Source organism: Haemorhous mexicanus, chromosome 2, assembly GCF_027477595.1.
Source record: "Haemorhous mexicanus isolate bHaeMex1 chromosome 2, bHaeMex1.pri, whole genome shotgun sequence".
In the NCBI taxonomy this organism is placed as follows: Eukaryota; Metazoa; Chordata; class Aves; order Passeriformes; family Fringillidae; genus Haemorhous; species Haemorhous mexicanus.
The window spans coordinates 8,028,514-8,172,692 of NC_082342.1; positions in this window are offsets into that span (position 1 = coordinate 8,028,514).

Below are 144,179 nucleotides of genomic sequence, written 5' to 3' on the forward strand. Positions count from 1 at the left end.
GTGCTTGGCACATTTGGATTCCATTTGAAATAGGCAAATAGCAATTCTGTTGTTCACAATGAATAGCCTATATGTGTATATGCACCTTGCCTTTGAAAAGGGGAGCAGATATTATTTGCCACATCTTGATTTTCTGGCAACTGGGTTGCTTCATTTCCTCTCTCTCTTGCTCTCTCTGCACATAAGCAGCGAGATGTAAAATGTAATAAAAGCCCCTGACACATTTCTGTCCTCTATACTGAACAAACCACTCTCTTTTGGAATTCAGACTGTAATTTATTTTATTTTTCTTGTCACAGACAAACTAAAGAAACACATGTAAAAACAAAGAGTTAAGTAAGCAAGATTAAAGTTCCTAAAAGTCCTCTCCAATGCTGAACATTTTTCAATCATTTTTTAGCATGTAGCTATTACTGTGCCTAGATTGTGGTGTGCTGATACAGCAGCTCCTACTCTGCTACTCAAGGTAGACACCATTCAACTTCTCCCCATATAATATTTTTGTTGTTGTTGCTGAAGCTCTATGAATACACAGCCTAAACTCTGCTAGCATGTCCCAATGAGTTTGTGCACTGGAAGGATTTAATGTTCATCTTAAGCAATAAATCATATAGTTTTGCTTAAATGAATTAGGGTGTTTGAGAATGCTGTGGTGGGCAGAATTTTGTAAAAGCATGCCAAAATTTAAAGTTTTCAGCTTCCCAATTTTTTCCCTGTTAGCTATGGTTCTATTACCTTTAGATCTGTGTTCATAGGGTTTGCCTGCACATAAGCTGGGTGGAGGAGGAATTGAGTAGAGCACCTGAAGAGAAAGTGTCAGTTATATGTTGTTTAACACATCTTCTATTCAGATTCCTATGACTAGGAGAATTCATGCAAGGAAATCTCTCATTTCCATCCGTAGTTTTCAAGTAACCCTAAAATAATGAGATTTTAAGGAGAAATTATGATGATGCTTATGCAGCAACATGCACAAAGCATGATATTTCTCTGAGTTTTTTTTAACCAGCCAAGTTGAAATACTGTTACAAAGGACAATTCTCTTTTTCTGCACCACTTCAGGTATGGAACAGAGGTATAACGCCCTCTGCTTACGCCTGCGTTGGCTGGCAGTGATTTGATCTGTGCATCAAGAAGATGTTAGGGTAAAGGTGAACAGCAAAAGAGCTGAAGCTACCAACATGATGAAAATTAAAGTTGTTGAAAAAGGTTACAGCAAGTCTTTACCAGCAATTAGCTGTTTAGACTGAAATACCCCCTGTGAAACAGTCCCTGGGGAGAGATCACTGCCAGCCAGGGGCTCCTCAGCACAGCACACCTGAGTTCAGTTATCCCAGCACCCATCTGTAGCTCTCTTGCTAACCAGTGATGTTGGCACTGAATAATCTGCATGTTTTACCTGGTGTGATAACACTTGTGCAAAGGGAGTCCCCAGTTTCCTGCAGGAAACAGCAGATTGAGAAGATTTACAAATGTATTCCAGTCTTCCTAGCCCAGGAGATGTCAATGGAGTGCTTTAAGATTACCAATTACAACTGTCTTGTTTGAACTGGAAGGTGTGTGAGGAATGGTGATGGTAGATTAGAAAATTGTTTGAAATGCAAAACATTGCCTTGCCTCGCAATCAATTTTTTAAGAAAATAAGAAGGTAACACTTTGGAATTTAAAGACTGTAATTTGAATTTAATATTAATGCTTGGATTGCAAGGCTAATTGACCTGGGTCTCATGTAGTGGAAAGATGCTCAACAAGAAAAGCCAGTTTTATTTGTTTTAATTTTTTTTTTTTTTTTTTTTTTTTTTTTTTTTTTTTTTGGTGAGAAGATTGAGACATTGTGCTACGGGCTGGATTTTGTTCCTTGCAGAGGTCAAACCAGTGTCTGCTTGAAAAATTCATGATCCAGAAAAGGTAATTTTTAATGAATATTTATGAAATATGTCCTTTCTTATCAGAGCTGTGCAAGTTTTCAGAAGCTTGCCACTAAGTCTGGCTTCTGATTTTTAGCAAATAACTTGCGAGTTCCATCTGAAAAAATATTCAGGTTACATTTTTGACTAGGTTTTCCTAGTTTTTTCTGGGTTGTATCTTTTTGCATAGTAAGACATATCACTGTGAAGCACATGTAATACATCACATGCAGGTTGGTTTCTTTTTTCCTGTAGGAGGCTAGTATATTGAGAAGGTTAATGTTTTAGATCCATCCTACCACAGTGTTAATCATCTAAAGTAATATGTGGCTAGAAATGCCAAAGATGAAGAACTAGAAGGCTTTGCTAGACTAGTTTGCTTCTTGAAGTCTCAATTCTTACCTATTAAGGCTTAGAGTGCTGCTGAGCAATAGGTGAAAAGAATATTTCATTTTTTTTGCAGTTGCTTTTGGCTTTAGCTGTGGCAGCAGCTAGCAAAGGAAGCTGAGATTGGTGCCTGGTGTTTGTTATGTATCTGAGGAGCTTGTTGTGCACACGGCAGGGAAAAAGGATCTGGAGCCAGAGGTGCTCCCAGGTGCAGGGACCTGCCAAGGCCACATGGTAGGGATGGGCTGAAGCTTTACCATGATCCACTTCCAAACTAAGTTTTGGGTTCCACTGGAAGTGCTGTCCTTAAATAAGTCCACAGAAAATATGTCTAGGAAAAATATTGCTCCTGAGTCTAGATAGAGTCATAAAGGGTAATTAAAGTACTGGATTCTGATTTCCTCTGACAGTTTTAAAATTTACAATTACTGTGTGGATTTTCACTCACTTCCCTCTCTCTTTTCTACACCTTCTGTATGTTGAAAAGGCTTTACATTTTTATGTTATTTTATTTCTCATACTTGAGAGGTCTAGCTAATATTCCCAGTCCTCTCACCTTCAAACCTTATTTACTAAGTACTTTATCATACATCACAGTGTCATTATTTTTATTTAGCCATGCCTTTTTAAAGGACACAATTTGATCACAGCAATGCATCCTTTGTATAATGCCACCTTGGTGGATGCCTTTACACATTGGGACCGTCCTGGGGCCAGCAGAGGCAGAGGTTTGAGGTGCATTCAGCAAGGAAAGACCCTGATAATTCCACTGCAGCCTGAATTTCTGCTCTGCCTGCTTAAGAGTTTCCTTTTATTTCTGGCCCTCTGGGCTGGTTCCCTCTGGAATTTCTTTCAGAGTTAATCCCAAGTGGATGAGAATTATTCATAACTTAATTTAAGATAGGAGTACAATTCTCAGCTGGTGGCAGTAGTATATTGCCTCAGAGTTCTTTTTAATGTTCTGGCTGGTAAATGCTGATTTTGTAGACAATATCAAAAGTAATATTAGCTTTCAGTGGAATCTGGGAGGGTCCTGGTGGAGAGCAATCACCTCATGATCAAGTACTGAGTTCCTTTGCTTCTTTTAAAGATTTTAATTTCAACTATGTAAATAACATAATTTATACCTGGAAAAAAAAAGGAAACATCTGTTAATAGGAGAAATGCAATATCATGTGACTGTACAAAATCATAGTTGAGTGTATTTGACATTTTATGGAAGATAGGAAAAAACAAACCCAACCCACAACCAACCACCAAATGGGAAACAATAGCAGGTAAATTTTCATAAGTATCTCAACCAGGTAATTTCAATAAACAACAGGATACAAAATTTTCAATGTGTTACTGAAGTTAAGTAATAAAATACTTTCTAAAACTGTTTTTGTTATGATAGCTTGTCTTATACCTGATAAGTAAAGAAAGAGTCTTGAAGAACAGTTGGTTTTGGAAATAGAGAAGGCAGGTAGTCTCATAACTGTTTTGACTATCTTTGTTTTAGATGACTGTCTCTAATGGATTTGATGAAAAATGTGATAGAGAGGCATAAATCTAACATTCATATCTCAGAAATTACTTTTAATTACAAGGAAATATTAAGGGTGTAAATATATAAAATTAAAACAGAGTTAAGGTCTTCTGCTGCTTGGAGTTCAACTTGTCTGACACTATTTGTGCTGTTCCCTGCCCCCTCCTCTGATTATGTGTTTTTCCTCTCACGTCAATGAATTCTTTGCAAAGAGTAGTTCTGTGACCATCTTGGTGATGGCTTCTCCTGTGCCTTCCCTGTTCATGCATAATTTAGCTCGGAGAAGATCAGGCAGGAGTGGTGGTTAACCTGTCTGCCACCTCCCCAAACAGATTGATGAGGAAAATCATGCAGCATTTATTGTTGGGTTGTGTGGTTCTTTTCCTCAAGAATTTTGCAGTAGTGCTTCTGCTCCTGAATAGTGGGAAATGCTCTCAAAGTGCAAAATAAAGTATCTTTTATAAATAACAATGAGCACATAATGAGACATGCAAGTGGCTGCCAGCCAAAAGTACCTTTTTCTCTCTATTCTCCAGTCCTGCATCTCCATACAGTCATTTCTCCTTTGTTCCCTCTTGTGTTATTTGGAGCAATATGTTTGTTTTTTTTTTTTTTAATTCCCATGGAAAATAAATAGTAATATACTGACAACTTATAATGATACCTTGCTTCTTTCTCATTAGTGGATGCAGTCAAGCCTCATCTTTAATTGATAGCTGAACTGATAAGTCCTTCTTAAAAGTCACTACTTCCAGGTTGAAATATATGTACTAGGCAGTCTCTTACTTCAAAACTGCCTTCTGTCCTCCTTCACTGCCCTGCTGCACTGACTTCTTCACATTTCGGTTGCTCAACTTCTTTTGGCTGGACAGCCCCAACTCTGTTTTTCTTCACAGGAGAGCTGTTCTAACCCTCTGAGCATCTTCATGATCCTCCTTTGTGGGCAGTGGGGAAATCAGCAATTTAAGAAACCAGTGTCAGTACCAAATTGACAATGAGATTGTGATTATTCTTAGATGTCTTTAATTGTTCTTTTACACTGAATTTTTTTTTTCTTAACAAAAATTGTCTGCTAGCTGTAATTTGGTAACTCTTGAAAGAGTTACAAAACTATTGCTAGCAGACAAGAATTCCTTAATAGTTCCTTTAAAAAATTGTAGTAAGAAAAGCTTTTATGCTCGTTTTGGCCTCATCCTTGAATTTCCATTTGGGTTTTAACTTACATATATCAGCTCTGTTCAGCTCTGTTCCTGGTACACTGAAATAAATTAGCATTTTCTTAATGGCTTCACTGAAGTAGGGTTTAAGATTTGCTATATGTTTGTTTTAAAATAAGATCTTACAAAAGAACAACTCATTAATCAGCCTCTAAAAATTTGTAGCCACACTTCATAAAAAACGTGGTCTGTATATCCTTGGACAAAAATACTAGTGAAGATCTAGCCTAAAGTGAAGTGCCACTGAGTGTTCCAGGGGCTTTTTTTGTTTTGTTTTGTTTTATTTTGTTTTGTTTTTTTTCTTTTCTTTTCCTCCTTTCTGAGTTTGGAAAGGCCAAGTCCAAACCCCAAACACTCATCCATGTTACTGAAATCCTTAAACACTGCAAAAGAAAAGCATCCATACACCCACATTAATATAGGTTTTTTTTTTTCTCAAGGGCATCTGCTTCTGGTTCCTGGACAGCAAAATTCCTTTGTCTGCCCCCAAATCTGGCAGAATAGCTTCAAGATTTGGATCCTGACTGGACTCTGCAGCCCTTCATCACTTCCCTGTTGGGAGGGAGCTCTGCAGCACTGAAATCTGCCTCACTGTGGATTTATCTTTCAATTTGATGTCACAGCTTGGTTTTGGCGTAACTTCTCCTCAGGGAGCTGCTGGGCAAGGTATTTATGAATCCCTACTGAGAGTCCCTCCAAATAAACATGTGGAAGTTGCTTTGTCCATATGCAGTAGCTCCTTACTGACTGAAAGTACCTCAGTAAAAAGATTGATTATAGAAATTCAGTCTCCCTACCTGAAAGTAGAAGATTTTTACAAACCCCTTCCAGTCAGAAGAAAGCTAACTACTGTACAATGTAGTGAAATGTAATCAGGTTGTGAATAACCTGTAATTCACATACTTTACAAAGGATTTTAAAATAGCTTTCTGGGGTTGAAGCAATTTTGCCCCTATTATTATACTTACAAATAAAATACTTTTTCAAGATTTTTTTTTTTTAATTTAAGGAATGGAGTTTCTAAGATTACAGCAGGCTGCAAAAGATTACTCCAATTTATGCAATAATTGAATAATCTCCTTAATACACTCTCTGTTGGGTACTCAGACACATTTGAAAGTCACTGCAAAATTTTATGCTCCTCTGCAGCCCCCGTGACTCTTTTGTGCCTCACAATCAACAGGAATTAAGTATCAAACTTTAGGCTGGGCACAGAACAGAAAGCTAGGAAGGGATCCCTTATCTTGTATGCTGGGCAGATTTTGAGCTCTTCTTAAATTATTACACAGTGACATACAAACAAAGTGTTGTTTTGTTTGGTTTTGTTTTTTTTACCAAGCCAATAACTCATGCACCAAAACAGGATTGCTTGGGGAGTCCTGCTCCTAAGACAAACTGCAGCTGAGTCTATCTTAGAGCAGAAATCTGTGTGTGATGGGACAGAAAGCTTGGTCACAGCCTCTGCTAGTCTTCTTTTCCTCAGTCATTGTGGGGATTCCCTCAGTTACCAGCCTTGTTCTCAGCCTTCTGCTTTTTTAATTGATTTTGTGCTTTGTGACCTATTGAACTCAAAGTCACATCTTTGAGCATGATGAACTTGGGAGGTTTTGTGCAGTTAATTGGTGCTCATCAGTACAAGCCACAGCAGCAGGCACTGAAGCCATTGTCTGGGCCCAGAGGCACTGGCTGTGAGGGAACTTAGCACTGCTTATTTCAAAAATATAAATGTGGGAAGTGACTTTTTGCTTAACTGAGGATATATGAATAAACGGCTCACTAAAGCAGTGAAAATAAGAAAAAACTGTAAAAAAAAAAGACAAAATGGGCTGTAAGGAGGAGCTATCTGAAGGTATGTGCTGCGGGTCAACTCTGGAAATATCCATGAAGTATATTTGGTCTGTTACCTGTTAGCTATTACACAAATAAAATAAACTCATAGCAGCAAAATATATATTCCTTGTATTTAAACATGTACTGCTATATAACAGTGAATGCTTTTTTTATTTAGCAGTAGGGTATTAGTGTGAGTGTAAATGAGTGGGTTTTTTTTTTTTGGCAAAATGTTAGATTCCTATTTTCATGAATGTATGTTTAAAAAGGCAATAAAATTTTGTCCCTTGATTTAAAAACTTGATTTTCATTTAAGTAAAGAAAATTCAAACATGAACCCTGAAGAACCAACCTGGAATTTTTATCTTTTCTTCTATCTGAATTTTTTTTTTTTTTTTCTTCCTGGTTAAAATGAAAATTCAAAGCCAATTGTTGTGAAACTCAACTATTTGTGGGGTATAAGATCCCTGTATTGAAATCTTTAGCAGGATAAAGGGTCACATAAGAGAATCATAGAAATTTTTTTTTTTAGTTTGGAAAAGGCATTTAAGAACATCAAGTCCAAGCATTAATTGTGGAGAATCCCTGCAAGCTTCTCCCATTGATTTAACAAATGCTATTTTCCATTTTAGTTAAATAATTTGCCATCCCTTCATCTTCATGGAAGTTGCTTAGAAAAAGGGAGGGAGACTAAGTGATAGACCAACTTCACAACCAATTTTGTCTGATTCTGTGATGATTACAAATTAATGAGGTGACCTTGGAAACTGTATTGGCTCAGTGCTTGTCACCCAGAATAGCTCCACTGAGTGGTTTGTGTCAGTAGCTGGAAAATGGAAATACTCTAAGCAAACTTCTCACTGATGCTACTCAGACAAGCACTGAGATTTGCACAGTTGGAGTTCAGCTCCATAATATGCAGGGATTATGGGAAGAGACTAACAGCTACCATGAGGTGAGAATGGTTTGGGGTGAGCAGCATTGCATTTAGAAGAGTTTGCATGGTTGGGCTTTAAATGGGTGCAGTAAAACAAATTTGAATTGCATACGGACTTTGGAAGGGAATTCAAAAGTTGTGATTAAAATGTGTTTAGATTTGTTTGTTTTTTTCCCTTTTTTAGCACACAATTTTCTTCTGTGTATATTCAGGTCTGCTGCATTTTTTGTCATATCAAAAAAAAAAAAAATCCAATTGTCTGATCACTTTTTGTTTGACAAGGTGCTCTTTTTATTTTAGCACAACAATCCAGCTTTGAAAGCTGTTAAAATTCAGTGGATGCCTTTACCTTAGGCCACTCAAAGGGATCAACCAAAAGTCTGTAACTTTTGGCTGCGAGAATGACTTTTGAAAGTTCCCCTCTGCAGCTCCCGTTTTGTGGAGCAACAGTGACAACCAGCGGCCACTCACCTGAAGCTGGCCGAGTTATTCCTTGTGGCTGCAGATAACCAACCACTCACACCCATCCTTTTCAGCATTAATGATTTTATGATTCAAAAGTAAAGGGCAGAGATAATTTATTTCTTTTCACTTTTCCTGGCTCTGGGGATGAGTTTAAAGGAGTGCTCCTGTCCTGGAGAGCAGATGTGTTCTCACCATTCTGTACAGAGCTGCCACGTGCACATCAAAAAGGTCCCTGCTGGCCCATGTTGTCCATATTTCAGTGGTGAATCTACATATTTATGGCCATGAAAGGTTTCCTTGCCTTGCTGGTGGTGTATGACACAGATCAAATCAAATTAACTGTGCAGAGAAAATCGTGGTTGGATCCTCCTGAAGAGAAAGGGAAAAGGTTAGAGGATAAAGGTCACCCTTTGCAGATTGGCAGTTAATACACAGAGAATATAAATACACTTGGATATAAATAATGCACATAGCACTTGAATATAGATAATTTGACAATGACTTGTGTTTTCTGCATCTTAGTTTATTATTTCTTCCTTAAAACTAAAAATTTTATCTGAGAGAGTTATTCCTGGTGGTGATGCTGTAGAAGACCTGGTAAAAACAAGATTTCCCACTGCTTTTAATGAAGATATTTGTTTCACTTATGCTCTGAAGTTTGAGCTAGCTGTACTTTGGGGTCGGTGGGGTTATTTTTGTGGAGAGATGTCCTTAAATTTGAGGAAGATACTGGGTGTCAGTCCAAAGGAGTTTGGTTTATATTGTTTAAAGTTGTTCCATGCACTACATTTGACAGCCTAACATAATGCAAATGGTTTGCATGGACTGGAAATAACCCTCTAAGTGTGCTGTGGCATTTCTTCTCCTTGGAAAAGGTTTTTTTCCCCCACTATACTTAAATGAAAAAAAAAAGAAGGTGGCATGGGGAGTGAAAGGAAAAAAAAGGAAAATAAAAAGAATCTCCAAACCTTCATTTCCTCTTCTCTGGCACAGTTTTATGAGTGCTTATGGCAAATTTGCTTCTGTAATCATAACTTGAACCCATCTGGGGATGAGATTGGCTGCTAGCTTAGTATTTCCACTTAACATATTCATGATTAGCATGCACAGAAGGAGTAGAATTAGGATGAATGTTTTTGGAACAGTACAGATAAATCCTCATAAATGTAGTACAACAGCTCTGGAAATGCACAGTACTGAAATGTAATGAAGCTGAACTCTGTAGAGAGTTTGGTATTCTCAGTACCATGCCTCTCCTAATGAACTCATTTAGATTAGAAAATGGATTTAATATTTTATTGGAATTAACCTGAGCCAGTAAAGAGGATTACAATTTCTTTCCATAAATATGGTGATATTACAGGGTGAGGTAGCATGTTACATGAATATTAAGCATTTTATGAGCATTGTCATGAAGCCAGAAAGAGTATAAGGTAATTAGGTTTTAATATAGTGATACTGTTCTTATAGTAATTAAATTTGAAAAGTGATAAAAGTATATATGAAAATTATTTAAATCCATATTTTTTTGCTTTATAATACCTTCAAAAATACTTAAAATTATGTTTCCCCCAAATAACCAATTTCAACAGTTTGGTTTTAAACACAGAAAACTAAAAATACCATGTGTCCTTAAGACAGGGAAGACACATTCCAAGGAGTAAGTGACAAGTTTATTCCATTTTTGCCAGAACAGTATCTGATGGTGGGAGAAAATATACAGAAATGACCAAAGACTCTTGGCAAAAATGCATTATCTTTCTTTGGTTTTCAAAGCCTTACAAAGTTTTGTTTCCGTGTTTCTGTTTCTTAGACAGTCTTTTAGAGTCACAAACTTGCTCTTAATTGCAGTCTATGGTCTCCTACTTTTGAAAGGCTATTTACTGAAATAAAGGACTAAGTCTCATCTTTATAGATGTCACATAAAAAAAAAAAAAAAGACCAAACCAAAAAAGAAATGCAAAAAGAGAATACTGCAAAAGCTTGGTAAATTCTTTTGTGCATTGTTCTAAATAAATTATGGGTTTAAAAAATAATTTAGGATCTGAAAATACCTTTTAATATAGACTGTCTGTAAAAATATTCTCCTGACTATCTGAACAATTACTAATTTTACCAGATGAAACTCGGTGTATGTTGTGCTGGACAACATCTCTGGTCCTGAGGGAAGTACAGGACAAATACAGGCAAAGTTGCACAACTCAGAATGAATCCCATTGGATTGAGGAGAATTTCTCCCTCTGCCCCCACTATCAAAGCTATTCACTGAAAATGCCTGAATGCACAGAATTTCTAAGGGCACTGAGAGTGATTGTTTCCTTAGTGGGAACATTTCAGCAATGAGCAACATTTGCAACCTGTTTAGGTTATGAGAAACATCAACAACATAAAACCCATCACAGTGGATCATCAGAATATTGTTTGTGCTGAAAAAAGTAGTCTTAAACCCAAAGAGTGTGTGGGAAAAAGAACAATCTCAACAAGTAGCAGCTTTCTGTGGATGCACACAGAGTATCTGGGGGAGCTAAACAAGAAAAGATACCATGCCATGACTATGGTAACTAAAATGAAATTAAGTAAAAGTTAAATAGATGTATTCAATGTGACTGTTGTTTTTTCAGTTACTCTCGAAATGAACATGATACAGGATCACAGAATGTGGTATCAGACTACCTATACTGCTGCCAGGCCAGGATATTAAATGGTTCAGAATTCTGAGGGATAATCCAATGATTCAGAATTTTGTTGCATTTCAATGTGAATTGAGCAACAGAATAAAAAATCAGAATTTAATTAAATTAAAAAAAAAAAGAAAAAATGAGATAGCACAGGTTTAGATTCATCTATTGAGTCTGAAAAGATGTTTCCAAATATTTCCCTCTCTTGGGGAAGACAATGGGAACTGCATTATTCTCTGCTGCTCTGGGTCTTGCTATACCTAAAAAAAATTTACTACCATTATACTTTTGCATCACAGAGTTATAATACAGTTTTTTGAAGACAATAGAGTTATGAGTCAAAAAGCTGTGTATGATGAGAAGAAAATATATTTCTATGTTTTGATGAGTCATTTCAAAAGGCTTTGCATATTTGTACTGATCAGAGCCTTAATACACTCAGGATATTTTCATTTTTCTTAGTATCACATGTATCAAGGAAATCTGGGAGCAGTTGGGTGTTGTGAATATTTTCCCTCAAGGCCAGCTCTCAACAAATCTTAATTTGCAAAATGCTGAACTCCAAAAATTTTACTTGGTGCATAACAGGGAGGTGATAAGTGCTATCTCAGATTTCCACTAGTTTTGAACAAATGGGTTCATATTCATGGACTGGTAAGTCAATGTTATTAATCCTAGAAAAACAAAACCAAACAAAGCAAAAAAACAAAACCGAAAAACAAAACAAAACAAAACAAAAAACCAAAAAACCAAACCAAACGGAAAACATGAAAACAAAAAGCTGATGAGACCTCACATTTATTTTTTAACAATGGCTTTGGTTCTGGTGGTGGTAGTGATTGTTATTATTCTCATTCCTTTGATTCCCTGGATCTGGAATTATTTACGTGCATCACTAATTTTGGTATTCCCACCATATTTATAGAGAGAAGTTGCAGAATCATTTATCTACATAATATTAATCTGCTTAACGAGCAGTTAACTGTGGCACCAGTCTTTTGCATTATTCTGAGTGCTCCCAGCCTCAGCACATCTTCAGGGATTCTGCCTTTATCTCCTGAGTCACCATCATGACCTCTTTTTCTTCTCCACCTACACACTGGGGGTAGTGAAAAGGAAAAGGGAATGGAGCAAGAGGGATGGGAACTGATAAAAAAACCTGCTTGATACTTCACACTCTTCTCTCCTCAGCTTTGTTTAAATAATTTCATTTCATTCCTGAGCCAGTTCTGGTAGCAAATTTTCCCTGAAGAGGTGGGAAAGCAGCAACAACAGCCTGTCTGAGAAGATTTGCCTCAAGGCAGGACTGAAATTCCCCAGAAGGATAAAATGCTGCATATCATTGTATGAGTGGCTTCTCTTCTCAGTGGAAGAAAATCTCAAGAGGTGGCACTTCTTTTTATTGAATTTTGATCTTCCTTTGCTCACAGTACAGTCCTGTGTGAAGTTCTGCATTGGGCTTGAGCAGTAAGCAAGAGGGCTGCAATGACAAATGGTGAATTTCAGTAGCAATGTCTTAATAGCACAACATTGAGTTGTAATTGTCCTTTTGTTATAAATACATTTTCTTCCTTGGGCTCTTATCTCTTGCTCGCACTCAATTTTTTTCATTTTCATAATTAATTAAAATGGCAATGTACTATAACCAGTGATTGAATTATATGATATTACTTGCCTAAGGCTATCAAAATTAATCAAAATAAGGAGTGAAAGTTTTGCTATTTTTAATACAGCTGATTTGATTCCTGGGTTTTTGATCAAATTAAATGAAGGATCAAATTAACCAGTGATTAAATTGAGTAAAAGGCACTTTGTATACCTGAAATATATTTTAATTTAATTAATTTCAAGACACAGAATATTAACTGGTGTTTTAAAAAATCATTTATATTTTACTGTTTAATTTTCTAGAAACTATTTCCTTTTCAAGTTCAGAATCTTTTACAGGAGAAAAAACCAGACTTTATAAATTATTTCCTTCTTATTTCTTCAATTTTTTCCCCCCCATACTTTTCCTGTTTGTGGAGAATCTGTTGCTATCATAAACTGTTATTTGGGAGCTTGTGAACTCAGCCTACGAAGACCTGATGTGCCAAAGGCTGGTTAGCAGAAATCTGGGACTCCCCAGAATAGAACCTGCCAACCTGAGAAGATGGTTTTGACCACAAAAGACCTCAAGCTGCCAACATTTAGGCCACACTTTTGAATATTTTTACCATTTTGTCACATCGAATTTCATTTTGCGTTCTGTTAGAATCTAGTTTGTATCTTTGTTTAATGGGCTGATGCAACCACTTTCTGTAACCTGGTTGTGTTGAAAAGAAAAGAAGTTGAAAAATGAGATTTCTCTTGTGTTGCAGAAGTCATCTGCATGAGAACAAAATCATCCACCTTTGTTTTTCTTTTTTTGTTTTTTTTTCTTTTGTCATGGTAGAAGAAACACTTGGAACTGGACTCACGTCACCTTCAGGGAGTTTGCACAAAGTGGTGGAAAGTGGCTGACCTGGCCTGCAAGAAGCTGAGACTTGAGGTAATTTTCTTAAAGGTGGCTTTTACTTAGCATTTAATGTTCATCAGACTCAGAAAATAGCATGGCAAAAGGCAAGGTGAAGATCAGGGTCCAATTTTGTGAATTGTGGCATTAGGCAAGCACTGCCTTGTCCTGAAATGCTTCTCTTCCACTTTTTATCATTAACAGAAGTGAAATAAAGCTATGAGTATGTAAAAATACCTAAGACTGATTAAAAATACTCGATGTTGTGCATCAAGGCTGAGTGTATTTGTGCATTTGAGGCACTTGGAAATTTCAAGCAGAATGTGTTAGTTTGCAAGTGGAGTATAATCTGATTATTCCTCAAGTCCTGGAAAAGGCATACTTAAAGGATTAGATCTATTAAGTGTGATCAGCATGGTCAGTCTGTTGCAGCTGCTTTTGATTAATGCATTTATTCTCTCAAAAGGAAAAGTTATGTTTTACTGGGAGGAGAGAGAAATTGAGAAATGGACACTTAGAGTAGTATGAAAGAACTATCTTACTCTAAGAAGCATTTCATAATAACTTGTAGTGTCATTTTGAAATAAGCTTTACCAGGAGGAAAACAACTGGCACAAGCTGGATCCTGAACTATTTTGTGCTTGGAAGTGATTTTCAGTCACTGAGAATAGAAGCTGGGAGATAAAATTTTGGTGTTGGCTGGTTGATAGTCCTGGTGATAACCTTAGGAGAAGTGTGTAAGACAGCAAAAGGCAAAAGCTGCTGGACATTTAGGAGATAAAGGGCTGATAAAGCCAAAGAGAGAAGAAGCAATGGAGAGCCCCAGCCTTGCACAGCTTACAAAAATCAGGATTATGGCCTTGAGGATAAGTCAGATTTCCCCTACTGGCTTGTGCTGCATGTTCTGTGCAGGACTCACCCTTTAGGAAGAACACACTTTGGGCCTCAGGTTAACGTGGGAGTTTGATGTTGTTGGGATGCACAGTGCCCACAAAGATGAGAAGGTGTCTGATGTTTGCAACTGGGTCTTCAAGCACCTGCAGCTCTTCAGAGTATGTTACTACATAGAAAAAACATCATCTCTCAGAAACACTACATGCAGGATCCCTTATAGAATCTAAATTGATTTCCTGTCACATATTTTATGTTTGCTAATGAATGTTTAATTCAGTGGGAAAAAGACTTTGAGTTTCCTTTCCTGGCCTTGCTATCAATTTGGAATTAGAGTTTGGACCTGCATTTCAGTAGCTTTTTCCTGCTCGCTGACCTGCAAAAATTAATGTAACTCTAATTATTTACTTTATATGGTACTTGCATGACTAATGCATTTTAAGATCCTTGGATAAACGCTGTCGTGGAGCAAAGTGGTTTTATGGTCTTTGCACTGTGCATTTTAAAATTGCAACTGAAATATTTGGGGAATTGTTTTATGAGTGAAATTGTTTTATGGGTGTTATTGGAAGTATTTTGAGAAAAGCTTGGAACTGCAGGAAGAGTTTCAAGCAAAAGTCAGTTATATAACTATATTTCTGTTGCATCTTTGACAGATATTTTATTTTCTGTACCAGTTTTAACCTTGAATAGCAGTGGTATGGCATCTCTGAGTTCTTGAACGTTGTTTATTATTTTCTCAAATCTTAGATTATAGAAGTAGTTCTGATTTATAGAAGTAGTTCTTCAATCAGTAACATGTTTATCTTTGAACTTATTTCTTCCTTCTTCCTACTTCTCACTTAATTTTAAGAACTTTAGTCATCTGAAAAGATGAAAACAGCAAACCACCCCTTTTAAAAATTCCATTACCTTCCTGTGATTCTCTCTTTTTTCTCTGATGGATATAATCGAAATTCTTATGCTTCCTCTTTGGTGTTATGTACTTTACATGACATCTAGAGGCCAAAATTGATGTGAGCTGTAATTAATCTTTCTGCAAGGCTTTACAGACCCATTGGTTGACCAGGGATAGGAATCACACTGTCTGCATACTTAAAGTTGTTGGACATCACAAAACAAATCTGCATTCAGAAGCTCTATTTCATGCTGTCGTTGTCCAGCAGATGTAAAAGATCTGTTGAGGGGGAAAAAAGAGAAAAAAAGTGTGTAAAACAAAGACTGCATTTGTTGTATATGCAGTCCCCTGTGAAATTAGTTTATATACAAGTTGAACCACAATCTAATTAGAGCATCTGACATTTCCTGTGACAACCAGAAGCCTTTAGGTAATCAATAATGTAAAGTGGCTGATTAAATACACTTTCATTTCCATCTGTATTCTCAAGTTAATATGCAAATTCACCTTGCCTGTTTCATTTCAAATACCTATCTCCTGATCCCTTGCTTTAGCTATATCTACTTCATCCATCAAAAGATCAAAAGACCAAATTTTGCTGTATAAACCATAGGAAGTTTTACCCTTGTAGCTTTACATGCATTTTGTGAGCTGTTTCAAAATCTCTCATTCAAGAAGCTTGAGTGTAATTAAGTTATTGTTATGTATTTGCAAGCATATTACTAAATAGAGCAAGCAGAAAATCACTCATTTTTTCAGAGATTGAGTTTGCATAGCTTAAATTTGAATCACAATTTTAAAATTCTTTTTCTGCTTTGTTATCAGGGAAGGGTAAAGATTCATTCTGTGATGATGTGTTCAGGAAAATATTTCTCTCTGTTGAAGAGAAACATCTTTTTCTGTAAATATTTGTGCTTTTTAGACCTGGTTTATTATTTTAGGCTATATATTTTAACTTCTCTTTTTCACCCTCAGGTTTACTATTCTCTACAGCCTGGTTAAAAACATGTCTCTCAGAATGCAGCCCATTGATTAGCAATTAGCTAAGCTTGTTTCAAGTCATCAAAACTTTAGACCTTGAATTGATGCTTACACTGAACCTTCCTAACATGTTTATGCTCCCTCCTATAGCCATGGAATTCAGTCTGGATTACCAACACCCAGCTGCAGGGAATAAGTGAATAAGAGATCATTATCAACAATAGTAATTAGCTTCTGTGTAATATTTTGCCTTAAAAAAAAAAAAAATTACATTGCTTTAGAATTCTTTAAAATTAGATCACAGTGGAGTTTTCATTTAACACTTTTACTCAGTTCCCTAAACTCTGGGGTGTTTGGGACAGTGTGGTGGTCCCTTCACCAAGGCAGGCAGGGTGTCCTGGAGGTGGCAGGATTGCAGGATGCCAGGGCCAGGAACTGGAGAAGCTAGAAGCACACTCTAAGCAATTTCTGCTGCGTTTGTCTGCAGTAAATAACCCTAATTGGCTACAGTTACCCACTTCTTCAAAAGACTATTTTAGCCAAAAAATTCAAATGTCACTGTGGTTTTTGCATTCTAATGAAGCATAATCATTATCTGGGATTGTTCTTATGTTATAATTTGAAATTATGTTAATTCAGTTCATTATCACTCATTTTTTTAATGGCAAAAACTAGAAATAACTTTAACATTTCAGTGTCTAGACCTAACACAGCACAGTAATAGGACACATTAGAAAGTACTTGAGGAAATGATAGGCCTGAATTTTGGTGGGTGTCACTTTTTCCCCCTAAGCTACACAAATATCTTTGTGTACTGGGTTTGCCTGGCCAGGTTTGGGTTCCAGGGGGGCACAGGGGTGGCTGCTCTAAGAAGCTGCCAGAAGTTTCCTCCATGTCCAACAGAGCCAGGATAGACAGGCAGCAGGCCAAGGCTGAGCCCAGCAGGAATGATAGTCATGGCCCTGTGAAAACAGATTTAAATAGGAAAGAAAATTTATTGTTCAGATGTAACTGTGGCCAGAGAAGAGCAGGGTGACAACATGGGAGAGGAGCAGCCCTGCAGACACCAAGGTCAGTGCAGAAGGAGGGGCAGGAGGTGCTCCAGGCACTGGAGCTGAGATTCCCCTGCAGCCCCTGGGGACAGCAAGGTGAGGTAGCTGTGCCCCTGCAGCCCAGGGATCCACAGCCCATGGAGGAGCCCACCCTGGAGCAGGGGGATGCCTGAGATGAGGCTGTGAGCCCGTGGGAGTCCTGTGCTGGAGCAGGGTCCTGGCAGGGACCTGCAGACCTATGGAGAGAGGAGCCCACACTGGAGCAGGTAGGACCTGTGACCCTGCAGGAAACCCAGGCTGGAACAGGCTGTGCCTGAAGGACTGGCCCCATGGAAGAGTTGCAGCAGGCTGGGGAGGGTGTTGTCCATGAAGAAGTTAATGGAGAATATCCCCATGGAAGGGACCCCACAGTGCATCAGGAGAACAGATCCTGTCACTGAGCAGAGGTGGAAACAATGGGTGATGACCTGAGCATAACTCCCATTCCCTGTCTCCCTGCACACTGGGGGTGGAGGTAGAGCTGGGAAGGAGGGAGGGGTGGGAGGAAGGTATTTTTAAGGTCTTGCTTTACTTCTCATTATCGTTCTCTGGTTTTGTTTGCAATGAATTCAGTTAATGTCTCTGAGTTGAGCTTTGTTCATGATGTTATTTGGTAAATGCTCTCTCTGACCTTAGTTCATGAACCCTTTGTTATATTTTCTCTCCTCTGTCCAGTTGTGGAGGGGGGTGATGGAGAGGCTTTTGTGGGTGCTTGGAATCCAGTCATTGTCAACCTGCTACACTTTGAAATTAGCCAATTTTGGCTGCTATATTTCAAATAAAAATAGTTTACTCCACAAAAAATAAGAACTAAATATATATCTATAAAATAAGCACGTATTCCTTACACGTTTTCTACAGATTCCTGCCCTATAAACTAAAACCAAAACCTGACCAAAAAAGTAAACTAAAAAACCACCTTAAATTTTCCACATCTTATAGTGAAAATCAAATCACGGTTTTTCCTTCAGTGTATTCAAATACTTAAAGTAAACTGATGGAATAAGAAAATATAAAGGTGACTTAAGATAAAACAAGAAAGGATATTGAAGGCTTTATTGGAAATGCCAGAATATGTTTATTCATAGATTTCTCAGAAATAATATTTATAAGTCTGTGTTCTATGCAGATAAATATTTGCAAAAACAGTTTTGCATTCCTGAAGTTTTAACATGTTATGATGCAAGACAATTGGTATCTCCCAGTTATCCAATTTTTTAATGTTCTTAATTTTATTTGTTGACATCTTTAAATTTCCTCAAAATATTTTCTCATAGTAGGAGTACATATGTGAGCTTACATTGTTTTGTATGAAGCTTAAATTTTTTTTAGTTTATATCACTTATTCTGGGGGACTTATCACATCCTTGTGAAGCTTTTGTGCTTAAAGAACTCCTTCCTATCCTAAATGGTATAAGGAAAATGTTTACCTATTAGTTTCACTCTTTTCAAATTATTTCAGAACTTAAATACTAATAATGTACAGGAAAAAATAAGGTATTTCTGTATCAGTTCTGATTTTTCCTAGTATCCTGAATCATATTTCCACTTTAAGAGCAGATTCACCAGCAGGCCAAAGGAAGTAGAGAATGCCAGCCAGCTGAGCTGGGTTTTATGACTGCTCTGCCTCTAAATAGTTAAAGGATGTTGATGATACATCAGGCCCTAATTTGGAAATATTTCTGACATCAGCATGCTAAAAGCAAGAGCTCAATATGTGAGTCACAGTTTCTACAAGCTCTATGGATGTGCATTATTACTTTACTACTTTTTTTTTTTTTTTTTTTTTTTTTTTTTTTTTTTTTTAATGGTGCTGCTTCCCCAGCAGACAGAGGGAATGGTGTGAGAGGGAGCTTTTCAGGAGCTGTGCAGAGGCAGTATGTGGCCAAGTGATTTTTAAATTCTATGATAATGGAGGTGAGTACTCCTCACATCCCATTTCTAATGCCTTTACTTAGTCTCCCTCAGACTCTGGGTGTGTTACAAAAAACTAGAAATTCTGCATGCAAATTTGATTGACTCATTAGCTCTGATGTCACAATTAACTACCACGATTTAGTCTTACTATAGTTAACTTAAAATAACTGTATAACAAGAGGTACTAAACTTCACTTTTCTTCTTGAGCAGAGGATTATATACAGGAATTCCACAAAATAAACTTCCAGAACCCGATAATATTTTCTTTTTTGAGGTCATTAGCTGAAAAAAAGACCAACATAATGCTAAATGGACCAACACTTTTCTTACGGGAGTGAAATGTTAATTAACTTTAACTCAGATTAATTAACTACCTTGTAATCTCACAGAAACATGAATCGTTCTCACAGGCTGAGCAGTAATTTCAGGGATAATGCATTACATTCATGGCTTGCAACAAAAGTCTTTGCAAGGTGGCATTTGGTCAGAATCTCCCTGAGATTTCTCCAGGTTGAGCTGTCCCACACTCAGCTTTTCCTCATAGGAGAGATGCTTCAATCCCTTGCCTATCTTTGTGGCCCTTTTATTTTTTCTTTTAATTCTCAAAGAATGTCACCTTACTTTCTGTTTCTTGTGTTTTAGGACCACATCTCTCTTCAAAATATCAGGTATTCTGAACAGCAGCTGACCAGAAAATAATAACCTGATACTGATACAATAAGGTAGCAATCCAAATATATCAGAAGTCAGTAATTTGCTGCAAACAAATTATCTCCTCTTCTTTACTACATTTGCTTTCCCACACCACTGAATCCAGCATTGGCTATGACCACATAGCCCTAACTGCTGGATCTTTGGGTGCATCAGTCCTTCCAAAGGGCATTATCTCTCTGTAGGATGAAGATCTGTTCTACTATCCACCAGGTGTCCTTAGTGATATTAAAGTGATTGTAGAGTGCAACACAAGTTTAGGTTTATACAAACAGCTGTCCTGAATCCTGTTGCCTGTGCCTGCACGTGCCATCCCTCAATTACAGCAAATACTCACTCACTACGAGGGCAGCATTATTTTTTTACTGTTTTGAGGCAGCAAACTACAAGCTATTTGAATGCAAGCAATGACCTGCCAGTAGGATCTTGGCCATTTCTGCTTTAAATGTATTTTTAGTGAATAGGCCTTTAAGAAATCAATGCAAGCTCTGAAATGGCCATTTTTCAAATGGCTAATCTCTTCTTCAGCTTTTCCATTGTATCAGATATCAGGATCATTTCAGGCTGAAACACAAACTACTTTTCTCTCTCAGAAAAATCTTTTATTTCTTTTTTTATCTCAAGTTTCAGCTTCAGCTAATGGATTTGGGCAGCCCTTGGAATTTACATACTCAATAGCTTCCAGATGACTTTTTGTTCCCTTCAAAGACATGGAAAAGGAAGTTAGATCTAAAGATGTTAATTATTAGCACCTATATCTTGTAGCTTTCACATACAGAGATCATCCTCTTAAATATAGACTTATTTATGCCATCTGAGTCACCAGTGAGGATAATTTATTTGTAGGTTTTATGGAATACAAATGGTAGGCATAGTCTTAGTATATCACTTTCAGAACAACAAAATTAAGAAAAGAAAAAAAAATAATCTCAGTAGTCAGGGTTTTGGGGTTTCTTTTAAATTTTTAAATTTTTAAATATTAAATATTTTCCAGAGTCAGAACAGTGTTTAGACATTTAAAGTAAACCCTTAGAAACTGAGTCACCTTCACCTTTTCAACAGCAAATGCTGACTTCTTGTTGCATTGTTTGATGTGGTTCTTGGAATCTGTCATTCTCTCACACACTGATCATATTCTAGAAATGTGGAGTTATCCTAATAACTAATAACTGATAGCTAATAACTAATTTACTAATACCCTGGTGCTGTAATGAGTTGGGGATGAAGGAATTTTGTGCTCTTTTGGTGTCCCATGGAATCTTTGAATAGATTTTAGCTCTCCTAGAGTACAGATGGAGGGAACCTCCTCTGGTTCAAGATCTACACATATGAGTGAGGTGATGTACATCAGAGTTATAAATTCACCTATTATTTTATTTTCATAACAGTAATGAAAGGTCTTACATAACAATTTTAAGAAACAAACCCTGAGTTGCCAGATTCCATGCATGGCGTTGGGTATTAAAAAAATGGTCAGAAAACATTGCTTGGAAAATGGCATTATAAAAATGTAGAGTGTATTTTTATTTTCAGTTAACATATTTCACATATTTCCACTGTCTTGTTCTCATTAATCAGAGTAAAATATTTCAAAAATTAATCAATTTATGAAGTCGCTTCAGAAGTACGTACTTGTACATTTCCTTCTTTTTATTATTTTTAAACAGGAATTTATTTAAAGGAATCATTGACAAGGTTAATGACATGAGGGGAGTATTTTTAGAAGGGTATTTTATTGGATTTTTTAATATCTCCACTATCGATTTTCATATTTTCACCAGTTCCTGCAAGGTTTTCTAGTATGCTTAAATCTAGTTTTCTGGAAGTATTTAAAAAAATTAGGAGACCACTCAATAGATCTGACACTTAAATATTTCAAACAGCAAAGTTTTCTTTTTGGATGGTTTATAAACTGGATTTTGGGATAGAAATTAGAATTTATCATCAGTGCATCTGTTACCAGTTCATCAGTGAAATTTGGGTGACCTTTTGTTACACAGCCAAAGTTCTTGAAGTGCAGCTTGCAGCTTGCTGTGCATGATTGTGTGAAACCAAATTCAGTTTTTGGGGCCTTTGTCCATGAGAAGAAGAGTAAAAACAAAGCCATTTGAGCTTTCCTAAATGAAGTATCTAGTATATTTTTTGTTATGTAATATCTAGTCTAATGGGTGATGTTGTAAGGAGGGACAGATTTGAAGAGTCAGCACCCGGTGTTTTGATTTCTCAATGTGGACACAGTTCCTGTTGCCCAAACCAGATTTCTGTGCCAATGATAGCAAGTTTATAATACCCTGAATGCAATAAATGTAGGCTGGATTAGGGGTGATTAAATCTGGTAATCTGTGGAACTGTAAAAAGAGATAGAAGTGCTTGATATGTGGATGCGTCTTCATACAAAACTGTTGGCAGATTTTAAAGGGGAGTAACACACTATGAATTTATTCACATGGGCTTGCTACTTAGAAATGTACTTTCAGGCAATGCATCTTTCATGGTGAAAAATAACTACAACAGCAAACTTAACTCATCATTAGATCTTCCATAGGTATTTTGGTCCTGTGCACTGTAAAAACAAGATGGTGAAATTTCTTTGAAGAACCTAGAAGGGACCAACAGTGTTACAGAAAAAAAAGTTCTACAGATGAAAGTGAAGCAGTGCAATGCCTTGTTTCCACAGACACATGCAAATACTGAATCAGAGGCTGAGCCAATTAAAGACACAAAGTCCTTGCCCTTTGTGAAGAGCTCCAAACTGGGAAGATAAAATACAAGATGTCAAACTAATATTTAAATGTATAAACAAGCATATGAAACAGTCTGAATAAATAAATAATTTACCTGAAAACTGCAGAGACAAGACACATTCATGACAATATCCTTGTCTGTTGTTATTGTACAAGTCAAAGTGCATATATATTTATTTTAACATCTTTACACAAAGAAGGGGAAAGGAGGTAGCCTGACTTCCATCTGGTAAGTACTGAACCAAAGTGATGTTTTGTAAGTGATGTTAAGACTTATTTTGTTAATATTATTATTGTTTTCAAAAGTAATATAGATTATGCTGTTAATATAGATTTTGAATAATAATGGATAATTAGCAGCAGGTGATCCGGGAGTGGCTTTAGAAATCCCAGATGTTGGGCCCAGACAGATTATGCTGAGATTCAGCTACAGGAAGGGAAGGCAATTTCCAGCTGTGCCATCCAGACACCAGAACTAAAATTTTGTTTTATGAGCCAACTCCATGGTTTCTTGGAAAAAAAGGCTATAAATGTTCTAAAATATGTGTAAAAGAGTTGAGATGATAGCTCAGTTTATTTGAAGATATCCCATAAGGTGGATTCAGACAGCAGCTAATCCCAAAGTCTTGTTTACTGCAAAGTAAGTTGTATTTCGTAGGCTGTAAGGACTCAAAGATTTGAGGAGAGGCAGATGAGTTTGTCTGGTTATCAGTTTGGCAAATAGTGAAGAAAGAAATCCTGTGCAACACAAGTAAAGGCAAGAGATTTTTTCTAGTTTGGATTTTGATCACATTATTTTTGTGTTCTTGAAGGACTTTCAAGAGGGTTTGTGTTATCTGTGGATTTGATCTGGAAGAACTCCGAGCAGCTCTGCTGGTACTGTTCAGTAAAAATGCAACCAACTAAGAGATTTTGACCAAATTATATGTTGAAAGGTGCTGTTGGAAGATGTGATGCACTGTTCTTTGTGCAAAATTTTGCAGGACAAATCTTCACATGGCTAAAAACCTCTGTGTTTGTGCAGTCATAGCCAAAAAAAGATATGCACAAACTTTTCTTTTGCAAGAAGAAAAAAAATTCCAACACTTCTTATACCTGGACATGTGGAAAAATAGTGTGGAGAAAAATGAAGTTTAAATTAAATAGGATTATTTTAAGGCAGAATTTCAGAATATGATGGAATGGCTTAAACATTATTTCTGATATATAGACCATAAATATTTTTAGAAAAATACCTTTAAAAAGTACCTCTTTTATGCCTAAACACATTTTTGTTCAAAGGCAAAAGACTGAAAAAAAATGAATGTAAGAACAAATATGACTGGTAGTGATACTTTTGGGCTTGTTAATAATATTCCTGAAAATATAAATGGTGTTTGAATCCTCAAAAAGGAAGTTATCTTTTAAGATTCACTGCCTGGGTCATCTTAGAGTAAGTAATGAAAATATTTGATTTATGGCTGTCATCATTAATTTACAGAATATCTTTTTTTTCATTATATAAAACAAAGGGATGCCAATTATACTTCTCCTAATGAAGCTCATTTGTAATGCTTGTTACATCACAAGCTTTTACCTCATCTAGAACTATACCCAAGCACTTTTTTTATTCAATTTTCAATAGTCCTTTAGCAAATCATCCACAGTATTTTATTTATTTATGCCTTCCCTCAAATAGTCCTTGCTTCAGTATCTTTCATTTTAAAATGAAATAAAAATTTACTGGACCATGTCTGGGAGATGCTTGTGTCTAATAATTTCATTAGCTTTTCCCTGATGAATTTTGTAGACTTCACTTCTTCCACTGAGATGGGCTTACGTGGATCAATTAAGTGCAGTCATTCCCTAAGTGGAAAATCAAATTAAATGCAAGACAGGAAAATAGAATGGTCAAACTGTGGCACTCTGCTGTGGGATCAGAGTGGTTTTGTGAGGAGAGCAACCACCCTTGGAAAATGTTACTGTCCAGTTTTGCTTCCCTTTCTTTTCCGTGTAATCTGACACCCAAAATAAGGACAGCTCTTGATGCCTGAGCAGTTGCTGCCATGAATAGAGCTGACTTGTTGATTGTACTCTGAAGAAAGCCTGGTTATGCCTTTCCTCCTCCCCAAAAGGAATATCTGGAGTATTACACTGAAACCTGGGAAAGACAGTCCTGTCTTCTGGCAGTGACCCAGGAAAGCACTTAGGGAAAAAGCAATTTCTGTTTTGTTGTCTTGCCCTCTGTAAATAATGGACCAAACCTGACAGTGGGACCTCTGGCTTGGTGTGCTGCTTTGCACATGGAGTCCTGAAAACAATTTCTATGCCTTCAGTGAAACAAAACAAAACTCTCAATTAGTATATTCTCAGGGAAACCAACTGAATATAATTCCACCTTATCTATAAAATATAATTTTTAAATAAGTATTTTTTTAGTGATTAGGAGACATTTCCCAATTAAATAAGTAGCTGTTAAATACCTAGAACTTGTTCTGATATTATGCCACAGCATATTTGAAAGTCCACATTAATAAATGCCTAAAGAAGAGAGAGAAATAAGCTTTGCAGTGTTTCCTTATCTTTACTAACTACACCAAGCACTGTGCATTGGAAAATATGTCAAATCCCCCACAAAAAAGTTTTTGACTCCCACAGAGGATTTTTCTTAGTCTCTTTTTTGTACATAAATTAAGTTTGGAGCTGTGAGTGTGGGTAAAGCCTTAGGGCTTGTTGGATTCCAGCTGAGATGCCTAAGGCTCTGTGTCAAGGCACAGAGGTTCTGAGATATTATCCACTGATTGGAAAGTAATGTTTTAATTTGAGGCTTGGAGTCCAACTGCTCTTTCATTTAGCTTGACATCCTCCTTGCTTGCTTTTCTGGCATCGTGCCACAGATTTTGCTGAAGCATCTCTCTCTTAGTATAAATAAATCCAGAAAGTCTCATATTGTTTATAAATGCAGGTTTGCCATTAAAGGTGATGCAATTGATGCCATTTGGATGATAGAATTCAGATTTCATTGGATAGCACTGGAGAAATTGCTGCACATTCACAAAAGACAAATCCAATGTTCTCTAGATTTCTCTTTGTTACCCATTTTTAGAGCATAAAATGAATAATGCTTTTCTATTAGGAGAAATCAGTAAGTTCTCATTTATGAAAGCAATTCACTTTCAGTGTGGAAACTGAGAACTGTTTGATTGCTCATCTGGTTTTTACACCTTTTTAAAATCTAGATGTACATGACCTAAATGGGAGATGGGTCTGTTTTAACTTACATAGACATCCAGAATATTGGAGTTTTATCACAAGTTTACTCAAAGTTAGGAGTTATTAATAGTTTGGAAACAACTTCTGAAATGCTGCTATTCAAAACAGGAGAGAGGCACACACACTGAAATAGAGCTCCTTCTGAAGGTACTGTATGGTCTCTGAGATTCTTTAGGGGTCTGTTCCAAATATCTGAGGTTCTCAATCAGTTTAAAAAAATACCCAAAGTAGACTCACGCCATAGTGTCATTTAAGTAATAATTTCATATCAAAATATCCTGTAGTGGTTATATTCTACATGCTGGAAGCAGAAATGTTCTGTGTTGATGCAGAATATTTTCACTTAGCAGTGAATGGTTACTCAAAATTAAGCAGACAAGAAGGCTGAATAATGCATAAGATCTGTGACACAAGCAGAAATATAATTCCTTTTTCCAGGACCACACTCTAATGCTTTATCCATAAGATTATCTTTTGCTGTCAAGATCATTTATCTAAAAATGGAATAGTAGAACTAGAAAAGATAGAAGGGAAATCAAAGGAGCTATGGAATGGTTTCTGTATGAAGAATAATTTTATAGACAAAGACTCTTCAGAATGAAAGAGCACTGAAGGGAGAGTATGACATAAGACTGTAAAATCAAGATTGCAAGAAAGGAAATGGAGAATGTCTCATAAAAAAGGAGGGAGTGATTGTTAACTGGAACAAAGTAGGTGCTTATTCACATGATGGGTAGGTAAAAAGTGAGTCACGTTTCCATGGGATGTTGTGGCATTAGACTGGTTCTAAAATGATCACAAACATTGATGAGATAAAATGCAAGAAAGAGCTATTAAATATAACTAATTTAAGCACAAAGGCATTGATAAAGATTCATTGTTGATATTTCATATTTATTCTGACTCAGAAAATCCATAAAACATAGCAAACTAGAAGCTGCCAGAGAATCCAGCAGAATTTGAGTACTTTGTCCCTGAGTGCTTCTCTAGGCATCCTCTGCTGGTCACCCTCAAAGGATGGGCTACTGAGCTAGACATAACTTTGGAACTCACTTTTACTAGGAATAATTGTGTGGGGTGCTGCTGACACGTTAAACAAGGTATTAGAATGAGAAAACCAAATGTTTATATCCCAGTGTTTAAAATTAGCAGTGATACTTCATGGGTACATAGACATCATCTGTGCAGATTATTATTCAAATCTCTGTTGTCTAAAAATTATTTAACTTTCATTATTTTAAAGAAAAATATCCATAGAATTATATCAGCACTTCTACCAGGAAGTGTTTTTTTATTGTTCCTTCCAGATAAGGGAGAAAACTTTGCTTTGTGGCATTGATCATTGTTTTTGTTATACTTCTGCCTGACAAATTTGTTGGAATGATAAGGCTTTGCTCTTTAAATTACTTAAAGTTTCTGGTCTGGCAGGTTTTGCCTACCTGTTCTTTCCTGAAGCAGGTTTCAAGGGAATAAAGCAGCACATAAGATGAACAAGATGTACTTTATCAGTAGTCCTAAACCAAATGGGATAATATCCTGTAAAAGCCTAACTATATATATGAAATGGAACTGGCACTAAATAGGAGTGATTTTGGGCTGTAATATTGAGATCTATTGTATGAATCCAGATAATCCTGCATCCTGTCTTGGAGAATGGCCAATGTAGGCTGCCTAGGGACCAGAGCAAAAAAAGAGCAGGGACACAGTGATATGTCCCAGACAGGTCTTCCAGTCTCCCATTTTGCTGCTCAGGGACTGTCTGACCCAGGGATGGCTGTAAGTAAGTGTATAATTAATAATTCATTGTTGTCTTCCACTTTTCATGAACTTGTTCTCTTTTCCCTTGGTGTTGTGTAGCTTTTTAGCAGCCACCACATTGCTTCCCCTCTTGTCCCTTTCCTCACCATTCAACCCTTTCAAAAATATGACAATTCAAAACTATGACAACACAGAGTACATAAAAAAAAAAAAAAATGAACATGTACACTAAATACTTCTAATACGTCTAAGTGTAATGTTTATGTTGAAAAACAGAATATTCCAGGACAACAGTGATAAACTTTGCTGTCAAATTTTGCATTCCATTATTACTTTTCACATGTATCTTCTGAAATTATACAACTACTAAACAGTGCTTATTTTTACAATAAGCACTTGTTTGTTTTGTTGAAAAGGATCTTGGGTGAAGGCACAATATTGAAGAAGTTTGTGCTTGGTGACATTAGATGCCTACCAAACTCTTAAAATGTTGAAATGAGAAGAACAATTTAAGAACAATCCATCCAGCATCCTTCCCCCAGTTATGTTTCTCTTCTGTCTCTGAAAAGTTGTGTGGTTTCATCAAGAGGACCAAGACAAACACCTCAAATGAAGTGCTACATATAAAGTTCAGATGTAGTGTGAGACATTACTGAGGCCCATCACTAAAATACCATTCAGCCCATCAAAACATTTCTTTGACAGAAACAGGACCTTTTCCAGAAAGATTTTAGAGCTTCCATTTTGCCAGCTAACGTTTTAATCTGAGGTTTAAAAGAACAGGACAAAGCTGAGTGAGAAAGTCTTGGATAAAGCAGCCTCATTACCTGGTAGGTTAATTTAATGGTTGTACTTCTAATACCATTTGCAATATTCTGGGCCTATGAAATGTATGTTTGCTCAGAAAATTTGTAATAATACTTCTATGTACTTTTAGTGTGTAAAGGATTTTACATATGCTAACACTGGATTTTGCCTGTTGGATTATTACTGATTTTTCTTACGGCCAAATAGATGGCCAAATTCTACTTTAATTATTAAAAATAAAAAAAAGTTTGGCAAAGGACATAAATTTAGGTAATACTGAGCACCAATATCCTCTTTGCACAAGCAATATTATATCTAAAACTATTAAAATTCTAGTCTTTATATTGTAGAAAATAAACCATAGTAACTGCTGTTTTCAATGGCAACCCATACTTGAGTTCCAAACAAGTTTTATTTTAAAATAGTTTTAAGCCACAGGGACAGCAAATGTCTTCTTTCTCCTCCTACATTCCAAAGATGAAGCTTAGCAGGTTAGTTTGTTAGGTAGATGAGAAGTGAGAATATTTCATGAAGAAAATGAAAGACAGCAGGAAAGATATATGTAGTTTTTCACCCCCGATTTGCTTCATTTTTTATTTCTTGAATAAGAAACCCTGTCTTTGAGGCCTAAGAAAGGAATGGTTATCTAACTTTTCATAAAGTGTTTTTAAATCCAAAAATGTGAAGGCTTTGCTGCATCTTTCCTGACAGATGCAGTTTCTTACAGTTTCTTACGTTTCTTACAGTTGTTAATCTCAAATTTATAAAATAACTATGCAAAAATAAATTTTCATTTTATTTCCTTCTTATGTTGATTGCAAAAGTTTCTGATTTAAAACAGATAAACAGTTTGGTCTGGCAAAATTAAGATTCCTAAAATCCCATCCTTACTTGGACTTTCTTGATAAATTTCCATATTTCCATAGCATAAAAGGGAGAAATATTTATACAAAACCTAATCTTTCTCCAGTACCAATTCATGCTAATATTAATGCTTGGGAACTATTTTTATCTTTTGTCTCTTTGCAAAAGTTTCTGATCTTCTGTCTCTTTTTTACAGGTTCTAGGAGACAATCTATTGTGGATCTCACATTAGTAAAGTTATTTCAAATGAGACTGGAGCAGTGGTGCAAAAAACTGAGTTGTTTTTGAGGGAAAAGTAAGGAACAGGATACAGAGGCTAAGGATGCTCCAGCTTGGGACCTGGAGGACATCCTCACACATTTCTGTGTGGCACGGGAAGTGGGTTTCCTGGCAAAAGCAGAGAATTGAAGGGACTTCAGTTCTAAAACTGCTATTGTGTAAAACCTATTTTTCTCCTTCAATTCAAAATCATTTTCTCTCTTTAAATATTTATTAATTTGTTTGAAAAGTAGAGCTAACTTTAGAAAACAATTGAAAATAAAGCCATGGGAGGTTTCTGAGTTGATTAACAATAAGGAAACATATTGACTTTCAAATATTTAGATATTCCTCCCTTTTTTCCAGAGAAAATATATCCCCAAAGGCACCAGTTAGGATTAGAAGAAAAGTTCAGAAACATCTGAAGTGAATTTCATTTAAAGTGGTTAGGAGGAAAATGCTCCTTTATGTTGAAACATAAGTTAATCTTAGCAGGAATTATGACCAAATTCCCTGTGGGACTTTTTTTTACTTAGGGCTAAAAAGATGAGAAATGTGCAGTGGAGAAGAGTTCTTCAGTGTCAAGACCCAGACCAAAGGTCTTACAGCTTTGTCATGATTCTACATAATGTTCTTCAGAAAAAATTACTTTCCTCTGCTCTTTTTTGTCTAATCCAAAATAGACACCAACCAAGCAGCCCTAAACTTTGTGATCTTGCCACCCACCAGGTAAGCATATTTTATTTTCTGTTGCCTTCATTTTACTTCCTAGAGATTCACTCAGGAGACACTCTTAAAGTTGACGAGGAGCCTGGTGTCACCCAGCTCATGCTGATAAAGACAGAAGAGAGACAGGCTGCTCTGAGACTTGTTTGAAGATTAAATACATCTCACATCTAGACTGGGAGGTTTTGACTTTGAAACCAGGAGAAGGTGACATTACTCGATGTGAATCAGAGATGAGGCAGTCACAGCTGCCTTCCAGCCCTAATGAGCATTAATCTAGGATGCTCTTACACAAACATTTGCTTATTTCTAATGAAAATTAGGTTCTTCAAAGAATTGTAGTTACAGAAATAATATTTGGAGCAGGAAGGTTTTAGAGTTATTCACACTATGTGGACATTACCGTATCTTTTACTTCTCAACATTCAACTGTCATCCAAAGTGAAGAACTGATTTAATTTGTTTGAAAAGTTAAAAGTGTAAAAAGTAGAGATTGAAGTAAAACATCCAGTGAAAACCAGCACTGGTGCAGTGCTGTTTTATTTTCATCATCTGCCTTATTAAATTCACAATACCTTTTGTCTCTATGAATCAAAAACTAAAGACTCCCAACTTTTTTTGCTACGAGGTAGAAAATATAATCTATTTTGTATTGCTGGCTACAGATGATGCAGTGAATACCAAGCTTTGAGGGCAGGGTATCAGATCAAACAGCAGCAATAAAAATAAAATTCTTCTTTACTGACAGCCAGCTTACACACACAGTGCTAGGTAATATCAGTGGTAATTCTGCACACCGGATGCTGAATGAAGGGCCTGGACCAACCAGCCATTTCCACTGTGGACTCAGCCTAAAGAGCACCAAGCTACAGTCAGGATTTGTGGATTGTTGTGGAATTCCTTGCTATTTCAAAGAATAAGGTATTTGAGCAAAAGTTCCTTCTGTTCCCAGTTATCCCTTAGGATTCAAGTTTTTCCTAACAAGAGAACTTTTTCAAGACTTTTCTGCATTGCTCATCATTCCTCAGAGCAAATGAGGCCCTACACACCTTGTTTTATACATACATATCTTCTTTTGTACAATTTCTGTTATGCCCGGCAGAGCTCTATGTGACATTCCTTCATTTGACGTGAATTCTGGGGTCATTGCCTGTTTGCTCTACATGAAAACAGTAACTTAGAATAATAAGGTATTTATGTATGTAATATTTCTCCTTTACTTGTGTCTAACTAATAGGGACAACCTTGGAAATAGCTGTCAAATGTCTTTGTTTACATTTTTTTATTTTCTTCAGATCACAATCTCACATCCTTCCTTGCTGCTGTGACACATTCATTACTGGATCCCACCCAGTCTTTCTGTGTCAGCCAGGCATCCCAAACTTCCTCTGCACTCAAGGGAACATCTCCTTTGCCAGCCTTAGCCTTTGGGGAGCAGTCTTACTGATGCCTTAAGTTTTAGCTTATATATTTTCAGATTCTGTACTGCATTGGTGTGTGACTCTGAACGTCACATAAAGTGTTAGCAAGTTCTCCTCACAGTTCATTTAGACAAAACAATCCTGTCTGAGACCCAAGGACACTGTTGCAGCTTCAGGCCCAAAAAGTATAAAACCCAGCAAATCGAGGAGAGCAATCTGGGAGGATGGGACTTCATAACCTGCAGCTGTAATTTGACAATTAACTCTAATATAGAGATGAACCAAAACTTACTAAAGTTTGAAAAGTTGGGACCCACTGTCAATCGTGTTCGGAACCATGGCTGGGCTCTTGTACTGCTCAAGGTTTGTCCTTTTAAAGCCTTTTCATAAATACCTATGTCATTCCTTTAACTCTGTCTATCCTCTGTTCTAGGTAGCCTCTCAAGGCTTCATACAGAATTCTAAACAGGTCCCAGTGTCTGTATGTACTACATCTCTATTCCTGGGATGATCCAGAAAGGCATTTACATATTATGGGTAAATTCTTTCCAGTTAACACAGCTGAAGGATTGAAGTTTCCTCATGGCTTGGTTTGTTTTCTCCAAGGGTTTATCAGCTGGTATAAGGACAAAGCTGAACATGATGTGAAAAAGATAAATGACTACTTCATATGTGGGGTACTTATTTGTAAGCATTTTATTTTAGGATTGTGCAGTGTAATTTTAAATTATTATTTTATTCAATACCCATTATTTGAGTTGCATTATTTTACACTTTTGTCAATCTAAATTATTAATAATGCATTAAATGAAAGGATGAAAAGATCTGTCTTTTTTGTTTACTCACTATGTACTCTTGGAATAATGTGTTCTTTTAATGAATTTTAATCACTTGCTATAGAGTTTCTATTTCACACCTTTTTTTGAACATTTCATTTTTTCAAACACAAATTTAATTTGATAGGTGTTTTTCCATAAAAAAAAAAGGCGGGGAGGTGGGGAGCAAATCTTAGTTCCCATGTCAAAACACCATTTTTTAATGATGTATTACTTCTCAGCACTTCACTTTTTTGCAGAGTTCCTGCAGGGGTTTGCAATATTCACATGTGCAAGGAACAACACACTGTAATTTTTTTTGCCTAATTTCCCTGTAGGTCCACTCAAACCCTGTAGATCTCTTTTTGCAGGGATAATCAGTTTTCAGTGGCCTCTCCTGTGCTTTTGAATTCAATGTTCTTAATGAAGATGTTGAATCCCTTGAATAAAGAGATGGGCACATAAGGAAAACGTGCTCTGTCTGTGCTGTGCCTAAACCAACTAAGACACCATGGTCTAACGCTCAACATAATGTAATATTTGTAGTATGGCAGATAATGAAACGTAGAAAAGGTGTCAAAATCAGGAATAGCTTTGTTTACACCACTCTGAGGCTAAGAGTTGCATATGGAATAACAACCACTTGATAGGGGTGCTCTGAGTGGTGGGCTTTGAAAAAGAATTAGAGTTTCCATAGGGAAATAGAAGATCTTTATCACCAGGAAAAGAAGAATTCTTTGAAATACTTGCCTTGCAAATATGAAAAAAAAAAAGATTTGATGATGATGATCATAAATTTGTAAATCCTTTTGTGAGAGGTCTTTCCACAGATCTGAGGGAGGGCTTCTTATAATTTGTACTATTTGTAATAAGAATGTCAAAATGAGAAGCCTGACTTGGAGCACATTTATCTTAATTTTACCTGTCTAGAAATTTAACCAAGTGAAAATGAAATAGTTTCTGGTTTTCATAATCTCATTTATTTTATTACGTGTTACAGCAGAGAAATATATCCTGTGATTAAGATTTTCAAAAAAAGCTCATACTTGTAATTAGGCACCTGCACAAGTTTTGCAAATGTTGAACTCTTGCTAGATTCCATACACCTTGGAGACGTGGGTAAAATTATTCTTATTTTGTTGTCAATTCACTCAGTTTCAGTACAGAACAATACAGCTTTGAAAAATGAATAGGTGATGCATAGGAGAAGCAAGTATAACAGACCTGTGTGGAATACAGAATTTAGCCCACAACCATCTGTCTTTTGCTTACACCTAATTTTTAATACTGCTGTTAAATGTAAGATCAGTTATCAACAGATAAGTAGAGATTACAGAAGTGGGCCTTGTGATTAGGTAGAATCAGATGTATTTTGGAGCTTCTTAAAGAGAATATAAATAGCACAAAAATAATTTTAAAAAAAATAAATTCCTTTGACTAATTTTGTGGGTTTATTTGTTTGGTTGGTTGAGTTTCCTGTTTTGCTTGTTTGATTTTTTCTTTTTTAAATCATCAGTGTCTGCATCCTGATTTAAGTTCCTTCAGTGTAGATCCTTATGAGATATTGACTTAAACTGTAATACTCTAGATTTTGCTCTTGTTATTCTCACTAAAATCTGTGGAATTACTCCACATGGTAACACCTGCAATCAAATTCTTGTTCCTTATAATTTAGCTTAACCAGGGAAGAAAGCTCCTGTTTTTTATGAGAAAGTCTTTAAAGTGTAACAAAAAGTGATAGATATTAAGAATAATTTTATTTGACTTTTTTTGATACTATTCCTTTCTCATCTAATATAGAATTCTGCTGTCCAACATGTAGTTCTTTGGGGAAAAAAATCTAGTTTTGCTTTGCTTTTTTTTAATCTGTTGGCTACTTTAGATGTTATGAATCTATTTGACAAAACCATTTTTGACATATGTCTTGATTTTGATTTGGCTTAATAGCTGGAGAATTTGGATCTTCAGAAAGCCTTTGAAATGATAATATATTTGACAATATTAGTTGCATTTTAAAAATTTGTAGTATTAGAGAGTATACATTAACATTAGCATATATTAACATTGCTCTTCCTTAGATATTAACTTTTCATGTATGAGAAATAGTTCCTTATATTATTGAAGGAATAAACAACTTAGATAAAAACTTTCTCAAATTGTTGAACAAACTTGAATAGAGTAGTTTATGAGACCCACAAAACTAATTTTTGGGTTTTTGTAACTTAAAATTTTTCTCTACTCTTGTTTTAACACTGCAAGGCAAAATGCCTTTGCTGGTCAAAGCTGGAATTAAAAAAATTAATAAAACAAACTATTTATGTGAAAGAGACAGTTATTAATAAATGAATGATTCCTGGAAGGAATTCAGCTTTCAGCCCTCACCGAGATAAATGAATTTAATAATGAAAGAAATATTGTAGGTCAGCACCATTAGGAATCAACTGTTTCTGAAGGAAGAGAAGTTAATGAGTCCTGAAGGCAGAAAACCTAATTTGTATTGGAGAAAAACAGTTTAGTGGTCAAATTTCTTGACTGGGGAAGAAGCTTGAACTTGATCTTGGCAGGAGTGAGAGTTTGTAAGGCTTTACAATGTGTTTGTAGTTTAAGTTTATTAATTCAGTTAATGTGAGCACATCTGGTGTCTCACAGAGATTCTTGTCACTCCGAGAGCAGAAATAGGAGGAATCTTGTGACTGTGTCTGTGGAGATGCCTGCAGCAGTGCCAGGAGTGTGTCCAGAGACACTGCTCTGCCCTTTGCAATAAAATCTCCTTGTTCAGGGAAGATGAAGTCTCCAGAGACCTTCCTGAAGTGTTTCAACTTTTTCTCCTCTAACTAATTACTGCAAATTAAAATCTTCAAGATTCCAACTTGATAGGTTTGCATATTTGGGGAGAGAGTGGTGGAGCTACCACAAGGTGCATCTCTGAATTCAGGTGGAATATGCTTCTAGGTGTCATATGAACTTTCTGATGAAATGCTAATACAAACACATTTTTCAGATGATAGTCTCAAAAAATTTAGTCATAAATGGTTTTTTGAAGACTCCATACCTAGCAGGCAGTCAAACCCATTACATACCTGGTTAACCTGTTGAGAAATACAAAATAATCTTGAAAGCTGTGAAGAAAGCTTCAAGAGCTGTCGTCATACCAAAGCAAATAACCTTCTGAAAAACTCTAAAATAAACACTTGAGTTTTCCATCAACAAACCTGTAAAAAGAGTTTGTGCCAACAGAATTTTCTGAGATAAGACTATAGTAGATTATTTTGATAAGACAGGTGACAGAAATTTAAATGTTCCAGTGAGTCCAAAGGCTAATCTAGTATGATCTGACTCTGTAGACCCAGCCTAAAAAAAGTGGTCAATAAATATTTTTGATTAAACACCCCCTCCAAAATTTGTCAGCTTACTCTGTCTTGAAAAACAAAGACTTTTAAAAGCATTTTGTATAAAACATAACAGATGAAAATACTTAATCCCAAACACACACAAAAAAGAGAGGAACAATTGCCTTCTAAAATGATACACTGAGTTTCAAGATTTGCCTGTTTCAGTCTACCAGTTCCAAATTTTCACATCACACACAACAGTGCTGCCAGTGGAAGGTAAATTTGAAATTTGTCTTTTTCAAGCTCATTTTAAAGCAACCTTAAGTTATTTTGGTAATCTATTGCGATTCTTCAAAATTCAAATATCCTAGGCTTGCTGGTTCTCTGGTTTTTATTAATCTCTGACTTCCAATAAGACATTTGAGTAAATAACGTTATTTCCATTTTATTAATACATATTCTGTCAATCCATGATTTGCTGCAATTCAGTTCTCTGAAATGCTGTGGATATAATAGCATCCACTATCCATTTTCTAGTTCATTTACGTAGAGACACACACGCCCTCCATATTTAGAGGAAAAGCCAAATATGCTTTTTTTACCATTTTTGGCTAAGCACCAGCAGTCCAAAGTATTGTTTCACAAATACTTGCTGTTGCCACTATTATGTTTCACTAGTCACCTTCCTTGACTTCCAAACTTCTCTCCCAGTAATAGAAATTTTAGATAGTTTTATTACCTACCATCTCCATTTGCATCCTTTCATCATGTTCCTCATGCAGAAAGTGGAAGCTGCTTTTATCATCCAAAAAATCATGAATGCAGCTACAGGCCAAAGTCATCAGAGACTGCACAGACTGCAGGAAATATTGTCTTTTTATGGTAGTCAGTTGCCTGTTATTCACAGAAGATTTACTACTGTAAAAGAGAAAGCTCTACAGGATAACCTTTTAAATGCTGTTTCCAAAAAGGATGACTCAAATTCTTACTGAGGCTATCTAAGTTCTCCAGCAGTGGAAAAAATCAAGAAGGAAGGTTTGAATCATGGGCCTTTATGCCCATGACACATTACCTTGCAGATATCACCATTCACACTTCCATCTGTCACATGGCACCATGGGGAGCACAGGCTAATGCAGTCATCTCCTGCTAAGGACATAATGTCAATGATTTTATCCTGTCATGCACCCAAAAGAGAAATATGGTTAAAGATAACCTCTGGACACTTACCACAGAGGTGGATGATGAAAGGCAAGTGCTGAAACACCGTGTGAGGCTTCTATTGAATATATTCTTTCCTGCTAAAATAGCTTAAGGCTGGATGGATTTGTTACCAAAATGGAGTTAATGGGAGTTAAAGCAATTTACGGACAAGGTCGTCTTGTTTAAAGTGCAAGAATGCCTGGACCTTCAGTACAAGTGTGAGATTTGCAGTTAAGTCTTGATAGTTTTGAATATTTCCCCCAGGAACCACCAGTCCCTGTTGTATAAAAAGTGGTTTTGCCATTGAAGGTAAGTTTCAAGAGGAACTATCAGGGATCTCTTTGTAGCTGCTTCTGTTGGGTGACATCTACTGCATTTTACACTGTGCTCTGGAAAGAGAAGGCCAGCTAAACCACTTCAAGAGAAAGTAATGGAAACACTGGGTCAGACTTTATGTTTTGCTCCAGAGGGTTTTTAATAGTTAAACAAACTATATTTAAAATTATTTAATTTGTTAACAGGATTTTTTTTTTTTTGGAGGGGACCTTTTTTTTGGGTGGAGTTTGGTGTTGAAACGATGAATATTTCAACATTAATTTTTTTTTCATAACTGAAAAAAAAATTAATGTTGAAATATTGTTTTTTCAGCAGGTGAGAATCCATGTTGTGCTGCTCTATGGTTGACTAATAACAGAATACAGCAACTCTTAGTTGCTCTAAGAAAATCAGGCCTGTTTAATTTGACATGTCTGTGTTTCCATGTGCTGTTATAACTCCTTCTCCATCCCCTCAGCAACATTTTAATATTTTGCTCAGTTCAAGCAAAGGACATAGACAAAATATAGTTTTATTAAAGGTTTTTGAAGATAAATTTTTGGGCAAGAAAATACACAGTATCAGTGTTGAAATGTGAAAAGTAATACCAGGTGTTTTTGCAATATGAGACTCCTTTCCTAGGGAAGAAAGCATTTCTCAAATGTACCAAGAGCTTTTTAAGCTCTTCCCATAGATTTACCCATGTCATGAGGCCTAAAAACAATGGAAGCAGACTTCCTTAGCTGTGATGTCTGACGATTGCTTCTTTGCCTCTAGACTCCCAGTGGGAATCAGGTCAATTGAGTAGTGACAAGTTAATTACTGTGTGATATCTGACTGTTTCATCCTCATAATTTCAGTTCAGTTCCCCAGAGGAGTCATTTACATCATGAAGAACCCAGCACTGCAGAAGAGCCCATTTCAAACCAGAGGCTTTCACCATGAAGAATTTCCTTTTTGAAAAACAGATGAAAAACGTTGGCAGCAGTGCTGCACTTCAAACCTTCATCCACTTCTCCTGATAGATGCACAACTTCTCTGACCTCCTCTAGGTAATAATTTGCCTTGAAGGTTTCCAGTTCATACAGAGCTGGTTTCTCTTTAGGAGAGGGACTGCTTTCATAAGATTCCAGCAGGATGACAGAGCAATACATGAAAACAGCCTGTACTCTTTGCTCTATTTAGATTAGAGAACTTCCATATACCTTCCTTCACTTTATAAATAGAAATTTTTGGAAGAATTCTGTTGATGTTCATCTTACTTTATTAAAAACACACACACACACACCAATCCTCTTCCCCCAACACCAATCTCTCCTTAGGGGTTTTGAGCTGTTTTAGGAACCAGACAGATTTCAGAGGATGCACTAAAAGAGCAGAGTTTTGTCAGCGAATTGTAAGACCCCTTTAACTAGAGAGACCCCCATTGTGAATACCTGACAAGCAGCTGACTGCAGGCAACAAAGTAACCACTTTACCAGGGCAATTAGAAAAAAATTGACTTTTAGCTAGTGACAAATCATATATTTCTGATTTAAGTCTAATACAACAGAATGGACTCTGTTTCTTTGAAGTTATTTCCTTGAATGGATCTTTAAAGGATATATCATTAGACTGTCCTAATGCAAAATGATCAGCTGAAACTAATCTCACTAATGAGGTTCATTTGCTCTTTGACAAAGCAATAAATAGTTTTCTCAAGAAAAAAACTTAACGAATAGTTGAGCCACAGCCTTATAATTAATTTTTTCTCTGGTGGTAGCAAGCATAGAAACAAACAGTAAATTTTTCATTTGTTCATCTCTTCAGAGCAACTGTTTAGCACAGATATGCTTGATTAATGGATTTAATTTGTTCCCTTCTCCTCCAGTCAGTTTTCATATTACACTGGTTATCAGAGGATGGGACAATAATGTGGCCACTCTCATTGTACTGTATTCCATCAGTGTCAGGGCTGCCTTCTAGCTCCAGGTCTGCATCTTTAACCTTTGCAGTCCTACGGAATCTGTCATCAATCTGTGTTACAGTCACCTTGGGAAGGAAAAGCAGAAGCACTCAGTCAGCACTTACAGGTAGTAAAGTGTGTCATTATTTCTTACAAAATGCTGGCAGCAGTGTACTTTTCATTTCCCACAGAAATATGATTTGTGAGATGAGCAGCCCTATGGTTAAGAAAGGAAAATGTAAATTAATCATCTGCTTACTACTTGTATGTTTTATATCTATTTATGTGTGTGGTGTGCAAATGTATCAATCGTGGGTTTTTTAACCTCATGGGGTTTATATATACACACTATATTTTGCTTATTTTAAATCTGATTACTGTTATATACTTATATTTTGTATGCCTAGTTCGAGCAACATCATAAAAAATAAGACAGACTTCAAAAACTTCAATTTCACAATGTTAGTTCCCTCCCAGCAGAACAGATAAAATCAGAGAGATTTGCTAAGGTTATTCCAGGTTTCAGGGTAGAAAAGGGCTGCATAATTGCAAGGTGCCATGTTCCTTCAGTTTCTATTATAGTTAAAGGAGTTTAACAAAATTTAGTGGGAAATATATTGCTTCTGTAAACGACATGGTACATGCTTATGTAATAAATCAAGTTTAAAAGATCACTAAGAACTACTGAAATAAAAACCTGTTTTAGAGTGCCACTATGAGGATGCATCATATACATTCTTCAAGGATGATGGCATGAAACTGGGAAAAATAATTCTGGTGAATTTGTGGATTTGTGATTTACGTTCGGATTTCGTGATTCAGCAAACTGTATAAATGATTTATGTATTTCTTGTATAAATGAGTTATGTATTTCCTGAGGTGTCAGATGCATTTCAGTATAGGACTGCAGTACAGATATTTATGTGTGTACTGATTTCAGTAGGGTAGAGATGCTGTAAGTGACCATCTAGGCCACAGAACTTGTACAATATAAGTAGACAAGAATAATTACATAGTGGAAAAAAAAAAGAGCTGAGGATGACTTGTCCAAAGTCCCAGAGCAAGCTGGTGTCACAGCCAAGTGTGAGCTTGAGATCTGGATCCCATTTAAGGGCCTTCTGCCCATGTTATTTCTGACATATTTTGTTTAGGAGGACTTAAAAATACCATGATGCTCGCTAGACATTGTAATATTTGTCATATCAGGAGGAAAACCATCTGTTCTGCAGAGTTTACCTTACAAGAACTATATATACTAAAGCCTTCATTTGTCAAGGACAATAACAGCCTGGCAAATTGTGAAATATTGGGGCAGGATTTTCTCATTCATCAGAATCACACTATTTATTTTGTCTATTTCAACATGAGAGCATCAATTGGCATAATTATGAATTTAACTTTTCATTTGCCTGAATCCCTGGAAAGTGAAATTGTGAAAGTCAAAAACTTCCTGATTCATGTTACATATTTTCTTACTCTGATAATTTCATTATGATCCTGACATCTAAAGCCAAGTAAATGGACAAATTAAAAAATTAAAAAAAAAGATGGTTGTCCAACAATGAGATATTTTAGGAACAATTTTGAAACTAATATTGACCAGAGTGATAATTTTGAAAACTGTTCTTGGTGGGTTTTTTTGGTTTTGTTTTTGTGTTTTTATGGTTGTTTTGTTGTTGTTGTTTTTGTTTTAAGTTTAGTAGATTTTCTTGTGTTTGTTCTATAAAGACTTTTTCCTTCTCACTTTCTTAAACACTTTTTGGTTTCCCAAGGCAAGTTCAAGACGATCACACATAAATATTTGTTTGTCCTGATTTTGAAAATATCTGAACAAAATTGGTTTTGGTCTTATTTAATCAGGAATTTTTCTTGTCTCAGTGAGTATACAAGAAACTCCACAGGAATTAAGTAGTCATGTTTTATCTGTGTTGTATTATTTTGCTTGGTATAATGTACATTTAAAATGTCTATTGAAAGTCTATTTAAAAGTATGGTCTATTTAAAATTTCTATGCAATTAATTTTTACTTTTGAAAGAACATAGTGAACAGTTTAAGTAGGCTAGCATTTTTTCTGTTATGCAAATTCCTACCTGTGTAAGTTTTCAGAGAAAAACAAATCTGGAAAAGCATTTTAAAAGTTGAATCTTGAAATTATAGAAATATTGCGCATAAAATCCTTTTAATAGAGTAGGCTTAACTACCTGGCTTGACTTTTATTACCTTTTATCACTTCTTGCTTTTAAGGTTGGCTTTACAACTAATGTAGTTGACATAAGGGAATTGAAACAATGCTGTGAAAATCAACACAAAATAACTAAAAGCTGATAGCTTTTTTAAGAAGAAATTAATAGACCTTTCCAGCAGACAATGTAGTTTTAAAGATCCCATTCCCTGTCTGTGGCTGCTCTCTGTTAGAGAACACAGAAGAGAAGCAATCAAACAGAGAAGGGGAAAAAAAACCCACAAAACCCAGACTTCTAATTATGTGTGGCTGCTAATGCTGCCTCACTAACCTCTTGCAAAATAAGAGCCCTTGGTTCATTCTTAAAATTTCCTGAGCTGATCTCTGCCTCAGGCTGAAGCCTTCCAAGATTACCTGAGCCAAAAAAGCTCAGGGCTTTCTAGGAGCAAGGCACAATTTCCTTCTACAGAGCCAGAGAGAGGAACCCAGGTGGGTTAGGGAGAGACTGACACAAGGAAATATTTTATATGTTTCCAGTTAACTCACCTGAGCCTTTCTACAAATGTACCATGACTCTTTGTAGTTTTTAAATAATTGATGAGACATAGATGTTTCTTTTATTCCAACAGAATTTCAACACTTTGGAGGCCAAACTACAGGCATGCTAATGAATTCGGTGAATATTTGAAAGCAAATTTTTTACCTGCTTCCTATTTTGACAGAAAAAAGAATGACCCATATCCTGAAAAGTCTGATGTGGACATAGCAAATCACTGAACTTTTCCTCAGCTTGTGATCAGAAAAATGCATTGAAGAAGCCCCTGAAGTGTGATGGAGCCCTGCTCTGCTGGGCAAGGCTGAACACCTTCCTGGCCATGGAAAACACTGAATGAATTCTTTATTCTACTTTGCTTGCATGTTGAACTGGTTTTATCTCAGTCCATGAGTTTTCTCACTTTTGCCCCCTCCCAATTCTTTCCCCATCTCATTGTGGGTAAGTCACTGTGTGATGTGTGGAGTCCTACACAATAACTGGGGGTTACAATAAAAATACTTTTATGGGAAAATGCCTTTGGCTCCTGTAGGTAAAAATTGAGAATTACACAGCAATTAAACTGCAATTCACCTCTTATCCTAGCTGTGCAATAAATAAGTTTGCCTTGCAACCTTCAAGTTCCAAGCTAAGGAATGCTTTACAGGATTATCTCTGGATGTTTTCTCATGTAGCACAGTGTGCACATGTGCCCCTGAGCACACCACTAAGTATCTCTTCCAACTCTATCATTAGCATGAGCACTAACAAGCCTGGAGATGGCTCAGTGAAAGGTCAGGTGCTTCATTAAACCCACTTGTCAGCCACTGGAGGTTTTCCAGAGATGGTGAGCTATGACAAAAACAACCAAATTTACATTGTGCTCTGCACAATTAACTGCAGGAAATTAGAGGCAATTTAGGGGGATAACTGAGGAACTGGCCAAGAAGAATTATACACATCTGTACTAAACCAAAGTGCCTCAATGTCCAGGCAATTAAAATACTGTTGTCTGTATAGAAGGGACCATTATGTCCAGTTTGAGTCTGTAGTCCTTAGTGAAAAAACAGGACATTTTTTCTCAGACAATGAAAATCAGAAAACCTCCTGCCATCATCTCTAGCATATTTCCAATCACTAAAGAGCAATTCTCACTTGTAAATACTGTGAATGGTACATTTTGATGCAATCTATGCCTGCTGTGTGCCCCGTATAACCACTAACCCTAACAGTGAAGCAAATACTGCATTTATTCTATTTTCTACTTAAATACTCTGATCTGGCCCTCTGACAGAGGTGATCACAATCCTGAAGGCAATAATTCCCTTTTAATGTCCTGTTGCAAAATCCAAGAACAAAAAGAATGAAGAAATTGTTAATTTGAAGAAGTTAGGGTAAAATTCAGTTTTGGTGGAGGGCCAGTTGTTATGCTTGTATTTGGAAGAGGCAAGGCAAGCATCCTGAATGCTTATCTTACAGTTTTTCCCTGTTTTCAAAAAAAGAAAAAAAAAAAAAAGACAGTTTCCTGCCATAAGAAGTGCTGTGAATTTTACTTGAAGGGAAGAAGCGCAATTTTTCAACTTACATAAAATTTTTTGCTATAACCTATTTGTAGTACCACAAATACACATGACACAAACACAGAATGAAGACCAGGAAGCAAATGAAACAAAAAATATATAGATATAGTTTGATACAGTAAACTTAGGAAACTTGTGTACTTATCTGGTGTAATAATGTATTTTTTAATGATTTCATTTTCTGATACCTGTTGCAAATGAAATATGAATTAAACCAACCTCAGACTTCCTGATTTTTTTACAGTAACTACTAAATGAACAAGATTAGTCTGATGAATGATGTTGTAAGACTTAAATTCAGTTCTCTTCTGTACCACAATTTTCCTTGGGGAAAAAAAGAAAAAAAAACCCCAACCAGTTAACATTTTTTGACTAGTCCAGATATCAAGGACAGAATTTTCTGACTTTAATATTATGCAACAGCAATGGAGATTGAGAAGTTCTAAGTTATTATGCTGATGGTGAAATATTCATTATGAAAAACAGAAATATATAGTTTGGGGTATTTTTAACAAGATATCTTTCTTCTATGAGTAGCTCGTAATGCAAGTTTTAAGGCAAATACCTCAGTTTATTTTGGTTGATTGGTGTTTATTGCATAAATGTATATAATGAAATTTCAAAAAGTTGGTAGATCTCTGTCATTTGCTATTTCTGCTGTGGTTTTGCTGCTGTTAAACCCTTGCACCCCTGACACATACCAGAAATAGAAATAAAACTTGTCAGCTGGCATGTTGAGAATACATTGCATACGTGAAGTTTGGCCTCTAGTTGTCTTCTAAATGGAGTTTCTGGTAGTAGTAGCTTTCTGTATTATCCTAAGTAATCTTTTCTGGATTTTATATGGACAGAACATTTCCCTGACACCAGCAGAATACTTGTGGTGGCTGGAATCCCCTTAAACTAGGATTGCTGGAAAGGAGTTCATTTGAACACTCTTCTTCTCCATTTTGTTCCAGAAGTTTCTGATTACATCATTTAAAGAATGCGGAGTTAAGTATTCCAGGAGGCACTGGTAAACAAGAGAGTGAACAAAACAAAGTCTCAAAAAAAATTGAAAGTACTTTAGATTCCTAAACATAGTAAAACTCAGGTTCCTGCCATTCTTTATGATGTCCTATTTAGTGTGCAAATGTGGGTCTGCTGTCACAGTCTGTGCTCTCATCTTCAGATTTCTGTGAAATTGCATCTGGAAAACTTTCTTTTTAGTGCTTTTTGTAGTGATTGTGTTTGAACAAGAGGAGTAAACCCAGTGCCATTTGAACTAATGTTTTCACAATGTATTTTTGTGGATAACAAAGGACTTGAGGACCTGCAAGACCTGAGGTCTTTTTTTTCCTACTTCATTTACATGTCAATGCTTTTCTGACAAAAGCTTCAAAGAAAAATATTTTCCAGACAGGCTTTTGTTTGGGTTATTTCACTTTAACAGAGAAGATAATGGGTAATGTACAGCTTTACACTGAGGTGGGGGAGATCTTGTCAAGGATTGCAAAGAAAGCATGGCTGTGCTCACAACATATCTTCCAGCAACTGCAGTCCCTCTTGTGAATGGGGACAGTGACATAAAGTGTGATAGGAGGCAGATTAGCTGCATCTCAGTGTCTTCTGCCAGCACGTTATGTTCATGTCATGTTCTTGAATTTCATTTACAGATAAACCCTGTGAGTAATTGTAGCATGAAACTTAAAATTGTAATCTACTTTTGATGTATGGAAACAGAGGGAGTTAGATTAGGAGAATCTTTCAAATGACATTGCATGTTATTTAGCTTTTGGGTACATGGTTTTTTACAAGCACAGTTTTTCTCTACTGCTTCACTTTAAATGTCTTTAGTCTCCAGCAGACCACAGTCAAAGGCAAGAGGGATAAAATGGTCACCAACAAGCCCCTGAGTGAGTGGGCTTCCCCTTAATACATAATGGTCTTGCCAGCCTGGGTGGTATTGATGTATAACACATAATGTTATACATTATCCTAATGGTCTGAATGCCATTAATATTCCATCTTAAGCACCAGCAATTACTATTCCAATGATATTTAACCTAAAAGCAATATCTGAGTAGATTCTACCACCCCACCTTTCTCCCACACACCTCTGTCAAATGTAAGAAGTGATTAGACAATAGATGATATGATTTCCTTAAAAAGGCTTTTCAAAACCCTTGTGAAATACAACAAGCAGAGCATACCCTTTTAATGTAGCACAGTTCATCTTTCTGCTTAAGGAATAATTTCCAGATTTAACTAAATAAACTCAGTTTGCACAAGGATGTCATCAACCTGGGTGATGCTGTTCTGCAATCCTGAGAAAATTTTAGGATCTCTCCAGTTAACCCATGTGCAAGGAAATCTGCTGAAAAATACTGATCGTGGGTATTAGTAAAAATCATCTGCCCATCAACCTGTTTGCTCTGAAGGATTAGAATTCATGTGAAACTGTGAGAATGGGAGTTTGTTGAAAAAATTCTTAATTGTTTTGTGTGCTTGTAAAGGGTTTTTTTGTTGTTGTTGTTGTTCCTGGGTTTTTTTTTGTTTGGTTGGTTGTTTTATTTTTTTTGTTGTTGTTGTTTTCTTGGTTTTTATTTTTTTTTTTTTTTTAAGGAAACCTCAGTTTTAAATACCAAAATTTGCCAGAGATTTGATTTTGGATGCTCCCTTCCTCACATCACACTAAACACAGTCTCTCTAGATGACATATCTTCCTGCTGCACCTCATAAATTTTTCTTCTGTGGATTCATATTTGTTCAGAGCTATGAAAGGTAACTATCTGCCTTTACACCTGAAGTAAGTAATTTCCTCAGTCACAGCAACATAAAAACCCATAAGGGTCATGATGGGAAATTGCTCACTTAATGATGTTGAGAGCTGAAATTTCACATCATTATAAAGAACGATTAGGACAGAGTTGTCTTGCAAGCAGCTACTTTCCTCTCTGAAGTATTTGCTTTGCTTTGGGAATTAAAAGTTATCTTTGTATGTAAGTCGTGGAAAGATGAATCACTGCACAGATCCCCTCTTGCTGACAACAAATGAATATTGCTGAAGCATTTTATTGCATTATTGCCACACTGTGCTGCTTCTACCATTTCACAAATACCATTAAACTGAAGATCAGTCACAATATATGTAAGATTTAGCATAAAGGGTAGTTAAGATGTGTATATTTTCCATGCTCAAGCAGCAGACTGGCCCCTCTGGAATGGGTATTTACAAACAAATCCACTCTGCTGGCTGTTATCATTGCACCCAGTTAGCCCTGCATTCCCTTCTTGGCTGCTGTAAAACTGCTTCTCAGGAAAATCATTTTAGTGAGATGGACTTGCAGTAGCTACCTGTTTTCTAATGATCTTTAATGACTGATGCTGGGTTTAATTGTCACAGACTTGGATACCTGCAATTCCTACAGATTTCAGCAGAAGAGAGACAGTAGGAACACACTATTTATTTATGCTTCATTTGGGAGATGCCCTGATGCTTAACACTGAAGTAATCAGATAAACCTAAAACTGATGAATTTTTGTTTTGAAGGCCTCTGAAAGTGCCCTTCTAGGGCCTTTTAGGCTAAATGCATACTGTCCTGTAGCCTTAGTCTCAGGAGTTCACACCTGTAAATTCTGAGGGTTCTTTCCCTGGGACTGCTGTAGTGATTCAGTTTGAGGTGCTCAGGGATTTTCTGCATGTTCCCTTTCAAGAATGTGTTTTCTGCAAGGCAAATTTCAAGGCACTGTAGTTGACAGAGTCTCCTTTGTTTGAACTCAAAGACACAAGTATATATAACTTATCATTAATTTCCCTGTATATCTTCAATTTCTAAAATATCCTTTAGGTTTTCTGTTGCAAAACACCCTTCCTGGCATGTTTTGTTTCCCAAGTCCTGCCACACTGTCTTCTCTAGGTCTCCAACAGCCAAATAAAAGATTTGTGCACCTCATGCCATTCAGAGAATCTTGCAGCTTGTCAGCAAAAGGGACAAAATACAAAACAGTGATACAGAAAAATAATAGTACATCCTACTTATATATGAGTTTTTTTTTTCCTTTGCATCCATCTTAAAGTGCAAAACTAGTACTCCCCCAATCTCAGATTCTGCTAAGCATGACATCATTTGATCCTTTCATTAAAAAAAGCTCATTCATAACTGCATGCTTTTTAAGTCTCTTGTAAATTCTTCCTGAATGAATGGTATGAAATACTTTTCATTACATATTTACTTGAAAATAATGAAAATTGCTTGAGAAATTTTCCATAAAGACACTTAAATATATTAGGATTGATATCTATCTGATTGAAAGCTTGCAGAACACAGGTAAAATATTTGATAAAAAGGTACTTTAGATAAGCCCTTTATTGCTTTTGAAGATCTTCTTTCATTAATAAGACAGATTCTAAGAGTTAGTGTATTTTATAGTAGTAGTAGAGAGCCCAAGGCAGGAAATCCTTTGCATTCCTTAGAGTGAGTTCCATTTTATTTTATTTTATTTTATTTTATTTTATTTTATTTTATTTTATTTTATTTTATTTTATTTTATTTTATTTTTATTTTATTTTCCATTTATTTTATGGATGTTCATTCCATAATTATTCTGTGGTTGTGAACTATAAAACAGCAGAAAAAGAGAATTTTCTTTTATTTTTTCCACCTTTCTTTCTGAAAGACAGTTTCAATAAGAAAAAGGAAAATTTTGATTAAGGGTAGTCTTTCTGGTCAAAATGAGAAAAAAAAGAGATGTGAAGCCTAAATCAGATTCCTGCCTCCTTGCTAAAGAGTGTATTTTGGTGTTTGTGTGATGTAGCTCTCTTACTAAATAACACTTTTCTCTCTCTGACATTAAGTCTTCCATTATTCTGACCCTATGTTTTTTCTAGATCTTTCTATGCTGAATGAAGACAGTCTGCACCTTGTCCACCATGTCTTCTAATTTCTCACAGTTAGAGGTTCTACCTCTATCAGCTAATAACTTCATTGAGACCCTTTTTAGGCCAAGGGCAAGCAAAACGTGTTAGGGTTGCAAATATAATCTATTTAAACTTAACTTCAGTAATTTTGATGGAAATTATTTTGGAAGCATCAGTGCAAGTAACTGAGCAGGAGCTTGGGAGTGGTTGATAATGTTAAAAAGATGGTAATACTTTGCCATCATCAAGGGCAATGACTTCAGCTGTGAATTCCTTGTCCTGCCATGGAAATCACAAAAGTTCTTTATATGGATGGTCCTGTAACCCTTCAGGATGAGGGTCTCAATGATCTATTGTCCTTTGTACTTGTACTTTCTAAAGTGCTTGACTTTTTTCTTCATTCAAAATTCTACATTTGCTTACATTGAAATGAACACTCACATTTGAAGAATACTGGGTAGGGGATGCAGAAAAATCATCATAAACTGCCATTCTCCTACACTAAACGGAACTCTTTAGAAAAAAGAAATTCAGTAATATTTGCTTAATTTGCCAGCTGAAACACAAACACTGGTAAATCACTGCCATATATGTGTTTGCCCTCCTACAGTAACTGGAGAGTCTTACACTGTGATTTATCAAGTTGGGTCACTGTTCCACCACTGGCTTTTTCCTTTGCCTTAACAAGCTATTTCTCCAATAAACACTGTCAGTAATTTTAATTAAAGAAAATAACATGGACCATTGGCTAACAGATCTTGAATTTTTAATAGATGACCAAGCCTTAAGTTTGTAGGGACTTAGGAGACAGTGAAAATATCTCATTACAAGGAGAAATCTCCCAGAAATACAGTTTGAGTTCAACACATGCTTGGTGCAAATAATAGTTATAAAACTAGAAGGGAGTTTTACAAATGAATTTAAATCCCAAATAGACCAACTAAAATGTTCTTTCTCTTATTAGACACTACACCAAAAAGACCAAAGGAAACAATTTCCCAGGGTGGAAGTATCAGACAATATATCTATATAAAGCTTCACTCTGTGAAAAAAATACATAAATTTCTTACAGAAAATAAACTATTATGTAAAGAGAAAACCAAAGAACTGCATCCTTACAAACAAACATTTTTGCTCAAAGATCTATATCTCTTACACTTGTTCTGTACAGACGTGTCTGTCCATAAGGATCATTCATTCTTTACTGTAAATCCAATAAGTGGCCTAAAGCCACAATACCTGACTTTTATTTTTTATGTGCTCATGATAACAAGTTGACAATTAAACCCTGGCTTAAACAATACTTTAAAACCAATTATTAAAGTAAAAAAAAAAAAAAACAAAAAAAAAACCCACCTTGTTTTCTTTTTTTGAAGAGAGGAAAATAATTAAAGGACCATTGCTCATTATAAGTATGTTCAGGAGAAATAATCTCACCTCACCTAACCTTGCAGTTATTGTTGTGGGAGCCATAAATTTTTCTCTTTTCACTCTTTTAAGGGCTGATGCATTACCCATGAAAGTCAATGGAAGGTTATCAGGACTTACAGGAATAATTTACCACAGCTAAACATCTGCTTTGTCTTCAGAGATATGTAGGCAATCAGTCACATTTGAGTTTCATAATATTTTACATACTTATAAGCGTACATTAAAGAGAATTATGTGAGAATATTTTTTTAAATAATATATTTTGTTAAATATTGATGTAATAATTTGACCTGTAATTTATTAGATTGTATGAAGAAACTCATTTGTGTTATGTTGAAATTAATGAATGGAATACGTATTATTTTATGATAAAAAAATAAGATGAGTGTTATTAACGTTTCTATGAAAACTACTATATTATGAAAACAATTTCTATATTTATATGCTATTAAAGTTTCTATGAAAGCTACCATAGTCTTTATTATAAAGTTTTAAATATTTTTGCAGTATTTTCTGATTAAAATTTTCTTCACACCTTTATGTAAGAGTTTGTTGATAAGTGAATAAAAAACATCTGCATTTTGAATCCAGAGCAATGCAATGATTTCATTACTTCACAGCACCTGAAGCCATTTAAGAATGAGACATGTGCAGTCTAATATTTGCCATGTAAGTTACTAAGAAGAAAAAACAGGTAAGATCATTTATGAATCTAATCACATTTAAAGAATGAATCTCTTTGATTCTGACTTCTTAGAGGTAAAGGTGGCAGCATAAATGCAATCAGACTTTAGCCTGCTATTGCAACCTTCTATCTGAAATTACATATAATGGTGCTTCAGGAAAGGTTCATTCTGAGGCTAACAAAATGGTCCAGATTTCCCTCTCTAATATTCCAGTCCATCCTGTAGAAAAGTTGTTGCCTCTCATTAAACCTAATGGTATTTTCAGAATAAGTTATTTGATAACAGAGCAAGCCTTTCATAACTCTTTTTCTGGTGGCCTCTTCTACCAAAATGATACCCAAAGAGTAAGGCTGGAAGGCCAGTAGTTTCTTAATATTAATATTAAATTGCTGAAATATACCATGTATTTGTTATATATTTGTCATGGTTAGGCTCAAAAAATAATGTATGTGGTTTCATTTTTTCTTTTAATAAATCTATTTTGGGTTGTACACAAGTGCATTTACAAGACCTGAGATACAAACAACTCTTTCTGTAAAGAAGAAACAAGTGTGAATCATTGTATTTTTCATCATCTCTTTAAAGAAGCACTCCATTTGTTTTCATTTCCCAGCCAGTCAAAATGGGAGAAAATTCCTGAACTGAACAACCCACCAGATGATCCAGGAATCTGTTATTTTAGTTGTATATATGTTCGTGCTACATAAATTGGTTCTAAGAAAATAAAAAGCCCAGTAACAACAATAACAACAACAACAAAAATTCTTTGCATACTAAAATTCTTGTGTCTCTTTAGGGAAGAAAAAGGCAACAATTGATGTGAGGAACATCAGTCTCTCAAGATATTCTATTCCTGAATATTCTATTTCCAGTTATAGTAGTTAGTGACCAGAAGTGGTATTATACAAATAAAACTAGATGAAAAGTAAATTTGTGGATAAAAAAGAATTGTCTATTTTAACATGAAAATTTTAAGCCAAATTTCTCATAGATTGAGTATACACAAAGCACTGGTTCTTCCCTTTCTCACCTGATTTACAGTTAAATCAATGAAAAGAAAGCCTATTTTTCTATAGACTTTACAGTTTTTTCCAAGCTACATTTAGAAAGATATTTTCCCTTTGGAAACTGAACTCCTTCCTTAGACACAACAAAAATTCTATTTTGGCCTGCTGGGATTGTATCCCCAAGCCCTTCAGTTATATTCTCCCACACAAGCACTTTTGTAGAGAAATGTAAAACTTTTCCTCACTCTTTTTCAGCAGATGTTAATACCTGCAGTCTGGGAATACTATTTGTTCTTCTGTGCCACCTTTGAACTGACTGGTTCAAAATCCTTTTAAACTTTAAATTGCAGAAAAAGTTTGCAAAGCAGAGAAAAGTAGCATATAACTTCACTTTGAGCCAGTGTTATACAGGAGTTATTCAATTAAGGTGTTGAAGTAGAAAACCATATTCAGTTTGAAATTTGGCTGTGTATTTGGACAGACAGACTGCAAGAATGATGTTTAGAGACACAAGGAGTCTCTAGGCTGAGAACCACATAAAGTAAGGGGTTTATTTGCCTCAATTTTGGGATCTCTGGTGTATATTAAAAGTAATTGGCTATTGGAAGACAGACAATTAGAATCCTCTGAGAGAAATCAGGTCCCATTATGGGTTTTTACACAGTATATGGAAAACTAGGGTGTACAGATTGAACAATTACATGTGAAAGTTTGTGTCAGTGTCCTTGCTCTTATGAAAATCCAGATAGCATCAGTAAACTAGGTGGCAGACTTCAGACCCCTTGAAAAGAAATATAAGCATGAAGAAGATATACAGGAACTTCAAAAGACAAACATTTGAAAATGGAAATCTACGAACAATTCAATAATTTCACAAATGATATAATCTTAAGTAGTGTTATATCTCCTTCAAAAGATGTTCTGGAAATCAGTCTGGAAATAAGCTCAGTGCTGGAACAGGGATATCTATGGTTTCAGTGCTCTCTGTTATTATGAGTTTTCCCCTTTTGTGTACCAGCACATTCCAGTTTAATTGGTTTGAAGATGTCCTAGAGTGATTCCTCTAGTGACACCTGGAACAGTCTGGCATCTCAGTTGATATCTGCTATCTGGACACAAGCTTGAAGTTACAAAAGTGTCATAATGCATGAATTAGAGAAGCATTCTTATTTCCTATGATTTCCATATATATTATCTAAACAGAACAAACAAATGCATCCCTTCATTCTGGATAAACATTTCTGGTTTAGAGAAGGGTGTTCTATCTTGCAGGTCTATATTTAGGGAATGCATTTGTACCGACACAGGGCTGGTTATTGAAATTTGCATGAGTAACAAGTTTCAAATGGGACGTTTGTGAATATGGTTTAGGTGATTTTGACTGTCTTTCTTTTCAGACATATTGCCTAAGTATTTGAACTTTATCTTTGAATATTGTAAGAAAAGCTATAGTTTAAAATAATAACAATACAGACAGTTTTCAAACTATGGAACAAAGGGAATGCTTGCAGATGAAAATTACTTAAATGTGTGAGGAGAGAAACTAGTTTATGGAAGTACAATTGAATGATGTTTACCCAACCCACTCAAACAGAACAAAAAAGAAGTTCCAGCAGAAGAAGCCTGTCATTATAATTCACTTAAAGATTGTGTGAAGAGTCATCAGTTTGCTAGTATAGAAATACTGCATTTTTGGTTTGTACTTTAGCCTTGGGGCAGCTTTCCCCCAGCTATGAAAAGCACTGATGTGAGCTCTCCCCTCTCCCATACAAAGGCAAGATGTTAGAGGAGACAGAACTGTCTTTTATGGTTAATTTATATACTCCCTCTTTTGTGAAATCTTTCCTTACAAAGGAATATAGTGTGAATATTTCTATAATTTTCAAGGATAACAATAGCATAAATTTAAACCAAAGAAAGTGTGTTATTTGACTTTAACCAGACACAGCTAAATTCAGTAAATACCAATTATCTACTTGAATATACCATCTTGATAATGACTTTACACTCTTGTGACAGTCTTACATAGCAGCATAACAGCTCTGTGCACATGTATAATTTGTGAATATAAAATAAATAAAATTTAGAGTAGGATTCCTACGTGTGAATATGCATTTATTTTATTAATGGTTATGTTGTGATATATAGCATATCTCTGTTTCCTATTTTTACAAAAAGTGCACTTTCAGTTTCTAAATCTTAAATTAAAGTGCTGTGGACTAATAAAAAAAGAAATAAAGTCTACTGAAATAAATTGCCTCTGAAATAGATTTAAACCTTACAAGAATTATCAGCCTCTATCATCTAGTGGGGAAGGAACTGGTAAATTCATATCTCAGCGATTACAAAACCATATTTCTGTATCAGTGGTACATGAGATTCCTGCACTCTGAGATGTCTGTAAAACCAAAGAATCTGTAGTGATAACTGAGGGAATTAGCAAACAGATTAAGGGCTAGATTTCTTACCAGAGAGGCTAAATTGTTCACAGTTACACCACATATTACCCCAAATTCTCCTGTAAGTGAATGCTCCTCATCAGAACTAAGGATGGCTAAAGCACTTCTTCAGGATATTTAACAGATAAACTCAGCATATTCCAGGTGTAGTAATGTTTGAAAGTCCATAGAAAGGGACAAGGGAAGGGAGGAAATGAGGAAAATTTAGTAGGCTGCTATCTCAAAGTAGGCTGAGCAAACCTTGAAGTGGAAACCAAGGCAAAATAATGACAAAAAAAAAAAAAAATGCTTACCCGTTAACAATTAACAGGCTCATTTAGAAAATAGAAATTTTAGAAGGAAAATAGAACCAACAAATTTTCTTTAGTGGAAAATTTACCAAGGGTAAGAATGGCCTTTAACAAGAGAATTGCTAAATTACTGCAGGGCTAGAAAACAAACACATAGGGTCCTAATGACATGTATGCAGAAAATTCAACATCATGAAAAGACAATACTAAATTAAGAGACTCTTAGAAATAGAGCAGCATGCAATAAATTCAGACTGAATATTATATTCTCAACAAAATCTAGCCTAGTGTGCCTCTCCATCTCTTCCTTTATTGCTGATGCTTTGAGCTCAGGCAGCAGTTACTCAACCCAGCCAACAGCTAAGCAGGAAGAATAGTGGAGAAACATTAGATACTCTTTAATCAAATGTTTATGGTATATAATGGACACTTATCTCCACTTCAGAGTCATGGATTTGGGGAGTGGGCTGTTCATTGGATAAGGAATTGGCTGGAGGAACACAGCCAGAGTTGTGGTCGGTGGCTCTCTGTCCAGGTAGAGGCTGGTGATGCTCCTCAGGGCTCTGTCTTGGCATCCTGTATCAGCTTTCCTGTACCTCAAGGGGGGTTATAAAAAAAGGAGAGTGACTTTTTACATGGGCATGTAGTATTAGGACAAGGGAGAATGGTTTTAAACTAAAAGAGGAGATATTTAGATTAGATATTAAGAACAAATTCTTTCCTGTGTGGGTGGTGATGACCTTCTCAACCCAAGCCATTTTATGATTATTTCTGTATGCTTGGGTTTTGTTTTCCTGTAATTTCTCAGAATAACAGCAACCTGAGCTACAAATGCAATTTTCAACCAAAAAAAAAAAAAAAAAATAGTAGTGTCTCCTAATTCAATGGATTTTATTTTTCCAGTTTTTCCTGAAATGTGCTATGGTGAAAGGAACTAGCAAAAATGAGGCTTAGAAACAGAGCCTTGCTGCCATAACCAAGCTTTTAACAGGTGAAAGAATTATACAGCAGTCATCTGCTTTGCAGTTGTGATTATTATTGCTGAGAAAGAAACCCACAGCTCTCCTTTTGATCCTCGTCTCTGTTATCCATTACATGTTCCTTTCATATAAAGACAATAAAAGAAAAATTCAAACCTCTTTTGAAATCCACACAATAGAAAGGCAGCAGCATTCCTATTTTTAGTCACAGTTAACAAGGAGAATACAAAATCCTCCAGTAAATTGTGCATGGCAAATAGCATTTGCAAGTGCACTTCCTATCTTCCCTTTATTATCTTTGCTGGAAGTGCAAGTGTTGCAAATAGAGAGTCACCACAATTAATTTACCAGTGTTACATGACTTAAATATATAAGCCTTTATAAATATTATAGGAATAGTATCTAATTATGTCTGCTATTTCAATGATGTCTATCAGTTTGACCAATATTTATCAATCATTTTTAATAATGTGAATATATAAACCAAATATTTTTACCTTTTGAAATGTGAAACTTTATTAATTCACTTTCCTGCCTCCTTTTTTTTTTTTTTGACATCACGGTTTTTATGAATGAGGAACTTTGGTTGGCAAAGGGGCAATTAGTCATTGGTAAAGGCTGCCCCCTGAGGTCCAGTGCATGGGCATTTACTCCAACATCTGGGTCAGGAATGCTATGAGGCTACTCCCATTTCAGAAAGTCTAATCATGACCTGAAGTGTTTATGTATTTGATCTAATGATCATTGAACCCCAATGGCTTCTCCCTGTTCACTAATAATTTGGGTTATGTCTACACTAAAAACATGAACATGTGTTCTCAGGCATTGCCATCAAGGTGTAAATACTGCTTTTCTCACAAATGGAAAGGTCTAAAAGGTCAAGTCGTAATACAGCTGGACTTTGGACTTGATGAGCTTTGTGAGGACTTCAGTTAGTCTTCTTATAAACATAAAAATCTATCTAAATTTGCTGTGGGAGCAGAAAAAATTTTAAAAATAGGCTAATCTCTCTTGTTGGCTTTTTCCAGGCTGAGCAGTTAAAGTAGGTAATTCAGGTTGCTTAAACATTCATTTACATATAATTACCTTGGGCAACTCTGTTCTCAGTGCTACAAGGTTGTTATCTGGCATATGTGAAATGAAATTCAAATCCCTGATCTGTCTAACTTATCATATACCAAAAGACTGTGCTCTAAATTTAAACAGTTTCAACAGAATCATTGCATAATTGAGTTTGTAGGTGGCCACTGGGGGCCATTTTGTCAATCCCTCTCCACTGAACATGGCCAATTTCAAACTGAAACTTCACACTGAAGTTTGAGAGAGTGGTCCAAGCCTTGTCCAGTTGAGTTGTGAAAATTTCCAGGGATGGAGAACACACAGAGTCTCTAGCCAGCCTGTTCTACTGCTCTGCTGGAGGCCGTAAGGAAAATTGTCTTTTTATATAGTGTCAGTGCTGAGTTGGGCCTGTTGCCTCATTGCTGTGCACCCCTGAGAAGAGTCTGGCTCCATCTTCTCCCTGAGAGCCATCCCTTGGGTGGTAAGAGGCTGTAGAGGCACTCTGTTGGCTTTTCCTTCCTCACATTATGCAAAGTCAGCACTTCCAGCATGTGTCCCAGACCCTGTGGCTGTGGCTGTTGTCTGGACCCTCCCCAGTTCATTCAGCTTGAAGATGAACCTGTTCATGTTGAAAATGTCCCTGCTCATTTCAACAGGGTTGAACTTGTTGACGTTTAAAGGTCCCTTCCTACACGAACTATGCTATGATTCTATGATCTTTCTGTCCTACTGGCCAGGTTGTTCATCCATAACCAACATAAAGCCTTTCCAGAAGCAGCAGTAATTATTGATAGAGCACTTTATAGTAAATTTGAAAACAAAACAAAGCAAAGAAAAACCCAACTAACATAACAAAACAAACAAGGAAAACCACAGCCCAGGCTCCTTTGTTTATGATCTGAAAGAAAAGAGTGTTTGAGAAAAGATCCAAGGATGTTCATTTCTATGGAATTTTTAAGTGGGCCACCCTTGTCTGGCCCCCCAGAATGGTGCTATCCAGCTCCATACTATTTGAGATTCAAAAGCAGTTTTACAAAGGATGTAATTTTTCTGGGCTTTTTCAAACTCCAGAAATCAATTGAGCTGAATCTTTGGTGTATTCTGTGCACAGTAGTTCAGAAAAGCATATGCTGCAGAAAGCTTAGTATGCAAGTGGGTTATGAATAAATTTCAAGCAAACAGTCTTGTTTATTTAGGTTTTTAATCACAGGATTATTCATGAGAAATCCTCTCTGTGCTCACCTTTTCTTTTTTCTTGTCTACTAAGAATAGAGCCACGCCGTTTATGTTTATTAGGAAACATGTAACCTAAAGAAATGCCCTTCAGTTCCTAATTTGAGAGTAAATTGAGAGTAAAGACTACTGTGAACTGAAAGCATGAAATATTGACCCATCCCTGAAAATATGGAAGATATGACTAAAAGAATATAAGATAAGTAATAATAGTGATCATGTTGTCAAATTAAAGTTTTAAAGCACTTACTTTCCCATATTGGCTCTATTACCAGTTATGTGCAGTCAGGGCCAAAGAAAGCAGGTCTGCTTCTTTATTTTCCTTGCCTGGTGACTCCATGGGTTATGCTACACCTGTGGGTGAATTATCTCTATTGCCTGTTAGAGAGGAAAATGGGCAAAATCAAACAAACTGTGACACGTGACATGTAACACACGTATACTCCATGAAGTCTAATCACCACACCATATTTCAGGCTGACAGCTTATGTAGAAATTTTGTTGCTTGTGTATGATGGCAATAAATCCTGTGAATTGAAATAGATTTGAATTAATGTTTTCCAATTGTTTTCACCACAAGTTGGAGGATCACACAGATGCAAACCCATCCAGCAGTAACATGGATAAATATCTATATTACATTGCATGTGTGTGTGTTTATTAGTACTGAAGGTAGAAGAAAAATGAGAGCAGAGGGCATTGGTCAACACCTAAATTACATTTTTAGAAATCTGCTCTATTTTCTTTTATCCCATTCATTTCATTTTTTCTGTCAAAATTCTTAATGTTTCCTTTCGAGGAGACAGGGAATGAGACAGATGCTCAGAATATGTGGATGAAAGAACTGGTCTCATAAGCAACAAGAGACCAGGAACACCTCTTGAATTTTCTCTTCCATTCCTACACTTGTGAGCCTGTTTATAAACACATTTGTATGGCAAAACTGGAACCTCCTGTCAATCTACTCCTCAGCTTGGAGGCTTTTAGCAGCTTGTTGTTTATAACTATCCAGCTATCAGGAGCTTTCTAGCCAATATTATCTCCAAAGCTTGTCATTGGTTTGGGTTTGCCTTCAGAGCTGTATGGAAGAAAAGGTGGAGTCGTATGAAAAACAGATATTTCATACATCATTTGTAATCCAACTACTTGCTTTCCCTTTCCCTTTCCCTTTCCCTTTCCCTTTCCCTTTCCCTTTCCCTTTCCCTTTCCCTTTCCCTTTCCCTTTCCCTTTCCCTTTCCCTTTCCCTATTTCCCTTTCCCTTTCCTTCTTTCCCTTTCCCTTTCCTTTTTTCCTTTTTCTTTTTCCTTTTTTCTTTTTCGTTTTTCACCTTTGTATCTCTGTATATGTCTTTGTTTATGTGTTTGTTTCTTTCTTTCTTTCTTTCTTTAAAAAACAGTCATTAAATGCTGATTTTTATATATATATGTGTGTATGTATATGTATATGTATATGTATATGTATATGTGTGTATATATATATATATATGTGTGTGTGTGTGTGTGTGTGTGTGTGTGTGTGTGTGTGTATATATATATACATATATATATATATATATGCAATGGGGAAAAGTCACACAGGTCACCAAAAGCACTTTTACAGGTACTTATCTTTGTACTGAGAGACCCCTCCAAGAAGATAAAATGAAACAAAGTGCATTTTGATAGAGAGAGGAGTACCAACATATTTGTCTTCTGGAATGGCACCTGGGCTTTTTTTTGTATATCAGGCCCATCCTAAAAAATGTTTACTATATTTTGTGGGCTGAGACTTCTTCAAACTTATTGTGGTACAATAGCACAAAGCTGAATAAGAAGATTGGTATCAGTTAGGGTTTTGTGAGTTATGGATAGAATTTGTCAGAAGAGATCTAAGCTTACTGATGGTCTAAGGATATGTTTAAAGACAAGAAGCATTCATACTAAGCACAGTTAAAATACAGTCAGATTAGAAAGCAGTAATGTGTTCTATCAGACCAAAGAGCGACAACGGGAAAAAAGCAAACACATAAACCAAAATACATATTTTGAGAGAAACTCAGCTAGGAATGGAAAGACTTGAATGTATTTAGCTCGAGTGTCACTTATTTTTTTTCCATAAATGTCAGTTAAAAAAGAAAATTTGTGTTTCATGTCTCAGTGTTTTTCATGTAAGGTGCAGACATGGTCTAGTATACATTGAACCTGAACTCACTAACGCCTTGTGTCTAGCTCTTTAACCTCTTGCTGTCAATGAATGCCTGTTGGAATTCACTGTACCATAGCATAGAATAAAAATTTCCATTTATCAAAACTATACATTAATATCAGAGGTTGAGACTCTTAATTTCCTGTAATTGTATTTCATTAAAATGTAAGATTTTATACAGCAAGGAAGGAGAGCTCTACTTAGCCTGCACAGTGCACCTTGGGATGGTTCCAAATGAAGATTCCTGTGAATTTCCTGTGCAATGACTGCCAGCAGAGTCTGTCAAGACTCTTTTTTCTGGAAAGAGCGTGTTCCTTGCACCATTTATACTCATTAGTTGTACATATGTTGATTTATTAGCAAGATGTTATTCCAGACCAAGAGGCAGGGCCTTCAGTTAAGCTGACCTGATCTTATGGGAAATTGGAGGGAAAAAATAGTTTCAACCATCCTGTAAAAAGGTACTCAGAGGCATGCTGAAAAACACATTGACAAAATGATATTTTAGTAATGTTTCAAAGGAAGAGCTTTTTTCTTCTTCATTTCTTCTTCTTCTTAAATAGATTATTAAAATGTTAATACAGTAAAGAGCTAAGTTTTTAATTAAGCCTAATGCTATGGTCACTTGGCCAATTCAGGAACTAAATTATTCTTTTGATAAAAATTCAAACACTCAAATTGAGTTAGTGCTAAAATATATCTGAATTCTGTAGAAAGCTTATGTGAGCTTTATACAATCTACAGAAAATACAAGGGTCAATTTAAGAAGAAATTCTGTTGCTAGGAGACAAGAACTACAAGCAACCCTAATAATGTTTCCTCATTTTCAGTAGTAAACAGGTTAAGAAATAGTAACCATGGATTACCAAGGAATAAACCCAGGTAAATCAGTGGGAGTAGTTGTGTGAATATATGGAAAATTCAACACAAAGCAAAACATTTGGATCAATCTCTCTTTTATCCTCACAGCAAATGCATATCTAAGTAAATAAAGAGTAGATTGTAGATCCATACACATGAATTGAATCCATATTTTAGTTTACATGATACCTGGCATCAGCATCTGCAAAAATATTATGGAAATGAAAGGGCCTCTGGTACATTAAGTCAACTGCAGTTTCATATAAAATATAACAAAAATGTGGAGGAAAAAAAAGTAATATTAACTATTATGAATGTGGAAATGTAGAACTAAATTTAACTAAAAAATTAGGGAGCCATAAAAAAGGTTAATTGTCTACACAACATCCAACATTTCACAGGAAAACATAAAGACAACTGAAAGGAGAAAAGAATAGGTAAATTGATTTAACAATGCTAAAACACCTCAGAAGAATGTTATTATTTCATGCCTTGATGCTGTTTTGCTCCTATTTTCATTCCTTTAAACCCTTTCAAAACTCTTTCAAAAAGCAATAGATTTTTTATACAATTTCTTCTCAAGCCCTTTTTTTTCCCCACTGTCTTTGAAACTTGTCTCAGGTTGAGAAGTGTATCTCTGATTAACTTTAGTAATTCATCTCTTCCAACCTGTCTTCTCAATACGAGGTGTTAGCTCTCATTCTTTCATTTTTCTTCTACTTGGTTTTGCTGCCTTGGTCTCTAAATGCAATTGGAGAAAAATCTCATAAATGAAATGTTGGCAAATATGGGTCCAAAATCTAAAACTTTTGATTCTGTCTATGGAAAACTTTGAACACTGAATGGAAAAAAAAACCCTTACATTTTTACTGTGGCTCTCTGCTGACATGCATTTGTGCAAATTTTTTCCCAAGAAATTGTTAGTTTGTAGGGCTAAAGGAGTTACACAGCAGCCTGAATATGTGGCATGATCCTATCTCTGTGAATCTAGGTGCAAATTTTTTAATAATTTGGTAGCTGGTTTTTAATTTATTTTAAAAAAAATTATCCAGACTTGTTTCAGTTATACACTGTATCACACAGCTCCAGCTGTAGAGAAGGGAAGTTTCAGTCCCAGAACTGATTCAGGTTACAAAGTTTGGGATAAAGTGCCTGGATCAACAAAGACAGAAGATTTGAACTTGGCTCTTTTGCTTCCCTGAAGAATACTTCATCAATCAGATTTTAAGTATTCAGTAGAGGCTCCTTCTAGGATTTTGTTGTTTTGTTTGGTTTTGTTTTTTTTTTTTTTTCCTGTGGGGAAACCTCTAAGAGTGTCCAGCATATCCTTAAACATTTTGATGAGGAGGGGTAGGGAGGAGGTATTTGGTGCAGTTGAGGGAATTTCTCACCCATGACACAGTTTGAGAAAGCTCCAAATATTTCCCAGGATCCAGAGCCTGGAGAAGGAGAGGTGAGAACGTGATGAGAGAAGATGAAAGGCAATAGAGAGCCACCCACTAATGATCCTTATGCTGCAATCTGGGCACACTGCAAGGTGTGCCTTGTGCTTAATTTAAATTCACCCTGGCCTTTAGAGTGGAAGCCCTCTCCAATTCCAACAAACTGAACAAAAAGATTGTTGATTTTTCTGTTTGTTCAAACCTCCATTTTACTTTTTTAAGGGAGGAGATGGTAAATGATTGCCCCACACATGCAAACTATATAACCTTTGTAAATTATTCCTCTTTGAATTCTGAGATTCTCTTTCTATCTTCCTTGTAGGTACACAGATTCATCAAGGACCAGGTAGTTCCATTTCCCCTTAGGCAAGCTCTACTACAGAGGTTGTGGATACTTCTCACTTCTCTGATCTTGCCACTGATTCCTGCAATGATGGCTTTTATTAATATTTATGGCCTGTCCAGTGAGACAACTTGTTTTTTTAGGAAAGACAGTTGTGGTGAATAATCATCATTCATGGGTGCAGTAATTCACAACCCTGGTCTCTGAAGTTCAAGAGAAAAATTGAAGGTTGAGAGCAGAGGAGGTGATAGCCTGAGGGAGTTTATTGACTCAAAAGATACAGAGAGCTCCCCTTTAAAGTGTACTTATTCCTGTGAAACCTAATTTAACTAATATGTCTGAGGTCAGACCACAGGTATTTGGTTGGTTTGCATTAACAGCCTTCTTTTGACAACCTCATGTGAATCCCCAATGAGAAGAGCATGGGCTATAAATGTAAAACCAGCAAAGCTCCAGAGAAATTGATTAATAATTGACATGAGACTTTATTTTGATTTGGTCTTGCCTCTTTAAATAAGAATCTTGTTTCCCCTGTTGGCTGCTGCACCTGACATTTATCCTGCACTGTTAAGTGTGAAAAAAGCTCTCAGTAATAACTGTATCTTTTGCTTAAATATAAATGTTAAAAGAAATATATAGTTTTTTAATTAGCAGAAGAGTGAATGAAGAGAACAGTATTTACTGACTGAGTCATGTGTGTTATGATTATAGGAGCATACTGTTTACAATGAAAGCAAAGAAGCAGAAGGATTTGACTGAAAACTGGCATTTTGAGAAACTGTCTGTTTGAAAGTGTTGGTGACACAATCCACTATCTTCTTCCTATGGATTGTGATAGTGTCACAGGAGCTAAAACCTCCAGGAAGATGCTCATGAGTATGTAATAAAGTAAGACAATTTGCATGTAAGACTTTCTAAACCCATTGTGTGAACAAATTTAATCCACAGGATTTTAAAATTGCAGTTCTTTCTAATTACTGCAACTGAAGGGTAGGTCAGGCTTTGTATGAAAATATATTTAAAGGAGGGTGAGATAAAGAAGATAAATCAAATGGTGCTTTATACACCGTCAGAACAATCAATGAAACTGAAACAGAAAACAATTCTAATTGTAAAAAAGATCCATTGTGCAAAATGTTTAATTAGTCAAATTTACTGCTGTGAAAGTTTATTACAGAACTTAAGGAGGTTCTCACAAAGAGAACATTTGAATGGATATGGAAAATATATATGCTAGAAATGATTGAAAGAGGGTAATTTCAACTGCTTAAGATAGTGAAGAAATAAAAAATAGAACTAAATTTTCCCCTGGAGTTGTTGTCCAATAAGGGATTTCTGATAATATTTTTATTCTAAAAAAGAAAAAAAAATCAACTATAATCTACTCTTATCACTTGGATACTTTAAATAGACTTTTAAAAAATTCTGCTTAGCTAATTCAGTTTCTTCACATCAAAATTATATACACAGTAAGAAGAGCATAATTTGTACCTAAATTATCAAATTTAATCTCTTTAAATTACTGTAGTTTTATAAACCTGGCTAAAAAGAATGTCTTTTGCCTTAGAACAATTGAGTACTTGGAATGAGGCATTAATTTTTTTCTTGGTAAGTATATATTTAAGTAAAACCCAAAATGCAATTAAAAAGGTTTATCATCTCTTGAATGTGTCAGATCATTTTATGGTTTTGCTGTCTCCTTTTTCTCAGAAAATCAAAAGACAGTAACAACAATTTTGTGAGGCTCTCAGGAAATTTGAACAGGTCTGCCTTCTGCAATCCCAAGGAAACAGATGACTAAAATCAGGTTTGAATATGAAGCTGCATTCTGACTTGTGCTCTGGTTTGCTGTGGCAGCATAGCAATGTATTGCTCTAAGTGGTTTGTCTACTCAAAGGTTAAAACTGTGAGTATGTACAGTGTCATATTTTCTATCGTTTATCAGTGTTTTGTTTTGCCCCTTTACACAGGATGATAAAGGGAATATCTGTGTAGTTCTGGTGAATAAATAGAGGTCATGGATATTCAGAAAACACAGTTCAGCTGACACAGTGAGTGGGGCTGGAAGTCCTGCAGCATAGCTTTGGTACACATGGTTTGATGGAAGCACTGTCTTGTACTTGAGCTTTGAGTTTTGAGTAATCCCCAGGTATTCAAAGAATGCCTGGAAGAAGTGACTGAATAACCTTTTTGGTTTGGGGGTGTTTTGTGAAACATTCAGGGTTTCATTCTTTTGAACTACTCTTAGGTTACTGAAAAAAGTCCTAACTCAAAGACTGAAGTCAATGAAGAAATGGTCATCTACAATGTGATAATTCAGATTTGATTATAATGATGATATTCTGCAGACCAGCTGGTCTAGAAATTAAGACCACTCTACATAGCACAGGTACGGTTCTCTCTGCCAAAATTCCTGTCTCACTTGGTCCAAGGACTTCTTTTTACATCTGCAAGGTTTGCAAAAAAACCTTTTATTTTTTTATAGAAAAATAAAACAAACCAAGAAACAAACAACAAAAACCAAAACCAGCCATCTCTATGCATACACAATGTCAGTAATAGATTACAAAATCATACAGATTCAATTGTACAAAATCTTTTTTCTTTCTGAACTCACACATCATGTTTGTAAAACATGTTCACCATTCAGCTTTCAAAGGCTATTCCATAAGCAGAGAAATGTGTACTTTATTAGAGTGCCCTTGACTGTAATCCTAAAGCTAAGTAGGTAAACTAATCTTTTCTTTTTTCTTCTCTTTTTCATTTTATATTATTGCTGAAACCAATTGAATATTCTATTACTGCAAAAGTAGTTTAATTTTTATAGGCTTAATAAGAAGCAGCAGTTTTTCATTTGTGTTAAAGCAGAATGAGATTTTTTTTTTTTAAATCCATTTAGATTGTTGTAGGAAGCAGATTTCCTACTAGTGCAATATTTTGTCAAAGTTGCCAAAGAAAGTTGACTTTAATCTAAAAGAATATTCTGAATAAATAAATAGTAGCCTCAGAACTCTTCTTTCCTTACACTTGGGTGCCAAGTGAAGCCACAGTGAAACAGCACTGGCAAAGGCATCCTTAGTTTAAGGTCTTTTCTGATGTATGGTTCTGGGAAAGGGAGTGGAGGATTTTTCACAACCACTGAAAGCACAACCATCCTGAGGTTACTGGGTTCAGATATTGAGCTCACAGTCCTCCCTTAGTTCAAGAAGTGCACATTTGTGTAGCTGACCAGTACACATCTGTTTGGCACATCAGCTTTGCTTAGGTTAGTTGGGCAAGAAATTAATAAAATTACATGGAATGAATGTACTGTGACTAAACTCTACATGCACTCTGAAATAATCTACTTTTCCTTCTGAATGTCATCCTGAATAAGTGCTAAACTTTATCAATGCTTAAAATAAGCTATTTTCTACAAACTCCTCTTGCAAGACTATAACAGGGAATGGAAAAGAATGTTCAATGCTGCCTTTTTAGTAATTTTTTACTTTGACTAATGACTGCCTCTCTGATCTGAGAAGAACAGATGTAACTTGTGTTGCACATTGCAGACTTTACTGCTTTATTGTGATAACTTTCAAAACTTAACTAAAAAAGGCCATTTCTGTAGGGCAGAGATACCACAAGGTGAAATCAATCTTGCTGCTGATGAAAGGAATTGCATGCCACACGGTTTGCACTTTAAATTATTTAGAGTGTTAAGGCTTCCTTGCCAGCAGACGTAATTGATTTGAGAGTTGGTTCACTAAAGACCAGCAACGTGCTATGTAAAATTTGTTATGTATTCTGTGTTGGCAGCTCACTGTGCTCCCAGGCTAAGGAAATTGCTAAAAATCACTTTAATTCATAAAAGCAAAGTCACTGTGAGAAGAAAAGCAAAGCAAAGTCATTGTGAGAAGAAGCACTGCAGAAATAAAATGGTCGCTAGTTTTCCATGAGGTGCTTGAAATGAGGATTCAGTCTACTCAGTAGATTTCATGCTCCCAACTCTCCTCCAAACCACTGGGAAATTGTCTCACAGAGTAGCTCCCGAAGCTACAATGAAGAGCCAGGCAATCATCAAATAAGGCAACAAATTTCTCTCTGGCCTGTCCCCTAATCCTGGTGACTGGAACTCTCACCGTGCAATAAGTTATAGCTCATTTAAACTATTCCCTGCCTGTAAAATGATTTGCCACATTTTCTCTCTCACACCCCAGTAGGCTAGATGGAAAAAAAAAACATTCTAGTGCTTAGGAATCTAAAATGGGGAATGAATTCTTTAGTTAAAAGAACTTACTAAAGCCTAGCTCACCACTCCAGCCTATTGCTAATGAAAGGTTGCCCATCCAGTATCTGAACCAAAGGAAAATGGAAACAGAGGCTGAAGACCACTGCTTTGATTACATCTACAGTACCAACCTCTATCCATTTTGATATCCAAAAAGTCCATGAGCACACATATTCCATGACTTCTCAGTAACCCAAATATAAAGCATTTATATGCTTTCCTATGCTCGTGGAGCTGCTGGCATGTATTTGATTTATCAAATCCAGGTGGATGTATTTTTACCCAAGAATAAATAATTTCAGTGAAAAGAATTGAAATCTAGTAAAATATCTCCTGACTGTATCCCCACCAGCTGAACCATGCTGTTTGAAGACCTCAGGTGTCTATGCAGAAAAAAAAAAAACAAAAAACCCTTTATCATCTTTATAGAGTGGTTTTTCATTAAGTAATTATCTGTTGAGTATAGGCTGAGTCTATCAGTATTGGCCAACATGATGAACACAATAAATTATTAGTGAAACAACTGCTCATGGTTAGTCTGCAATAAATGTTGTGCATTTAGGAAAGAAGACAGAACAGTGACTACATCCAGAGCAGCAGGTCAGACCTGTGCATGAGTTAATGAAAGATAGTGAAGCATGTCATGTCTGAATGGAGACTTCAAATAAATAATTTACTTACTTGTCTATTCTGTCTCATTAAATCTTGCTCCTTGTCTTTCCCTTGTGACAATTTTATTACTTCCACAATTTATTGTTTTTTATCTGTCAGGCTTCACAACTGGCTTTCATTATTTTGACTGTTCAGATGAAGCAAATGCATAGTGTTTTTTTTTTTGACAACCAGCTAAACCATGGGGCTACCGATGTCCATCAGGTTTTTTAGTTCCTGCTTCTCTAAGAAAGGTAAATTAACATAATTAAAAGGAAGATAAAAATGTAGCTTTTTTTTTTATGAATTGGAGGTGGGAAGGAGGAGTTGAAAAATGAATGGGTGAGTGATAAAACCTGTGCTTTGCTCAGTTAGGACCATTTTGGCAAACTGAGCTCTTGGAGGTCTGCTGTTGGCACTGAACCTCAGCAGGAAACTTTTCACAGTTCACAGGACAGTGTAAAGTGACTCTATTTCCCTTTTTCCTTCTCATACACACAGATATTCACATCCACATGCATGCATACTCCAGTTACCAGAAACTGGAAAAATGCTGTCTGAATTAATTAAAACAGTGTTTACATTTCTAAGGGTTTTCATCATGGACTGATATGCTGAAACCAAATTTAGTCATTAATCTCTGCTTATCAGAAGTCAACCAAGACTTTTTATTTATGTAGTTTACTAATCAACATCAAAATATTATATGAATGTAGTGTTAATTTTAAGGAATATAATTTGGGTACATTTCTTGTCTTCATCCATGACTTCAGGAGAGAACTAACTGTAAGATAACTTTTATTGTATATAACACCAGGATCAAAACCTTTACTTTAAGCTCTAGTCTTCTCACTGTTAAAATGAAAAAAAATCATGAGCTTTGGACACCTCTACCTCTTTTTCCCACCCTCCCTATCACCTCCACCCCCTCCAGTGTTTCTGAAACCTCTAGGATCAGTCCAGTAAGAATCAAGTTTCAGAGTAATCAATATTAAAAAGGATGCAATGATACAAATTAATTTAACCACACTTGTTTTCATTCTATTACAGATCCTTTTTCAGTGACGCTTCTCTACCAAAGAAAAGAATGATTAAGAGGTAACAATTTTCTAAATTTATGATAGATTATTTTTTAAATCCAGGTCTGTTTCTTATTTTGTGGCTGAAAAAGCAGTTTTATTGGTTTAAATGAGAAGATGATGACAAGAGCACCAGGGAATGGGATCTACTTGCATGACTACTGCCATGAGTCAGTGATTGTTTCAGATCAACTAAATGATCTGAATAAAAAATACCACTTTAGATTGCAGAATGAAAAATAAAGGAAATAGGAATTGTGTTTGGGATATAATTCACTGAGATGCAGAGTGACAATTTTCCTCTGGAAGGGAGGGTCCTGATTGTGCCACCATTCATCCCAACTATGGGCAGGTGATGATTGCTTTGTACTGGTTCTTATGCCCATGGGACCTCTCCATCAGCTAATTTAATTAGCCCGTTGAAAAATCTACTTAGTGGCACAACCAGGTAGATTTCTGCTTAGTTAGTGAGTCAGTGAGGAAAGACTTAAGAGTGTCAGAGCTGGAACAAGGCAGAAGATGTGTTGCTGCTCTTCAGTAATTCTTCTTGGCTGCTGTAGTGAGGAGACTGGATACAGTGCAGGTGGGAAAGGGACACTGCATAATCCAGCTGCACAATCCAACTGCACTGCCTAACTCACTCCAGTTTTGCTATTCCTCAAAAAATGGGTCTGAATCCTTCTGTATAGGGACAGCAACACTGATGTTTCAGGGACAAAAATCTGTAGTTACATTCTAGGACCTTGGATAAGCAGGGAGAAGGGAAAAGTATTGCACAGAATTTAGAAGATCATTTTCTGATCTGTTCTGGTTTGTCTCTGTCCTGAAGCTGAATAAGTTCCTGTAAATCCAGAAAAATATAATAACATTCATATGAGTTCTGAATATTTAGTAGAGGAGAGGAATTCTGAGAGGAACCTCTGGCACAAGTTGTTGGGGATTTTTAAAGTAGAAAAATAGTTTCAAAGAACAGAAGGAAATAGGTGCATAGTCAGAGAAAAAGAGATAGAGGCAGTGCTAATTGTGAAGCACAACACTAATGCTAATTCAGGGAAAGGCAGATTAAGGGTGCAAAAGCCTAAATCCTAAACTAAACCCTAAATCACTGTGGAAAATGATATTGAGACAAAGGACAGAGAAATACATATATATATGTATGTATGTATTTTATTTTTTTAAGGCATAGTAATGTTTTCCTTTCTTCTGCATGCTTTGAATATGCTTTGATTCTTGGCTTTATTCATTAACACTATGCCTCCTTTCATTAATCGTTATTTCAAGGACTGGAACTCCACAATGTTTCCACAGTGAACATCTTAGCTGCATTTCTCCCATTTGATTTTGTTGGGAAAATAATAGAATCACTAGGCCATGACCTTTTAAATAAGCCTTACAGCAGGTATCAGTTAATTTGCTTTTTTTTCTGCTTGCCAGGCAATCATTCCTTTGTAGGTAATTTCAGCAGAGTGACTGACCTAGAAAGCCCTCTGCATCTCTTCATTGTAGCAAGAACAAGACCATGGAAATTATCTCAATGAAAGGTATCACTTAAAATGTGCAGGGGAAAAAAAGATTACAAAAAGAGAAAGAGAAGGAGAAAAGTAGCAATTATTCTTCAGTCAATGTTGTCCATGTGTCAGGTTCATCACTTTGCTCAGCTATGAGTCATTGTGTCAGGCCTCTGTATTGGGGAAACAACAGATTGTGTCTCAGCATGTAAGACAAGAGAGGCTTTTGAGCTTCTATGAAAAGAATTACAGAGGGAAATGGAGATTTTTTTTTTTTTCCTAAACAATGGTTCAAAGAAACCTTTAAGTTCCACGATGGATGGTGTTGGTGTTTGCAGGTTCCTTGAACTTGACTTCCAGTATGTATGAAATTAAAACACATGTCCCATTAAATTCTTGGAGATGTGTTTTCCTTCTGTGCTGTGTGAGTGCTGTTGCCAGGTAGGTGGCATGGGAGAAGAACAAATCCTAGGGATCCTCCTTCCCTGAGGCTGGCTAGAGGTAGCATGGAGCCCATGCAATCCCAGCCTCCAGTGGCCTCAGGGAGCTCTGGGGAGAAAATTTCCTCCTCAGTGGATCACATGCCTGGATGCTGAAGGTTTTTTCATGGTTATTAATACAAACTTTTCAGTGATGCCTACTTTTCCCCCAGAAAATACCTGTCTGGTTTGTAATTAGGAGTCTCACACTACCTCACACTATTCAGTTACCTGTGGTCCATATTTTACCTTTTTATTTCTTTTAAGGCAGGCCTTTTCTAAGAAAGTCTATGGCAAGTGTTAAAATGTTCTGAATGTGTAAAGGTATTCAGCTTCATAGTGGCTAACAACAGAAAAGAACAAGAGGTGACCTGGACTATTTTTCTCTTATTCTTGTATGCTTAGGCCATTGAAAATCATCTTTATCTGAAATCCAATAGAATATGTTTTATTAAATCATACATTTCAGGAAGATCCTGTCTGATTATGAAACTATTGAAGGATGAAGGCTCCAGACCTTTAACTTGTTAGTTACTAACACTGTCATTTATTTTAGTACATAATTTATAAATTATGTTTGTTATGTAGGTTAAAAAGGTCATTAATATCCATCAATTTTGTCTGTGTGTGTATATGTCTGCAGACACTTATACAACAATGGTAAATTAATTTTTTTGTTAGAAATTATACGAAATGAAGTCTTTCAGCCTCTCACTAAACAGCCTTTTTTCTCCAGGCCCTAAGTTGTTCCTATGGTTATTACTCAGTAGTAACTATTTATGGGGATCAAAGAGTGGTGTGTAGTGTTACATCATCTGTCTTACTGATGCCACAGACTGAGGTAAAATTATTCCTCCATCCCTCTCATTACTTGGCTTGTATATCCATCCATCTCTGGCCCTTTGTGCAGCCTAATTCCACTGAGAACTGGTGTTAGTTACTGCCTCCCCTCACAGCCCTTAAATCCTTCCCAGAGTAATTGCTTCCCAGGACAGCATCTATCTCTGCTTGAAGCTACATCTTATATACCTGTCATATCCTCTCAATTATTTCCAATTTACCTTTGTTACAGATGGCTTTTACTGGTTATTAGTCTTGTTCATCCAGATCACCAAAGGAAGAAAAAGATATCAGATCCACAAAGCTCAACTAAAAATGTGGACTGGGAATGGAGTTTTCTTTGATTTCTTCATTTAAAAGATTTTTGCATGATCTGTCGGTCAATTCATAAATCTTTAACGTGGCCTTTAATGCTATTTTAATCCATTTGGTACTGCTAAATGGAGCATCAAGTGACATTGAGATTATGGTGTTTTTGCCATGCTGGCTTTCACAGAATTGGGAATATTTCTAAAATTCCTCTATATATGTGATACAGTTCACAGGGACCTCACAATCAAGTGAAAGGAAAAGGGGTTGAACAAATAGAAAGGAAGCATTCAGTGAGAAGAAGTGGAGGGACAGAAGACAGCATAATTCTTCATGTTAACTTTGACAAAAATTACAAGATAAAAAAATCATCTCACATTCATGCCTGTAATTAATCAGATTATTCAAACATCACTGTTTTCTATGGCAATAATCAACCTTCTTTTCTCTTTTGAAAAACATTAAAGTTATTGCTCAAGTTTTCAGAAATGTCTCTTAATAAGTCAAAGAGATAGACAGGTACCTTAGATAGGACATTTACAGCTTTGGAGATAAATTGTTTTATATTGACTGGTTGTGAGTACAAAACCATACTTTTTTCCCCTTATACACATTATTTAACATTATTATTTGAGGTTTAAAATGAATTGGAAATTATAAAATCATTATTAGTGATAAAGAGTACAGAAAATATATAGGATTAAAATTCCTGTCATTCTGGTATCCACATTAACAGGTTTTTATTTCTATCTAGTTATGATTCTATACAACATATAATTATGAGAATTGTGTGCTGCATGGAACCACAACTCTTCCTTAAATCCTCCTCACTCTGCCAGTGGTGTATTTTCTGTGCTTTTGACTTTCCTTAGCTTAGCTAGATACTTCATAAAAAAGATCAATATAAATAAAACTTGGAACTACTGCTTTCTTTGGGTTTTTTTTTCCTTTTTTTCTGTTACTGCATTTATGAGTTTTGCTGAGAAATAAAGATGGAATTTTAGTCTTGGCTATCATATTTTTATTTGAATTGTATCTTAATGCAATTATAATTTGATCTTTTGAACGAACTCAAGTCTCATTTTTTTTAAGTTTGCAGTCCTACAGTAGTGAGTCTCAGTAACATCTCAAGAGCTCTGTAGAGGGAAAATACATATTTCTTTGGATAAATCACTATCAGAACTTGTTTTCAAATAATTTTGTCTCTGGAGTCATCACTTTGCACTGGTGACCTCCAAATTACAATCACAAAAGTTAGCATTTCTTTGTCATTATTTAATGACCAGGAATACGTTCCTTGATATTTTAAATGGAAGCTTAATCAATGTTCAAAGCAAAAGAGTTCTCTCTTTTCCTGGATTAAATTTAGTTCCTTTTAGTCTTTATATTGAATTTACAAGATGCAAAATGGTTTGTTTTTCTTTTTTTTTTTACTTTGAGACTTGCCTATTTTTTAAATTTAGCAACAATTTCATATGAAATAAAAAAGTTCTTTAAAGCCTATTAATACTTCTAAGCACTTACCTCGGAAAAACTCAGAATTCCTAAACACCTGAAGGACCTAAGCAGCTTTAAAATTGTCATTGTCATCCCTGAAAGTCAAGTGCTCTGCCTTTGAGATAATGAAAGTCTATTTAAGCTTTCATTCACTTTATATGTTCTGCCAGCCAGGAAAAAAAAAATCTTTAAAAAAATTAAGATAAAACTCAGCAAAAATTCCAACAAAGCATTTTCATTTCAAATTACAGACTTTATTCCACAAGAGTTTAAGTTACTGAGAATTCTTTGGTTTGTAAGGGAGTAAAAACCCAATTGTTTTGATACATTTTAAATAAAGAATATAGGTGAATTTCTCAATGTGATTGAGAGATTCTGAAAGAACTCACTGGCACAACCCCTATGCAAGTCACCACAGGGATCAACTGAATGCATAAATGGGCAGGAACTGGGAGAAAGAAAAAAAGAATAATGTGTTCCTTTCTGAAACAGTCTCAGCAGCTGTTTATGAGTTAAGGTTTATGTGTTTTAGAGTTCAGGCACTGATAGCTTAGATGTTATTTGATTCTTGATTGATTTCAAATGTCAACAGCTCTCATCACTTTTTAATTGATAAATGAAAATAGGAGCTGAGTTGGATAACAGACCAACAATTGACAGAGACAGATACATATAACTCTAAAACAGCAATGAATGAAAGGATTTCTGAAGGTCACCTGGTTCCAGCTCCCACTCAGGTCAGAGCTGGCTTTGAATTTAGAAGAAAGTCTCAAGTTATACACAGTTAAAAACTGATTTTTCCCCAGGTTGGAGGTTGCATAACCATCCCAGGTGACCTGCCTAGGAGAAAAACAATTTTAAGGAAAGGAGTCATGAAGGACCAGTTGGTCATAAAATAGAAAGGAGTAGCTCCTTATCAGAAAACAGCTGCTACAATTTTATGATAAGTGGCACATTTTAAGATAAGTGGTAATAAAAATGATCACAGCACCTGGTTCCCATAAGGACAGCATTATGGGGAGTCCCAGCTTTTATAGGGTCATGCTCCACTGATACTTTCTAAAACATGAGCTCAGTACCAGAGAGGATGTGAGGGGACAAGTTGTGCCTTCCTCATCTAATATTCTGGAGACCAATGTTTTAATCTCTCCCCCACAGGCAGACTGCCCTAGAAAATTTTGTTGGTGCGATGGTTTGGCGATCCTGGATAAAACCTTTCATGCTTTTACATGTGGGACTGTATATGGACCTCCCAAATTTTCCAAACTCATCTCCATTTGCAGTAAAGAATGCTGCTGTGGGGTAGGGACAGGACTCCTACCTCTTGATCCCTCCGCTGCTCAGACAGGAATTCTGCCACACCTGACTGCCAGACACACAGCCCCTGCCTTACTCTCCTAGGTGTCAGGACAGAAAAAGAAATCACAGAGGGTGAGGGTCATCCTGCCTTTCCCCAAAAGCACTCAAAGAGAATAGAGCAATTATTTTTTTAATTTTTTATTCATGGGTTCGATGGATAGAAATTCCAGTGAGGGAGCTGCTTCATCTGCCTTTTTATTCTGAGCTAAAAAAAGAGCCTTGGTAATTAGATTAAACTGAATGTGTAATTTTTAGATGAACATTCTCATGGAGATAAAGGGTCAGAAACATGATGGTATTTAAACTTTCAGCTCCTTTTTTAGGCAACTGTCTCACATTGATTTTACCACCCGCCAGCTGCCTGAGTAATTTCTGAGATTTGGATCTAATTACAGTGCAAAGATCATATGTGAAGCCTGTGGCTGACCTTACTGAGGTAAATCCTTCAAGAAACATTCCATCCTCTCTTGGATAATATCAATAATATTTCCATGTCCACTTCATGACTGAGATATAGTAATGGGAAAATGCATTTATAGCTTGTACTTTGTGGAAACATTTATAAATAAGTTTTTAGGATATAAGTGATAGATTTTAAAACTTTAAGTAGTGTAAATTTTTTTACTTTCTATTTTATTATTGATGGGGATGTTCCTATCCATCTTTCAGTAATATTAAGAGAAAACTATTATTAAATTACTTGAAGTTCATAGGTGGATGTGTTACATTAGTTACTAACTCAGGAAAACACTTGGTCACATGGTTTTAGTTAACTTTCCACACTTTGAACCAGGTTTGATCATTTTCTTTTATATCCATTTTACCAAATTAAGACACTAATAATAACACTACAGGTATTGCTTCACATGTCCTGAGCAATATTAAATTATTTCTTTTGAATATTAATTTAAACTCACATTTGTTCTATTCACATGGACAGAATAAAATCATTTACCTCAATTATCAAATCATACCAAGCTTCAAAGTCAGTCTTGCTTTAGGAAGTGCTCTCCCCTACTCCCTCTTCCTGTTTTATTTTAGAAAAGATGAGAAAAGTCCTGGAATTAATGTCAATATGAAACATGAATTAAAGTGAATATGTGAATGCAGATATGTTAGAAATTCATTACTGAATTTACATCTTTAAAAGAAGCATTTATTTTTTCTATAGACTAAATAGCATTTTGATCCTTGCTAAAAAGACATTATTTCTTAAACATTAATAAAGTGTGAAAAAAGGATAATAATCTTAAAACTCAGAAGAGAGACACATGACATCCTATGTCAATGCTAGTAAAATAGTAAAATTTAATTCATAACCATAATTGTTATTTAATAGTGATAAAATTGGCACTTTTTTGCCCTTTTCAATGTCACACAAACAAAGCTTTGTAAAAAGCTTTGTAAAAAGCATCGATTCAGCTTTGGTGATTTTGTCTATTAAGATATCCAGGAACATTCTGTGTTTGGAAGCTGTTCTATTTTTCAGTGCTTCTGTACAAGGAATTTAATGGCTCAGGACAAAAATACATTTATTGGTTATGCTGTAGTGGCAGATGAAGTGAACACTTCCTACTGAGTGAGGCTAATCTTTGAGACTTGAAGAAAACAACGCCAGGAGATGCTCAGTTTTTTCCCATTCTCCTGACACAGCTCTCCCCAGATGAGACTGCACAAGACTTTTATCCTTTATCCTTTTATTCCTTCTGAAAACAGTTTCCTAGGCCAGGTGGTCTTCAAATGGGAAGCAAAATCCTGCAGTGACAAAGATCAGAGGAGGCCTCTGAGGAGGGATGAATAAACTCTTGAAGCAGTGAATAAAACCTTGAGTGCTGCACAAAAGCAAAAAGGCCCAAAGAACTCCAGGTATAGCATTTCCAGGGCCTGAAAGATACCAGCAAGTTCTAGAATTGATTTGGAAGTTTGCTGACTCAGATGTTAACTTATTTTTGGACAGCTCAGGAAGAGCAACTTCAATTTAGATGAGCAGAGAAAAATCAAACCCATTTGCTTACTTTCAATCTGAAAATAAATCTCTCTGATTTCATTCCCTGTGAAATTTAAATTCTGCCTTTCACCACACGAATAAGATTGTCATATGCACATGTTTTATTAATCATAAAAGCTTATTTAATTTATATGGCTTTATTTACTTTCTGAATTAATTGTATGGTGGATATCCAGACTACATAGCTGATATTATCATCTCTATTACTGCTTAATGTTTACAGTGCAACAGAGCCTCAAAGCCTCCAGAAATGACTGATGTCCCTGGTGCTGAGCTCATTAATACACACAGGGAAGAAGGAAAGCAGACGTCTGCACACCAAGACAAAACTCTTTTGCTTTGTGCTTTGATGTTCCCTGTCCTGAAGTAATAATGGCAAAATCAGATTCTGGGCATGCACAGGAAGAGGCAAATAGGCAGAAGGGTATTTCTGATTTGGGACTGTTCTGTTCTTCCTCTACACCCATGGTGATACTGAGCTGTTGTATCTTAAATACCCTCATTAAATTGTTAATAAGAGTTAAGTCATATCTTCCAGTCAGAGCCTTCTCTGTGGAACACAGATTCCAAACTTTTATTTTTTAAGCAGAGAATATTTTAGTATCAGGTGGTTTTAAATGAGTTGCATTTAATTTTATCCTATGGCATGATTTCTATAACATATTTATATAACATATGATATATATTATATAATTATACAATGTTATGGTATATAATAATATGTTCTATAACATAATTCTAGGAAGCACATTTTTCAAAAAACCTTTAGAATAGTCTGCTTTCTGATATGATTAGCCATAGTTAGCCAAATGGTTTAATTTACAATGTCTCAAAATAAAAAAAAAAAACTTAAATACCTTGCTTTGCACGGGAATACAATACAGAAGATAGAGCAATAGAATATATAAGTCCAGTAACTGAAAACTAGGTTGTCTGCCTAGTTAATTACTGCTGAACTTTAATAAAATAGATATTAGACCTGAAAGGGACATCCTACTCTAATAAAGGGCAAATATCTTGTAAGATTATTTCAGGCTGTTTCTGGTTCAGCTGCTTTAATCAATATGGGAAGACAGGTGTCTTGGAAATCCTACCCACTTCACCCAACAAAGTCTATGACTTAATCATTTGAGTTGTTGGGTTTTTTTCTCCTTTTATTCATGGAAAAACAAAAGCATTTTTTAAAAAACCCAAACCTAGCCCCTTGCCATAAACTTATATACTAAAAAGCTAAAAGGTATCTCATAAACTCATCAAACTTTGCATAATACATTATTTAGAATGGAACAGGTTTTGCCCCCTAGAAAAACCCTAGAAATCTGCTTAGCTTTGATTAACATTTCTAAATACTATTAAGTTCAATTAACTAATTGGATTAAACTTGATTAAATGCAGCTTCCTTTTGGCTTCACTGTATTTTGAATCAGCTTCTGAGCAAGTTGCAAGACTAATCTAAATTACAGTAAGTCACTGCATGAAATCCTGTCTCTGCTGGAATCAGTGCTAAAACTCCCATGGACTACATTTAGGTCAGAATATTATTGAAATTGTCTCATCAAAGTCGTGCTCAGCTCAAAGGATTCTTTGCAGCAGTAACCTAAGTCCTGATATCACCTGGGGGTTCAAGCTGCTTGAATGAGTTTTAATTTTGTCCTTGCTGCTCAAACAACAAAGTAAGGACTAAGTAGGGCTGGAGGGGTCTCGTGTAAAGAAAACCATAAGTTTAAAAAAATTTTTGGTTTTTTTTTTCCTTTCCAGATTTTCTGTGTACTGTTTGATTCCTCCAAATGCTTTCTTTGCAGTCCTGAGCTTTATAAAATCCAGGTGGTTTGTTAAAAGTCATAACTGTAAGGTCAACAGACCACCAGCATTTTAACCTTGTTATTTGCCTCTCGTTGTTGTGATATTTGTTTTAACATGTCAGCCTGGATTTTGCACTAGCCTTAGCATTTATCAGGAGATAACTGGATTCAAATATATAAATTTGGTTAAGTGCAAGGCAACTTTGCTCAAAGCAGCCCATTTTGTTCTTGTGTTGTTCTGCATTTTTGGCTGTCACGGTGTTGATAACACACCAGTGTTTTGGCAGTTGTAAAAAGCACTTACACAACATTAAAGTTGCTCAGTTGTGATTTGTCCGTGTCCAAAGCAGTCAGAAAGTTCCATTTCACTTCTGTGGTTTGTGTTCCATAGCTTTTTTTTGGGGTTTGGGGGGTTTGTTTGGATGTTTGTTTTTGTTTGGGGTTTGATTTCTTTGGTTTTGGTTTGTTGCTGTCATTGTTGGTTTTTTTTGTTGTCGTTGCGTAGGGTTCTTATCTTTTGAACATTTCTTTGTTGTGGGGGTTTTTGTGACTTTGTTTCAAAATGGACTAAAATTTAGATTCTTTTGATAATAATTAACATGACTCATTAAATGGAAGGTTGGTTTCTGAGAATTCCTCTCAGGAAACAAAAACATAGGTATCTAGAATATAAATAAAAGTCTGTACCTATAGGAGAGCTAGTTCACACACAACTGTCACACAGTTAGGCAGGATGTTTTGAATATGTTATGACTTATAATTCTGAGTTTCATTTAAAAATACATTTAGAAACCATTTGGGTTCTTTTTCACTGTTCAGCAGCTGTAATTTGGCTGAATAAAGTATTGCAGGTATTAATTGAGTATATTGCCAGTCTGACAGTGATCAGCAGTACACGTTGAACAACTTATGCAATGGAATTTCATCCTTCCAGTCAGTTCTGGGAAGTGTTCTGGAAAATGGAGTGTTGCTTTAGTTTAATTTCATTTCTAATACTGTTTACCATCTGTGTGTTTTCTTATGTGATGTTCTGCAAACTGAAGTTCTCTGATAATTTACAATGCAGACGTGAGTTTTGTATCAGAAATCACTGACTTTGTGTAATGCTCTTTTCCCCATCCCTTTTTTGGAACAATTTAACAAAGGGAAGAGGGGAACAGGGATTTGTGTGTAGCTGATGATGCTGCTGGGTTGAAATTCCCACCATTAAGAAATGGACAGCTGGGTGTTCTAGACTGGAGTAATTTACAGAAATTTAATAATCGGGTTACTATACCCCCAGATTTATTAGTGTTGCTGCTCATGGGACTCTTTAATAAGGGAAAAGTACATATTGGTCTAAAAGCTGCATTGGAGTAAGAGGTATTCAAAGAGTTGCTATTTTTAGCTGTTAGCCAGAAAAATCTACAAATTAAAAAATGGAAGTGTAACATTCAAATTGAAAAAGAATTTTTTTTCCTATCTAAATAATTTAATGTATGCCATTTATTTTGAAAATGTTTTTGTTACTGTTGCTTTCTTCTTGTACATCAAACTGGTGTAGATTTTCAGATATTTAAATAGCCTTTAACAACATCAAACCAAAATACTTTAATTTTTCATTTTCTCATCATTTGCTTAATTCACCATAAAACTAACAAGTTATTTTTATTGACCATGAGCCACGTATTTGACAAACCTGTTATTCAACCCCCAAACGGTTAAGTCCTAAATTGAATCCCACTGTCAAGCCCTTGCAGCATTATGAGGATTTACCTTTTCTTCATATGTTCTAATTTATGCCATTACACAACCTTAAACACAAGAAATAACAACCTTTTTTCCCTTGTTTGCCTGGTTCTCAGATGTTTCTGCAGAAGAGTGACGTATGTCTCTTAAGTCCTCATTGCCAGATGTCTGATTTTCATGTCTGAGTCAGTCAGAAATTGGTATTGTTTAAAGTCAGTTACAGATGGAACTAATTAACCAGTCAAGGGAACCTGATGTGCTGGGGAAATTATCCTTACCCTCTCAAGTTGATTCGAACTTTAGACAGGCATTGCTGACTCCTGCACAAAAGAAATGGAATTTTCCATTTTGTTAGTGGGCAAGCAAATCAATTCTGTGATGCTTCCTCATTTGAAACATTTTCCAAAGTTGTGTCTGGTCAAGGAAAGAATTCACATTCCTGAATGATTCTGCAGATATCTATACCACAGATCTGCCCAGGTGCAGAAGTTCTGAATTTGCTGTTAAATGCTTGCTTTGGTGATTAAATCTAGGTCTGGTGTACCTGAGTGCCTGGTGTAGATTATTCAACATTTTCCCCTTCCAGCCAAATAATTAGTTTTCAAATTTACTGTTTTATAAGCACAATTTAATGTAAATTGAATCTTTTTCAGTGACACTTGATTTATTTTCTTATGATAGATTGAGGGGGCAAGCCAGCCAACATGTAGTGCAAATCTGACCTCACAGTGACTTCCCTTTCACTACAAACAGAAGATTTGATCTTATCTTTTCAGCCCTGTTCTAATGGCTTCAATTTGTGACTGAATGTTAATCTTAGGTTAAGCTCCTCGGGGAGCTTGATGCTGGTGTGGAAAGCTTCTGAGGATGATCTTATTTAAGTGGAACCACAAAAATCATGTAGTAATTACCAGGAAATGCTTCACAACTGCTGCACCGAGGTCTGCATGGTGTTAACCCTCTGCTGGGAGTGGGGAGTTGTGATTGTGGAAATCAGGGCTCACTGGAGGAAAAAAACACCTGTGATACTGGATTTTCAGGGTGAGGGAAGGTTTCCTGAGTGTCTTAAGAATCTCCAAAAGAGACATTCGCCCCTTCCTAAAAATTCTGCAAAACAATCAAATATTTGAATTCCTTTCCTCAACTCATCTCTGTTGAGCATTTTAATAATTTAAGGAAGAATCTCAGTGGAACTGGTGAATTAAAATCTTGGGAATTGGAGGTTATTTTCTTTTTCTCTTGTAGTTATGAAATGTGATTTCTGCCTAGCAGGTTCTGAAATTGTTGTTTTCCAAAATTAAATAAAATTATTATACTACAACCCTCTCTCTGCTTAAGCTGTAAATAGTAAGTTCCAGCAGCCTTGATACCCTTCCAAATGTGTCCCCAAAAAGACAAGACTCTTAAATTTAAAAATCAATAGCTTCAGTGCTTCCAAGACACAAAAATGCAAAAGCTATCCTTTCTGACAAGTGTTTGGATTTTAGACTGATGAACTGCATTTCAGCAAGGATGGAAAAGAAAAAAAATCCAATGCTTCTCTTCTCCTACAGAGTAACATAACAATAAAAGATTTTCATGTCTCACTTATTTTGTCTTCTCTGGCTAGAATGTCAGAATTGCACACCAGAGCAAAGAAGTTATCTCAGACTATTTGTTTTCCTATTGAAGTGTCTGTATACAAACCTCAGTGATTTTTGGAAAGCAGTTTTGAATTACAGGGACTTTTAAGGAACTCATTCTATTATTTCTGCTTCTTCTTTTTATTAACATCTAAAACAACTTAGTATAGCTTATAAATTCAAAACAGGGGAAATTCTGCTAGAATATCAAAGTACCAATGATGTTTGCCGGCTACAGAGACCATTGCAGGTGCCATTGTAGGTATTGCCTCTGTAGGTCAGCAGGTGAGTTTTAATCCCCTCCTAATGTGCACATGGCAGCAAGGGTAGCATTTAAAGGTCATTTAATATCTGTCTTCAAAAGTGAATTGGAGAGTTAACCACATCTGTCTTAAGGAATTCAAACAACACCAGCCCCTGAGCACAAAAGGTAGAAATAACAGCCCTGAGTGGGTCTCATTTGCAAGGAGCTGGGCAAATTTGGCATCATTGGACTCCACTTAAATTCCAACTGCTGCCTGACACAGCACTGCCAGTACAGTAACTCGGGATGGACCCCACAGGCAGCCCCTCCCAGCCATTGCTCATACCATATGAATAGCAATGATCATCCTAAGTGAAAACTCAATTAGAGAACTATGCAATGCCTTTTCTGTTGGTATGTGCAGCATATCAGAGCACTGCAGAACAAGCAGGAAGATCTGAGTGCATAAATTTGTCTTGTTTACCTTCACATGTTAATGCTACTTATCAAGCTACTGCAGGGGCCAAAGAAACAGCAAATAAAGAAGTTGTATAATCCTGTGTACAGTTTAAAAAGGCAACAAAACCCACAACCAAATAAACCAAACCAAGAAAAAACATCCCAACAAGGACTGACCTTGAGTTATAAGATCCCACAGTATATATCCAAGTGTAACTTTAAATCAAATATATCTTTGACTGAGACACCTTAACCTTCTTCAACCCAGTCAATGCATAAAGAAAAATTTACTCAAGACCTTCTGTGGGAAATACAGTTCAGAGCCTGAATTTTCTTTACCACACTTATTACAAGAGTGAAAAAAAGGTGAGAAGTTATTCTTGCTAACAGTTTATGAGAGGCATTCTCAAGAAAAAATTTATTCCAATATTACACCCCAGTGTCACCAGTGCAGTGTATGGGCAGCAGCACATGGAGAGGAGCTTCCTGTGAACAAGTTAGGGTTCCTGCTGGAAGCTTAATGTGAAACCACAGCCCCTGCCCAGCACTTCTGTGCCTGTAGCTCAGGCCCTTTATTTCTGCAGAGAAAGTTGTATTGGCTGAAATTCCTAGAATTTGTAACAGACTCTGAAAATCCTAAAGTAAGCAGCACCTATTAGAGCGCATTTACAGCTTTTTGATATGACTACAATTTTCATTCAGATTTTTTCTATTCCCTATGGATTTTTTACCTTCATCCATAACCATGCCCAATGGGTTTTTCTGCTCAAATCCATGTTTCACTTTAACCAAAAAAACAGACACAAATTTTGTCATATCATAAAGAGTCTCTTCTCTGTGTGGGGATCATTGGATTGTCCTTTTTGGAACCAAAGAGAAGAAGGGACAGGACAGGAGTTCTTGACATGCAATTAATAGAATTGTATGTAACTAATAAACTGGTATGTATCACTGCATTATAGTTTTATGCCTATGACTTATGGTCCTGGGAAGATTGGAGAAATTAAGAAATCTAGTTACTGAAAATAAGAAATCTAGTTTTTTGGTTTGTGGTGGGAGGGTTTCTTTGTTTTCCTTTTCTTTTTTCTCTAGACATGAAGAATATCAGGGGTTAGGGAGGAGAGGAGGTGAATATTCCTGGTAGATTTCTTTTTAAAGAACTTCCTTCCTGAAAGTAATTTTGTTACTGAAGAACAAGGAAATAATTTTGTAGTACTCACCTTAAACGTGGTTCCTTCATGGTGTATCCAAGATGAGAGTCTGCCCCCATCAGTTTCACAAAGTTTTAGGCTTCAGTGTTTGAGACTATCACCATAGTCTGTGCTGAGATATTTAGAGGAGATGGAACTAAAACCCAGATATAGACACTGTGCACAAGTGATAGAGCTTCATTCAAACAAAACTATGGCTTGAAAGTTAAGAAAATACTGAAGTACAGAAAATAGGGTCTTGAGAGAGAGGTATGACAGTAAAGAAACCCTAAACTCTTCCCTGAGTAGAAAATTATAGGAGAGGAAAAGACCTTTGGATATTTACTTCAGAAAATGTCTGTTTCAAAGTCTTAAGTATATGACTACTGTTATACTTTTTAATACAGTTTGCTATGAAAAAATCTCCCAGACATTAAATCTCATTTATTAAAATTTTAGCAATTTGTTATGGGCTGAATACCAAAGGAATTAGGCATCATTCGATTTAAATCCATGTTTGGAGAATAATATTTGAGACTGGGAATTCTTTGTTTAATTTGCAAACAAATGAACAGTTTTATTTTCAGATTTGAAATGTCATGATCTCATGGCTTTCTAATAAGGTCAGGAGTTGATTAAACTTGCATGATCTTAAAGAAATTAGAAAACTGATCACAGTTCAACAACACAAAAAAAGATATTTCCCAGCTGGGAATCGAGGTATTTCATTTCTAAGAACCTTTAATATTAAAACTTCATTGTAAAAACAAGGTATTTTCCATTTCAATCTGAGCATTTGTCTTGCTAATGACTTAAATGATATCCTAATTAGAGGTGAATAATCCACTGAGGTGTGAGCAGACTTGACTTCTTTTCTAATCAAAACTCTCTACATTTTGTTCTCATGAAAGACTTGCTTCCCTTATGTTATCCTGCCTGCAAAAGAAAGCAAAAAACCTATGAGAAAATGCTGTTTTCAAAACTTACATTTTTTCCGATTTGGGGTTTTTTCACAGGTGATTTGAAAATTTCAAAAATGCTCCTCAAGTTGATCTCTGCAATACCAAGGTACTGCACATTTTTTCCTATTCACCAAAATTCACTTTCAGCACTTATCTCTTAAATTATTACAAAATCTAGGTTGGAAAGTGTCTCAGTGCTACAAATATCTGACTTATTATGCAATTATTTGTGGAAAAGGAGATTTAATGAAGAAGGGAACTATGGTTCTCTAAATCTCTCTAACAGGTTGAAGGGTCTCTGAGAAATCCTCCCATCCTTCTTCCTCTTCACCTCTGCCACTTGATTCCAATGTATCTGGCACAGCTTGTTGTTGGAACCTGCTCATGTGAAAGTGGAACTAGGATGAAAGTTAGGGGAAAAACCAAGTGAAAAAGAAGATTTAATAATGCAGAGGAGCTTGTCACACATCCCTTGGGTATGACACAGTCTTATGAGCCTGGCCTTTGGACCTGCCTTCTTTCCCAAAAATCCAAGAGAGAAGCCACAATGGTCCTTCTGCTGTTCTGTTCCTTCTCTTCAGCATCCCACATCTCCCTTTGCTTCAAGGGCTGCTGTTCATAACCTGGCCCTTAAATTGTCACACCACTTGACAGCATTTCTTTGGTGGGAATGCTAATGCAAGCTGTTGCTGCTTTTAGTTTCTGCACTGCCTTCACAGCTGTGTTGTACAACTGTTCAAGTGATGCCATTTCCTGACTGGGATGAGGTTTTGGTATGTAAATATAAGGCATCTCTATAGCACCATAGTGACTGTTCAACCCAAAATTTTCAGAGATATTTTCATTAATAAGATGGTATGAATTGAATGTTCATGAAAAAAAGAAGACTGGATAGAAGGCAAAGGGATAATTTGCCTGAAAACACAGGGAAAAAACAAATTTTAAACAGTTTCATTTTTCATCATATGCTTTTAGCAAAATCATTGCAAAGAGAAACAAACAGTTAGCTATCACACCACAAGGTGTTTTATACTACCCCAGAAATTATCAGAGATTATTTTATTTAAAAGATTACCTAAATTTCTATCTTCCTTCAGTGGGTGAGTAGCCATAAGAAAAAAAAAAAAAAACCACATCAATTAGCTACAACCTTGCTACCAGAACAGCTACCATGGTTTATGAAGATGTACTGAAATCAAGGATTTCTCCACAACCAGATTTTACCAGATTTTACTGTGAGTCAGGACTAGAGTCCAGTTTCCAGTCTTTCCTCCAGGAAAACAACTCAGCTTGCATTAGGAACTATCATTGCACCAACTATAATTTTATTATACAACATAATTACTTTTCTAGAAAAAATTTTCATTATGTATTAAACTTATAGAGGTCAATACAACAAGTATGTCATGTGCATTAAAAATTCATGCATCCATGGTGCTCAGATCACTTGGCAGCACTGCAATTCCTGTGCAACCACTGGTTTTGGTGTTGAATTTTGTTTCTCTCTGCTCAAACAAATTCTCAAATTATGCTGATTCCACAGGTCAAATTCTGCTCTTTTCTGCAAAGTTTCTAAATTGGAGCCATCAAAAGCAGTTGTCCAATTGTAGCCACACTTTTCAGATGAGAATTAAATAGACCTATTTTTATTCACCTAAGTAAGCTGCATGGACTTCCAAAAGACTATTGTAATATTTTGTCATATCCATAATAGAGAAATAATTTCATCTGATATTTTAATCTTCAGAATGGAAAACTGCAGCTCTCTAATAGCACACAGAAACGTTGTACAACAGTTTTTGCATGGGAAATGAAAAGCAAAGTCTTATCCAGATAGAACTGCAGGGAAAATATAGATAGGCAGGACAAAATTATCACTTGTGATTGAAGTTGGCAAGGACAGGGAGGATAAGTCTACCCTTGTGAAGAATGCCATGGGATCTTTAATGATCTGTCACAAAGGGGCCTGAGTGGGCTGTATCACCCAATTATTGTACAGATAGGCTCATTAATGGAAGATTACAGCAATCAAATATGCTTCTCTTTAATTTTACTAGCATATCTATTCTCCTACCATGGATTCCTGTGCCCACAAATCAGAAGTTTTACTGGGAGAGGGGTGGGGGGGGGAGAAGCATTCTTTTTCTTGTCTTTCATAAATTAAATTTTGTGAATGTTAATTCTGTGCCTCTGGCAGTAGTGCAAGAGGAAGGACACGTTTTGTTTTTTTTTTTTTTGGAGTTTTTTACTCAATAGTGACTATTTTCCCATAGAGCCAAAAAAAATCAATCTCTGCTCAAAATGCCCCTGAAGACAGGAGAATGCATTGTGTGCCTTGCTGGTTAATATGTCTATCTGATGAAAAAAAAAAATCAATACATTTTTCTTAAAAAGGGTTACTGCAAGAGGAGAAAGTAGTTTATCTCTTTCTGATTGATGAAACTGCATCAAAGTCAGTTATCCACCATTAAGTTCCATATTTATCCTCGTCACCCTTCAGACTGCTGGAGTTCAGTGTTCAGCCAGTGCTTCCCTTATAATATTAAGTCTAAGTTGAGAGCATTTGAAAAACTCAGAGAACTGGAAAATTTTATTAAAATAAATGTTTGAAAAGGAAGCATGGGAGATTTAAATAAATATAAAAAATTAAATAAAAAATGAAAGGGTTCTAAGGGCCAGAAAAGAGGTCAGAACCATGGCAGGCTGAGGTTATTCTATTTCTCAGGAGATTATATATTCATGGTTTTTTCTGACAGCCTGCAGTCCCAGGGTTGCTGTTCTTTTGAATCTCAAACTCACCACTGTTCCAGAGAGATTTGGTGTCCTCCATTCCTTTTTTATTGGAGAAAGCTATTTGGAATTTTAAAAATAAAGGTTAAAAAAATTGCTTATGCCACCTAAGAGCCATAGTTTTAGCCTTAGGCTTCCTGCTCAAGTACACTATCAGACTTGGTATAAAGTATTTATTGTGCAAAGTGTAAATATAGAAAAGTTGACAAATGTTGGTGAGACACTGGAACGGGCTCCTGGAGGAGGTATTGTGGATGCCCCATCCCTGGAAGTGTTCAAGAACAGGTGGGATAGGGCTTTGACCAATGTGATCTAATGAAAGGGAGTAGCAACAAGATGATCTTTAAGGTCCATTCCAAGAAAAAACATTCCATGATTCTTGGAATGTAAGATGGATAGTAATATTCCCCTTACAGAGAAAGAGAAGGGACGTATTTTCTCCAGTCTAACTTGAATTTCAAGTAAGGTCAGGGAATTCCTGCCCATTCTTACTGACCACTAGCAATATTCATGAAATCATGGAATCATTAAGGTGCTGTGCCACCCGGTGCAGCCCCATCTCTTGAAAAGGTTGGCAAGTAGGAAAAGATTGAACTGGGTCCAGGTTCATCTTTTAAGTGTTGCTATTATCTACAATCAACCTATTTGCCAAGGAAACATACGTACAGAATGTGGTCTCTGAGAATTTAGTTTATACAATTCCAGGCACTACATTATTCCCTTTACAATTTTCCATGGTGAAGTTTCTGCCCAGTTTCTGCCCATGGTGTTAACAAAGCTGTCATGAGTGTCACTAAAGAGATTGAAGGGCTGAGCTCTGCAGAGGAGTTTCCTTCCTCCCAGCTCTGGTGTACTGCAAGCTTTGTGGTCTGAGTCTCAACAACAAATATCTTTTACTATGAAATAGAAATAAAAGAGAAGAGGCTAAACAGGGAGATATACTGTTTGGCAAAGGGTAATGTATCATTTGCTTGTCAGCTGGGAAATACTGCTGAGCTTTTAAAAGTTGATCCAAGCCAAATAAAGTTAATAAAATCTTCCCTAAACATTTTCACATGCTTTGCATCAGTCCTCTGTAAGTTATTAATTTTTGCATAGGCTTAACTTACATACAACCAGACATAGTTAAAATCCATCTGCTTCCATCTCTATAAAGAAAAATCTGTGACTGGAAAATTCCTTGGAGTGTCAGCTTTCTTCCCTCCTTGGAGAGTTCAATAGCATTCTACTTTACCCAGAAGATTTCACCCTAATCATTTTCTTTCTTTTTTGCTTCTGACATCATCTACCCAGAAAATATATAGTCTAAGTAGGATTAATATTATTTTATAAACCACTCCACACTGGCTAGGGTTGCCAATCCCCAGTTTAGTGTCTCTTGATATCTCAGACGTGCAGATCAAGCTTTGAATGAGAAAACTGAAGGCTTTTTGGAGGTAGTGTAAATTGCCCCAATTTAGGTGCAGCAAATTGTTAAAGACCTACTCCTACCTTTTTTTTTTTTTTTTGTGACCTGCTATGCAGCAATGGATCAGAAAGCATACCTTTTCTCCTTAGACTGGGGCTTTAACTTTTTTTCTTTTTCCTGCTAGCATCCAGCCTAATCCTTCTCCTTCTTCAGTCAGATGCAGCAAATGCAATAATTCACTGTTTTCCTTCCTTCATGCTGTGTAGCTTTGGTATTGTTGAGTGAAATTACATTGCAGAGTAATGTGGGATAGAGCATTATACAGCAAAGTGCTTTTTAAAAATAAGTCTTTGTATGGTAAAAAGTAGTGCTACATGGCAAATAGCTCATGGTAATGATGATGATAGGAATCATAAACATAAAGGAGGAGGAGAGAAAAACAAGGTAAGCAAAAATTAGCTCACAGAGCTGAAAGCCTGCCTGGTCTAGTATGAGCCACCCAAATGTAAAATTGCTACAGAAATTACCATTGTAAAGACTGTTTTTAATTAGCAACAGTCACATTAATTGTCATGATGTATCTGTTTATCTCTCAACAAAATAGGTAAAACATAAATTCTATTCATCTTTCTCATCTTAACTGATTTTTTTTGATTGCATGAATAAGCCACCTCCTAATTAATTTTAGTTATGTTAATAAATAGCTATTAGACCACAGTGAAGCTATTTGTTAGCCACAGCAGATATATTATTTAGAGATTGTAATAACCCTAAGCATTCTCATTATTATCAATCTGAATAGACATAGATCTGCAGAGACAAATGCAGCTTCTACAAAACCTTTAAGCCTGTAAGTGCTAGAGTTTGCAAGCAACAGCCTGAGATGTTGAAGATCCACAACCAACTTCTCTTCGTGGTCAACTGACAGTTATTTTTGTGATTAAGAAAGGATAACTTCTCACTGCACTCCAGTAAATCTGTCCAACAGAAGATGAAGGTAAAATTACTAGAAAACTGTTTTCAGAGAGGCTGAAACTCTTACAGCAAGACCTAGGTTCTTGAAAAATGGGGTTTCAAAATGGGATGCTGTTCTCTGCTGCTGTTTAATTTGTATTTATCAAATACTCTCCTTCCAAGAATTTACTTCTCATCTCCTAGTATTCAACTGAGTAACAATCTGAGATGGAACTCCTTCACTCCTTCCATTCAGTTATGTTACAAAATTATTAATGTGAAATGCAGAAGCAGATTCTTTTATCAAATGGCCATATGAAGCAGTGGATTTCAGTCCTTCCTTTACTTATTGGTTCAGTCTATTTTCCTTTTTGCTGCCCCATCTATTTTGAACATGGTTAAAAAATCCCACACTGCTGAAGGAGTCAGGAAGAGGTGATTTGGGAGAGGATGACTCATGCTCAGGAAAGCCAGCAGACAAAGCTTTTGCCAGTGATAATGATTCCAACACCTCCTCCACAACACAGGGAGAAAATTAGTGTGGGGAATCTAACACTCCACAGCTTAAGGCACAGGATAGGTGTGAGACAGAACACATTTCATCTAAAACTGGGATGAGTGGAGATGTTCAACAGGAGGGAAGAAAGGTCAAGAAATCTGAGATGGAAATCTTGGCTAGGGATGCAATGTGTGGGGTGCAGATGAGAGAGGAGAAGGGTAGGGTGTGGTGAGAAGAAGAAGTAATCTTCATGCAGTAAAATAAATGCAAAAATCAGAGGTTGTCCTGTATTTGGGGCCATTCTATTTTTAGGGAGCTGTTGTATTTAATAGAAAATGCAATTTGAGGTATAAATTCTCATTCATCCTTTTGGAATCTTCCTCTCTGTAGATATTGAATTCCTCTCACAATAACTGCCAGGCTTCTGCTCCTGCACAGGGAATTTGTATGAGAGCTTCATCTGTCAGCTGATATATTTGGGGATAAGATAAGGTCAGAGTAGGAAGAGAAAAGGTGGATTTCATATACTGAATAAGAAATGCAAACAAAGATTTAGGAAACGCAAAATTACTTCAGAAGTTATTGCAGACACATTTGGTAATGTGTATACATGCAAAGTAAATGCTGCATTGTATTAGAGTGAGAAAGTTCAGCACCTCATTTGCAATAACAAGTATTCCAAAGATGATCAAATGAATAAAACAATTAATGTGAATTCTGAAAAGTTTGGTGAATTTCTCAGAGCTGTAGTCTTACCAGTGAAATTCTCTTAGCCTAAAAAGTAGAGGTTTAGAGTAGGAAATAGCATTTCCTGTACAGATACTGACAGAGCTATTGCATTGCTGACTCTTGCATGTTCCTTTGCCATCTTCCCACCTCCTTGCTTCCTCCCTTCCTCCCCTTATCCATATATTTTGACTATGCTATGATTAGGCTATGAGTTTAATATAATATATGCTCACAGAATCTCCAGTACATCAGGATCCTTCTCTAAATGAGTCCTCTACTCTTCATTCCAAATAATTCCACCTGACAAAAACCCTGCAGGTGTTTCACTGGGATGGTGGCAGGAGAGGGAGTGAGGGGAGGGTCTGTGTGTGTCACAGATCACAGCAAAACTCTTTGCTTCAAATGCTTCTCTGCCAGGATCAAGGATGTACCTGCACATGCTCATGTGACTCTTCAGCAGCTGATGAATGCACCCTGGCCTTCCTCCAAGCACCTTCTAATTGATCTGGAGCAAATGTGCACAAAGATATCCCACTGCTTAACGAACTGAAGCCCTGCTGGTTAGTACAAGTATCACTGTGCTAACCTTCCTCCTTGGCTGATTTTAATCTTCTGGCTCCATCACACAGTTAATTGTTTCTCATTTATCCATATTAGAGGAAGATCATATGAAATCCATGTAAATTAGGCTGTGAGAGCCTCATTTACTACATTTACAGAACACTTGCAGGGAGATTTTGTCAATAGAACAGGTTCTTAGCCAGTGGCCTGGTTCTGGTAAAGATCTGCTTGGTGTAGTATGTTGTGTATGGCAGGAGGTCTAACAAGGCCAGGTGCCAGGTCCTGCACTTGGGTCACAACACCCCCAGGCAGTGCTACAGCCTGGGGCAGAGTGGCTGGAAGCCTTCCCAGCAGGGAAGGACCTGAGGATGCTGGCTGACAGCAGCTGAACATGAGCCAGCTGTGCCCAGGTGGCCAAAAAAGCCAATGGCACCTGTCCTGGATCAGCAGTGGGGTGGCAGCAGGACCAGGGCAGTGACTGTCCCCTGTGCTGGGCACTGCTGAGGGCACATTTTGCACTCTGTATTCATTTCTGGGCCTCTCACCAGGAGAAGACACTGAGGGGCTGGAGCTTGTCCAGGGAAGGGCAGCAGAGCTGGGGAAGGGTCTGGAGCACAAGTCTGAGAGAAGGGGCTGACGGAACTGGGGATGTTCAGCCTGGAGAAAAGGAGGCTCAGAGGAGACCTGAAAGGGGTTTTTAACCAGGTGGGGTTGGTACCTTATACTGCTTAACAAATGGCAGGACAAGAGGACATGGCCTCAGGTAGCACCAGGAGAAGTTTAGATGAGATATTAGTGAAAATCTCTTCACTGAAGAGGTGGTCAATCTTTAGAACAGGCTGCTCAGGGAAGTGGTGCAACCACTGGCCCTCAAAGTGTTCAAAAATACACAGAGATAAGGTTTGGTGGTGGGCCTGGCAGTGCTGAGTTAATGGATGGACTCAGTTCCAAACCCTGTGATCCTGAGTGCTCCATGGAACAGGACAAGGGTGCTGCTGCTCTGCTGCAGGTGTGCTGCTGCACTAGGAAAACTTCCCCATGATATTTGAGGACATTGACTGTAGCTTGCATTTACCTACTCCTTCCTCTCCTGAATGTGACCATCTTGAAAAACAATATTTTTCACAGACTGAATCTGTTATCCTTGCCTGGAAAACCCTTTGGATTATGAAAAGGACATGGCTCTCTGTGGTAGGTTTTATATCTGAACCTCCTTCCACATATTACACATGAACTTCTGTTCCTGTGGGGACCTGTGTAGTAGCTGCAATTCAAAACAAAAAAACAAAACAAAAAAAAACACACAAAACCAGACCTAGAGAGAGTATTTGGAGTAAATGTCTTTAATTTTTAAGCCCTATCCCAGGCATTTTTGTTGAAATTCACTAGTGTAAAGCTGTAAACAAGGTCAAAATTCAATTTCCCTCAGTGTTTGGGCTTTGGAGGGTAAGTATCTGGGATCTTATTTGGTTTTGTTGTTTTGGCTGTGGGTTTATTGTTTGATTCATTTGGTTTTGTTTTCTTGAATACATTTGATGCTCTGCTGCCCTTTGCCTTGTAATTTTCCTTCTCCGAGTTGCCTTGTAATTTTCTTACTCTGAGTTTGTGCAGCCTACCGGTGAAGCATTATTCCTAGGGTCTGAAATAATTTATTTTTTCCCACTTTTACTATAAACACATTAAACATTTATACACAGATAGTGAGGAATTGATCCCTTTGATCTTAGATCTTCTTATTTTTTTTTAAATGAGATGAACATTGTGTGCTATGAAGCTATTTCATTTTTGCAAAGGAAGTGTAATGAAGTATTACATAAAGGATTAACATTTTACACTTGCTTTACAAAGCATGGTGATAAATAATCAGCAGCTCTCTGCCTTGTAGTGTGTGGAATCATGCAGTGCCTATTTCATAGCTGTCTAAAAGTGCCCACTTGGTTTCTGTTTTTCAGGACTGACTAGTTCTGCATAATTTCTGCATTTAGGAAGTCAAGCTACGAATCCCTCTCAAAGAAGCCCGGTGCCATGTATTAAATATTGAATAGAAATTTATGGTTATTTCCTGCTTTTGTGATCATGGTCTCTCTGAACACTGACTGGGATCTGCAGGAGGAATTAATCCTGATGTATGGATACCATGGGATGTCAGCATCTCCTCCACAGTGAGAATGTTTGTTTTTGTGGAATGGTTTGGTCCAGAGGACTCTGGCAGTTCTCTCAGTCCCCATTCCTAGAGTTCTTAAAAGAGGGTAAATCACTGCAGTTTCCAGGAGTTTCCAGCTTAGCCATGTTCAGATGTGCCTTGCCACTGTGCCCATTGTGCTTCAGCCACAGGCAGAGGATGGAAATGTTTAATGCTTTGACAAAAAGGAGCAGGGCAGTGGGACAGGAATCCTAGTCTGAATCCTGTATTTGTCCTGAGAGAGCTGTAAACACTGTGATTCCTCACCCATGGTGATCTCATCTACTTGCTCTGCAAGACACCTCTGTAGGAAAGCACAAATTTGGCCACATTGGACAAGAACATCTTTCTAGGTGAATGACTTGACTTCTCAAGAATGTTTTGTCTTTATTGCTTATAATGCAAATATCTATTTCTGGGCTAGGAATGTACCACCTTTTCTATCATCCAAGTTTGAAAAAGTAAAGCCACTTTAAAAAAAAAAAAAAAAAAAAAAAAAAAAAAAAAAAAAAAAAGTTGATCTTGGTTGATTTTAAGGCTGTCAGAAAAATCTGGAAATCTGAGATCTTGATTTTAGGTGTCCTTGGTCTAGTAGGGGCTGTTAGAGGTGGCTCATCTGTAAGCACACTGGAGTAGGGGAAAAGTGTGAGGATGAAGGAACTACAGCCAGGAGTTGCCATAGACTGACCACAGCCTTCAAGTCAAGTCTGTTCCAAACAAAAGCTTTTCAATCTTAATTTTTCTCCTCTCTGTCCTTTGAGGAGGGGGAGTAAGAAAGCAGCTGGGTGGTTTGGCAGCCAGATAAAGTGAACTCACCACAAAGGAGATGTCTTGGAAACACCTTTATGCACCTTAATTGCATGGTAATGCAACTGTTCTTTGCTGTTCTATTACTGTGCTTCAGCAGTATCAAATAATCCAAAAGACATGGGAATTATTTGCATATGGTCTTGGTTGTTTGAGAGGAAAAGGAGGGTTTCAGTGTGAAATCTACTTGAGATAATTACTACATATGTGAAAAGGTTAATACGTAAGTTCTTCCAGACCCAATGAATCACTCTGTAAACTGTTCCTTTTCATGCTATTTTCACTGAGGAAATGTTGCCTGTCTATAGATTATCTCTCTTTGTTCTTCTTTCAGTCAATATATGCTTTGTGCTGATGCAGAAAGAAAGGACACAATGCACCTAACAAGATAGGAAAAATCCTGACATTGTCATTGTATAAATTAATGGTATTGGACAAAAATGCTCTAGTTATAGTAGGAAAACTCTAAACAGTCATCTTGAAAACAACCCAGAAAACCCAACCCAAAATCCAGTGATCTGTTTCACAACTTAAGATTTACAAGCACGTTCAGTAATTTGCATGTGCCTACAAAAATCTCTACTAACTTATAATATTTTAAAGCATGTATGCACTAATGAATATAGATAAAGAGACTGATCTTCAGTGACTTTGTACCAGTAAGAGGCTGGTCTCACACAGAGTGAGTATCAGATTCTATATGATCAGTGGCAGGGTGCAAAGAAATGAAGGTAATAAGCAAAACAGGGATCTTTTACATGTCCAAAGCTTATTATGAGACAACTACAAAAGACTTCTACAAAAGTAGAAGGCAAGCCACCTAATGCTTTTGATCATTATTCTGATTTTAAATGGAGCATTTAACTAACTCAATACAGCAATTTTTTTTCATGAACTGTAAGAGAAAGAGTTAAAGAAATTCAGCAGAATTCAGACCCAGCCAGCATGGATTATTGTGACTATTTTGATGTATGTTTTAAAGTAAATATCCTCATATTTTTGTGAACACTTTAATTCTGTTCTTCTCATGTCAGGTACAAGCTACTTTTTGGGCTGTGTCTCCCTCCAGAGGCATTTTTATGAGAATGTGTAATTTTTTGATTTTATGAAGCTGAAGGAAAAATGGAAAATTATGCCTTGTTTACAGTGTAAGAGGTAATTATTTTTCCAGCATAATATTTTGTTGAGCTCACTCTCAGGCTGAAACAGAAAATTCTAGAGATCAGTTACTGTCATGACATCTTGCTGGGACAGCAAAAATCAACATCAATGATATTGAATATCAGTAATATTGCAGAATTTGCATGTAGCAAAGCTGAAGTTTAGTATTGCATTATTAAAATAAAAGCCATAGTGGGAAAAAGGATTGTCCTATAATGCAAGTCCCTTCCAGTTAAGTACTGCAGTGATTCTTACTCTTACATACATATTATATAGACATATATAGACATATATTTCCATGTACTGAATACAAACACAACCTAATCTATTTCTGGGTTCCTTATTCTTCTGATGAAGGGTGGAAACCTTAGTTTCTTCCTAATCTGAAGGAAAGGAAAAAAAGAAGAAATGAAACACCAATATATAGCCTGAAGGTGTAGAGCTAACCCTGATCTCATCCCTAGGAATTTTCAAGTACAAAATGCTTCCTCCAGCTCTCAGAAGCTCTTTCCTTACTTTTACACACCTCATTAAAAGCCATCCTGTTGACTACCCCTGCCCTTTATAGAGAATTCCCTTCGCTCAGTTTGCTTGATCACTAGCAAATCTTCCTGTATGTTGAGGAGGATATTTTCCTCTTATGTCTTAATTAGCTTTCTTTGTGTTTCTCTGACAAAATCATCTAAAATATTGCAACCAATTTCATGACTTTACTTATTCAGATCAAAGGTGAAAAAGCCCAACAAAACAAACAAATAAAAACAGCCAGCCAAAAAAACCCCAAAACAAACCCCACACCATCTTTTTGATTGAAGCACCAATCTTTGTTTCACCCAGTGTGATCCACAGGCCTTCAAATCCCCTTTCCTGTTCTGTGTCTAGGATAGGGCTTCACAAAATAAATATCCTGGAAATTCCTCATCTAATTTAAAAAATACAAATAGGAAATACAAATAGGTACTCCTGTTTTATATTTATTGACATGTTCACTTTCTAAAATGTCCACCTCTGATTATGAAAAAGAAAGCTGAGACTTTTGAATGCATCTCTTAGACTCAGCAATTTAGATATGTTAGTTTCCTTCAGCAAAAGGTCAGAAAATCATATTTTTCAGCTGAAATTATATGCAACAGCTTAGGGCAACATGCACACACTACTTGGGCATAGAAGGACTGACCCAGCTGCATTATGGGCATGTCTTGTTAAATATTTTCTCTCACTGTTGGTGTCAGTAAACTGAAGTGTCAAAGGAAATTTTTGTTTTTCTAAATATTTCTTTAGCTCCTGGCTTAGTGACCTTCTTTTTGTCTTGTTTTTCCTGTTCCTCACCCTCCTCTCTGCAGCAATAGATCACTGCAGGAAACAGCTCATCACAGCTGTCACTCTGAGAACTTTTTGGAATTGTGAAACTTTGATGTCTCAGCAAATCAGACAGTATTTTCAATTTAGTACATGGCAGATTGCTTTTTAGAATGGGCTGGAAGACTTGGTAATGGAATATGGTGCCTTTCAGCTACTTAAATCTATTTTAGTTTGATAGCGACAGAAAATTCATTACCACCTGTGTTGTGAATAAGTGCAGATATTTGGGCAAAGGGTTTTGGTTTTCCTCTCGCAAAATATTCAGAAGATCAAAAAGATTTCACTAAATTCAGTTCTTTTAGGATTACCTTTACTTGGCTAACTTTAAAGTATGTTAACTAAAGATGATATTTTTCCTACCCTTTCAGTTCAGGGAGCACCTGAGAGTCTGGGAACAGGGCAATGCCTGTGTGGAGTTGGACCCAAGAAGCACAAATAGTCATAGAATCATAAAATGGTCTGGGTTTGAAGAGACCTAAAAGATCTTCTCATTCCAGACCCCCTGCCAGGGCACTGATATATTTCACTAGACCAGGCTGCTCAGAGCCCACCAAACCTGGCCTTGGGGTGGGGCATCCACAGCTTCTCTGAGTAACCTCTTACAGAGCTTCATCACCCTCACAGTAAAAAAGTTCTTCCTAATGTCTACTCTAAGCCTACACTGTTTCAGTTTAAAACCATTCCCCCTTGTCCTGTCATTACATGCTCTCATAAAAAGTCCATTTCTTACTTTCTTGTAGCCCCCCAATAGGTACTGAAAGGCTTCTGTAAGGTCTCTCCAGAACCTTCTCTTCTCTAGGATGAACAGCCCCAGCTCTTTTATCCTATCTTCATAGGAGGGGTACTCCACCCTCTGAGCCTCTTTGTGGCCTGGCTCCAGCAGGTCCCTGTCCTTGCTGTGCTGGGAGCCCAGAGCTGGATGCAGCCCTGCAGGTGGGGTCTCAGCAGAGGGGGCAGAGGGGCAGAATCCCCTCCCTGCCCTGCTGCCCACGGGGCTCTGGATACAGCCCAGGATATATTTGACTTACTGGGCTGCAAGTGCACACTGTCAGCTCATGTGGAGCGTCCCTTCCACCAACAGCCCCAAGTTCTTCTCCTTAAGGGCTGCTCTCAACCAATTCTTCACCAGGCCTGTACTTGTGCTTGGGATTGCCCTGACCCTTGTGCAGGACCTTCAAAATATTCTCCTTTACAGCTAAAAGGGGTGAAGTTACAGTTTAGTTTGGGTTCAGAGAGCAAGTAAGAAATCTGTTACTCCATCCTTGTAAGAGCCACTGTCCATCATAGCCTGAGAACTCTCAAGGTTTCTGCATTAATTCTGAGTCCTCTGTTCCATCCAGTTTCTTGTACAACCATGTAGATGGTTTAGTAGTTTTGCTTCCCTTTATTTCCTTTAGCATATTTAATTCAACTTTGGTATTTTGATCTTCAACACTTCCTCAAATTTTGAAGAACTTTTGATCAACTTTGTTCAGTAGTGGAGTGCAGAGTTCTCTTCCTTGAATGTCTCCAAAGAGGTTCTGGGTTTGTCTTCCAGATTTGCATCTCAAATATTTTAAGGTGCTCTGAGTTTTGCGAATGCATGTGGTGTTCCCAAACGCAGCTGATGGAGATGAAAAGTTAATAATACAAGTTAGGACTGATACAAGTTCATTTCCCAGCCAGGTTTCCTTGAGTATGTTAACATGTTTAACTGTTGTCTTCCCAACAGTGGATTTCTAAGTGTGGGAGAGATAAATGAGTTCTGGATTGAGTTACCTGATCAGTTTTTCAAGAGAGTTTTGCTGATAATGAGATTGTGTTGAGACAAAATCTGAAGACAATTCTGGAGATTTGTATGTAGGTGATCCCATTTCTGCATTATTTACTCCTAATTTTGTATTTACTTATGCAAACATAAGAATAAGCTATAGTAGTATAAATTCTCCTATTAGTGTTCAGGAATACCTCCTGTTGTTTTTTTGGATCCCCTTTTCTTATATTTTTACAAATGGTAATTATCTTTTTGTAATAAAAGTAGTTAGAAGTATTTATTTACTTAACAAACCCACACATCTTTACAGAAGTCATTGGGATTGCATGAAGTCAAGAACCTGTCTTTATGTACAGAGAATCATCAAAAAAGGTTTTGTCACACACATTTAAAAAGACTGCATAAAAACATTTGCATAATGCAGTCATAATAGAGCTACTGCACTGTGATCAATCACATCAGCTCTCAAACACTCTCTGCAGGGTTTATGCTCTCTTTGCTATGAAAAGAGAAAAATTAATTTACTGCACTGATCTTATCTCCCTACATGGTGCTAAAGTGTACAGTGTTCATACTTTTTTCCCAAAGCTGTGAAGTGGAAAGTAGGTTTATCCTTCTTAAATTTCATAGAAAGAATGAAAACTCTTAAAAAAGCCAAACAATAGATTTACCCTTTTCCAGTGGGAAATTACTACTACAAGTTGCCATTCAAGTTTGGTGCTTTGTCTGGACTGTACACACTATCACACAAAGTTAATAGCAACTTATCAAGAAAGAACTCTTTGCATCCTAAATTCTTTTGCATTCTTAAAAAACAAATAAATGACAATCACTTTTATTCTCGTTCCAATTGAAATGTACTTTTTGGCTTTAAAAAAGAAAAAGCTCTGTTCTCTGTGGAAAGGAGAAAGCAAATGGTGTCATAGGTAAACTCTGCTGTGCATCTCTCTCTGTGGTTTCACCAAGCTGTGAACAGAATGTGCTGCTGCTCTTTGTCACAGTGTAAATTCTTATCCTATTCACTGCCACCCTCTTCTCCCACCACATATTAGTATGTAGAGCATGTTTCACTTGTTGTCCACAGCCAATATTTGCTGGTATAAGTTGTATCCCATTTTAAATTAAGGGACATTCAATTTCATGTCCATACTTATGGACTCTGAATGAAGCTTCATAGAATATTTTGCTGTAAAATTAGAAGGAAAAAAACCTTGAGCATTATTTCTTTCCTGTGCCTTCTGGGAAAATGAGAGACTAATTCTTGTGTCTCTCAGCCTTTGGCTTAAGAATGATGGATATGTCTGTAGCCCTGCTTCCTAGCCTGAGAAATACAACCCTTTTTCTATTACTGTGCACTTAAAGCAGATACACTCTGGGAAGCAACAATGAGGAAAACAGTTTAACCCTACCTTATCACAGTATCATTGCTAAACTCTCCTGGGATTGGTAAAAATAGTCGGTGTCCCTTGAAGGAAGAAAGCTTAACAAATGAATCTTTAAATGTTGTCTCTAAACTTGCTGCAAAATGCAGGGAGATGGGGAGTCTGGGCAAAGGAGAAGCCAGTGTGTCAGTGATGTCTAGTCCTGAAACAGATACAAAGGAAAAGCTGTTAACCAAGACTAGCAAAATATTTCCATTAGTTACCCCTCATTAATCCTGTGACAGCCTTCTACTATTGTACATTTGACATTCAAATCTGTAGGTTTTGCATGATAATAATCTGTTAATTGATCATTTATCTAATCAGTTTTATAAATGTGGTTTATTCATGAGTGTAATTTAAAGATGTGATGAACTATATTATTGAGTTTTAAATATCAGTGAGAGTTGCAATCCTTTCAATCAGAAATCTGAAATGTTTAAAATGTTTAAAGATGCCTTGGACTTTGATTTTTTTCAGTTACATTTGTATGAAACTGAATTATATGTGAGATCTAAGAGAGCTTAAGGGACCTTTTGATCATTCCATCTGAAGTAATGCCAACCACAGCCCTTCAAATCGTGCTCATGCAAAGTGTTTCTTTTCTCAGAACCACAGAATATCCAGAGTTGGAAGGGACCCACAAGGATCACTCAATGCAACTCCTGGCCCTGCACAGAACCCCCTCAAGAGTCATACCACGTGCCCAAGAGTGATTTCCAAACAAACTCCAGCAGGATTGCTGCTGTGACCGCTGCCCTGGGCACTCTCTTCCAGTCCCCAGCCGTGCTCAGGGGGAAGAACCTTTTCCTGATATCCAACTTAAACCTCCCCTGACACAATTTCAGGCCATTTACTTCTCTCACTGGGCATCAGAGAGAAGAGATCAGTGTCTGCTGCTCCTCTTCCTCTCCTGAGGAAGTTGTTCCAGCAGTGAGGTCTCTCCTCAGTCTCCTCTGCTCCAGGCTGAACAGACTAAGAGACCTCAGCTGCTCCCCATAAATCTTCACATCTGCTGGGTCTGAATCTCATGATCAATGAGGACTAAATGAACTTTTCCTACATGTATTTCATATCCAAAGTCTCTTGTTTTAATGGCAAGTGCCTTGGTAATATTTTTTGTGTGTTTTTGGCTTTTCTTTAAACTGAAAACATTTCCAACCACAAGAAAAGAATAATATCAACTAATTGAAGACCAGAAACATGAGGTTTAAAATATTATCTTACAGTACAGGTAAGTATGTTACATACTATTAAATACTGAAGATAGTACAGATAATGTCAAACAAAAATATTCACAAGTCATAACCATGAGGTTTCAATTTCAGTTTTTTTAGAAGACCCTAAGTATTTTCTCAAGGATCTTCCATCTTCTCCAGCACACTCTCTCCTTGACTTTACAATATCATTCCAGTGGTGACCTGCAGCTAAACTCTCAATCATTTCTCAGTTTTCCTTTAAACTTGATGAACAGACTGGATTCTGCAGGATTCTTTCAGCTCCCTTCAGTGTATATCTCTTTTTTTTTTTTTTTTTCCCTTTTTTCATTTAAAGTTTAGACTTGATAAGTGGTTGCATTACTGTTGTGGCCAAATTTTATATGTGCTCCTTTTGTTCTGAATCATGGTTTTATGCCAAAGGCCTTAAAGAAACTGTAGCTATAGCAGAAAGATCTGTTCTGTTCAGATGATTTGATAGGCAAGGTTCCATTATATCATGTTGCAGAACTACACCTGCACTTTCTCTTTCAGTTTTGTATTGATGAGTGTCCTGAATTAAATGCCTGCATTTTAAGTCCAGCTGCATGTCAGGTTAATTGCTGTAAAAACTACTGTAAAAGTGGATGTACCACATTTGAAGTACCCTAAATCTTTGGAATATCTGCTTTGGCAGTTCGCTCAGTACTTGTTCTTGGAAAGAAGTGGTCTAAAATTTGAAATATGTAAGATTTGAAATATAGTGTACACAAACAAGAATTTATCATCTCATGTTAAAAACACTGGGTTGAAACTCTGTGAGCTTTGCCCATTTCCCAAACAGATGTCCTAGAGAACATGGAGTAAATCACAAGTTTCTGCTCACTGTAGAGATTTCACTCTTTTTCCCCCCACCATATCTATCAATCTCATCTCTGTGAAGTGCTCAGAGGAAATGCTGTTCATTACATAAAGAGGGTGAGGAAAAGCCCCATCAGGAAAGGGTGCTAAACTTGACCAAGACTTCTAGGCATACCTCACAAAAACACTTGGTTCTTCACTTAAAGGACAGGGCAAAAGAGGCACAAGGCAGTGTGTAAGTGTGTTGGGTTGTGTTTTTTTTTTTTTTTTTTTGGTTTTGTGGTTTTTGGTTAGGTTTGGAGTATTTTTTTAGACAAGGCCATGTTACTGACTGATGTGGGTGCTGATTGGCAGCAGCTGAACTTGATCCAGCTTTGCCCAGGTGGTCAAGAAGGACAATGGCACCTGGCCTGGATCAGCAGTGGTGTGGCAGCAGGACCAGGGCAGAGATTGATCCCTGTGCTGGGACCTAGGAGGCCACACCTTAAGTGCTGTGTCCTGCTCTGGGTCCCTCAATCCAGGAAAGACATTGAGGTGCTGGAGCTTGTCCAGAGAGGACAACAGAGCTGGTGAATTGTCTGGAGCATGAAGGGAAACTGAGGGAGCTGGGGGGAGAAAAAGAATCTCAGAGGAAACCTTATGGCTCTCTAAAACTCCCTGGGAGGAGGCTGTCGCCAGCTGGGGGATTGTTCTCTTCTCCAAGCAGTTTGTCCCTTGTACAGATATCTGAATTTACTTCCATAATCCTACTGACATTTCACATTTTATTAATCACCTGAAAACCAGATTAATAAGTACTGGACTGGAATAAATACTGGATTTTCAAGCTGCACAAAGGTCTCACCGGCCAGAGGGGTTCAAGGACAGTCTGCAAGCATTCTCATAAAAGGAAGAGTTGCTCAGAGTTCTGTATAGCCTAATTTTTGCTGATCCAATACAACTACTCTAGATACTGGAATATTCTTCCCTATTGTCTTCTGCTGACAGGGGGAAATTGTGAGGAGGGATTATAAAGGATTATAACAATTAGCCAGGATCTAAGGTGAGAGGAGAGCCTCCAGAGGTTCTCCCTGTCAGCTGCTGTCATTGGGGACACTTCTCATGTGGGACTCTGGTTCTGGAGCATTTCCGCAACCTCCATCACAGGTAGTAGAAACATCAAAACACAGTCCATCCATCAATCAGAAGCAGATGCCATAAGTATAGTACAGCTATTTTCCAAAGTTTATTCCAACAAAAAATTGCCTTGAATAGCCTCCCTCTAACACTAATTACTTCCTCTGTAAGACTTTGCAGCCAAACTATACAGCAAAACATTTTGTGTTTCATTTGGAAAGTAAATGCCTTGGCTTTGCTTTCAAATGAGAGAATTATAAAAAAGATGATTCCCAAAATAATTATCTACTGATGCAAATGGAGAAATTGCTACTAAGGTGAACAACATCAGTAGCCATTTAACAGAATAAAACATGCTATTTCCCCTTATTTTGCATTTTAAAATACTGATGCAGCAGCAGATGTCTAACACCTTCAAAAGCATGAAATTCAAGCATTAAAATGCAGTCTGAATGCTGTATTGGTTTGTCCCACTCATCCAACTATGACCAGGCTCCTGCAATTTTTCTTTCTTAAAGTAAATTTGCAAATAGGATTCAGAGAACTCCATTAGCTCTAAAATGCTGTTTAGAGCAGTGCACCAAGCCTTGTGTCAAGGGTGAGAATGGGCACTCACAGACTTGAAACCTCATTTTTCTTATTTTGTTTTTCCTCCTGCTACATGGATCAGTGGTCTCTGTGTGATGGCCCCAGCATGCTCTCTGCCATGTGGTTAACATCATACCCACCCTGGAAAATCACTGGAGCATGCAGCTGGCCCACAGGAGTCAGGCAGGTGGCCTCTTATTAGTGTATTGCATGGCTTTGCAGTTTTTCTACAGCTTGCTTATTGAGGCATCAGTCCTGCAAATATGTCTCATATTTATCCCTTTAACCATTAGTCTATTTAGCCCCCCTGAAAATTAACAGAACCAACTGATGTGACAGCATGCAGAACATGTCACCCTCCTGAAGTGCTTAGGAATAGTGGCACATGAATATGAGTGCTACAGGCATTAGTGCTTGGCATTTATTGCAAATAAAAAATGGAGAAAAGAAAAAGCACTTTGAAAGAAAAAAAAAAATGTAGGATGGGGGAAAAAAATCCTCCTAGCCTTTTTCTTTTGCTTTCTGAGATGTGTCATATTTTAATTTTATTTAATCTCAATATAATTGGAAGAAGGGAAAGGCTTTGAAAACAATTGAAATTTTACAGTGTTAGTCAGTTGGCATCTCTGATTACTGTTGAATAAAAGAGCGGTAGATCTGGCAGTGATTATTTTATTTTAAAATTAAAATATGACTATATAAAGAGGAAAATGCTTGTATATATATACATACATGCACAATATCTGTCTAAACACATGCATGTGCAAAATTGGGGTTTTGTAGTCTCTGGCTTGTTTTAAGTCATTTTTTTGGACAAGAGGCTCCAAGTACCAGCCACTGATTTTGAAACTAGTTAACATAGGTTAGTTTGCTCTAGAAAGTTTATGGCTAGTTTTGCCTGTAGGAAATTTGTCTTAAGAGTTAGAGAAGTCCAAAAAAGTGTGAGAAATTGAGCTAAAAAGCAAACAAGATGGACAGTCATGAGTCCAGTCCTCAGACTTGCTCCTTGGACCTTTCTTTTAAACAATGTATATTTACTCTAGGTGTCCAAGAGATTTTAAATTGATTATGACATTAAAATCTTAATTTTAATACAAACCTGACATATAGCTGTGGTAACACCCTATGGAGGCTGAGCTTTGCAGTATTTATTATTAACAGTCCATTATTAACTGAAACAAAAGATTGCCTTAAGTATGAATATTAATCCTTTTGGTTATTGAGGAAAAGTACAAACTCTGCTGTTCAGAGTTGACTGAAAATTGGGAAATCACCCCTCAACTGCTATCCATCCATCCATCCATCCATCCATCCATCCATCCTCAAAAGAAGATGGGGATTTGTATTAGCAGCTGTGCCTCTTTTCTAATTCCAGTTTGGGGTTGAGATTTGGTTACTCATCACCATCATCACCCTCAATTTTTATCCTCTTGCCTGATTTCTCTGGACATGAGCCTGTGGTTCCCTTCCAGTAAAACACACTCCAGTAGGTGCCTGTTTGGTGGGAGTGGCACATGAACTCCAGACATTTCAGTGCATCCCAGCACTCACTTGTGCAGCCTGACATGACCAGACACAAATGATAAAATCATCCCACAGGAAGAAGCAATTAGTCTCATAATTTCATGTGTTCAGTTTGATGCTGATTATATTCAGTTATTTTCTGGATATCTCAGCTCAAAATGTATGCTCTAAAGCTTGAGTTTGCATGATAACAGGCTGTGTACTAAAGCTTTAATCCATATCTACAAACTGAATAGCACCTAAATGTTTTGGTTTTGGCTTTCAAATCAGCATTTTTCTGGTGTTCTCTCTTGCTTTTACTTTCCTTTCTTTTTTTCATTCCCAAGGAACTTTGCCATCAGCTAACTAACCCAAGCAAATCAAAATAAGCCCTGTACAGCTTTTCCTGCAACCACTATAAATTACCTATTTCAATTACTTTTCTTGCCCAATTTTAGAAGCTCTTCAGCACAAATGATGACAAATCATCTGAAATAATAATAAAAGTATTTGTGTTCTAAAACACTTGGCTTATTGTTATATTTCCAAGGCTTAAAACAGATACTAAAATGAAGTCTGCTCAATGAGGTATAAAGTTTGCTACTGTGAATAATACCCTCAAGCAGTGACTTGTAATCCTACCAGGTATTTCTCAAAACAAGGAAGAAAACCATCCTTGTTCTCAACTCCCAGCAATTTGAATGTTTGAGTTGATTATTTGTTACCAGACTTCATGCTAAGAATACATGAGAAAGTAAATATTTGCCAGTGGTACACATGTCATTGTTTTTGGAAATACAATGCAAGTATATAAAACTATAGTTCAGAGTAGAGATTATAGAAATTGCATTTTCCAAAAGGTAAGAGCACATGCAAGGCAGTAAATGGGGCACAGACAAGGGGCAGCAGGTTGATGTTCTATTGATAATATCCTTTTCTTTGTACCTTCTCCATAAGTAAACCAAAGACTGTTTGGATTTTAAATTGTAGCATGGTGAAAAAAAAGAAAATCTATCCTGCATTGAGACAAATATAAATGTTTTATTGTATTTCCTGTGCAGGCACAATCTCTTTGTTCTTTTCAAACTGGTAAGTTTTTGCAATGTCCAAGAAGATTTCTCCTGGTGCATAGCAAACTGTCATACTCTGTGATTTCATCCCTTTTTAAATCACAAGGCATCAGAGAAACAAATTTAGTTTTTGCTCTGAAAAAAGGCATCAGAGCAAAATACATAATGCATTTTGTGTGGTGTGATCATTCAGCTCTATGAGCTGTATAATTGTCCTTCAGATTTAAGATTTCTCTCTTCAAAAACAAAGCAACCATTAATTTCTTTCCTTATTATTTTCATGAGCCTTCTTTCTCACTATGAAATGTATGTAAATAGAGTTCAGATATTTGAGTCTTATTCTTCAACTAGAGATAAAACCTGCAAGAATACCTTGCCAATAGCAACCAGATAGTTTGATATTAGATCTGTTGATCTGAACATGGTTAACTATTTCTTTATTGATCAATTCAGGAAAAAAATCAATAATTATTACTGATATTGCTAGAAGTGCTTCAGGCTTCTTATGGTTAAAGTCTTAAAACAAACTTTGATCCAGCCTATGGTTAAAGGGAGAGAAAAACTCAACAGCCAAAGAATTTTGCATTTGAGGGGGGGAAAAAAAAGAAAAGTGGGTATTACTGACCAGTGTGCCTCTGACACTCAAAAGTGACATATTTTATGTGTGTGTGAGTACATGAAAAGAAATAAAGAGATGTTTACCTTCCCTTTTGCATCCTTCACTCTCTCCCCCTCAGAAAGTCTCTGTTTTCCCTGGGGAAGAACAGAGATTATCAAGAGCAGGTAATGTTGGGTTGGGTTGGCCTGGCTGAATGCCCTGGTGCCCACCAAAGCTGCTCTGTCACTGCTCTCCTCAGCTGGACCAGGGGCAGAAAATGCAGCAAAAGACTTGTGAGTGAGTCAGGATAAGGGCAGGGAGAGATCACTCAGCAGTTACTGTCACAAAACAGTCTCAGCTCTGGGACAAGAGTTTAATTACCAGCCAAATCAGAGCAGAGTAATTAGACATAAAACCAAATCATAAAACACCTTCCCCTTACCCTTCCCTTCTTCACAGGCTCTGCTTCCATCCCCTCCTCTCACTCCTCCTTCCTCAGAGATGCAGAACATCCCTTTGAGATAGATTTCCTTCCCCAAACTCTGCCTAAAAATCCAAAGGCTTATTTTTTCTCACATGAAATCGAAATGATTGCCATTCCAGACTGCAATGATACTGCTAGTGCATGTTTTGGAAGAAAATGTCTTTGCTTTCCATGCAAGCTGAAATCTCTGGTTGGCCTTGTCATGCACATTGTGAGGAGCTGCAGTACAGATTCCTGTCCTTTGCAGATAGTCATGCATCTTGCTGAGCTGAAGGGATGTTATGAGCTATGAGAACCAACAGAAAAAGCAAGTGATGGTGTTTGTGCACCTTTCATGATACATATTTTGTGATACATATTTTATATGATGCTTCACTGATAGCTGCCTGATAATGGTTTTCTAACTTGTAGAGAAGAGGTTTGGATTTTCAGTAGACAATAACTTCAGCTTTCTTATGTAAGTTTTCAAAGTGATATAACATGGGCATAGAATTGGACAAAACACAAATCTTTGGAAGAAAATTATTTTTTAGTTTTGTACTGATAAAAGTGGAACGGCAGCTTGAATAACAAGGGGTTTGTTTCAGAGAGCAAACCCCTAAGAAATATTTGTTTAAGTGAGGATTAGGCTGTGAAGGGTTTCAGTCTCCAAACAAGTTGCCAGGGTTGTTATTTTCATGCTCTTGCAAGTCAGATGTGATGTTGTTTTGGGGATAGGTTGAATTGCCTCTGGCTGATGCAGTTTTACCTTTACAAAGGTAAAACTGCATCAGCCAGAGGCAATTCAAAAACAAGATGTTTTAAAAACTAAACTTTGAAGAATTAAGAATGGCGTTATAAATATTAAACTTACCTGAAAAACATGTTTTTTGGGACATGTGGGCTTGCTCATGACAGATTCATAACCCAAAATCACTTCCTTCTTTTGAGTTCCCTTGGCAAAAATTTGCTAGGTGTAAGTGTCAGCAATTGCATCCAGTTTTTGTGTATGCAGATGCTGGATACACAAAATTCGCAGTAGATGCCTAACTCAGCCTGGGTGAAGTAAATGAATTTTAATTTTAAAGTTATAATATTTGGAAAGTATGGGAAATATCTTTCAGATTGAGTGAGTTTGCTGGTTTTTTTTGTTTTTTTTTTTCAATGGAATAATCTGCCAAATTATAATCACTGTATAAATACATTAGGAAAACTAAAACTGTTCTTAAAAAGAATACTGGCAGTAAATTCTACTAACACAATGCACATGAGAGCCAGGCTGATGAATTAGGTAACTGTAGCTCTGGGAGAACTATCTTATAGCTTGACACAGGTAGAGGCAACATCAAACTTAGTCAGGGGCACAGCAGGAGGAAAGACAAATGCCTGTAATGCCATTGTCAAGAAAGAATTGCACAACTTCTTTGAGCTGCTAAGACCCATATAGCAAGATCCCAACTTTATTGAATACTTCCAGGCTATAATGGAGCAGGACAATTAGCAGTGAGGTACAGGTTGACTGTCCCAGCCCCTGACAGTGCTTGTGTCACTCTCACTTAGTACCTGAAGAGCTCTGAGTTCTAGATCCTCCTGAAAATCAGAGAAATCAACACCTCCTTTTCAGTGCAAGAGAACAAGGCACTTTATACAAAACCTGTTGTCACAATTTCCACGGTAATTTCTTTGGTCTTTATTTACCACTGGCAAGCTAAACACTGACTAAGAAATAATTTAAAATCAATTTAGGTAGGAACAATATTGTATCCAGACACACAGAGAGATGGAATATGGTGTGTGGTTGAACTGCTATGAAAATAAATCCTAGAAAAGAGCATTATGTCTGTATTTATTCATCTATTAAGATCCACTGCTACCTTCTTGAGTACTCTCAGATCTGAATCAATTCTGAAGTCATAAACATATGTTCTTAGAAGGGAAACAACTTTGTAGAAAGCTTTTCATCTGTAGTCATAGAAATAAATAAGTAACTCTTGAGAAGGTAGAATGGCTGGATACTTTTGCTGCACGAAGTGGGATAAATGTTGTGAGTTCATTTTTGATCACAGGCCTTTTAGGAGGATTCTGACTGTCTCAAATCTTTAAGGTTTTGAGGGGTTTTTTGCTCTGTTTGTTTGTCGTTAAAGGCAAGCACAAAATCAAACCTCACACTGGAAATTTCTACGATATCATTAATCAATATCAAAGACTTCCCACTTTTGAAGAAAAGAGTTCATGTTTGGTTAGCACTTTTAAAAACTGAAGTATTTGCCATTGTTATGGTTTAACATCTAAACATGATTTTGAACACAGGAAGACCATTTGACACTTCCATTTTTCCTCAGAATTTGTCTTGTGACAAACTTGCTCCTCAGCCTTGATTCATAAGGACAGAACAAAAGCTCAGCCCACAGGCTGCAAGAACCAACATACAGGGAAGTGCAGCTCAGCTAAAATACTTTTCAAAAATAGGGGTTTTTTTGTTGCTAAAACAGCTCTTGGTTTTCTCAAAACATTTGACTTGGTTGTTCAAACTGATAAGGGAGCCAAGGTAAAGGTGCTCAGTTCTATGTGGATCATTCAGGCTGGAAAGAGAGGGAGATTTTTATCCTATGCAGCTCTTTGATTAATTCCAATGGGACTGGCCCCAGTTGATGGTGGAGAGGAGTCAGGTCTGCAGACACTAAAAGTAAAGACCTTTATGACATTACTGTCATGCATTTCAGTGTTTTTCAGCCCACGCATGGTGCAAACACTGAGCAAGAAGGACCTGAGTTGAGAAAGCTTCATAAAAACCCATACAGTTAGTTAATAAACTTATAATTATAAATATAAATTAATTTTTAAAACAAGTAACCCTAATTAGAGATATGGGTGTTTATTTATGAACTATCATTTTCATTTCTAATATCACATATGATCCAGTAGAATTTTTTCCCTTACCTCTCTCCATGTCTCATCTCATTCCTTTCCTTCAGTGAACCCCTCACCTTTTCTTAGGTGACTTTACATTGCATAGAAAATGAACAATCCCTCGAATAAGAATTGCACATGCCTCCCACCAGTCTTCCTCCTCTGGGATTTTTCCATGTGTAAAAGCCATATTGCGACTACAGGGTTATATTTTAACCCTGCTGCTGCTGTCAAAACTTCTCCATCACTCTAACTCTGCCTGATCTGATCTCCAGTTTTTGCCACAGTATGGCAAGATTTACTAAAATATCAGAAAATTCTTAAGTTCACACTTGATTGTAATAAATTTATTAGATTTTGATTTTTTTCAGCCAAATTTCTCATTGCGTAGAACTCTTTTGTAAGCTTATGATACATAAAACTGCTAAGTGAGGACATATTCCAAAAGGTTCCTCCCAGCAAAAGATACTTTAAATTATTTCTATAGTAAGGAGGATCAAGGAAAATAGTTTTTAGAACTACTAGAAATTTCCTTTTTTATGTGCTTCACAAATGAATGTCTGCTCCTATTGAATTGTTCCCAATGCTAACATGAAGGAAGTGATGATTAAAAGGAAACACATATGATGTGTGTCAGGAACAGAAGGAGGAGTTGGAAAAAGGTCAATTCAAGCTTGGAAGAGGATTTCAAATAGGATGGATCAGTTTTAAATTGTTTCTGGTTATGTTACTGTGAAGTTCTCACCCAGACAAAACTGCACATAGCTTAGTGGGACTCAGTAAAGGATGGAAATGAAGGGCAGAAGGAAAGAGAGAAGCACATTTGTAATTCAAAAAATCCAAAATCCAAAATCTCTTTTATGGAACAATCTAAAACCACAATGCTCAAGAAACCATTTCCATGATTTTTTTTCCATGTCTGTTACTCTTTTCTTACCCCTTTGGCTTCTTTTATAATTGTTGCAACAAAATTTTGCCTTAAAAAAATCTGATTTCAAGTATCTTTCATGAAGAGATATTGGTAAAACCAATAACCAATATCTCTTGGCTTTACATGGCCAAGTTGAAAACTGACCCTCAACACTCTGAACCACCCATGGTGCTCCTCTGACTCCCTGATGAGCAGAGGCAGGAAAGTAAGCAAGCCAAAAACCAATTTTTCATGACAGAAATGAGAAGTGCACTCTGCACTGATTCTCTGCATGGTATCATTCAGGGACAGGTCTGGTGAAATGGAAATGGCAGAAATACCAGGAGAAGAATGGACTTTTTTCAGTGACAACTAGCCATTAGATTATTTTAGCTTTAGCTGCAAAATGTCAAGGCTTTGCTTTGTTAGTTGTCTTCATCAGACTTGTGGTGAAAAAGGTATCTCAACATTTGAACCAAAACTTTGTTTCAAGTAAAAGATTGTGTCCTGGATTGAGGGAAACAAACACAGTCTTTGGCTAAGCTCCAAAATGCAAATAAGTGCTTTTAAAAATGTTCTTGAAGAATAATAGACATTATTACAAATGTCAGCAGCAGAGCAATTACGTGAATACATCTATATGTTCATGAGTAAGAACATATGAAAACCAGCAATTGAGCCTCCATTACAAGTTGTTTGAAGAAATACTACAATTTTAAGTGATACATTGAGTTCTTGCACCTTTCTGATACCCAAGTTTCCCTTAATTGCACTGTATAGCTCTGAAAGCATCATAATTTGTCAAAACTCTGTGTGACAAAAAAACAGTTGAAGCATCACATAGATTGTTTATCAGCTTAAAAATTGTCTGTGCTTCATCTTTTTATTTTTAACCTGAGAATTCTGTATGTATTGCAATAAGAATAAAACTACTTTCTGAATACTCTGACAATCAATTATTTCTCCTTCCTGTTTTTCTAGTAATAACAACTCAAAACATATCTAACCATAAATTGCTCCAGAATATGGCTTATAAAACATTTTGATAAAACAAGCTGCAGAAAGGAGATATATATTCTAACAAACAGGTTAGCTGATTTTCAGGATCCAAATGTCTGAGTGTTTTCCAAAATAATGAGGTTTGGATTCTATCACATTGTTTTTACAGTTTTAGGGTAAAAAAGTTTTACTTTGATTTTTTCATCTATATTCAGGTGTACTCCCTTTTCTATTTTGCAATTTATCTACTTCCTACATTCTTTCCTCCTTCCTCATCTTTTAAAAAAAATATACACATACAGAATAAAACATATGACCTGTAACATGGGAGCCAAATAGCATTTGCCTTTCCTATTTTATTCTTTTAGTGCTTTTCTCCCATTCTAATCAATATTAACCTTAGTTCACCTTTGCATTCAAACTGATTTTAGTGTGGCCAAGCTCACAGACTGGGTTTGATGGCTTTATTTGTGGTTACCTGCCAGTTCCAGACAGACAGAACTCAGTGTCTCATGAAGTAGTAGAGAAAATGAAGTTTTTGAGGCTCTTCATTGTAGGAGGTGCTCATCACTTTCCCAAAGTATCAGAACTGGTACATATCCAACAGGAAGAAAAGAACCAAATTACCCAAATAGTGAGATCTTCTCCTTTCTTAATTATCTTTTTTAGCCTGGGTTTCAGCCATCTGTTGTATAGAATCTACATGAAATTCTAACTTTAACTTTTGGGACTAGCCTTTTTGCCTGGTAGATTTCCTAACACAATAATTATTCTGCTCTTTTAGGATAATGTCTTCTTTCATTAAATAAATTAACTTTCTTATCTATTCAGCATTCTGATGTCCAAACTGGAAATGATCTTTTTTAAAGTGAATATCTTTTGGAAAAAAAAAAAATTCTTTGTATACTTATAAATTAGTTTTATTTTGGAGAATAAATACTTATTTGAGATACTTTTTATAGTACTTTTTAAGTATTCAAATACTTATTTGAATACTTTTTATAATGGAGAATAAATACTTATTTGAGAATATCTAGCTTATTAGATAAGCATTTATTGCTCAAAGTTTGGACTCAGTGGTCTTAGAGGTTTTTTTTCCAAATGAAATGATTCTGCCAGAGCCTGAAAATGAGAAATTGCAAAGGCTGAATACACTACATGCAATATTTGTATTAAGTTAAATAGGCATACTCCTGTGCACAGTGTATCAATATTTGTGCCCACATGACAAGAGAGTTACTCAGCTGGGAATGATTTCTGCATCATGTGTGGTGTGACTTAGAGAGCTCTTCTCTTTTGACTGCACCCACAGCAAAATCCATCTTATGTCTTCTCTTTAAGAGTGCACAGGAAAAGATGCCCCGTTCCTAAAGACTGTAAATCACAAGTTTCAGTGGAAGCTTGCTGTATTCAATAAAATACAGATCACAAAATTTTCTCTCTGCCTTTTTCTTCCCCCTGGAATCTTCCAGGCAAAATCCAAGATCTTCTCCAACGGCCTGATGAGATGAACGCCTCTAAAACACAGCCATTGGTTTAATATCCCATGCCATTATGACTAAGTAAATTTTCTACTAGAGGATTCTCCCCAAAACGCCCCCCAAAACAAAAAAAATCCACAAACCTCCAAAAAACACAACAAAACAATAACAACAACCACAACAAAAACCCACCAAAACCCCATAAGAAACTAACCAACCAAACCAACAAAAAACCCCAAATCAAAAATCACCACAATTGGTGAAACTAAGTAGTTTCTCTGTTTGTATCATGAAAGTTCATTTGACAATATTCTTCCAAATCTCACCCTTGGTCTCTGACAGTAATGTATTTGCTGTTTTGAATAGTGGCTCTGTAGTTTTGGTTGCCTTCTTCTTCTTTCTTCTTGCAAATGAACACTGCTTTATTTTAGCAACAGACTGTAGATTTTAGGATCTCCTGGATTACTCTGATGTGAATTTTCCAAATTCTCATGTCCTCTGTTCTAGGGCTGATACCACTTCAGTCCTTTCCCAGTGCCTTTTTCTCCTCTGCCTTCCCACATTTCACTTTCTAACTATAAGCAGGGATGTTTCTGGATGGAAAATCTGTGTGAGAAGATGCTTTTATTATTTTTTCCCCCTAATATCTATAATGGCCTTTGTTCTGCAAAACATCTTGGAAAAAAAAAAAAAAAAAACAACCAAAAAACAAAGCAGCCAATCACTCAGCAATTCGGTGAAAAGTAAGAAAACATCATTGTAACTTTTTTACAAGTTCAAATTTTGACTAGTCCAATATCTCTTGGCTTTACATGGCCAAGTTTAAAACTGGCAAGTTCTACAAGTTCAAACTTTATTATGGCAAGACTTCCATTGTCTGCAGAAAGTGTTGTGTAGTTATCTTTCTTTTTTAATTATTTATTATTTACTTCAGCAATTGATTTTGTGTTACTGTTGGGACCTGCTTCTCCTCTCTCTGTTGAAAGACAGGAATTTTGTGAGGGTTGCTTTTGACTTATGGTGAGGAAACTAAGAAGACAATCAAAGTGAATTAGTTCAGCAAAATTTATTATTTGTGGGAAATCAGTCTTCTTTTTAGTAAGACATCTTCTTCTGAAGTGTCTGTTACATCTGTGTCTTCAGCAGAAAGCTCAAGCTAAAAATTGTCAAATTGCCTAAGTTGCACAGTTTCTAAAGTGCCAAACTCTACAGTATCTTACACACTTTTAAAACTTTCAGGAGGAGTTTTGACAAGTGATTAAACTGATACAGACTTCAGAACACTCAAAACCTGAGACATAAAATAACTAAACCTTAAGGCTTGAAAAGAGTGATAAATTTCAATGTTTTTCCACCTCCTAGTTTAAAGTAGACGTTCCATAAAATACTTAAATCCTGGCAGCTTTTCTCAGTGATGTTTGGAGTGGTATGTATAAAAGTGTACCATTTAAAACTCTTTATCCAGAACATCAAAACAACCCCCAAAGTTTTTCCTTCTGAGAGTGTGCTGGTTTAATGTTAACTTCTTTCATGGGAAGTGTATTTCAACCAGTAGGAGGGAGATATAGATAACAAAAAAACAAAAGAAAAGGCACATGTCTATGTTTTGGGATTCTTTATCTGCACAGATGAAAGGAACAGCTCTTTGAGAGAAAAAACTAAGATCATTACTTTTGTACAGGAGAATTAACAAGGGCTATGGTTCATGGTCACTCAGGATTATGACAAAGCAAGCAGCTAAGTGCTTTAATTTGTTTTGTAAACTATGAACATTTTTATAGCTACAGTAAGTGATAAATAGAAAGAAGAAAAAGTCTTAGCTAGCTCAAAGTTTTAAAAATATAAAAGAAAAATAATCATCATTCTTTGTGTTTTCCTGATTTTCATGTGAAAGATTTAATACAGTGCATTGCACAGCAGGATAGCTGGAAATAGTCTCACTACCTGGAGAACACTTGTGAGCAGTGAAGCCAAAAGATTTCAGCACTAGCAGTTTATTAGGATTAAATGTTCAGTCAATTGCTTGCAGGTGATTATGAGATGAACTGGGGTAGGCTATGATACATGCAGGCAATTTTCTTTCACCTAATATCAGCAGAAGTTGTGACAAACCTTAAAAACATTCATATGAAAAAGTATATTTAGGTTTTTACTCATTAAGTCTTATATTAGAATTTAATTTTCCATAAGAAATGAAATCTAGAGGAAGAGGAGGAATTTTAGCTGGAGGGTTTGTTTAGATAAGCTCGGAAAAATTAAAGAAAAGCTAATTTCTTCCAAAAGAAACCATCTTAGATATAGCACACAGAGAACAATTATTTTTATATTCCTCCTGAAAGGAAGGTTATTTTTCAGCTCATACCACGAGTTAGGTATTTTTAAATCACCATCGTTAACTAAAAGCATTTGACAAGGAAACACAGAGTCTGCTGTGCTACCTCTGAGACAGAGGTTCCTCTGAAGTTCAGTTTGAGGCTTGTATAAATTAGTGTAATAGCAAGTACCACACTCTTTAAATCTCAGTAGGTATGGCCTTGGATGTTTCATAATATTCAAGCATGGCTGTGTGCTTCAAAAAAGCCAAATTTTGTTTGTCATGCCATACAGTGTGTGCTTGCCACTTGCATCATTAGTCCAGCTGCAGAGTGTCAAAGCAAATTTCTCCAACCTGATTTGTATCCACAGGTTTCATGCTGGGTTTACAAAACTTGATCTGTAAATAAGGTCAGGTATCTGAACTCGATATCTGGCATGTTTTATATTCTGTCTTCTGCAAAATTCACATACAGATATTCTGATCATTGCATTTTCTCTTTTTTTTTTTTTTTTTTTTTTCCTCTAAGCCCATTCAGCCCATTCAATTGTAGAAACATCCTGACAGCTTTTTTATTCCTCTGAATTCTTCATATTACCAGATAAACTTTTTTGGTTTTTGCTAGCTTAAGTTATTACTAGCTATTGCTTAGTTTCCTATCACTGCAAAAAGGAAATTCTTTATATTAAATTCATGCCAGAAGAGTAATAGGTGAAAATTCCACACAATTATTTTTAAGAAAGTTTCGAAGTCGGTTTAAACTTTTGGGAACCAACTAACTATATGAAATACTACAGCTGCACTTCCATTTTATTTTCTTGCAGAAGGAGAATTCAAGTTAGTCATAATATGTGAAGCAGCCGGAAACTGAGAGGATTCAAGAAAAGGACTTATCAAGATCAGGGATTCTGCTACACAAACAAAGTTTAGCATATTAAAAGATGGATCTGGTTGTACCAAACATCATTCAAATTAAATCAGCTTCTTGAAAAGTGATCCGTGCCTTTGTGTCAGTGTGTTTATCTCATCTGCTCAACACTTGCAAATCAAAATCTGCAATTCCAGAAACTTTCAGCCATGATCTAGCAAGATCCAACAAAATCTTTATAACATTTCCACAGGACCTTACCTTTTAGAGATGTTTGCTATTTTAAACTCAAAAACTATCATTTCATTTGGAGGATGCTGAAGGAGACTGACTGTAATTATGCATATTTGGGACTTCCACAGAGTGGTTGTACCTGTCTGGATAAATCATCCATACATGTTACTCAATGTTGATTGATTAAGCATCCACAAAATTCCAGTGTCCAAGTCCTAAAAATCTTTGACACTAAAAATAATTCTTGAAATATCATGATGAAAATAAATCTTAGAATTAATTGAAGGATGCAATGGATGTTTTGCTGATCAGAATAACACATTTTTTTTGTTTTCTTTTGTTGTTTTTTTTTTAACATGATAATAGCAAGACATACAAAAGAACTCTTGATCCCTTAAGGGAGATTTATTAACATGTAGATGATCAGCAGCTGCTGGGCATGGAAAGTTGAAGTGAAAAGTTTAAAATATTGTTTCTTTCTTATCTATTGATCCATTGCTTCTTTGTAATTTTTTTTTATTCTGTCTGTGTTTTTTGATTTCTGTTTGTGTTGTGGGATTTTTTCCCAGGTGAGATTTCACAGCTGAGACGAGCTGACTTAACTGCTTACTGACAAAACCAGGGAACCTGTCACCCTTTGGTCTCACCCTCAGACTGATTCTGGTTATTACCTAATTTCTATGTGAGCTGGTACAGCAGAAAATCCACTCTTTCTTTTTCTTGTTTTTATTCTTTTTTTTCCTTTGGCTAGTTTAATTTTTCATCATTTTAATGAGCTAGGGGTCAAGAATGCAATCCTGGCTTGCAAAAGTAGAGCACATAATGGTTCTCTGTTTGTAATGACCCAAAATTGACTGACTTTTTTGCTTACTGAAGATCCAACAGGATGAAATTGTCTTTTACTATGTTGTCCCCTGCCCCCTCAAAACACCTACAAAAACAACCCCTTCCCCTAAGCCTCCCAGAACTCTAAAATATTTAATTTCTATTCAGAAGAAACACTGTATCTTGATTTTTGTGTTCTGAAAGAAATGATAAACTGTGTGCTGTGTCCTTGAACTATAGGATGCCTAATGAGATTTCTAATTCTGGTCCTTCATACACCTCTTTTTCTGCCATCACAGATTGCCTCCTGTATTTCAGCATGTATCAGGCAGTGAGAGAAGTGTGAGAGCATTTAGGAAAGTGTAGTTACAGATTTTATGACGCAGTAATAAAGGAGTCAATAATTTGCCCAAACCACAAAGCCCCACATCCAATAACTGTAGCTCTCAAGAACAACAACAGTGGAAAGGAATATATTTCAGTCTCTAAAAGAACAATGGTTCAGTCCACGTGTCCAATAATGGTTAAGCAGGGTTCTGAATAAGAAATGGGAGCTGCATATATAGCCCTGGAAGGTGTATTTAAGATAAGGATCATTTTGTGAAAAAGGGTGGAAAAATAATGAGGGCAAAATTGGACAGGGATTCATTAACAGAAAAAAGTCTTACATTTCTGCTAGAACATGGAATATGGACTAGAGTACTGGATAGGGCATATATATATGTATATATAAATATAAATAAATAAATAAATAAATAAATAAATAAATATATATATATATATATATATATATATATATATGAGTGAGGAAACAGTACACCATTGAGGGAGTCATAAATGTGTCCTACAGGTTTATTTGGTCACACTGTTCATAAATTCACTGAATAGGACACAAAATGCTCCTACCCAGTTTACAGAGGAAGTTCATTTTATTGAACATTCAGGTTTCCCTGAATCTTTCTGTTAGATGTGATAATGGCCCTCACCATTATTGACCTGGCAGTAAAAAATGGTCACTCTCATGCTGTGAGTAAGAACCAACTTTTCTTAGAAAATAGATCAGAGAGGCCTTTTCAAAATGGCACCAGGGAAGCTGCCAGTGAGAACTCCCCCAACACTCCTCCATCATTAAGATGCTTTAAGCGTCTGGAGCAGGAAACATCACACCTGAGAAAACATTTTCAGCCAGCCCAACAAGTGTTACAGCCATTTCAAATGGCTGCCTGCTCTGATACTGGCAGGAAATTAGATTGAAGCCCCAAGAATGGCAAATCCTGAAGTAAACAGCAACTTTGGGGTGATTTAAGACCTCACAAAAAGGGTGAACACTAAGAAAAGAAGGCATCTCTGCTCCAGACTAGAATACATAAAACTTTGTAGCTCTTAGTGTGAATACCAAAGCAGCTTTGGCTGTTATGCAGGGGGATCTCAGTTGTAATTTTCTGAGGCACCAAAGGTACCAAAGTGTTGCACAAAAAACAACACCTCCTGTCTCTTGAGGATCCATACCAGGGGCATCTGCTTGGCCATTTGTTAAGTGTGCCACAGTACCTGTGCCTCCAGGCAGTAGACTCACAGCTGCTTTGTTATATTAGGAAATTTAAATTAGTTTTGTTGAGACAGGAGGATGGTTTTATTCAGTTTGTCCTTTATGTCATGCATTTTGAGTTCAAGATCCTTGCCTCTTTGTATGGAGACACAAATTACAGGTGTTTGCACTCTGCAGAAAAAATGGGGATTCTGAGGTAAGGTGGTTAAAAGGAGAAACTCTGTATTGAATAGACTTTGCTTTCTAAGATAAATATATTAAAATATAAATGGAATGGAGTATGAAGGATGACAAGAACGCTGAATTTAGTTGAGAACAAGGGTTCTTGTGCAAATATATCTCAGGATAAATATGAACTCAGAAAAGATTTTAAGTGCTACTTTCAAAAGAAATGTACAAAAATGTTGCAAAATTTAAGAAGTCTATTTCTGTTTTTGTTATTTTGTTTCATTTATCTCTGGTTATCCAAAAGGTCCAGATTGTTCCTATTTTATACAAATAAAAAATAACTGTGGCAAAAAGAGTTGCACATATTCATAACTCAATAAGTTATTCCTTTTTAATTTTTTTGCCTGTAGTCTGTGAATAAATTCTGAAAAGCCAGAACCCTCAGTGCCTCTGGCATGCTGTTCCTGGTCAATAGTCCTTATTTCTAGTCAAACAAAGGATGGGAGACCTCCAGCCAGTAAAAAGGAATTAATACAATCTCTCATTTCAATGATACAGTTTTGCATTTCTTAGGGGGACAATCTCCTATGTTAATCTCTTCAATTTTTCAAGAATCACCATTTAATATGCAACTGGGCTAAAACTTAAATCTGCACTCCTGGACTCAGATCACCCTGCTGATTCTCAGCCTCCTGCACAATTCTCTTCAAGAGTGGAATTAGCTGTGCTTTCAGATCTTTAAGAGACCCAGTGCCACAAACAGCTGCAGTGCACATCACCAGGTGTGCCATGCTGCTTTCACAACAGCAGCAAAACTTTTGTGCCTGTTTCTTAAGTCTTCATAACTTGCTGATAATGGGACCTGAATATGTATTCCTTGGCACATCCTTCATCATCATGTCTGAGCACAAGGTACAAATCAGCTTTGTTATCAGGGAAAAGCTGCTGCAGAGGTGGCAGCTGTGGCCTGTAGCTGCCTCTTCATTTTGATGTGGATGTGGGAGTTCCCTTAAATTTATTTTTAAGTTGAAGACTACTGGATAGAGCTGCCCATTGCTATGCACATCTTTCCTCCCAAGGAGTTATCCAGCATCAGGGCTCCCGTGAGATTTGACAGCTTTTAGTTCTAGCCACAGATGTGCAAATATACAGATTGCAACACAGTACAGCAGTGGCTTTTGAGGCAGCTGCAGGACACCTTAAGGTTATTAAAAATGCTTTCCCTGTCTTATTGGGAATGCAGACTGAGAAAGTTTTGAACAGGATGCCAACTAATTTCTTAAGGCTACAGAGAAAACTCAGGACACAGAGAAAAACTCCAGACTGTATGTTCAGCTATTTGCTGGGTCTGGGTGCAATGCTCCATAACCACAGAGGGCAGATAAATTATCAAAGTCTTTGTCTGGAACTTTTTTTTTTTTTTTTTTTTTTAATGAAAGAAACACAAACTGAAAAGAAAAAAAGAAACCCATTTATTTTTTACATATCCACCATAACTTCCAAGTGTAATTGAGAAACCCTAACAGTAGTTTGGAAACAAATTTGAGTGGGACTAGAGAGAAACAAAGTGAACCCGTGATAATCGGCAGTGTGACAGCAGAGGGCACCAGTGGCCTGCACTGGAGGAAAATGGCCTTTTCTTCCCCTTGTAAATTGCCCAATAAATCCTTGTTTGCTCTTACCAGCTTAATGCAACAAAGCCAAAGCAATTTGTCAATTTTAACAGATTCTCAGGGCTGACTCTTTGGGGTGTTCCAGATATGTGCTTGTGACAGTAAGGCAGCTTCCACCATCTGATGCCAGACAGAAACAAGAAAAATGTCCAAACTGTTGTTTATCAAAATCTATTGCTCACACATTTGCTGAAGGTAATCTATTCATAAAAATTTGTTGCTTGGGAATTTTTAGCCTTTCACCTCCCAACAAAAGTATTTATTCCTCATAGAAAATATTCTGTGCCCTATATACCACTAATTTAAAAGTTTTAAAGACTCAGTAAATTGTGATTTATGTGACAGTTATTATCATTAAACTAGTAGAAACAGAAAAGAAAATATTAGGCTGTGGAAATCTATGCATAAGTTCCTGAATTTATACTTTATAACTTTATATTCATAAACTGAAGGTGACATGTTTACAAACAGTAAAATCCACACAAATTACTCATTGCATTTATTTAGTTTTAATGTGCCTGTTTGAACAGACAGCACCTACTACAAGTATTTCAGCTTGCTCTGGAGACATTGTGCCCCTGAGACTTTCAACTTTGTTGGGTACAAGGGGTGAGTGGGATGGGAGGCTGGAAGCCATGTAAGCAGGTGAATATTTTGAATTTTGCCATGTTAATATTTTATTGTATGCTTTCATGATATCACATGTTACTTATATGGTGTATGCATATGTATTTTAAATACATTAAAATGATTGTATTGTGTTTATCTGGATGATGGTGATCTGAATATCTCTAATGGGATGAGAGTAGGGGCAAATTCTTTGCAAATAACTCTGATGCAGGTTAGTATTTAGACATGTTGAGAGAATAATGAAATTGTCAGCTGCTGCCAGACCAGGGATTGAGAGAGGAATAAGTAAACCCACTGGCTATTCACTTGGCTTAATACTGTGTTTATTACTAAATTTTCATATTTGTTTATTGGAAATAGCCATGTGAAGATAATGACTTGATGACCAGTCTTCATTTCCTGGCACTCTCAAGCACCTAGTCTCCAAGGATTTTGAAGCTAGTGTGCTCTAAATTTGTAATAAAATACCCCCTTAATTGGTAAGCACAGAAAATATTACTTTTATAAATATTTGATGAACGGAGATGTTTTATCTATTCATTAGACTCCAGAGTAATATATGTTCATTAGCAGAAGATGAATAACAGCATTTAATATTCTTTGTTTACAACTGAAGGTCACATGGAAGAATATATTAATAAATAAGTTGTGACCTTCACATTTTGTCTGCTTTAACAAGAACGGGCTTGTTTGCCTTTATGGTCAGATCTGTGTTTGATTTTCAGCTTTAATTAGTACAATTAAATTCACTCTCTGTGACAGGCAAATGCACCATGATTGGCAAGACTGGTTTGGTGACTTAGAGTTCTTGTTCAAAAAAAGAGAAAAAAACTATAATCTTTAGGAAGAGAAATATTTGCTCACATGCCAGACAATAAAATTATCAAATATTATTGTGCAAAAGAGTTACTGTTATCAGAAGTAATCAAAAATAGGTATCAGAAATAACATCAAAATTAGTTTCCTTCTTAAATATGTACCTTAAAAGGAAATAACAGTCATACAATGATAAGGGTCCAGTTTAGGACTGTTGCTCTGTGTATCTCAGGAGTCATGGACACACTCCAAGCTCACAAAGCTGTTAGATAGCACAACTCTGTTTAAAATTTTATGACTGGTAAGTGTAATACACTTACAGCTTTCAGGCATGATTTCACAGAACAGACAGCAGGGAGGAACAAAGAAAGACTAAGCTAAGAAGAAATGGTGCTTAGAGCTCATCAAAAGCTGAGTTTATCAGATTGGCTCTTGAAGGGAACTGTGATTTCCAGAAAATCATAATTTTCTTGAAAATAATTATTCTGAGGTTTATCTTGGGAGCTGGAGTTCAGTCATACCACAGCCTAGAAAACATCCAGGGCATCACTGGGTTCATTTAAAAAAAACAAGCCCTCTGTTTTTCTTATTGATTTTAAAACTAAAAGAAAGTGATCAGAGATCCCTTCAGGATGCACACTTAATGTCTGATCAACAACAATTGGAGAAAAGTCTTTTCAATAAGATGTTTAACTTTGTGGAAGGCAAAGCTGTGGCCTACCTGCTGCATGTAATATATTTTATTAATAATATAAAGATCTTGGCAATGTGTTGTTCTGCATTTTTTTCTTTTCTTTTTCTTTTTTTACTACTTAGGCTGTGTTGTTCATTTCCCTGTTTCCATAAAGAATGGTCTAAAGAGAATTCCTGGGTCATAAATGGGTCAGACTACATAATGGATTTAAAGGAAGTCTCCCCCCTCTCAAAAACCCTGGAGTTACTTTAGCAGGAGAGGACATGGCCTCAAGTTATACCACAGGAGGTTTAGACTGGATATCAGGAAAAAATTCTTCACTGAAAGGGTGCCCAAGGAAGTGGTGGAGTCCCCATCCCTGGAGGCACCTGAAAGATGTGTAGGTGCTGCTTAGGGACAGGGTTCAGTGGTGGGCTTGGCAGTGCTGGGTTTGCACTTGGACTCGATGACCCTAAAGGTCTTTTCCAACCTGAATAATTCTGTGATCATCTGCTTGTCACATACCATCTGTAAGTATAAGCTTCTCCCTCCCCACTCCCCACCCCCAGCTCTGGTGTCATACCATCATCCTTCTTGCTCAAAAGCAGAGCAGGAAAAACACATCAAATCTTCATCCTGCTGATAAACTACTTGATTTTCCCCCCTCGTTTTCATGTTGTATTCTAAATGCAGACACTGAATGTTGACTTCTTTGCACTACTGTAGCCCATCCTCATGTTACAACAATAAGGTGTTGCCCCCAGAGAAAATGTCAGCAATAAAGCCTGGGATCACTCTGCCATCAGTATTTCTGCAGTGAGACTTGAACTGTGCCTTACCTTTGTGGGTTTGATTTGCATTTCATTTAGTCTACTTTCTTCTGTGAAAAAGCACTTTCTTCTCATTTGCATAAACATATACACTGCATAAATAGCATTGACTATGAAGGAGTCATCCTGATGGAGGAAAGCAAGGTTTATGCATATTCAAAACAAGAAATTAATATATAAGGTGTATTATAATCTCTTGAAGGGGAATTTTGCCAAAATATTTGCTGAAAACCTTGAGTTTGTAGATTTGTGCTGCATAGGAAGGTCACCATGAAAAATGACACCCAAGATGCTGAGAAGGAGCTGTCATAACATCACGAAAAATATCCCTTTTTTAGGAATAGTGCAGATCCTCTAATAAATCTGTTCTTCCCTATTCTGAGGGAACCACATCTCCTCACCTGTGGAGAGGAACCCATACTTTGTTCCAGGGCTGTGCTCTACTCCCCTGGGATTTGATGTCTGTCCCAGAAGCAGCAGGGCTTGTTGATATCTCTGTCCCCACCTCCACAAGAAACAGCAAAAGCACAGAAAGCAAACCACCTCTCTCCTTCCTTTTCAGCATCACGGAGTTGTCTGGTGGGTGTTGTCCAAACATGTTTTTGTTTTGAATACGAAAAGTCTCTTTGGAGAATTACAAAGCCATGGAAACCTTGCCCTGTGGTGACACAGCCAATATGAGAAGCCTTTATTGGAGATGCTTCAGGGCTGCAGTGCTTGACTGAGGTGAGGATGGCAGATGATGGTGAATTTTGTTGTTCTTTTATAAGAAGACATTCTTCTTTTTATTCTCAGGACACACACCTTCATTAGCACATGTGTGAAAGCCTGTAATTTCTAGAGCACTTGCAACAAATTAGGGAATAAATTCTTTGCATAGGAAAATCCCCCTGCATTATTAGAAGATGAGGATGTATTCCCCAGTGGGCAGATATTCAGCATATGTCCTATAACAGCTGTGTCCTAGGAGCATGTCCACGTGTCCCAGGAGTGGGAAAGTTCAGTAGAGGGAACCAGACCACAGAATCTTGGAATGATTTGAGTTGGAAGGGACTCATCTCCTTCTAACTTCTCTGCTATTTTGAAATCTGCATCAAGTGAAATTCAAAATTAATTAATATTGCTTAAAGTAGTTCATGGACTTCACTAGATTTCTTCATGGGATATTTAAGAAAAACCATAACTAATATAAATTAACAAAAAAAAATTCTTCTATTATAAACCAGAGGTCAACATTTGTTGCTTTTTTTTTTCTTCTCGCTGTTCCTCTACTCAGAACTGATTTGTTTACCAAAAATAAGACCAGATATGTACTTTTAGACTATAGACAGTAATATATGTTGTGATGATAAAGGAGAAGAGAATGGCTGTTGGATTGACTGATTTTGTTTGATAGTATATGGATTTCCTAAAAAGGGAGAGGACTTTCCCAGTTGTCTGTGGGAAAAGTTGGTAAGTCTAATGCGCAATGCACAATAGCCTATTCTTGGACTTGGGAGAGTTTACAAGAAGAATGAAAACAAATTTCTGGGAAAAAAAGAAGAACTAAATCAGCAAAGTTGACAAATTGACACCATTTAGTTCACTTTTATTATCTTCAAAAATTATTCTTCAAGCACAAAGCCTTCTAGAGATGCCTCTATTAATGAAAAAAATTATACCCTAGAATTATTATTTATTATTTTTAACATAAATTTCCTTCATTATTTTGGTGTCAAGAAGGACTAAGCATTTGTTTGTGTGAGAATGTACTAGTTTTTGCATTAGGCACATTCGTCAGATTCAGCCGGACAAAACCTATGAAAGAATTTAATTAAAAAATCCTTTACAACAATCAAGACTTAAAAGTCCTCCTTTAGAAGATAAGTACATACCTGACCTTCAGAGGAAAATGATACCATCATTAAATGGCTAAGAGTTTCAGCTTGCCATAGACAAAGAAGCCAAAAAATCATGGGTTTGACAACGTAAAATTTTGTATTTTTTCCATTTTTTTAAACAGATATCTGAAATGCCAATCTCTTACCATACTGACAGCAACCTTTTAACACCCAGGAAAGACAGAAGATGTTAGATATTTCTTGAGGATCTTTAAGGAAGGAGGTACTATTACTACTGGCAGCAGTTTTAACTACATAGTCAAAACACAAAAAGAATGAAAGTTTTAATAAATATCAAGTTGAAAAGTTAATTTTCAAAAAAACAACAAAACAGCAACAACAACAGGAAAAAGCCCTCTGGAGATTAGTTTGCATTTAGAGCAAAATAGTTCTGCTGTGTGAAGGCATTTAATTCAAAACATTATTTGTTATTTTACAAGACTTCTCCAAATATCCTTCCCTTGTATTCATTTATATTCCCATTTAGATATGTCTTGTGTTTAGACTCTCAAAAGAATCCATTTATGCTCAGTGTATTTAAGACACAGGGTATATAATAATGATACAAAAAAAAAGAAACAACTAAATGAACCAACAATTCTTGATGTCCTTAGGCCACAGAAAAAAAAAAAAAATCAGCTGAGACAGAGAACCAAGAGGGGTTAAAAAAACAAAAGGGAGATATTTACAGCGATATACAACAGGAACTTCATCTTAAAGACTTTTCACCAGAATCAGTGCCAGTGTGTGCAAAACCTCCATCACCCCTCCAGAGCATTCAGAAGATTTTTTTTATTATTCTAATTATTTTCTTGTTTCTTTCTCATTACTAATACGTACAACAGTAAAGTCTCCCTAACTATGACACAGACCAGACTTGAATTGCCCACTGAATAAATGTTTCACTTTTTACAATGGTGATGAATACCAGATTTGGGATATTGGCTCAGTTTTAAGACACTATCACTCCATTGGAAAGAATACAAAAAGGGACAAGTCCTGTTTTCAACTATTGCCAAGTTTTCTCAGCGTTGTGCATTTCCATCATGTAGAGAGGATACATGAAAGAGCAAATGGTTTCTGCTGAGGAAAATTTGGCTGAGCTTCATGGAGGCACAGGCAGTGTGTCTTATTTGGGCACAGCAGAGCCAGTTTTTCAAAGGCTGATCCTTATACAAAGGATCTGTGCAGTTTAGTATAAATTTCTGCCCATAAAGGCAAGTGATTGTTCAGCAATATCAGCAGATTCTCTAGTTTTTGTGTTTAGACCTGGCTGGTATCTGTTCTGCTGTGGCCACTGTCTAAATGGGTCTGGGACAAGGAAAGGATGATGGAGGAGCTTTGTAGTGGCTTTAGTAACACTCAGGTAAACCAAAGGATAAATGTCCACCCTTGGTAAGGGCCAAGAAAGCACAATAAGTGACAAGATTTTAGGATGTAAAGGGTTAAGTCATGAATTATGACATGGTTAGTACAATATCAATCAATGGTGTTCTGCATTTTGACCTTGCTGCATAGCTCAGATCTCCTCATTCAGAACTGCTAAAATAGAAAGGGCAAAAGGGAATGCCAAAGATAGGGAGCAGCTTCTCCAGGAGGGCTGACTACTTTGACTAGGATGGTATTGTCTGGGAAAAAAAATACATAAAATGTGATAAAAAGTCCATACAAATCCCATGAATGCAGATATTTGCTATCTTGGTTTATAAAACCATGAGAGGGATGGTGAAGGTATCTTTGTTTCTTGCCTAGCATGAGGATAGAGAGCGTTTTTTGTTCATGTTCTCAGAAATACCAAATAACATGGAAGACATTTTCTGTGATAATATCAGAAATACTCTCATGACACAGCTCTGTACATGGCTAGTCAGAAAAATAGTATAGAACATAAGCTTCCAGTGTGCAAGGAAAGAAAAAGTACCACAAACCTAGAATTGTAAAATACTGCTATGTTAGAACATTCAGGAGTCACCATCCTTGAAAATGTATAAAATCAAACAAGTTTCAAGGCTTATCACTCAATAATGAAAATGAACAAGAGACTGAAAAAAAATTAAACCAAATTTTCATTTCATAAACTTTTTAATTTAAAAGTATATGACAAGATTCATTAACAAAGCTCTCTGAGAAAAGAGAAATGCTTAAAACAACTAAAGGGTATAAAATTATCCTTGTGTGAAATTTCAGATTAATTTTAAAAGTGTCTGAAGTCTTTTAAGATGCATAAGAATATTCAATAATTATGTGTAAGGCAATTTATCAAAGTCATTTGCTTCGCTGGAATGCAGGTTTTAACATGCAAATGTGAAGTAAAATCACTACTACAGCTGCATATAAATACTATAGCTTGCTTCCCTCAAGTTAATTTCTATGTTGCCAATAGAGAAATAAGGGTGCTTTTTATTTAATACAGTTCATTTCATTATGGATATTATTCAGCTATACATTCTGAAATGACAGTTTGATTTGGTTACACTTGAATATTTTAAAACTGTTTTGAGCTATAAAGCTCTAGTAGGCACCAGAACAATGTTTTAGCTTCGTGTTAATATTCAATATTATACTCACAAATTGAATTAGTTGAGGAGCTGCTACTGCTATAGTGAAAACTCTTGGTATGAAATGTACAGCTTAGTGCAAATTTTATAGCCTCAGACAGAAGTGCTGTGGCTTTGTTTAGCAATTCTTCTATTTACAATATGTTCTTTAAGATGGCATGTCAAGGGCATTTCTGATCCAGCAGCATTAGTAGAAGAAACTGCTGTATCTCTTTTGAAAGTATGAAAACCATTCATATCGGAGAAAATGTATTAAGAGAGCCTGAAATTCAGTGTTGAAATGGAACTTCTCACTTCTGAGGAAATGTTCAGTTTGGGTCAGATGAACTTAAATTCAGTCTTCAAAATAGGGAATAATAATTCAAAAAGCTGCTGATGAATAAGACTGCTGTAGAACACAAACAGGGGCTGAGCTTTTATTAATTCTAGAGAGCAGCCTGTTTCTGCTGAAATTCCCCTGCAAGGTTAATTCAGTGCAGGTTGTGCTTCCAGAAACCCTTCACAGTGATGCTGTCTTGCAGCAACAGGGGTGTGCTTGTTTTAATATTTACACAAAAGTGAAACAAAACAAAACAACAAACACTGGTGCAATTATTCAATGAGAAAAAAATCCATAAGAGCTATGTCAGGCACGTCTATTAAGTGAAAGGCAGAAAATTATAAAATTGGGTTTGTTGTTTATTTTTTTAATTTGCTTTTCATGGCTTTTTAGGAGAAAAACAGAGGAAGACAGGAGAAATATTTGGGATAGAAAGTCTATATTTGCTTGGAGACAAGTTTTTAAAGTCATGTAATTAATCCACTTCCTCGTCACTGCTTAAGTAGTTTAGAAACCAAGTTTTAAGGGAAGAGCAGTGATGGCTCTGTTTTGTGGCTCTTAGTGCACTTCTCACAGCAAATGAGGATGTGAAAGGGGACAGGGTGTGACCCACTTCTGAAGCAAGGTTTTAGATGAAGGTGTCCAGTGAGTCTGTAGCTCCAAAGAACTGTTCCCTTTTCTCCATCATTCCTTTCAGCAGTTTTCTGAGGTTTCCAGGCACTCCTAAAAGACTCAAATCCTTCTAAAGGGCTTTTCAGAATTAATCCCCACAATCCTCTGTCACCCCTTAGCAATATCCCTTTTTCACCTTTGCAGGTTGCAGTTGGAGACCCTCCCAGGGTCCCTATGGAGCCTTACTTCAAACATCAGTGCTCTGCTGAATGTATCATCAGACTCTCTTCATTCTCCTTCCATGAGCAGCCAGTCCCTGTCCTCTGTGGCCTGCTTTCTGCAGGGATGACAATGGAAAGCATCTTTTTCTGCCTTTCTTCTCCAAAAGAGTTCCACAAAGACTACAAAATCAAGTCATTCAAGGGAAGAGGTTTTTTGGGGGCTGATTTTAAGCTCTGAACCCACAGCTCTTAAATTTTCACTCAGCACCCTCAATCTCAGTCTCTCACAGCTCATTAATTCCTATTTCTCTGGAAGAGGAGCACAGGATGTGCGCAGGGGACTCTGGTTTCAAACCATTGCCTCTTTCTGGTCCTCTGTGGCAAGACCAGGGCACAAATTTGCTTCTCAAATCCATCTGTTTTTTTCTATGGCTGTCTCCAAGAAGATAAGCAGTTGTACTATGTATAGGGGCAGAAAGATGATGATCTTTGAACACTCAATGATTTTTGAGCAGTCCTGGGAATCCAGAGAGGTCCCCCCTGAGTGGAAGCTGGTTCAAGTCATACCAAAGAAGGAGGACCCCAAGCCTGTCAGTCTCACTTAAGCTTATCTCCTTAAATCAAGATTTAAGCACTTTACAGAAAAATATGAAGAAATAAACCCCCCCAAGCAAGTAAAAATAATAAAGAACCTGTAAAAGACACAGGATAACTTTCAGGAACCTTTAGCTACTACTAATTGTTACTGCAAAGAGCAATTCTAAATTTTTATTTATTTCTACTTATTTATTTCTGGGCTACTTTTAGCTTGCATGCACCAAGACACTTCTGCTGACACAAGAAGGGGGGATAAGAAGGTCATGAGAGAAAATAGCAGCAACTAAAATGTGTCAGGAACTGTTTCTCTTGGGTTTCAGTCTTCTTGTATCACATAAAGGAAATTAGCCTTAGTAGACTGCTGCTAGTCAGAAAAAATATCTCTCAAAACTGTGTGCTTTATATAAATTCCAGATGATCTTGTTTCCCCCGTGGCTGTTCTAATATTCAACTTTTGGCAAAAGTTTTTAAAATACTTCTATTTCATTAAACTGATCTTAGTACTGAATCAATTACAGAGCTGCTGACCTCTTCATGTCTTATTTTGGGTATCCTTTATAGTAAAAGTTTTTAATTTGTAAACTAGTTTATATAGTTATAAATGCTTCCTATTAATTTTCTTTTCCCTTGTTTGTGGAATAGGAAGAACATATAATTTGTGGAGAACTTAGGAAATTTCAAGACCTCAACATTTTCACAGATATTTATTGATTGAAAACTCTTACTAAGTACTTCTTGAGATAATTTCATATAGAATATAATTCCATTGTGTGCAGTTCAGTGTCAGTGATGCCTCAGCTCTTTTTGCTTGTTTATTTGGGTTTGGGTTTTTTGTTTGTTTTGCTTTGTTTTGTTCTGTTTGGTTTGGGTTTTGGTTTTGATTTTTTTGTTTTGTTTTGTTTTGTTTTGTTTTGTTTTTTTCCTGTGGCAATTCATGTCTACGTTGTGGAGGCTGAAGATATAAACAGATTAACATCTACATTACCTCCACAGTTTTCTGTCATATATCCATACAAATTAGCAAACAAAACTTAATCCTCCAGTTGCGATGAGAACTAGTGAACAGAGTTATTTCTCTCCATGGTAAATAAATCTCTACTGATAAGTGAGATCTAAACCAGGAGTCATTAAATGGAGGTGTGATGTGGAACATTATTGCACTTTCTACTTCTCATGGATATGTGTAGCATGGGCAACACTGGGAGAGCAAATCATGTTTTGAGCTGTGCAAACACATTAAAGGATAAATCAAAATCAACTGACTCTTATGCTTAATTCCCTTCAGCAAGGAGAACTCAAAATATGTAAAAGAGGCAAGAATATCTGTTTTCTGTATACTTGCACACAAGCTCAAACTGTGTATATATAACAAGGATGTGTAAGTTAAAATCTATGATCAGTTAATTACTTTTAACTGGATTAATATTGAAGATCTTGATTACTCATAGCTCTTTTGGTGTAGAATTAAACATATCATTTCATAAGTTAAGAATTAATTGGCATTATTTATTTTATCATATAACCTAAATAGTTAATTTCAACTGTAATGAATTGAAGCTGTATCTAATTTTGGATTTTGAGCATGTGTTACTCTCGCAACAAATGAATCATTTCTCAATTAATTTTTAATATAACAGATATGATGTGATATAATACTGTGTGATTATGGTTTCTTAGTAATAATTTTTATCTTACAAGGTAATTTGTCAATTTAGATTTTCTTTATTGAGGTATGCTTGACAGTTTGAATTGTCTACAAGTGACATGAAAAGTTATAAAGCTGATCAAAATCACAGTGTCTTCATCTTTCCGATTTTTTAATGCAATTTATTTTTCTTCATTTTTATATTTGTTACAAGTGGAATGAAGCAGAATATCCATTGCATTCTCTTTAATTAATATCATTTATTTTGTTGAATTTTGCATGGGCAACTTGGCTTTTACAGAAAGAAATATAAAAAGTAAGTCATAGCCATTTTATCTGTCTGTAAAAAATACTGGAAGACCAAAACCCTGGAATATAGATTTTGTGAAACAGGGTACACCAAAATAGAATTATAATTACCCTGTTCTGGGGGAGAATTCAGAAAATTTTATATGCCAAAAAAAAAGTTAATTTTCATTTTCATTTCACTTAATTCCAGAAGTGGATGGAACTGCAGTCTAAATTTTATGGTCTTCCCCTGAGATTCTCTTCCATAACATATTTTAATGCCTTGCTGATGGCATTGTCATTGAAGAAAGCAGGTGTAGCTTATCATTAATGCATAAAGGAAGATGAACAGCAATGTGATATTGAGGAAACTTTATTTTCAGGTTTTCTACCATTGCCATTTTAAAGTTCTTCAGTAAACCTCACAGAGATTCAAGTGTAGGATGTTCTGTCCTTTCAACCAGAATAATTTATTCATAGTTGGTATACAGAATACTCCTGCATGCAAAGATCTAAATGGTCTTTAGACCCTCTAAATGTGTGCTTTAACAGTTCTTTTACTTTAATCTGTTGTGGTCCCTTCCAACAGCTGATCACTTTGTCACTTCTATCCTTTAATACTCATTCCTGGCCTTGAAACTATTTAAAAATATATAATTGAGCTAAAAAAAAAAAAAAAAAAAACACCAAACAACAAACAAACAAAAAAAAAACCAAATCCACCAAACCTGCAGAAAACATATCATAAAGATAGTTTAGAGTTAATGGAACATTTTTACAAAAGGTTTGAGTGTCCTTCGACACCCACAATATCCATTAGCAATTGAGCATGAAATAAAGTCCATGGAATAATCTGATTTTTTTTCTAATGTTACCTTTTCTGCTTTTTAGACTGTCATTGTTCATTATTCTATGACAACAAGATCAACAACAGCTTAAATGCTTTTGGGTTTTTGGCAAATATTTTTTATTCTTGCCAATTTTTGGTGCTGCAAATAAAATTTAGCCTGTATTTCCTTAGATCAACAGTAATCAATGGTTAATTCAAAATTTAGGATGATCTCAGGGGGTAGGATGTTATGTTGGCAGAATTGGAAGCAAAAGGTATTTGAGAAAAGGAAAGTTGTGGTGTTTGTTTGCTGGAGGTTTAGAAAGTCCCAAAAGTATGATCTTTCCTTTTTCTTTTGTTCAAATGCCCTGAAAGTTTCCTCACTCTTAGATTGTGGGGTTTTTTTCAGTGGGACTCAGTGCCATCTGAGATCTGCTGGGGGCAAGAAGGTGGGAAGGTCTGGAAGGAACACAGAATATAGTCCCTGGTCCAATTTGCCAACAATGCACTACCCCAGGTAAGAGAAAATCTCCAAACCTACACTCAGTAATGAGAAAATCCAGAGTGTTCAATAAATGGTTTGCTGCAAATTCAAGTTACACTGACAGGATTCACAAAATAAAGAGATTCAGGGTAGCTAGACAAAACACATGGAACCAAGAAGAAATATTTTATTCCCCTAGTGCACCTTTGAAAACAAGATAAATTTATAATATTATACTGAATAGCTCCCAAGCAGACCTTAGGTTTCTGTTTATTTGTTTTTATGCTTTTCATACATCTGGTTTTTGCCATTTTTCTTCTCTACATTGGCTTATGGAAGACTGCAGGGCTCTGCTGTGCTAAAGCAAAGTCCAGAAGCAGAAAGAGCCCTGTGATGCAGGGGTGAATAATCCCTGCCCCAGAGTGCTCCCAGAGGAAGACTGAAATGTGCAATGGGAAGAAATGGAGGAGGAGTTACTTTGGTGTGGTGAGGCAAAGTTGAGACAATGATAAAACTGAGAAAGTGCAGCAGAATTCCTGCTTTTCAATGTTTTTATGTTGAACTCTCTGTGTGAGTAATTGGCATGACAATGTCTAATCATGCAAATAGCTCTTCAAGCTCTTTGTCTGAAAATCAGACTCTGAGATGTGCTGCTGGATGAACTCAGTGCAAGGAACTGTCTTTTTTATTTCCTTATAAGCAGATAGCTCTCTGATAAGAATACTCACAATAAGATGTTTAAAAGAGACTGAAAATTGCTTGATGAATGTAATAAAATTTTCTTGGAATTCTTGTGAATAAACTAATTTGGTTGAGTGTTCATGCAAAACAACTATAAGGAGAAAACAACCACTCAATAACTACTTTAATGATATGAAAATCTGTGAAATTTCTTATTGGAACATCAGTTTAGTGTTTTTATATTCTACTTGCCTGCGGGTTTATCTAAGCAGTTTCTCTTTAAAAGTGATTTCTGGTGTATTCAGTATTTAAAAATACTTGATTGTTTTGCTATTTTTCATTTGTGTAAATTTCATTTGACTTTTTTCTCTCAAAATTCAGTTTTGATTTTTTGTTTTTATTTTTCATGTGACAACAGATTCAATGGCTCTTATAGTCTAGTCCAGGTTTTAAATTATTCCTATTAAATATAAATGTGGAAAATATAATTTTCTTGTTATCTTCCTGCCTGATAAATTATTATCTTGTTTTCTCTAAAAAAAAAGTCTCTGCTGTCTGCAGTACATATGACCTGTCACCAAAAGCATAACCAGAGCACATGCCCTCTGTGCCTCCATCAGGGCAATGCTCCAAGAACCATTTTTTTTTTCTTTTTTGTTAGTGAGCACTATGAAAATACTGCTAATTATTGCTGACCCAGTCTGTGACACCGTGAATTCAGTCACACAATTTGAAGCATAAACCGAGCAAGAAGATAAGCCCTTGCTCTATCATTATACATCCCTCACCCTCCTCCTCAGGACACTGGGGGAGAGGATTAAAGCCATGACACATTTGGAAGAGATTGAAATGACCTATGAACCTTGTAGTGAGTTTCTGATGTCTGAGGATCAATGGAAAACCTCTCATAATTGGGATTTGTTAGCTAATTTCATTTGTGCTATCACACTATACATAATATTTTCTGCTCTTTTACTCGGAAGGAAAAGGTTGGTGAGGAAAAAGAGGCAAGAGAAGACAGTACTATAAAACCAAAGGGTCAAATATTTGTGACTTTGGTTGCCCTGGCAAGCAGTGGGTGTCATCAATAGTAAATGCTGCTAATCATTAATTTTCTTTGTCAGAAGACTATATATTGGATTTTTTGTTGGTCTTTCCATAGCTATTGTGTAAACAATACAAAGCACTCTTGTTTTTTACCCCCTGGTTTTAAAAGAGATCTGCTAATTAGATAATTTGTGTCATTAGGGCAAGTCTGGGGATTTTTCTTTCCTTAAGGGAAAAAAAGTCAGCTCTTTTGTAATCTCTGGATCTTTGGAGACTGCTGAGGTTATTCCTTATCAATTTAGAAGCTTTTCAAATGCTTACAGCAGGGTTTGAATTTTTTGAAAAAAATTACCATTCAATTACAATCTTCTTCTGTCTTCATGCTATTGCAAAATGACTGGTCATAGCATTGATTAGGAACTCCTGAATGAAAATATAAAGCTTGCTTTCTACTTCTTTGAAAGATATTTTGAGCCCCTATGACCCCTGGCTGGTGTCTTGTAGCACTCTTTCTGATCAGAACTTCTTAAATTCACTAGGGGCACTTAAAGGAAACTCCAAACTCATATTTTACTACACACTTTAATACACACAATTTTACTTTTCTCATTTTGACTCATTTTGCCCTAAGATGGGGGATTAACCTCTTCCTGCTTCCTCTTTACTTCAGTGATTGCCTACACAATCTTCAACAATTTTTTACTCATCTAAAAATCTCACACCTTTAGTAGGAGCAGGAAATTTTAATCAAATACCTAAACAGGACTGCTTAGCACAATGTCTAGCAAATTCCTATAAATATTCTGCTTCTTTTGGTATGAAATAAGAATAAAATATAGCAAAGGCTTAATTAAACCTTCTGAAGCTACCAATGCTACTACCACAATGAGCCTTTATTAAAAAACAAAAAAAAAAGCCCAACCCAAAAATGAAAAGACAAAAGACATTGATTATATTTAAAGTAGAGTTTTTTCACCAGAAATATTCTCCCCTGCTGTCTCATTCCTCTGCAGCTGTTTGTGTATAATCCAGCATTACTCTTGGTTCAAAACCAGGGCTTATTGACTTTATGGTAACAAATTAAATGACTGGCCTTCTGTGTTATACAGCTACAAAAAGGAAAATCAATTCTCCCTCACACTTTATAATACACCTTCACATTCCTTAGCAGATTTTAGTGTGGACAAGTCTTTTAGCCCCTTGAAATATGTTCTTGGACAGTTGGGTTTGTTCTTCCCCAAGAATATCTATTTATTTTTTATAGTGATTGTTTCAGATCCCATTATGTTGTTTCTCTTAGGCAAAGATATTAAGAGAACATTAAAGCACTGTTTCATCTCAAGGCTGTTATTGAACAAAAGGTTCTAATAATCAAACCTCCCCAGTTACAGCAAAAATAGTTCTTCCATTTAATAAATTATTTAAAAAAAAATAGTTAGACAAAGTGGCATCCACATTCTCTTGTTTTGGATTTTTGTTTTACAGCTTCATTACTCACTTATATTGTTTTTGATTGCTTAGCTATTTATTGGTCGCTGAAGTAAATCTTCAGGTCTTTTGCATAGGTTTAATCTCGTGATGGAAATCATATGTTTGAAACTAATAATCATTGCTCTTTGAAGAACAGCTTTAACCTTTTTATTTTTGAATAGGTTTTTTATTATTTTAATTTATAATAAATTTAAGTGGAATTTTCATGAAGACACTAACAAAATTAATGTATATAACAAGAGATTCCTTAGAAGCACAACAATTTAAACATGTTGCATTCAATATATTAGACAAGAATGCATTAAAATATTCCATTACTCTTCTTTACAAATAAAGGCATCAATACAAATATGATGAATGTAAATATGCATGATATTAGAAAAATTTTACTAAAGGAAAAATCTGATAATGAAGGTAGATTTTCTTCCTAAACCAGATAAAGTTGCAGTTCCTTGATATTACAAATAACTAATAAATAAACAATTGCATTTTAAATTTTCCACATCAGCTATCCAATCTGAAAATAATTACCTATTCTCTTCAGGGCTTGGCTAAAATTGGAATACATATTATATTAATTCGTTTTCTTTCATTTTTATTATATTTTCTATAACTCTGATGCTCAGTAAAATTACTATTCACTTTCTATGGAAAGAATAAAGATTTATTTGTTTTCCTCTTACATCTTGATAAATAGCCTTCCTTTCTATGCAGCTACCTCCTCCATGATAGAATCTGAGCGCATGTATTTGTAACCCCAAACACTGAACACCAGTCCCAGCACAGAGCTGACAGAAGGGATTTCTAAATATGTTTTTGACAGTGAATGACTGAAATTATATTCATACACTTTTCATGGAGAGGAAGAGAAGAGGGAGAGGAGAGGGAGAGGGAGAGGGAGAGGGAGAGGGGAGGGGAGGGGAGGCAGAGGCGAGGCAGAGGCGAGGCAGAGGCAGAGGCGAGGCGAGGGCGAGGAGAGGAGAGGAGAGGAGAGGAGAGGAGAGGAGAGGAGAGGAGAGGAGAGGAGAGGAGAGGAGAGGAGAGGAGAGGAGAGGAGAGGAGAGGAGAGGAGAGGAGAGGAGAGGAGAGGAGAGGAGAGGAGAGGAGAGGAGAGGAGAGGAGAGGAGAGGAGAGGAGAGGAGAGGAGAGGAGAGGAGAGGAGAGGAGAGGAGAGGAGAGGAGAGGAGAGGAGAGGAGAGGAGAGGAGAGGAGAGGAGAGGAGAGGAGAGGAGAGGAGAGGAGAGGAGAGGAGAGGAGAGGAGAGGAGAGGAGAGGAGAAGAGAGGAGAAGAGAAGAGAAGAGAAGAGAAGAGAAGAGAAGAGAAGAGAAGAGAAGAGAAGAGAAGAGAAGAGAAGAGAAGAGAAGAGAAGAGAAGAGAAGAGAAGAGAAGAGAAGAGAAGAGAAGAGAAGAGAAGAGAAGAGAAGAGAAGAGAAGAGAAGAGAAGAGAAGAGAAGAGAAGAGAGAAGAATGGTTCTTTGGAATATTTATTTGTTCTGTTGTCACAACTTTCGCTGGTAACTTATTCTGTAGCTTGGGAAAATGAAGAAAAATGCTTTATCACAGGCAGCTTTTATAGCATCTTTGAAACCACCTGATGATTTGAAGACTCTTCAATCCAAATAAACTATAAGTGTGGATTTTGCAACTGTGGGACATGTTTGCGCTACCTATTTGTAGGGAATTAATGTTTCCTTTCTATACAACCTCTGTAGAGAGGTGAAATCTAATTATGACACTTACTTTTAATTGCTCTGTCTCCCTCAACCCCATAAAGCTCCACTCTACATCTTGTACAAATAACATGAATATCTTTTGTCACATTTGATGGGGAATATGAGTACCTATTTCTCAGTAGAAACCAGCCATTTTGCAGCTTCTGTTAGATTTTCTCCAAGCTCTTTACAAAATATAAACACACACACACACACAAAATTATAATATTAAATTCTTTTGTGGTAAGAGGTTTTTTTCTTTCTTATCTGTCTCATCCTTAGCATTAAAGTCCTGGGTAACACCAATATTTGCAGGTTTATTGCAAATGGTAAAGAAGAGTTGTGCACAAGCCCTTTATGTCTTCTCTGGCTTTTAAACTGTCTTTCTTTTAGTTTGTTTTTCCCTGTGCCCTTTATTAACACTGGCAATAAAAGGAGGCAGAATCTTGTGATTAGTTTTTGCAATCCAGCACAGTTCAAAAGCGGCATTTGTTGCATACCTGTGGTAGCTTGGGACTTCAAACAAGCAAACAATTCTAAGTTCTTCTTCACTGCACTTGAACAAGGTGAGATTTTCTTTAATTAGTCAGAAGTGAGCAGGAATGGAAAAATATTGTTTGATTTGTACAGACTTAATAGTTTAGGAGTGCTCAGCATGTCGCTAAATGGTTTTTTATCTGAGTCCAAGGATTTTTCACCTTTACTGATTAATCCTTATCAGCTCCAGAGGTGAGCACTGGAGAAATGTGATACAGTGAATGAACCAGGGTGAGATACAGGCAAACTTGCAATTTTTATACTTCTGTTGGCTGCTAAAACTTGAAAGGTGGACCCTGAGTTTTCCTCCCTCAGATAATATCCAGGGAGCATCTCAGCACAAATTCTACCATAACACAAGACTAGGTAATGCTGGAACTGATGGACAAATTTTACTTTGTTTAACAGGGAACAATTTCCCAGGTAAAACTTATTCTGAAGAGCTTAGATGCTATTTGAAATTGTTTTGTGAATTGTGTTACAATGTGCATGTCTATTTGCCACTTGTTTATAATCTTACATTCAAAAATAAATTCAGACTTTACCTTCTGCTCCATGAAAATAAAAATGCAGTCTTTTTTATATAATATATAATTATATACATATATAATGTAATAAATAATATTTTATAAATATTTTCACCAATTCTGGTGGTTAGAGCTTCAGATAATTTATTGTTTGTGATTATTGTTTATAACAATACCTATCCAGGTGACTGAGGATTGAGCCAGGGATTGCTTGTAGAAAATTCACCTCTAGAAGTCCATGTCAACTTTGCAAACAATGGCTCATATTTATTCATTTTTCCTTCACACTCTGTATCAAAACTAATCCCAGAAATGATGAGTTTCTAAATTAACATTTGGCTTCCCATATGTAGTTATCTCACCAGCTTTGATGGCAAAGTTAGGCAGTTTTTTTTTTTTTTCTTAAACATAAATGTAAATTAATTAAAATGTAATATCTTTAAATAAAGTTTAAATGCCTGGGTTTGGGTTTTTGACAATCACTTCTTTAATTCATTTTATTTTAAAAAACATATTTATATATATGAAAATATATATATATTTATCTTCCGGCTTATACACTTTCAGCACTTTAGTCTGAAGGAAGGTTACATCATCCAATGCTGCAATTGAATTTGTAAACCCCACATAACTGAGCTTTGGATTCAGTAGCCAGATCTGATAAAATCTTCAACAGCATAAAAAAAAAAAAAAAATCAATTCTAATGAAATAACAGCTTAAGATTTGGAAACAAGTTCTCTAAAAATGGAATAAGACAAAGCCATTTATGTTTTTTAAAACACATGGTTCCTGAGGCATCATTTAAAAATATTTAAAAGTCCCAAATGGTCACTGGGACTTGAAGGAGATTGCAAAGGGCCACTGGATTCTTCCTACAGGAAAGGCTTTAATGATCAATCCTCCCTTGATTTAGGGAAAGTATTAACCTTGTGTAATTTTGTTTTTGTTAATAATTTTACAAGAAATATGCACCTGATACTTGTAACTTTTAGTGCTGCTTTCAATAAATAGGTGAACACATCTCAACAATAGGGTGAAAAATTAGAGAAATTTTCTTCTTTCCAGCAGATGACGATAGAAAGGTTTTTATTCATATTTCAACAGTTTCAGGTGAGGTAACAGTGCATTGGGACTCTTATGATTAATTTTTTAAGAATATATTTGACATGAGAACTGTGGGAGCCCGAATAAACGGTTTTATTTCTTTTTTTTCTCTTTTTATTTTATTTTACTTAAATCACTTGATTTTTTACTAAATTACTAAATTAATTAATTAAATGAAAAACCAACAAATTATAAGATCCTGCTGTTAAATAGTTCACCAGTTTCTATGAACTACTACTAGAAACCAATACTTTCTCTTTTCTTTGTGAGAACTGGGGGAACCTAACAAAGCCTGTATTGCTTATAAAAAAAATTCAATTACCTTTTGTGCTTTGTTTTAGTTTTTGTGGTGTTTGGTTTGGGCTTTTTTTGGGTGGGTGGGGTTGGTGGTTTATTTTTAATATTAAACCCTTTACAGAAATGGAAAAGCCTCCAAACATTGAATATCAGAAGAATATTTGTATGGATGTAGAGTTAATTGAATATTCTTACCATGCTTTGCTTTAATAAGTATTTTCCTGGTAATACATCAAGGAATATATAATGCCCTTTACAGCTCAGCATGGATTTCCAACTTAATGACTTTCCTCTGGTTACGAGACTGTCTACTTCAAAATGATTTGTTTAGAAATACAGTAATTCCTTGGGTTTAGCTCATTTTTGAATTACTATATGGGTCCAAAGCACTATGAGATGCTTCAATTAAATATGTAAGATGGGACTGAATGCTCCTCATGCTGTTTTCAGGTTATTCAGAGGCATTTACCATGTTTTTTTATACAGGCTGTTTTCAGAACAGAAATGTAACAACAGCTTTTCCTGGAACAACAATGTTCATATTGAGTTGGATAATCTTCTGTAGAAATTCATGTGGGATGAGACAGGAGGAGGACTCTGCAGAGCACATCTAACTCCTGCCCAAACCCAAAACATAAAAGTGCTGGAGGCTCAGTTCAATGCCAATGAAAATCTGAATGGCACCCACTTGGAAAAAATTACAGCTCTCCTTGTTCAAACTGTTTCTAAGATATGAAGCTTCAATGGAAGAAGTACCAAATGGATGTTGTCAGCTCTTTAAAATGTGTACAGGCACAGAAAGGAGGGTTTATGTACCAGATCTGTGTTCCTCAGCTGTACCTGAGCATCCATTGGGTGCCCCCAGGAGATCTGTTCTTTCTGGCAGCTTGGCAAACTGGGGGTGATGAGATGGTAAATGTGCTGCAGCAGTCCCTGGATGATCTCAAAAGAGACTGGGGTTCCTTAAAGTGTGTGTGTTCAAGGAGAAAGCAATTCTACATCCAGCTCTCAAATTTGGAAGTTCAAATATAAGATTATATCAGTATGGCTGAACTTTGCTTTCTGTACATTTATTTAAAAATAAAAACTTTGAATGTTGTGCTTCCTGGCAGAGAAACCAGGAGAACTAACATTGGTACAGAAAAGACAGGATAAATTGTTCCATTAAGCCCAGTTTTAGTGTTAATTCAGGTGTGAAACATGCAGATAAGTCTGACTTGATTATTTAAACACCCGCTAATAAAGCAGCGTCCTTACCTCAACTTCAACCAGATAGGAAGTATTTGCAGACCCAACCAGTTCTGCAGCTGGGAGCCACTCCTGCTGCATGCAGAACTCCCTGAGGAGGAGGTCTGAGGAGCACAGTGTGTTTTATGGGATTCTCCATCTGCAGGAGAAGGCATTGTCAACCATTTTGAGCTTTCTTGCTGAAAGTACTAAGTGAGTGCAGAGGCCGTGATGTATCAACTCTACCCATGAGATTTTAGTTAGAACCTTTGTAATTAACACCCAGTTCCTGATACATTTAAGAGTTTTGCTTTTAGAAGTACATACCTAAGAGAAATTTGAGAATTTTTGGTTTTCTTCAGTTTGTCTTTAGCCTCCATTTTTAACATCCTTAAAATAGTTATCAATTTTATTTTCACATGGTAGTAGCTATTAATTTTTTTGTTGCTAGCTTTCTTACTCTATATTTAAAAAGTGAGATGATTAAAGCAGAGGTTCCTTTCCTGTGGATAGCAGCAGGAGCAATCCTACACCATCATTACATGTGGATTCCCTTTTTACACGCTTAAAGCTTTCTCTGGCACTACTGTCATGCATTTCATAGACTGATCCAGCCTTCCATGTTTGCCAAAATTGAGGCAATTATAATGTTCAGTGGCATAGGCTTGTAGAGTCTGGAGCATTTGTGGCCTAGAAACCAGAGAGATGAGTTATTAATGAAATGAATCATTAGATAATAGTCTCCCATGAATTTTAAATGGAGTTTTCTAAAGTTCTCATGGGTAATAAGATGTGAAGTGACTTGTATTGACTTATAAAGAAAAATGCAATGCGCTTTAGCAGAGAATTAGCTTAATAAGAGAATTAATTTTCTAAATACACCTCTCCCGAGTTAGTTTGCAATACCATTCTAGTCTAATTTCTGTTCTCACCGTTGATGCTGCTCTAGAGAGCTGACACTCCTACCCTCATGACACTCTTATCATCATGCTGCAGCCTGAGTAGAGGCGCTGCAATTCACCAAAGTAAATTTTCCCTCAGCTTTTAAGTGGGGACCAAGCATTGCTCATCTTAGCTCAATTACAGCAATTAATGAAACAAGTGGGCTGACTGCTGAGACTTCTGATTTTACCTTCACATACGAAAAGTCTTACATTCTGAAACACAAATAAAAAGAGTCAGGATCTGGGCCAGGGGATCCACCTTCAGGAGAAAAATAAGCAGGTTTTAACTCTTGTATAAAACTCACCTTCACTTCCCTTGTCTGGCAGGTAGCATTACTGTTTGTTGGTGAAATTCATGTTTCTTACGATGCAACAATTTCAGAATGCTACAGATAATAAACTTCAACACTTGAGGCAAGTTATTAGTAGCAAGTCAAAATTTAGTTGATACTGTTAAAGAACTGTACTACAGAGATGCCTTGGAAGACTAAATGTGTCCTTGATTCTGAAAACCTAGGTCCTTTTTTGGTAGCATAAACTTCTTTTCATTCCACTGAATTTTGACATCATATTGCACAGAACTTCCCAGGAACATTTTTCCTTCTCCTTTCTAAGAGTGTGCATGTAGCACAGTACTGTATAATGAACAAAGTTTTCTGAAAGAAAATGTCCACGCTTTGATTTTCTTTTCTGTTCAATTCAATTTCTTCTCACAGGACTCAAT